The sequence below is a fragment of the Danaus plexippus genome, chromosome 26 (genome assembly GCF_018135715.1).
Source record: "Danaus plexippus chromosome 26, MEX_DaPlex, whole genome shotgun sequence".
Taxonomy (NCBI): Eukaryota; Metazoa; Arthropoda; class Insecta; order Lepidoptera; family Nymphalidae; genus Danaus; species Danaus plexippus.
The window spans coordinates 6,101,810-6,229,536 of record NC_083554.1 but is presented as its reverse complement, the minus strand read 5'-3'; the positions used below and the strand labels follow the sequence as shown (position 1 = coordinate 6,229,536).

The 127,727-nt window shown below is 31.6% G+C and overlaps 2 protein-coding genes and 1 non-coding gene across 5 annotated transcripts; 2 read left to right on the top strand and 1 right to left on the bottom strand.

Annotated features, from left to right (window-relative positions):
- Positions 1–4,585: 4,585 nt before the first annotated feature.
- On the top strand, positions 4,586–18,585 carry LOC116774450 (venom acid phosphatase Acph-1-like). Its single transcript, XM_032667187.2, has 8 exons — positions 4,586–4,740; positions 13,305–13,409; positions 13,794–13,904; positions 14,705–14,962; positions 15,343–15,525; positions 16,482–16,602; positions 17,388–17,605; positions 17,731–18,585. Exons 2-8 carry the CDS (start codon positions 13,308–13,310, stop codon positions 17,896–17,898), a joined length of 1,161 nt encoding a protein of 386 aa, XP_032523078.2. The 5' UTR covers positions 4,586–4,740; positions 13,305–13,307; the 3' UTR covers positions 17,899–18,585.
- A 5,910-nt stretch (positions 18,586–24,495) lies between these two features.
- LOC116774239 (uncharacterized) lies at positions 24,496–101,619 on the top strand. Of its 3 annotated transcripts, XM_061524852.1 has the most exons (5): positions 24,496–25,086; positions 57,122–57,161; positions 75,082–75,124; positions 97,471–98,931; positions 99,103–101,619. In XM_061524852.1, exons 4-5 carry the CDS (start codon positions 97,488–97,490, stop codon positions 100,179–100,181), a joined length of 2,523 nt encoding a protein of 840 aa, XP_061380836.1. In that variant the 5' UTR covers positions 24,496–25,086; positions 57,122–57,161; positions 75,082–75,124; positions 97,471–97,487; the 3' UTR covers positions 100,182–101,619. The 3 variants fall into 3 exon arrangements, with proteins under 3 accessions (XP_061380836.1, XP_032522786.1, XP_061380837.1); XM_032666895.2 differs by lacking the exon at positions 57,122–57,161; XM_061524853.1 differs by lacking the exons at positions 57,122–57,161; positions 75,082–75,124.
- A 21,444-nt stretch (positions 101,620–123,063) lies between these two features.
- On the bottom strand, positions 123,064–123,212 carry LOC116774552 (U12 minor spliceosomal RNA). The gene has a single exon (XR_004353779.2). It is a non-coding gene; the product is annotated as a U12 minor spliceosomal RNA (small nuclear RNA).
- Between the last annotated feature and the right edge of the window lie 4,515 nt (positions 123,213–127,727).

The window sequence follows — 127,727 nt, the reverse complement described above, 5'->3', positions numbered from 1 at the left end:
GATTATTTTGTTAGTAAAATAAGATTATTTTGTTATCTAAAACCAATGATTTCTTAATTTACGTACTGTTTGGACACACAAGAAGCGCTTTCACTGTGTGTTTCAAGTCTTGCTTTATAGTATCGTTGGACAGGTGAGGGCACGATAGTTTTATTTTGGACACAACTAGGAAGAGATCTTCCGGAGGTTGCAAATACAAATCCTGTTCATGGCAGTGAAGTTTTAATGCTATATTTTTTTTAAATTAGCTCAATATTGAATGTTATTTCATATGTAATTGTCGATCTTAAATCCTCTCAGATGACTGTTTTGTTAATCTAATAAGTCCGTATCAACATATCCAACATCGGTGCTGGCTTGTAAATAAGAAGATTGCTTCCTATAGTCAAGTGATGGGAAATTTTATCGACAATAAAATTCTCAAATTTGATCACTTCTATTAGAGATTTAATTTCATAATGCATTATACTGATATTACTTAAAATATAGATATTTTTAAATATAACTAAGTGTGCTTTCATCTATTATTAAATTTTATATGAATTAGAAGAAAAATTTACTCAACACTTAATATTCAAATACTATAACTTAAGGCTTAATAAAAAGTTAAAGTGACTGTAAAATAAATTATTGAATCATAAAATGAATATTGTACATTACATCACTACATCAATAAGGTGAGCTAACGTAATTTCGATGTAAGTGAAGGAAAATATATCTTTAGGTGAAAAGCAGGCGGTTTATAAAGATTTATTTGAAAATGTGTCTCAATTATTTATAAGGAATTTAATAAGACAAATCGATATACGTATTATTATTGCTCTTACTACATATTATTTATTTAATAAAATGTAAGTATGTTTAGATAAAAAATTATGAAATTTATTTCATTTATTGTAGTGAAATTAACTCTCCTTATTCATGTTCATTTATATGAACTAGGAGATTTTTTAGAATATACAAAAACTTAATAAAACTCAATGTCTATAACAAACACAACAAAGGTCTATTTTATCACAACAGCCTAATACTTACTTACGAAACTAGTATCAGACATTATTTTCTTTGTAATTAAAAAAAAGATAGTGTATTTTTATAAAAATAGGATATAATTGAAAATTGTGGGAAAATTATTTGATATGTGTTATACTGTAACATACTGTAGCAAACATGTTCAAGTATAACTTAAGACTTTAGTTTAATTTAGTACATAAAAGATACAATTCTTCAAGAACTAAGCACACTAAAAAGTTGGTAGAGCCTAGCTGTGGTCAGGGTACTACCGCTTGAACACGAGCTGCCTCGACCGGGGAAGTACCAGCCCCTCATGGAAGATAGGCGTGCAGTATGTAGTCTTTAATGGCTGCGTTTCGTTCGACGAGAGAGAGAGCGGGTTTCCCCTTTGCCTTTTCCCACTCTTTTCTCTCCTTCTCCCACAATCAAGGTCGGTAACGCATCCGCAATATCCCTTATGTTGCAGATGTTCATGGGCGACGGTGACTTCCATGATGTAAACCATCTGCTTGTTTGCCGCCTTTGATATTAAAAAAAAAAACACTATTTATTTAAACCGCTGTAATAAAAGCTACTAATAAGATTTATAGAAAAAGCATACACTTTTAAAGCAATATATTCCTTTAAAATTATTGCAATTACAATGAGAAAGCAAGTTACACGAACATTAATGAAGCAAGGTAAACAAATAATTTGTTTGAAGAATTCTAAAAAAATAATTCCAACAAATTGTTGGAAATAAAAGGGAAAGTGAATATTTCAGGAAGCAGATATTCAATTGAAACTTTTGTAACGTAGTGATTTACATTCGTTCAACAAACACGACACGATATTACGAGGCAAGATTTTAGATTCAAGAAACTGATCGATGTGCAGATAATTAATTGTCTGCCAAAAGTCCTTTTCCAAATAAAAAAAGTTCCCTATTGCATCTCCAAGTTAGCCTTAATCATTATAATCCCTAGCCACGGGGTTTTAACGGTCAGAAAAAGTACATTAATGATTAAATAAAGAAGTCTAGATATTTATGTGATAGGAAAAATATATAATATTTTTTTAATCGTATCCATTCCGTCCACAATAAACGTCTCAAGCAATCGTCATTCTACTATGCAGTATTTGAGAACGTCGAATTGTTGCGAAAAATTGCCGATTTTCCCGCAAAACTTTGATTACTTTTCCCCTTAAGCGTCAGAATGGGTTTTGTTTCTTTGTTATGGCGTCCTGACTTCGACGTAATAATGGTGGAAGTTAATTTGGTCTTTTGACCTATTTTCATCAATTTAGGTAGTTTGTAATGCTATTATCGCTGATTTAAACACAACTCAGAAATGGATAACGAAATAATACGTAAGTTTGTTTGAAGAAACTATTTTTGCAAAAAATATTTTTCACATTTTTATACAAATAGTTTATTGTTATGTATCTATTTCTCTTGTAACAAAAAAAATGTATAACATGATTTCAATACGTTTGTTTATTTAAAACTCATAAAATGTGTTGTTCAATCTAACATCATTTATAAAAGCGCCATCTATCGTAAAGTTACGTAATTAACTGACTAGACAGCTTTGCAAGTATAGGTGAGAAGTCAAGAAAGATTTAGTTCACATCAACTTTGTATGCACCTAAGGTACCTATTCGATTTAGTAGCAGGAAATATGTATAGATGTCGTTTTACATAAAGTTTTGCTGTCGAAACTAAAAGAAAAATATCTTATATTCAGTGGAACCTTTTTCGTGCTGTGTAATAGCAACTTATTTTTTTTTACTATATACTTATTCAAAACAAACTATTCTGGAAAAAAGCGCACCAGTAGTGCATTCCTCCATAATACATGAGACTGTTAACCTGTTTAGTTTCGGATTCAATTTGAAAGAGAAGCTCTACTAGCTTCTAGAAACTGATATTTCTAAAGACAGAAAGATACTTCATGTGGTGAAGAAAAGTCCCTCTATTCAGGTGATGTACTACAAGAATTAATTCAAAAGTCGAGTGTACAGGCTTACAATAATTCTTTATAAGAAAGGCCGGAAACATATTGAATGTTTTTAGATTGTACTTATTGCATCTCCCGTTGTTCCTTATGTTCCAGACGTTGAAAGGGAAGTCTGTCATATATTTTGTCAATGAAGCGACTATTAGCCCGTGCAGAAAAAAAATCATTAATCAACATTTTTAAATTCTGTTTACAGTCTGTAAATGTCTGGATCGTCGAAAAAAATTCAAACTAAACATTTAAATGTATTTCCGCAAATCTGAATCAAAATAAGAACTGTAATTTGTGTTGCCAAAAACAGCAATATAAGCTTTAACCTATTAAATGCTTTTGTCCCATCCCTATGATATGAGTGTGTTATGTTATATTCATCGTTAAAGTTAGTATCCGATACGTCTTTAAGGATGTTCTCATACAACTTAAATAAGTGCAGCTAACAAAATATTGTGAATTAAATAGAATTGAAGAGGAATCGCTTATAAGCTGTTCAGAGATATAACAACTGAGGAGATACTTGGCCGATGTGTTCAGTAGAGAATGTTAGTCTAACCTTGATCTTATATTCTCACCAGAAACACCGGATTTTTCATAGAAGAACTGGTTCAACAATTCCGTCTGATCTGACCTCAGTTGCAATGAACTTGGCAAAACATAATAGTTATATCAATAAAACAATCTATTGCTATCGTCATTCCCTACCATTTTTTTTTATTCATATGTACAAAAAGGTTTTATCTTGGTTCAGTAAACGTTCTTTAAATGCAACCATGTTAATGAAATGTAATTTTTGTCTTCTTTTTTTCTTTATAGTTGTCAATGCCGCCGACTTCATTGTTACACTAGTATAATTCAACATAAGTGTTAATTTGTTCAGTAAACGTAGAAAAAACATTCCCCTGGCTGATTAAAATATATTATTATTTAAATTTATTTTAATTTTAATTAAGTATTTTTAATTTTAAATAAGTATTTTAAATAAATAACTAATTAAATTTAATACAAATGGTATGGAGTTTAACAGTCAGTTAATTATACGGAGATGGGTGTTTCAGTGAAGTTAATCATTTTTTTAACTTATTCCTTGCCATTTCTATAACGATAAGTCTGATGCGATATTTTATTATGCTTAATTAGAAAAATGGCGTCGATAAGTAAAAATAAAAAATTCTACACTTTATTTCGATGATAAATTTTATTGCATAATTTAGTGCGTAACTGGCGATATTACAAAAATAATGTTATTATAGGTTTTCTTAGAAGTTTTAATTACAAAGAGTTGTTGACTAATATTTAAAACACAAACAAAGAACAACTACGACGGTGTCAGATTTATTAACGTCTTCCATGATGATGCCGGTTGTCAATTCAAAATGACATAACCTGTGTTGCAATTTGAAGTTAGCATCCTCTAGAATATTTTGCGTAATAAACTTTCTAACAATATATCATCTAATAACTAATCACAAAATTTGTGATACAAATAAGAACAAAGGCAATTACAATTATAAAAATATTCGTAATCATTAAATAACTATTGGAGATAACGTAAATAGAAGTGGCGTTAACGAATCAAAGCGTATGAAATCTTTAAAAAGTATAACTTAAAAACAAAACACGTCTTTGTAAGGTCGCGACTTCACGCTCCAGTCAGTCGGTGGCTCCGTGTCGACCGCTGCAATTGACTTACTTTTTATTACAATAGTTGAGTGACAAGGGAATACATAGGGTAAGTTAATGTTATTTAAGTTTTAATGGTCATTAATTTTTTAGATATTATATTATAACAGCATTTTTATATAACATATTTTTTAAATATATTTTTTCTATATACTAGGTATATATTCGTAGATAAAGTTTAATTCTCATGATTTGTTAACTAGTTACCAATAGTTTTAAATAATGATTATATTGCTGTAAGATTCTGAGTAAATCATTTATTATTTCACGCTAACCTGTTTAATATGTAGGTATCGTTGATGCTTTTTCAACATTAACTGGTTTTTTTTGTACGTATGCGTAGGTGTGGGAGATCTCAATATATTTTATTCGTTTATTTTTTTTTTATTTATACGATAATTGTCATAACAAATTGCTCTAAACGTTCCCATTTTTTTCGTTGATTAACACTTAATTGTTTATTATAAAGTACCTAAGTCATGTACAAATCTATTACTGTGATGTGTCTGAGTGCCGCATGTAGGTGACAGCATCATTTATACTTACACCATTTTGATCACATAACCGTCTAAACCACGAAATACTTAATTAGTGATGCTTGTCTCAATTCGGTTCACTCCGGACAAGTCTCGTCTAGTCTGGTCTAGTCTAATGTGGTCTGATCCACTAAAACATTATAAAAAGAGTATCTATTTTTGATAACTTTCCTTCTTTCTCCGTTCACCCACATACATTTTTTTATCAATATTACCGTCACATTTGTCGAACCGTCACACGTTTGTCGTGTTGACTCAACTTTAAAATCAGAGCAACCGATGTTGGCATTATATAATTATTTACAGAGTATGTTATAAACTATGAATTTCCTAACAAAATTAAATAATTTCCTAGTATACGAGTATTAAACAAATATTCACAATATTTAAAATAGGTTTCTTTGAGAAATATGGTAATTTAATTTTAAACAAATGACATCATTAAACATATCAGCAGGTTTTGTTTTGTGTTACGTTGTTTTTACTATAGTGAGATCAAGGGGACAATAAAAATTCTGTCAACAAAGAGTTGTTTGTTGTTGTTGTCCTTTTATTAGAGAATATCGGACTATACGTCTCTACGTATAGTCCGATATTCTCTCAGTATACATAAACCTGCTTAAATTATTTAGCGTGTACAGTTTTCACGATTTAAGTGACGTTGGGATCAATACGTAAATTATTATTATACTATTTTACTCATATTAAATGCTTTCTGTAGTAATGTGTAAACATCGTACGAGCAAGGAAACGCTCGTGAAATATATCTGACATATTGTTCTGAAATCTTACAAGTGTCCGTCGTCACAACATATACGGAGCGTTTATTATTACGTTTCTATTATTTAGCGTTTACTATTTAGGGTTATTAATGAAAACCTGCAAACGCTCCTTTTGTAGTAAAACGATGAAAACTTGTGTTAAGTGTTCTGGCGATAACACGAAAGAGTTATAATATTTTTCTTCCCGCCAAATTATGAAATAAAACGAAATATTAAAGACGACAGTCTTTCGACAATTATTAGTGCTAATAATAATTTTGGCAAGAAAATCAAAACAAATAAGAAGATTTACTCTATATTCAAGTACAAGATTTGACTATGATCTTAAATTGATTAAAAAACTTACTTTTCTTATGATAAATTAAAAAATATAAATTAGGAACACTCAAACATGGTATTTTTTTTTAATTCATTACCCATGAGAGGAAACTTCTCATCATTCCATGGCTTCATCGCGCGGGTGCCGGATCTATCACGTTGCAGGGAGAGGAGCTTTAACGTTTACTGGGACTTGCGTCCCAGGTGTAGGTTTAGGGGGCTTCTATCTAACGCGAATTAAACGTTCACTTCCACCGTCCGAGCTCCTCTCTCTACCTAACAAATTTTTAACGAACTATAGGGTTTTCCATTAAGGGCGCTTGATCTTTGAAATGCAAAAAAAAATATATGTAGGAAAGATATTTGCGAAATTTTTTTTTTATTTGGAAGGTCTATCGACCCCATTATGTATGGAATATGACATCATTCAAATGACCGCCACGGCTTCGGTTGGTGGCGCGCACACGAAAGGTCCAATTTTCGATGACTCTGGCGCACAAATCGGGCTGTATTTGATCGATGGCGTGGCGTATGTTGACTTTGAGGGCATCGGTGGTTTGCGGCTTGTTGGCATAGACCTGCGACTTAAGAAAACCCCACAAGAAAAAGTCCAGCGGGGTCAAATCGCACGATCTCGGTGGCCAGTTCACGTCGCCTCCGCGCGAGATGACCATGTCCAGAAATTGCTCGTGCAGAACTTCCATCGTAGCGTGTGCTGTGTGGCACGTAGCGCCGTCCTGTTGAAACCACATGTTGTCCAGATCCATATTCTCGATTTCAGGCCAAAAGAAGTTGGTTATCATCGACCGGTATCGCTCACCATTGACGGTGACGGCCACACCATTATCGTTTTCGAAAAAATACGGACCAATCACGCCTCCGGCCCAAAATCCGCACCAAACAGTCACTTTCTGCGGGTGCATTGCCACTTGGTGAACCTCGTGTGGATTGGTCTCGTCCCAAATACGGCAATTTTGCTTGTTGACATAGCCATTCATCCAAAAATGCGCCTCGTCGCTGAAGATGATTTTTTTGCCAAAATCGGCGTCAACTTCCAACTGCTCTAATGCCCAGTCAGCGAACACACGGCGCTGTCTATGGTCATTAACCTTGAGCTCTTGGGTCAGCTGGATCTTGTACGGGTGCAGGCTCAAGTCACAACGCAAAATTCGCCAAGTTGTCGTCTGCGAAAGGCCGAGTTCCTGTGCGCGACGCGGAATTGACTGCCGCGGGTTTTCGAGGACACTGTCGCGCACAGCGGCGATATTCTCGGCAGATCTCGCGTTACGTTGACGCACGGGAACCGGCTGATTGTTAACTGACCCGGTTGACTCGAATTTGTCCACCAATCGACGGATAGTCGACTCGGCAGGACGATCATCGCGACCGTAAAACGGGCGAAGTGCGCGGAACGTTGCTCGAACTGAAGACCCATTTTCATAAAACAATTTTATGATTTGCACGTGCTGCTCGACACTGTAACCTGCCATGGTGGTTTGGGAGGACGGAATAAATATAACACACTGCATTTAACAGCTGTCACTCAAACAACATGGCCGCAATCAGCTGTCAAAGTTCAAGCGTCCCTATTGGAAAACCCCATAACTAGGGCTGCCTTCGAAGTACGTTCTAAGAATGAATTGATGTTAGTTCTGGACAGGTCCAACTCTATCAGTAAGTTGTAGAGAGATTTAGCTGTAATACCTCTTGCTCCAAATTCTACCTTGTGCAAATTTACAATAAACCTGTTCCTAGTGAGTTTTTTAGTGAGCTCGTAATACTTATTGGCCTTGATGCCACGCTCTTTGGGGATTTTGGCTGGTGATATTTAAATGCGTAAAACGTACTTTGTCCAACGTCAGGTCGAATAATAAAAATGGCGCTTTTGGTATTTATTTATGTAAATCAATTTAAACAGAAGATGAACATAAAATATAGTTTTCTTAGCAGTGTAATTAGTTTCATAAGTTTTAAAACTATTTGAATATTCAATTTCTTGACCTAATAATGTTATGAATATTTATAATTATTAATACCAATTCAGTATATATGGAATAGTAATATAAAATTTGATTAAATATTTATTGTGCTTTAAAAAAGTGCATGTCAAAAATATGTATATAATATATTAAAATTATTAATAACATCCATGTCTTAGTAGTACTCCTAGAAAATATGAGATATTTTTTTATCTAATTATTATGTATCGAGATCAATGGCTCGGTAAGTCAAGGGAGTCTCTCAGCGAGCGTGTTCGCTGACCTGGTCTTTGTGTAGACTTTGTTATAGGAATAGGACAATAGGTTAGTAAATATAAAATATATCGCTGTACATAAAACTTCTCAGTCACATTCGACATATCAACGTAATTAATATTTCATTAGCTAGATATTATAATTAGATCTAAGACTTTCACGAGTATTCATTTAAACAAAAATAGTATATTCGGTTTACTACGCATTGTTTTATTATTTTAAATCTACATACTCTCGACGATTCTGTTTTTTTGCACCAAGCGTGATCATATCATATCATATCATCATCATCATCATCATCATCATCACGGATTTTCATCTGTCTGCCACAGTTATAAAAAAAAAAAAATAACGCGTACCTTGTAATCCGAAAATATTAGTTTTATTTTAGCTAGAGATTATATTAAATTAAACTATAAATATGTGATAGCATTTCATCTTCTTAGTAAAATGACGTAACTGACTTGAATCTGAACTGTCTAAAGTCTGAAACACAAAGAGACACTCAAACGTGTCTGTTATTAAATGTCAGTCTTCCTTTCTCTTTAAATGTTGCAAAATTATATTCTAGACAACAAGTTCGTATTAAATATATTATATACATATTAAAACTTTATTATTTTAAAAGTCTTGTTATATTTGGAACAATCATTTTGTTAAAGTAATATTTATTTTTTGTATCAATTCTATATTTTGTAATTTATTTGCTGTTTACCTACATATAAGTTTAAACCGAAGAATAAACCTATTCTTGTGTGGTTAAAAAAATATTACGATTTTAACAAGCAATCCCTGACCAGGTTTTTTGACGTTCGTAAAATTAATAAAATTAATTCTTTCAAGAAATAAAAGGACTATACTCCTACTTTGTATAATTACTGATCTCATATGTTTTATATTGCATAACATTGTAACTACAAAAAGTATCTAGTATAAATCATGACTTGTTACTTCATATGATTCGTGAGATAAAAAAGATCTTTGTTTGAAGCCTGTACACTATAGCTTTGTTGTAAATGACTTGCGTGTAAAAATGATTACATCGCTTATTTGACTCGTATACTTGGGAGTTCACAGGCTCGATATTCATTATTAATTACATGAAGATATCTATATGTAACTTTTAACAGATCTGAGTAGACCGTTACGTAGAATTTGTAAAATGTTTACTTCCTTTAATACGTAAAAGAGTTATTTAATGTAAATATGCTTTTGTGCAGCAATTTTGATATTTATTCTAACGTGTTAGCTACAAGACGTCAACTAGTAGAGCTATTCATCCTATTTTGTAATTTGTATAAAGTAGAGACAACAAAGAAATCAACGAGACTCGCTCTTAATCATATAAGTCACGTTAGAATATATTTTACCTAATAATTCATTCATTCTTTTTAGTTTGTTAATTTTAATATATATATATATATATGTATACCCATTGACAGATGAAGTCTTAGTTGAGTGAGTAAAGAGATTTAAGTCCTTGATTGTATGACACTTGACACATTTGACAAGTGAACTGAAACAGATAAGATTTATATATGATCGAAATATTATAGGAATTATTGTCAACCTTCGATTCCAATATCTTACTTTAAGAAACATGTATTTTCTCATATTACTATAATGAACGCCAGTATCTGTGATAGATGGTTGTCGTTTGTGGATATTCCTTAATATTTCAATTAAAAACGATTGAATAATTCAATAATATTGGCCTTATGTCAGAATAATGTAAAGCCTATATAATATAGTTCCAGCCTAAACACGGTGTTGCAGATATATTTTCAATGAAATAACGTAACAGATAATAAAGCCTCAGGCGTTCGATTATTATTTCATCTCTTGATTAAGCCTACGTTATTCTTATATTTTTAATTTTAATATCAAAAAATTCACTTTGAAAAAATCTCTGGCAACAACTATAGGGTTTTCCATTAAGGGCGCTTGATCGTGCAGAACTTCCATCGTAGCGTGTGCTGTGTGGCACGTAGCGCCGTCCTGTTGAAACCACATGTTGTCCAGATCCATATTCTCGATTTCAGGCCAAAAGAAGTTGGTTATCATCGACCGGTATCGCTCACCATTGACGGTGACGGCCACACCATTATCGTTTTCGAAAAAATACGGACCAATCACGCCTCCGGCCCAAAATCCGCACCAAACAGTCACTTTCTGCGGGTGCATTGCCACTTGGTGAACCTCGTGTGGATTGGTCTCGTCCCAAATACGGCAATTTTGCTTGTTGACATAGCCATTCATCCAAAAATGCGCCTCGTCGCTGAAGATGATTTTTTTGCCAAAATCGGCGTCAACTTCCAACTGCTCTAATGCCCAGTCAGCGAACACACGGCGCTGTCTATGGTCATTAACCTTGAGCTCTTGGGTCAGCTGGATCTTGTACGGGTGCAGGCTCAAGTCACAACGCAAAATTCGCCAAGTTGTCGTCTGCGAAAGGCCGAGTTCCTGTGCGCGACGCGGAATTGACTGCCGCGGGTTTTCGAGGACACTGTCGCGCACAGCGGCGATATTCTCGGCAGATCTCACGTTACGTTGACGCACGGGAACCGGCTGATTGTTAACTGACCCGGTTGACTCGAATTTGTCCACCAATCGACGGATAGTCGACTCGGCAGGACGATCATCGCGACCGTAAAACGGGCGAAGTGCGCGGAACGTTGCTCGAACTGAAGACCCATTTTCATAAAACAATTTTATGATTTGCACGTGCTGCTCGACACTGTAACCTGCCATGGTGGTTTGGGAGGACGGAATGAATATAACACACTGCATTTGACAGCTGTCACTCAAACAACATGGCCGCAATCAGCTGTCAAAGTTCAAGCGTCCCTATTGGAAAACCCCTTAGTTGTGAGCAAAAACTACAGTACTGTATTAAATTGTATCATATAATGACGGATAAAATCAGTATGTATTTTTCTGTTCTGCACGTTGTTATATACATTATTTATTCGATACATTGAGAGCATACTAGTTACCTTAAGGCTTGCTTTGAAGATATTTTTCCTTATGATAAGACTCACACACGTCCTGCACATGTCCCACTAATGATCGTAATTATTGTCCCACTACAAACAGAATTACTTCTTAAGCAAGTATATATTTTTTAACATATTTTTATATCTGTCTGTAGAAACAAAACATGTTTTAGTTAAATGTTTTAAATATTGTTACTATTTTTTTATCTTTATTAACTTATTTCCTGCGAGACAGTCCTAAAAACTGCAACCAGTTAATTCCAAAATGTGTCGCTTGTTTATTCTTTAAATAAAATGTATCAAGTTTTTACTAGAATTATTTCTACAGCAATGAAATTTATATACAAAGATTAATAACGAAAAAACTTTTAGCAGAGTAAATTTAGTTAGATGACAGGGAACTAAAACCCCACGGGGAGGAAGGGACTCGTTCATTGTTACGACTAATTAGAAATTATGTCGGATAACTCATCTAGTCAAAGTGTTTGATAAGCAAGGTCGAACTTATGACACCCATATCAAGTAAATTTAACGTAACTATATAATCTTATTGATAATGAGGGTAAAGGTCATCACGTTTTAATTATAAAACATGTGCTGAATCTCTGATTTCGGAAAATAAACATATCCTTAAATTGATGCAATACTTGTATTTTAAAAGTTTTGAGTAAAATGGTTGTAATCCAGAATTTCCCATGGTGGTGATGGTGGTTGTGATAGACTCCGTAAAGAGAGGGTACTTCGACATTTTTAACTATTCCCACCTCGTTCCGTATTGTCCATAACTAGGCAGATAGATATGAAAATATTTAAAAATTCAACTTATTCCTTTAAAATGTCGTGCATGTAACAGCTCAATTTTTTTCTTATGGAAAAAAAATGCATTTGTTCCAAAATATATTTTATAGAAACTGAGAATTATTGATACTTTAATTATTTATTAAAAAAAACCATGGCTTTTAAGTTTTAAACGCCATGTTTCTTTTTTTAAATATATAACTAATAATTCGATATTATTTTAGTTTTATCTCTTTAAGTCGAATTTTAATTCGTAACACAATGACATCGCCCTCCAAAACCTTCTATGTAATTCTCTTACCCGGTCTACACAGTCGGGTAAAAAATTATAAACAGAAGACTCGAAGTTACTCGTATATTTAAACTAGAGCTGTACCTAAAACGGAGCTGTTTCAAAATCTAAATCGGAAACTAGCAACGGTATTGTGGTTCTTATTGATACAGGTGGTGCTCACACTCAGTGTTTGTTCCGAGCAAGATGTTGCATTATGAAACACCGATGTTCGTTTTACATCACGCCTCAAAGACATCACCTGTTCGACAAAGTTCGTGTTAACTAGAGGCGGACAAACAAATGATAAAGCTACATGGTTATATATTAACATAAATTATATTGTATTAAAACTACATCGGAGTCTGTTTATAACCACACGATAAGTCGAAGAATGAAACATGCGAAACTTTGCCTGAATAAAGATGTGGTAAAAAAAAATATATGTTTATTGTCATTTTAAATAAATATAAAGTGAGCTATTTGTGACATTGTCCCAAGAGTTACAGAAGAATGTTTTCATTCCTCATGACAAAAACCTTTAATAAACATTTTTTACATATTATATCATACATTAGAATAATAATTATAATAGTTTTTTAATCATTAAATCAATCAACTACAATCTAACCCATTAAGTAATGTTTGTGGTTACAGAAGATGTTTCGTTACCTCCTCATAGTCTTACTACAGCTGGAGTTGCTCCGAGGCAGCAACGTCTCCAATGAGCTTGCGGACGAGGAACTGGTCCTATCTTTTGTGGTAGGCAACAGATTTTGTCTTATTTTTGGGAGTCGTTGATACTTCTCTAGAAGAACATGTCTATGACTTTTTATAAAATATATCAGTTCACCGAATTGATCTCAGACACTAACTGTTATTTACAATTATATTATAATTGGTTTAATTCAAGTATTGGTCCCATATAAAAATAATACAATGTGAAATAAAGAAAATATTAGTACGAGCGAGTGGGAGCGAAAACCTGCTACCTTCGGAACATCAAACGTTTAAGTCATTTAATTAAATAAGCTATTATGATCTTATTCAAATCGGCGAATCTATATATATATATTACTGTAAGAACCCCCACATAGTTCTCATTTTTGTTCATTCCAAACGATATCGCCAATGAATATTCTTCAGGTTAGTCGGCATGGAGAAAGAGCACCAGATTCTGATGAATTGGCTCTGTCAGATCAGCAGGAAAAGTTGAGAAAATTGACATACATCGAAGGTTTAGAAGGACTGACTAACGTAAGTTAATCAATTTATACGTCTCCCTTGTTACTTGTAACACTTAAGAATTTTATCTTTAAATCATTATTCGTCTGTTATATGGTTTTACCATTATATAATACAAAGTACATTTCCATAAGAAATTTATAAAGCGGGCGGATAATAAAAAGAGATTTTTTTCATAAATCTCTAAGGTTTTTACGTGTTGTTGTAACCCAGCGGAACTATGAGTACATAAGTCAATATTGCGAAATAAAAAATTGAGTCAGTTACAACGACCTTTATATTAAATGTCTTTAAATAATAAAATAGCTCTGACTGATTTATAATATATTATTCTGTATTAATGAATTAACTAGTGTTTTTCAAAATATTTTGTTACAGGAGATTTATTCGAAAGTTAGTTTTATTTATCTTGGTTTGTTGTCGATTTATGACCAATAATTATACTGTTTTTTGGTCTGGTTTTGATTCCTAATTTACTCAATTAAATTAGTTTTTATTACTAAGTACATTTCCTACTTATATCAGACGTTTGAAGATAAAAAAAAAATATCATATTTAACAAATAATACGAATTTTCAAACAATGCCTCAGTTACTAGTTTTCTTTAATATTGATGTAGCTTTTCACCCTTTCACTTGATTGAGAAAATAAATTGTTTACCAATTGATTAATTACATTTCGTTTAGAACTTGGCTGCTTGCTTGCGTTATTTATAACTTTTATAAATTTTCTTATCTAATTGTCACTAAAATCTTTGCAATATTAAGGGCTATTAATCTACTTCACTCATTTCAACTGGTGACAATTTTTAGGCTGGTAAACGTCGGGCCTATCAAATCGGTAAATTCATTCGCCAACGCTACGGACACGAGGGCTATGGACTGCTGCCCAAAATATATATGCCAAGCGAAGTAGAAATCAGAAGTACTGATAAAGACAGGACGAAGATGACCGCACAGATCGCGATGGCAGCTGTCTTCCCTCCAGAGCCTGAAGAACAGTGGGACGAAGGTTTGGGAAGAGTCTGGCAGCCGGTTCCTTACACAGCCATACCTCTGTCAGAGGATTATGTAAGTAAGCTTTAAGCACTGACAATCACTAGATTTCTTGACGTGATTGGGAAAAAAAATGAATAAAAAGTTAGTTGCCAACCCTCTAAGTAAATAGTTTTGCTCTAGATAAAGATGTAAGTTATTTTGCCTTGATGCTTCGGTTACAGATAGGTTTTATGAATGGTTATGATATCAGATCATGTTACGGGTGATAGCATTGCAAGAACCTTAAATAATAGGAAATACCTAATTATATAATATCAGCCATCAGATAATTAAAAAATTGTGTGGGAACTTTAACATAGATTCCTAAAATTAACAAAGTTGTCGATAAATATTCATCCAATCCTCTATTCTTATTTATAATGGATACACTAACCATAATTCTTTGTTTTCAGTTGCGCTATTATGCAAACTGTCAGAAATTCAAGGACCTCATGGCTATAGCTAAGAAAAAGGCCGTGTTGGAAGAATTCCATCAATTCCAGGACATGGTGTCACTAATTTTGAAGGAGACAGGAAAAGACTTCAGCGAGGACCCGCTCCAGTTTCAGACCATATTTGATCTGTTTAAAAGCACGGTAGGACATTACAACATTCATACTATTGCTGTGTGCTTTTTTATTACGTTTCCAAGTTATTTCTAACGGACTAAGCATTAACTTCTCGACAATTTCAATTGCTTGTTATCGTATGAGATTTTTGTTATTTTTTAAATTGTGGTTAATACAAGATTGCAGGGACGGCTTTTCTTATATTTTATCCAATACGACTCTGAAAGATATTATTTTTTGAATATAAGATATATTATTCTCTCTCTGTTTTTGGACACGTCCAGAAGTCGAGGCATTAATGCTAACTAACAGTCCAGCTCTCTCGTATTTCAAAAATTAGTATGATCCAGGTTCATATGATTGTTGCTGTTCACTGTATTCCATAAAATGTCTTTTAAATGACCACAATTTTTGTTTTTCATTAAACAATTCACATAAAGGATATAGCTAATACTGTTGTTAAGATTCAATAGAATGTATTACATTTGTTTTGTATGAATTGAATTTTTTTAATTATAGCATATATTATAGCTTTTAAATGTCCCACTTGTGAAAATGACAAATGTGTTCGAATCTCAATCTTCTAAAACATCTGGAAAGTTTTTTAATTAATCACTCGCTCAAAGGAAAGATTTTAAGTAAAATAATTTTTGTGGGTTCTCATAGTAACAATATTACTTGTTTTCTTTTCTTTGATATCTTTTTCTAGCGACATACTTAATTTGGACATTAAACATTTTCTACAGTGACTCCTTGATGACTAAGTTTGACTAAAAGACACTTTGTTTGTGTTTTGTATTGTCAATGGATTGCGAAATCTTTAAGAAAAAGCCACTAACTAAGAGAGAGGGAGAGAGAGAGAGTAGTATCAATGTATAGCATTATCCACATCTTGTCAGGCTTAAAAAACATAAGATTCTCAGTTATTTATGCTACCAACATGTTTTTGTGGATCAATTTATAGAGGAACCTTGTAATTTTAGGTCAGTTTAGGATTAGACATTCCGGAATGGGCGAAACCTTTACTACCCGAGCTAGGTGAAGCAGCTAGGTTAGCTTACCGGCTCTACTATAAGACTGATGAAATGAAGAAAATTGGGGGTGGTAAGTTAACATTTATACATATGTATAAGCTTCAGAAGAAAACTAAAAAACTATTTATAAATAAATATAACTGTGGAAAATATTAAGTGAACGCTTTCAATTATTTAAGTGACAGGACATTATACATATTATAGTAACGTAGAATATACTTAAGATGATAAATTATTATAAGCAGTACTAAAATTATTTTTATTTATTTATTTCACTGATAGCGGAGTTCATACTACAAACTAATTACTGCTCTAGTTCAGAAAGTTCTTAAGATTCTTTCGAAGTAAGTTACAGCAATCGACACCAGAAGTTTTATTTAAAAACAAAACTTGTCCTCACAAACGGAACCTCACCACGCGACGCTGTTGGAACTCTACTTCACAAGTCTCTACAAATATAAACCTAAACCGTGTTACTTAAAATACATATAGTCTTACTTCAAGACGTTCAACAACGTTGATCAATAATCATAATGAGATCTTTCCATTCTGTCCACACTATATTATGTAATACTAACATAAACGTACATAAGGTTAATCTATATGATTCATTGATAAAAATAAGTAAATCTGCCAGGAAATTTCTGTTGAAATTGATTGACTTATTACAACTTTTTTTAACATTACATAAGTAAATAAATACTTTAAAATGCCATGAATAGTTTGTCGTAAAAATAGAAAATACGTAGAACATTTACCCATTCAAGAATCCTCAGGGACTAATAGGAAAAGTCTATCAGCTGCAACATAATACTTAATGGTAAGAATGATAATTAATAAAATCATGGGTTCTAGGAGTTCTGCTCAACGATTTCATCGAAGCAGCAAAAAAGATATCATCGGGTGAGCCGATGAAGAAACGTTTCCGAATGTTCTCCGGACATGACTTCAATATCGGCTCACTGATGGAGGTCACTAAGGTCATCAGACACGAACAGAGCAACCCCGAGTATGGTGCACTGTTCGCCTTAGAGCTGTACAAGTCAAAGAGGACCGGGGAATATTCAGTTGTGGTACGTTGAACTAGTCACCGAGCAGTCTGTTATTAGTGATGAATAAAAGCATCCCTAAGACAATTTCGTATTGTGCACGGTTCAAGACTATAAAATTTTTATATTAAAATTTGTTATAATTTCAGCCTATCTATTTACCTCGAGCTGGAGCATCGTCAGTCCAAGTTCTTCACTTCAGTTTCTGTGAGAACACACCCCACTGCAGCTTGGAGAAGTTCATTGAAAATACTAAGGAGTTTGTCCTACCAGAAAAAGACTTCTACAACATCTGTACCATCAAAACTGAACTGTGATACAATGTGATATTAAACTAATGATGCATAGTAAGGAAGGTATTTAAGTTTCATAATATAATCATCAATTAGGGCCAACGAAACAAGATATTTTTGTAAATATCTTTTTTTACTCCAATATCTACTGTGAAACGTGTTCTTAAAATGATCCAATAAAACCAAGGCATGCGGTGTAACTTTCATTAAAAGGATTACACTCGCACTCGACGGATTAAAACGATATTTTAATAATTAATATGGGAGTTTTTAATTAATTTTTTAAAGCCATCGCTCATTTTGCCGTTTCACAAAAATTACGATTTACTTTTAATGTCTGTAGTTAGTTCGTTTGATGTATTTGACGTCAATTAAAAAGTTTTGTTCATCCAGAATGTACCATGTTTGGATTTTATTTTGATACTCGTTGGTCTTATCCTTTACATAGCGACTGCCTGATGCTTAACTGTCCCTGGATTGTATGTGTTTTAAGAAGTGTAAGATATCGACATTGAAATATAATAATGTCATATTTTGTTAATAGGACTTATAAAGCATTTGGATTAAAATATAAGGAAAGGCTCTGTTTTGTGTGATAATTATTTGTTTTGTAATAATATTGTACTGAGAGCGTCGGCCATGTTAATAACTGATGCATTTTCTCTGTAATAGTTGATAGTTTTGATGATATTATAAACTTTTGTATTTTTATTGAAGCGTTTTCTTGCCTACTTTATTATTTTGTTTCAGAGTCAATCATACTATATTAAAATATTAACGAGACATACGAAGATAATAATAAGTAATAAAAGGCTTCCCTTTTGCATGTCGCTAATTTGTAATGAAAAAAGAAACAACTTCAAGACTTAGTTTGTATATCAAAGTGAGTTTATTTAAGACAGAAGTTATCGTTTTTATTTCTGTTACATTATTTCTAAACTTACCTACATATGCAAGTTATTTACTTAAAATTTTGAAATCGTTTTTATTTATATATATTATTATTAAATTAGTAGGATAAACTAGGTAAGTCCATAAGGATACCTTATATTGCTTTGCAATCGATGAGCTAGATCCCAATGCACTGCTAAAACGACCGCATGACCCTCGTGCATACCAATAAATTATGCAATTACGTAATAATCTAACAGTAACTGATAATTATTTATAATTGCATACCACAAAATCCATCCCGACAATTCCCTATCTCAAGAAGTACTGACCCTATTTTGATAAATCTTGCAGGATTCCCTAAGTTGAACAATATCTAGTACAAACAAAATAAAAATCACACTTGTAGTTTCGGTACCATCCGAACAGAAACATACATACATACATACATAGACGCTGATATAGACTAACATATACGAAAACTGCGCAGTTCTGGAAATATTACACACGTACAGGTCGAATTGTTTACCTCCTTTTTTTTAGGTCGGTTAAAAATAAGATGAATTGATAATTTAAAATAACTTTCGAATGGATTTTGCTCTTGTATAATGTTTTTCGAAATTATTAGCATAGGATATGGTTTATAATATATTAAACAACATTTTGTTAATCATTTCATAAAAATATTTGATGTTTACACAAAAGAATATAAAAGCTTGTTTATAATTATTATAATATGAATACAGATCACTCTGTCAAATATAAAATATTACCGTTAAAATTTGATTACTGGCTGTATTCATAAACAAACAATAATAAAATTTTGTATACATATAATATAATAATAATATTTCCTAGCTGTTGGAAGCTAGGTTCAGCCAAATACGACCCTCTCACAGATCAACGTCAAGTATCTATTGAAGTTCCAATCTTTGCGATGACTGAGAGTATCTTACGCCATAATCCCCAGTTCCTGTCATTCCATGCTAATATAATTCCTTCACCTACACCTATTGCATGTATGATAACATATTTCACTGAAAAACTTTCACGCGTTTAATTGACGATACTACGACAGTACTGGTTTCGTCCGCTAATATTTCTTCCTAGCGCGTAAAGTAATGGATAATTAAGACATGCATTATTGAGATCCTTATAGAAAATTATTGCAAAATAAATTGTAATAACCGTATGTCATTGTTAAATTTTATTTGCGAAAAGAACCATTTATGGTCACGAGCGTTATTCATGTTTCTGCTGGCGGATATTGTTTTGAAATGTGAAGATATTTTGTTATTAGTTGTTTTAAATTTATTTGGTTTATTTGTTATCATTCGTGTTTATCCTATTTCGAAGTCTTATACATCGTAACCTTTTCAACTAATTACCTGCACAATGGATATACATAAGAAAAAAAAATATTCAACTTATATTATATTAAAATTATATTTTTTTTAGTAAGACACATTAAATGAATGATAGTAGACGTCACCTAGATATGACAGAGTTGTAAATAAAATATGTTTTGATAGTCTGGATCCGAAGTTCCTTCCTATTAGTGTAAGAAATGACTTTCAATTAAACGAACAATGAACCTAAATTGAACCTAAATGTGTCTTTGAAAATATTACTTCTGTTACTCAATATCTTCTTACAACCGAAATCTTGAGAAGTGAAAAAAATACAAGTAGTATTACAAATATACGATGTTTTTCAAACTCTATAGTTACTGTACAACACACGAACACCTGTAATGTTTTAATAGCAATTATTGTTTTCATCAATTCTAAACCATAAATTATTTCAGGCGCAGCAGCAAAATTTAGAATTAAATGTTTATTGAAAATGATTTCACCTAATATCTTTATAAGAGTCAAATCATGTGTACATGTCCATTTACAAATGACACACATGCCAAGAGTTTTAATATTGAATGATCTTAATTGAACATACGTTAAATTGTTTCAATACTTATATTCATGTGGACAGTTGACTTTCTAGTAATTATTCAACGTCAGATTAACTATAATTATTGGAAGCTGTTATGCGTATTATTGGTAATGATGATATAATGTATAAACAATGGTGTTTATATATATAAAGTTTTTTTGGTATTGTGTTTGTCTATAATTTAGACATAAATGCGAAAGTAATAGGAAATGTAATGTAATGCTAAATAATATAAGACCTGAAGTAATAAAAAGCAAGACAAAGCCGATGGAGAAGTATCGTTAGAAATATTATTACTATATATTTGTAACAAGTTTGTATATTTGTGGTTTTACTTGAGTTTCGGTAACGGCTCGCCGTTTTATAAATGAATGAATCAGTGATTTATGGAAGCTCTACTGTGTATAGCTTTAGAATTTGTTTTCAATGGCGCGGGCGCCATGGTGTTATCTTGTTTGTGTATTAAATTCCTTGCTAAGTATTTCTTTCAAACACCCAAGTAGGACGCTTCTATAAATGTAAAAAATATTCCGATCATGTTTAATGAAAAACAAATTATCTCTTCTTTTATTTACTATCTAAGTAAAGATTTACAAAATGTATAAAAAGTTTTTGAATGAAAATAGAACATTTTTAATGTCCATACTCATTCATTGTAATATGGAAATTTATTTAAAGTACGTATTTAGGTTAAGTACTGTTCTATGAAAATTCATCTATTTACCATTATTATATAAAAATAACGCGTCAATCAAATCGTGTTTAATAACACGGAGAACAGGAACTCAGTGGAGCTAATAGAATGAAGGTACATTGGATTTCATATAGCGCAATGCAGTCAGAATTCGTCGTTAGGGGTATAACTATAGGAATATTTATTTAGGGAATGCAAATTTTTTAAATATTAATTGACATTTTTAATACTAGTTGACAATCAGATATTTATTTTATACATTTTTGTATAATCTAAATAATGTTTCGATACATGCGGAATATTTAACTTTTTGTCCATATACCATAAATACGTTATCATTAATAACGCCTAAAATTTAAAATTATTATATTACATCCATTTGCTATAATTTTTTTATAGGCGCCTTTTGTAAATCGATATGTACATTATTAGATTGCCGTCTGGCGAAATCTATCAGGGGTTAAAGAACCTGGCGTTAATGGCTTAATTTCGTCTCTTCGATAATGTTGATTTGCTGAACTGCGAAATTTGTCGTATATTTATTTTTGTTTACCTTCCATCCTTGTCGATTTTTATGTTATTACCTAATTCATTCTGTTATCTAGATTCTATAAGGAATAACTTTTGTATAAAAAAATATGAGTTACATTATCGCAAACTTAAAAACTACTCATTGAGTAAAATATCAATGTTCTAAATCTACTGCAAATTAGAAATAAGTATTAGTAAAGATATCAAGTTTGAACATTGAAAACAAAATTAAGAATGAATACAGTTTAGTTGAGAAATCCTTCTTTTTAAAAATCGGTAATGAGACGTACGTTATAATTCATAGTGATGTAATAATAATTCATTATTAGTTCAATGATCAATGAATATTTAAAAATAGTTTGTAATGTGTCAATGCTGGCGCCACACGGACAGCACGAGGAATTAACTCGTTAAGTCTTATAAAATCCAAATATTGTTTTAAAAGTCTTTGCTAATAATTTTTTATAAGGAGTTTATTTTAATAAAATTTCTTATTAACTTATGTTGTGAATGTTTTTTAAGTGTAATACATACATTGAATTTATTTTCTTTTCTTCGTAATTTAATTTGGTATGAACACAAAATGTAGATAATATTTCAGCACCCAGGATTATTAGTGATTACAACTAAATATTAGTAATTTATTAATTCATATAAATCTTTTACATACTCTAAGACGTAGATAATATAGTGAACTGTGAAATTAAACTTTGAAACGTTAACATTAAATAGAATTATGTTAAATAACAAATACACGCCCTTCTATCAAGACGTGGGTTAGGTTAGCTTGTCTCTGGGATTTTTAAACAACAGATTTATCGTGAAAATTGCAATAAATAAACTTTCTTTAATATATCTATCAAAAAACACAATGACACAATGTCTACAAATTATCGTATGTTTGAAAATTTTAAAGTTACAATTATAGTTATTTAGCTATGGCTACGTTTTTGCTAAAATATTCATTGATTTATTTAAACCTTTAAAATAAAATTACAACAAAATAAACAAGTTGTTATTTTGTTGTAATTACCTAACACCGAATATTTGCATATAAACTTGGAGAAGTGAAATTTTATAAAAGTGACCATGAATTAATTTATGTACGGGTAAGGGAAATAACTCAAACATTTATATGTTAATAAGGAAGGAGTTACCAATGCACAAAAACGACTTTTAAAATACATACTTAATAAGGCTGTAGTACCTTTAACACAAGTTCGCATGTCACACTAAATACGCAGCGTTACCCGTTTTACATCGAAGAGTAGGTACGTTGATAGGACGCAAACTTGTGGTAAGGGTACAATTCTGTTCACGTAAATGATTAATTATTTGGTTCTTAGATAAATTATGCCGTAGTTTGCTTCGCAATTTTTTTTTATTACAACTCCTAAGTATGTCCCGGATAAGAAAATCTAAAATTGAAATAAAATGGAATGTCATACAAATATATTCACTAAGTTTACAAAGGCAGACTTCAAGTTTATATGAGTAGTTTTTAAAACTGAATGCATATACTCAATCTAATACTCGATTTAAATTTTAAACCTCAATTAAGCGAGTCCTAGTCCGCGATACGTTACGACTTACGAAATATCACGATGCATTCACATACGGGCTGATCGAGCGCCTACAAACAACGAGATAATACGAGAAATATTTCGGATAAAAGAGTGAGATGGAAGCATCACACCCTTCTTTTCTTTCTTCTCCCTTTCATACCTTTTGTTAACCAACTCCAAAATCCCCTCTCCCCAATAAGGGCATCGGACTTCCCCTTACGTTGTCCATGGATGACGTAATAACTCACCATAAGAACGGACGTCTCAAACTCCCCATAGAAATACAATAAAAGCGCATCTGCACTTAAGGGAAATGAATTTTTAATCGAAATTACAAAGCAGGAACAGAGAATATACAGTTGTAGTGCTTATTATGAAAGAGTTTCTTGAAGTGTCGGCTTGAACATTTTAATACATATAAATGTACGATATTTTTTTTACTTTCGTAGTATTTTTATAATTATTGCATATACTTGACATCACATTGAGGCGTCTTTCACGAACCTTAATCTTTTCCAAGGTATTTGATGAATCCCCTATGAATGGAAAGGTCCCGTGATATCGGAAGGAATATTTCTGTAATCCACTATTCAGTGGTCGCGAATGTTCAGGAAGCAGCAATCTATTCACTGCTTGCAGAATACATAAAACATACATTTAATGTTATAGCCCAAAAACATTAACAGTTAACAAATCATTTTTTTTAATATGTTATTTTTTATTTATTTTATTATAAATGTTCTAAAAAAATTTTACAGTTAAATTTTCTATCGAAGTGTTGTAAAACAAATTAACTTTAGCGAAGTACAAAGAGATTCTCAAAATATTAAAAATAATCATCTGTAATATAATAATACTAAGTACAAAAGATTAGTAACATAAAAAAAGATGCTGACAAACGCAGGTACACGCTTTCGTCTCGAGTGAAGTTAGCTACTTCAGTTTTATAGCAACTATGCTGCTAGTATACGTGCATTGCGCGCTCCGTATCTACCTACCGCATACGGTCGTGCCTTTACCGAAAACATTTCATTTAAACCTTTTACGGATCGGGAACTGTAAACAACACGTATGTTATATAATTTCATAACAATAACACATGTATTTTAGTGTTTCAACAAGTTTAAAACAAAAGTTTTTCAAGTATTGTTTATAGTTTCTCCGTTACAATGGTGCAAAGTTGAGAAGTGCAACAGATTATTAAGAGTACACGGTCCGCGTGGGTTTCTTACATCGGTCAGGTTATACTTCTGACAGTTAGCGAGTAGTCGTACGTCGGATGTTATGCTATACTATCGTGTCGGTTTTTGGCGCGTCTAAAAACTTTTATCATAACGAAAATGCTTTAAAATTTTATTTAAAACGACTCGAAAACGAAACTATTACTTAAATAAGGTGTTCTTGTGTGTGTTGTATGAGTTTGTGTAGATTTTAAAGTGTAACAGTGCATTCTTTGGTGATTCATCTTGGAAACAAGAAATTCTGTGTTGTAGATATAGAGGTATTGGTCACAAGTTTTGTACCTTTAAGGAATATGGTTTACGATAGCTGATTTTGCGTTTGGAACGCTGTGATGAAAAGGTAAGTGACGCATATAAAACAATATTAAAATTATTATTGTTTGCTTTCTACTTTGTGAATATTTATGAGTGAGTTTAGGGTGTAATGTGAGTAATAGTTAGTCAATGTTTTATCAAAGAGATTATTTACGATGATTAACCTAGCCGATATCTATTCAAATGTATATACTTAGGTACAATAGTATAAAATATTTTTCATTAAGAACGAGCCTGGTCATGGTAAAAACAAGATAAAATTGCTTAATCCTTCTAAAAAATTCGTGTCATTTTACTTAAAGTAAGTACAAATAAATTAAAAAAGTAAAAAAAAAACATTGAAAGGTTCGGACAGAGGTTTTCATGGATTTGTTTGTACTCAAAGCAATATAATTTAAGAAACTGAGATGTTATATTATTTGTTTCTGCTAAACGTAAGTAGCCGTTTAAGGACTAGTTTGTTCTCGTTAAGCTGTGCATCCCTATTAAAAGATGTTTTTTCGACTAAATGTAGGTGAACTAAATTCTAGATAAGGTTAAGATTTAACGCTGACCGCAACCGGTTTTACGATCAAGAGATAAAATATTATGATACATCGAGTATATAATCAATCACTCCGACTGATTTCATCCTGCAATACTTACAGACCGTCTGAGGTTGAATCAAAATAGTTATTATGGTGATCGTATTGCGAACGGATTACGAAGTTTTAATGCGTGAAAACTCTCACGAATGCGTCTTACGTAAAAGAAAGAAGTTTGTGAATTATTCAATATGGAATGTTCTGTGAGTTCGGAAACCTCTATGTATAGTACATGTATATACATATAAACTTTTTATGTTATGATTTTTATGAAAAGAAAATATTAAGGCTCATAAATATTATAAGTAATTGTAGTTATAATATTTATGAAACGTATATTGCAATTAGTTGGAAAAATAGGTTTAAAAGGTTTATCTGTTTGTGTCGAGAACATTTACTTAGTAAGTACTATTACGTTACGTTGTTACGGTATGTAATACATTTAATTCCAATTAACCTAAATATCTCGACGTTACATGCAAATTGAAAAAAATAATTCAAGTGTAAAATACGTAAGGTTTAAAAAGCTGAATGTATATCACGATCATCGAAAAGGAAAGAGTACTAAGTTTGACGAGATTTGCATTAAATAGACAACAGTCAAGAAACCTGGTCTTGAATTAACCTTCAGGAAGCAACCGTCAAACCCTGGTTTATAAACTATCTTACTTCAATATTTCTTCTTTTTGATCCTTTTGAGGACGCATTTCATAAATGTAATACGTAAAATACCTAAAAAAAAAAAGATTTTCCGTTACTAAATTTAAGCGATTTATAGGGACCTCATTAATAAAGTTTATAAGACTGGTCTGGATGGTCCACAGCTGTTACAGGCATAGATTAGTATATAATATTTTTAATAATATTATTAATATTAAATTACACGGTATCTTCTAGTCTCTCTCTTGTATTACAATGATACGATCACCCTAATGATATTCCCTATTCGATCAATGATCGAACGACTCTGATCGTTGACCGATACCGTAATATATTTTATAATAATAATTTAATATATTAAAATGATTATTACGAACCGATGCAAATTGATTGTAATAAATTATTATACGCAAGGGGTAATATAGAAATAAAATACATATTTTTACATTTCCAAAGATAGTTCAGCAATATATAGATTTAATGTTCAGTGACAATTTATGCGTTAGAATTGCATTAAACAAAATGTATGAATTTAAAATTTTTTGTCACGGTAAAAGTTTCCTAAGTAATAGTTAGCAATTTGGCATCAATAACTCTATTCTGACAGTTTGGATGTGAAAATAATCATTGACAGGTGACAATACGAACATTTCATTGATTTATAAACGAAAACATTGAAACTGTACGTGTTTAGGGAGACGATGAACACTTACTGTGGCCAGTGAATGGACTTCAGCTAGCTTAACGGTAATGCAGGTTGTGTATGAGAATAATAAATAGGGTAAAATATATAGGGTTCATGATTTACTTTATACTTTGACCTAGACATAACGGAATAAAAGTATAAGTTTGCGTACGTAACTAAACTAAAGCAGTTTATAGTAAGCGGACTTTCATTTGGTGAAGGGCTTATAATTAAGACGAACGAAGACAGTAATTATATTATCATTTAGTGAATCACTTATTTAACTTTAATTTATAAGTATACTCGTAAATATTTAACGTTATCACGCAGTTTATACACAATAAGTGAATTATAATGTTTATCGTCTGTTTGTAAACACAAGAAATGGCTCAAGCCTTGAAAATGACATCTAATAGAAACGAAAAAATATTCCATAACAATGTTTAATGTATAAATATTATTTCTCTTGTTAGGTTGAGGATATATCTTAGGATATTGTAAGTTTTTAAAATAAATAAAAGCGATATAGCCGGCGTACTACTGAATTTAAAGTATTTCTTAAATTCAGCTGAGATCTTAGGTTCTATTGGTATCATAAATCAAAGTCTCTAAGTAGTAAGTTGTTTCCGGGGGGAACATGAGTTTTCATCTTAAATAAGACTCTCTTCCTAGGAGAGCCGTTTAGGCGTTAGGTTGAACTTCAAAGTAATTGAAACGTACTATTCTAGAGGAATTTGCCGTCTGTAAATTAGAAGTTAGTTAAGACTTCAGAACAATCCGCTGTGAATTCGAAAACAATTCGGTACAACTACTTTATTTACTTATTTTATGTTAATCCTTAACATTGTTCGAAGACAAGTGTTCTGTCAAGAAAGATGTAAGTACGTATAAATATCTTGGGAGGCTATGAATTCAAATACGAATGTTTTAAAAATTCTTAGTTAAAAAACGTACCAAAATATGTACGCAAACAAAGGTATGATATATGCCTGACACAATAAATTGAAAATGTATGCAGTTAGGATTTGAAACGTAACGCCCAAGGACATTTCCATAATTGTCCTCACCAGAAGTCAGACATGTGACATAGCTTTAGCTCGTTGACTGAGAGTAATGTACACCTAACGTAAGAAACATTTATATAATGTCTATGAGAATACAGATATATCATCACTATTTTGACCATCCATTCGTTTGGCGAATGTTTAAAGCATTTCCTTTGTACTTCCGTGATTATTGTGAGAAATTCTGATAACAAGCACAGTGTGGAAAACTGGTATTGCTTGAAAGAAGCGCAACGCGGGATGCATTATAAGTTTAGAGTGGTCGATATGTTACTAACAACTTCCCCCAATAACGGAATCCTCTCACACCCACACATACGAGTGTAAAGAACCATTTAATAAAGAAAATAAAATATTATATCTATAAAAATATAATTCAACAACGATAAAAATAATACTAACACATTTTCCTTAATTTTTATCTAAAATATTTTAATAATACCAGTGAATTTCGTACTGTGTTTTCTTTTTAAATTAGAGTAATTTTACCTAATACTGTTACCGTTTGAAGCAAAAAATAACCGCAATGCGTTTAAATTGAGATTTACTTCGTCGGTTGTAAACAAAGCCATAAATAGCGTGACTAATATTAATGATAACCTTCAATCTACTTTAAAAATTATGTTTTTTGTCTGTACGAAAGTTGTTTGGCACTCTGTCTGTTTGTACATTATTTTCTATATTAATTTCGATTTCTAAAAGATTTACTACGTATATTCTGTGTATATTTTTAATGTTACTTTTCCTTTATATCTGATGACACGCCAGCTTTCAGTGAATAGATACTCATTATCAGAAGGTCGCCGTAAAGAAAATGGCCGCTGCATTTCGTCGATACGAGAGTGACATTCCTTTTGTTATAATAACTGAAGTAAGGATTACTCGCAGTATAATCGTTTGAACATCGACATTGTTTCTTTAAATTGAGGACATCATTAAAATTCTGTTTCTGTCAGTTCTGATCGTTCAGTATTGTAAGAAGCGAGTCTAATTATTGTGAGCATATCAAATAAAGGGTGAACTGTATTTGGTCGACAGACCATCTCCGGATTTGTTAGTGCATTTCACAGTTAATTAATGGACTCTGGTTGGTCCGAGGCCGGTTCTGGGTAAAGAAACTGACTGAAATTCCAGACCTTGATTATAGCCTCAGTTATAACGATACTATCTGTGAGATATGAATTTTTAATAAACAGTCTTTTCTCGAATAGAATTCTTCCGTTTCCCTTGTTCCATTTTAATTATTTCAATTTAGTTATAATTAATTCTATTACGTTTCCAGACGCTTCGTACTTTTTATTTCAATTTATTATTTCTTCGACTAGTTTTTTTTATTTGATCTCACTAATTAAGTTTTTTTTTGCGATTCCATCTAGAAAATGCTTGTCATAAATAAGATTAAATTCATGGGTAATACTTTTGTGAAATGGATGTATTTTTTTACTAAAGTATTTTATAACTTCAAAGATCCCTGAATAAAGAGTATAAGGAGTGGTGGCTATTGTTGTCTATGATAAATATATTATTATAACTTACAAAGCTCCTTTGATTCATATTATTTGCTTCTCTTTTATGAACTGTGTCAAACAAATACGCATACATTTATTTCAAAAAAAAAATGAGGCTATAAAAAAATATTTCAGCGTAAAATTTTAAAAGTGGAGCAAAATTTACAAAAAAATACGCCAAGTTTTGTAGGTGAGATCCAAATTAAGTCAAGCCCTACGACAGTGAAGGGTCTGTGAGTGAGGTAGGGAAATGACTTGGTGCTATCACTTCTTAAGCACGTTGTACCAAAAGTGGCTCTTGAGGATTTGAAGATAAGGAAGGGCCCACTAAGATTGCCCCCAGACCTCACACTCGTGGAGGACGAACCCCGTTTTATTATTACGCTATGAGTTATCGGCGAGCTCATTATATTTAAATACATATCATAACTAACCTCGCTGAGATTTTCCAAGTCAGCACAGCTTTTACATATTCCATGCACCGAAATAAGAAAAGTAAAAGAATATATTTTGTTCTCGACTTTATGGGCGAGTGGCGTTTGCATTCACGAGGGACATTATATTGAGACAGTAACAAGTGGCATCCAGAGGACATCTGTATGTGCAGTTTCAGGCTGAAATTCAATATAAATAAACTTTATTAAATATCAAGAGAACGGTCGGAGCTGAAATATTTCGACTATTTATTTCAAAACACAATATATAAATATAATATATTCAAGGTGACCCTAATTTAAGTTAAGCGTGTTATTAATGGTTTGTAATCTGGTTGTAGTAGTTACGTAGTTGACCAGACATAACTTTTATAATAGTTAGCGAAGCCAACGATGCATAATCCAGCAAAGCACGGTGCGCAGTTTGAAATAAATTTCTATTGTTCAGTAAAATGAACCAGGAACTAGGTACAGCTAACTCTCAATTGTTTATTAAAAATGTTTAAAGTCATATTGTTTGAAAAGTTTTCTCATATAATGCATTGTAGAGAAATCGAGCTTATAAGCCTTTCTGGTCATCGTTGACATTTGACGTGTCTGATCTTGACACCGATAACAAAGACACTGGTGAGGATTTGCAAGATCCTTTATGTCGCGAACAACCATGACGTACGAAAAAAGGTCATCGGTCACTCAATCATACTCTATGTTTTATACTTATACAGTACTAATAATGGTTTTATATTTGTATGTTTTATTTTGTGAAATCAATATAATTTTCCTTTTGAAATCGTTAATATTTTAAATCGATGGATAATTAATATATGTTTGTCAGTGTTCAATTAATCTAATAAATGTATGTTATCGTAATAGAGTCTCGTATAATAACTAATGAGTTAAACCCCTCAAGGCACATTACACTGAACGCGTCCCTACATTAATATATCACTGAGGTAAAATATGTTGTATCTTAAATGTTCTATGTTAGGTACTGTAGCTATTTGTATGAAATATAATCATATGTTATTGACACTGTCTCCTGGAGATGTCTTTATTTTAATATAAGGTTCATAGTATCAATATAATTGAGTGGAAATAGACTTTTTCAAGCGCGTCGTCGACTCAGGTAATAGCTTCCTTTTAGCTTTACTTAGGAATACTGTTTTCACTCTGATACCTTCGTTTATTCAGGCAACGCTAAAATCAACTTATTTTATACCCGTGGAAGATAATATAAGCTGAAATGAAAATTGCATATCCTTGCTTAGTTTTGTTTTCCTCGTATTTTCCGTCTAATCAATAAATGCATCGATGTTACTTTATGAGTCGATACCGCGCCCTACGTTTTTCTAATCGGAGTGTGTTCATATCTTATCAGGTGAAAGGCGTTATTTAAATCAATTCACGCAATATTCGCCTGTATATCTCTGTAATACCATATATTTTGGTTTGATTATATTATCGATGCAATAAACGATTGTGGGTATGTCGGGTGGGGCTTTATCTTGGCTTATCAACGTTTTATCCGTATTGGCGTTTGGAAATAGTCTTCATATAGATTTTTATATTTCGAAATAAATATTATTTTTATATTTAAGTAGTTAATTTTATGACCGAATAAAGTTCTATCATAAATCTAAATCAAACGGTCAACAAACAACTCCACCTGAAGAAAAAGAGGTTCCTAGGTATATCTATATATCTATTGACTTTAGTAGTCCCAAATTGTTGTCGTAAAACACAAAGGCGCCTTGTAAGATATTTCTTGTCCACACAAAGAAATCGTTGAATAAAGTTGTTGCACATAAAATATAAAAATAATATGTATATATATATTTTTGTAAAATATGTTTTTAATTTAATATTTCACAACCATGCTTTTAATTCTGTTTTGATTTAGCAACGAGGTTTTATTGTGAGCATTTGTAAAGTTCATTGTTTGAATGGGACGTCTGTTTGTTATTAAGACGAGGAGACATGATGGCGACGGGGACTTCCTGATGGAATCCAGAGGGTCTCGTGGAAGAATGATGAAGCGCTCAGGAATCACGAGACTATAATTGTTTTAATGTTAGAGCATTCGAATGGTTCACTTACCTGGAATTAAAAATGTCAATAGTTGGTTGCGTGTGTTATAACCAGCTTAGTTGGACCTCCCTCGTGTTTAGAACCATAAGGTTTTTGAAACAATTTTTTCTTTTGATAAGTTATTAATTTAATGGTTATAAATTCAATGCCCATGTTTGTATTTGGATAGCTGTTCGTGTGTTATGATCATTACTTGGCCTATTAATATTTTTTACGACTCAGCGTTTACCAGTTCATTCTTTGGCATATTTAATTTGTTACGGGGAATTATTTTATATTGTATTAATATAAAACTAAAGTTTTCGTGAGACTTGGAAGCTTTCACAGTAACACAATCTAAGGATGTAACGAAATCCATGGGACAGTTCTGGATCAGATTGGGGGAAGTCTTGAATTAGATTAAGCAAATTGAATAAATCGGCTTCTGTGATAGTTTTTGGGACTTTCGCTTTCTATTATACTGACTGAAATGTATGAAGACAACACCAGTTACATTACACAAGAACATTAACGTTAGTTGTGCGGAATACATTAACAGGAAGAGTTAGATTTACACATCTAGATATTCGCAGCGTCTAATGACTGAAACCTCGTCTAGGATATCACAATGCTACATGTTAAATCTATTCGCTAATTGCTGCTTGATATTGTTACTGTAATTAAGAATAATACGTATACCACGTTGTCTGATATAAATGAAAAATAACTAGTTCTTTGATTGACGAACCAATTAAACTGTTTTGATAGTCCTCGACCCACTGATATACATTCATCCATAAACATTGAAGTTACATTGTAACTTGAAGTACGTTTTTATGTATTATATTTTTTGTATTACTGCACCATAAAGTTGGTGTTCTGCCAAACATAAATAACGCACAACTCTCTTACTTTTAACATATATATTACACAGTCGAATTATATACGTCATCTAAATATAAAGTCCACAATCAATTCCTTCAACCGCATTTTGTTATTACCTAGTGTGAATTAAAAACGTCTTTTAGCTTAAAGAAATACATCTACAAGTGCATCACTATAATTATATTAATTTTTCTCGTGTATTTGTGATAGTTGACAACTTCTTTATTACAATGTACCTACAGTTATATGAAAGAGCTACAAATTAAAGTCTTATAGTTTCTGAGAAAATTTAATTGACGACTTCCTTTTAAGTTTCAACTTATATATAAAATTAAATAACTTGTCAGCAACATATTTTGAACTATTACTATTGCATCTATTTTTGTCAAATTTTCGGTACCTACTGTTGTAAGTCCATGTTGTTGGTGACGGATTTCCCTCGGTCCGTTCTCAAAAGATTTTTGTTTTAAACAATGGCCCGTCGTTATTTACGACCTCAAAATTCATACACAACAAAAGGGTGACAAGTTTTTGGCAGGTTTTTATTTTTAGAATGCCTTATAACTATATGGTCAGGCATGTGACTGTTTTAGAAGATGGTATATTTTCATACATATATATATATATATATATTAGTATTAATTTAACAATAATGATTAATATTGTCAAATAAATTATAAAAAATAAATTAGACTCTTGTAATAATTGTGTTTTATGAGACAACTAAATGTACCGAGATAAAACAGATAACTCTCAGGGATTTATATCTAGACGGCAATCTAAATGCATGGAACTTCTGACATGGGAATCGACACACTCTTAGATTGTAATTAAGACAAACCTACGATATTCTCTCAAATGATTTCGATTTAATGGTAAAAGTATCTAATATATAAACTGTTTTTTAGAGTGCAGAAGCTAAACTTCCTCATAAACGAAGGCTTGTTACACTAATTCATAATAAAATATTCATGTCACATTCGCCTGAATTATTACATGTTGTCATTTTTATTAACAAAACAAGCGTATAACATAAACTTACATGTTTTATATTCCTCGTAAAGAATTTCTGTCGTCTCAGCTTGAGTTGATACACGCTTACGATACTTTTTGTGGTCCGTCTCTATTTAGAGGCTTGTAGCACCTTCGAGTGTGCCAGTTCACTGTTTAAAATTACAATGCGTATAATGTATTCCGTTGGAAACATTAATTAAGCCCGCATCTCATGAGCGCAACCTATTAAAAATATAAGCAATAATATATCTAAGACGAAAATGATATAAAAAATGTAACACTTACAGCGGAGCACACGACAGAAAAGTTATTGGACCAATATCTGTACAACAAAAGCTGAAACACAATGACCATCCAGTAATGTTCATCCACACAATGGATAATAAATATCCAGCCAACACTAGGAAAAAATATAAGTAATATGTATTCACAGGACTGCTGTTGTGTGCAATACTCATGACAAAGGCCCGCTTCCCATTAAAAATCTGGCAACATCAAACTATAACAGGCTACGTTGTGAAAACATCACTTGAATATTACCATTAGCAACCCACATACATATTTTATTACACTGCCTGGAAGCTAGTCTAAACATTTAAATAAAAACTGTATAAGCGCAAATGTTATGTGTTCCATTGCTATGATGTTGAAATGTGGATTTTTTGTACTCGTTCTGTTAGGCCAGTCCCGTATCTGACTTTTTTAAATGTAAACGTAAAGGCATGACTTAAATATTTACGAAGTATTGATGGGAACGTGATTTTATCCAACTTGCTAGAGGCGGATCAAATCTCGTTAGTCAGAAAAATGTGAAGCTTGCTATGAAAAGAAAGAATGCCGTGTCGTCCCTATATTTTGGATGCTCGCTCCGTGAGAATGATAGGGCACGATTTTTCTCTCTAGCTAAAACCTTTTCGAAATCGCAATTCAAGTGACGTTTAGTACGGAAGCATAATACTTTCACGGCACATTGATTGTCAAAGAAACCTACTCCTGTATATAAATTAAAAGTGACCACTGGCTTACAATTTTATATAATGAGGTCATCAAACATCTTTCAATGTTTCTATCGTCATAAATGTAACCTCCGTGCTGTATTCGTTTTATATTTTGTATATTCGAATAGCGTAAATATTTTAATATTTTTATATTTTTAATCGCATTTAAATTGTTAAATCTCAAATAGTTCTTCAAATATCACACCCATTTCGAAATATTTTTCAGGAATGTCGAATATTTATCGGTACGAGTGAACATATTCGCGTACCAGTTTCTGCGAAAGCAATCTGTACTTCTGGTTTAAGATCGTGTTTTTCTTACATGTTATGTTGGTAAGAGATTTCATTCTATATTCGACTTGCAAAAGCTATCTTAAGAGAATTTCTTACGATAAACGCAGAACTATGAGAGAAACTAATTGGATTCTTGGACAATTTATATGAGCTCGATTTAAATTGTATCGTAAAAGTAGCATCATATACTCGAGGTTTACTGTTTAATGTAATACGATCAAAATACGAATTGTTCAAATGTGAAGCAGGAACTAGGTCTCTCGACCTTTCTGTCGCTGTCAAAGCGATGACGCAATTCAGTTTTTATTCAGACGCAGTCATTGACCAAAAACTAGTGAATTTTTGACAAGTTAATTGCTTACATTAATAAGTTTCTTGGCCGAGCCGGCGACGATGTTTGCCAACTTTGCGAATGCGTAAGATCTTCTTTTATAGCGAACGATAAATCCAGTTCACCAAAGCTTAACTCCTAAATCGCATTGTTTCTTCGCACAAAGCTTCTTCGTAATATGATATGAAATTTGGGCGGAATTGGGTCGTTTTACGAATATTGCATGGGTGTGATATTATTAAGTTATCGAGACATAGGCCACTGTGTTCTTTGTAGTATATGTATTATAATCATTAAAAAAGAATTCCAGAAATTAGCTCGGGGTTTGATTATCATAAAAGGGCTCCCTGTGAACTTATCGAGGATCATACAACACCGGCATGTTGAATAATCGTTTATCTTACCTGACATGAAGGGTTGGGACTACAGGTCAAAATATTTGTAAGCGTAATATAAACATTATGCCCTGACTGAACCCTCCGTGTCGGTAATCTCTCTAGAAGTCTCGAATGTGTTTCATATAGAGTATATAAAGCGGGAGCGAATAAATCAGTATAAGTCTATATGGAAGTCGGATGCAGCGTATCAATGGCTTCGAAAGATTACTCAATTAGAGTATTTGATGGCTTTCAATGGCTTAGTAAAAAACTATTCTTAATTAGCTATTCGTATCTGAAAATGTAGATCTGAATATGCAGACGTGGGGCGAGTTTGAAATGATATTGGAACATCAATATTCAGGTTAAAATATTGTACGTGCTGGATGCTTGTGCTCGCATATGTTTCCAAACACATCTGTAAACGGTATGTCTTTTATCTTCAGTCGTGATCGTTGATCTATAAACAATTTGCACGGGGACCCTGATTGGTATCCTGGATAATGCTTCTTCGAAGTCATTCAATTGCCTCTACCCGGGACGTTACAATTTATGCGAGTGATTTTGGTGAAATATGCTTGATTCGTCTGTTGAACTGTGGTTAAAACATTATTTCGAAGTCGTATAGAAACTATTTTATGTCCGTATATTTAGCCTATTTTCACGACAAAAGCTGAATATTTTTGCATTAATAATAATGGGATTGAGGGATGAGGGAAATAATTATTGCTAAATGAGAGTCCAATTGAAGGTGGTCTTGCTAATTAAAATGCAAGAACTTTGGGATAAAGAAGATTTAAGCACAGTTTAATGCGATTTTAGTTGTGAATTTAAAGATATTCCAACAGATTTGAAATCCCTGTCAAAAAGATCTAACCGTAAAAGTTATCAATAAAAAGATTGGATTTATATAATTTTAATAAAAGAAAATTTATACGTTTTTAAAACAGAAAAATTTGTACCAAATTTTGAAATCGCGAATTCAAATATTTATTTTTAGAGTTATATAATATAAAAGTACCAATATTGGCAAAAAATTGTATGATACGTTTTATTCCACATAATATTTAAACAAACAGCGTGAAGATCTTTTCATTTAATTTTTAATGTGAGATAAAATGAAGCGTGTTTGGGATTTGTTATTATGTGGAGGATTTACAAAACTGTGGCGAAACGGACGGGAAGGGTCCGGAATTGTTATAACAGAAATAACTTAACGTGTTTTGTTTTTAGGACGTTATTATTGGGGTGAAAATTTGGTAAACATGAAGGTATCTCAGATGACACCTTTGTCTTTGAAATCTGTTTAATCTGATGGATCCGTTGTTAAGTCATTATGTGATGATGTATAAAAATAACAAATCTACTTAAAGACAGAATTATAAAAATATTTATATAGGTTTAAGTATGCCCAATCATTCATCATTCCGGTCGAAGAGTTTCTCATGATCAGCTATGATTCAGCGATCATAATGATACCATGGCAATAGCTAGCAGAAAATAGATTCTGTTTATATCAAAACCTTATTTTTTTAACAGGGTCCACAGTGTAATACATTATGTAGGGTTATCTCGGTTCGGCATCGAACTCACTAGGAGTAGGTGTCTATAGTGACCCAATAGATTTATGGACCCCAGCCTCTCCCTCGCACCGTAAAAAGATTTTGAACACGTTATTGGTAAACATTGATATCTTTTTCATTCTGAATTATGTTATTTAATAAACATTCCTGTGTACAATACTATGATGAAATGCATGTTTATTTGCAATGCCATTAATAATCATGAATATAAATTTAACATATAAATAGTTTCAACGATATTAAAAATGTATAAGACATGTTTATAAACAAAGAAATAGTGATTATTTTTTATATAATTATATATCATCGAGTATTGCAAAGCATTAAATAATGACGTTAATTTTTATATATTTGTATGTACATATTTTAAGATTTTACAAGGAAAGACTTTATAAATAGTAAACAAAAAAAAAGAACAATTTTTAAAAGCCTTTCCAAATGTAAATTCTAGTAAAAACACATGAATATTACGTATCCGGCAGGCTGTATCATTCGGGCCACATGCAATTCTCCCACTATATGAGGGATTTGTAAATGAAAAGTCGGGAACTTACCCGTGATAAGTTCAAACCGTTTTGTGGTTATTTTTTGCTCTCCGGAACAACTGCCTCCACCGGCCAGACACTGGTCGCACCGGTTTTTGCGGCATGATTCGCAAATGAAACAACTTCATAGAGAGATATCAAAATATCGACCTTAATACTATATGACTGAGGGCGCTAATTTCCGCAACAAACAACCGTGAATATAGAACCGCTGTTATGGTATTTAATGTTGGTGTATGAAGGTTCATTTTTCCATAACCATATCTCCATTGCCCTCTAGGCTTTATTCATGGTATCTTAAAGTACACCTATTCTGTGTCCGACTAAAACTGAGACTAGAATTGCCTTTGTCTGTTTCGTTTTGTGAGTCCAAAGCGAAAGAAGAATTGTGATTGTCGGTCCGCAATTAGGTTGATTAGTTAAAACTTAATTGTGTCTAAGACCTATTTACTTGCAATAATGTTATTAATGAGACTTTTAAATAAGTAGTAGTCTTAAAGTACAAGAATTAAACCTTAATAATATGAACGGTTTTCTATCGGAAGTCGACTTGAATTCATCTATATATATATAAGTGAGTCATAAAACTCAATCTTCGTCACCTTTTAATAACCACGCCGGCTTCAGCGTCAAGACCTCCAGTTACTGACAAAAGTCTTAGATAAGACACGAAACGTATTTAAGTTGCTAGTCCATGTTAGGTTGGTGTCATGTAAAATTTATTGAACCCTTATGGATGGCTATAAACATTATCACTTATTCTATTAATAAAAATATCAGTTTGAATGTATTGTCACTATTTTATTGCAACTTATTTAATAACATGTATTGTCACGGTGCTTGACTCTACTATGGTTATATAAATAGTTTGTGAGAAGGTCGTATACGATTTTGAGTTAACAGGTCCTGGGATTATCAGAAAAAATGTGACCAAAATGTCTGAGTAAGAAGCTGAGTCAACATCTGAGCAAGCATTAATGTGGTGGAATCGATGGTATTGTATTTTGTATGATTTGTCGTTGACACATTTCCAAATATAGAATAACTCATATCTGGCTATATATCGCAAAACATGTAACTCATGTGACAGTGACTTCGTCTTTTAATAAAATTTGACGTATTTGTTGTCTTTCTTATTATAAAATACACAAATATCTACACGTTTTAAAATTTAATTAAAATTATGGAATACAGACAGAATATGAATGATGGACTCACTAACAAGTTTACATTGGTGTTGAATTAGTTTTTCTACAAAGATAGATAAAAAGTTATGATACTATTCGCGTTGATTTTTGTTCCAAATAAAATACTTTTTTTATGAAAACCTTAGAAATTGGAAGGATTATATAACATGTTTCTTTCTAACGACCTTTGTTTTGTGATTTTTTTTTTGAATTTTCATTGGATTGTTTTGTAATCTTTGATATCAAATAAGTTCAAAAGGAATCGTTATCTCTGTGAAGATTTTTTTATTCCATATAGCAAATTTAATATAATTTATGTTACATAATATCTTTTTTGTGACCCAAATAACATAATTTAAAGTAACTTAGTATTTTATATTGATAGAGTTATTATAGTACTAGTAGTATTAACAGTAATAAAAAAGCCTACTTATGACATACTTCACTTAGTTCATTAAATGAAATTAAATTTCATATAAAAGCAAAGAAAAAATTGCGTACAACATTTATATTCCCTGTATATGATTTCTCTCCTATTTGTGCTACAAAATACGAGTTAATATTAAATAATGATATTCTGGTCACAAACGAGATTGTCCAAAACATACCCCAAGAGGCACAAAACTACTATGATGAAGTGTCTCTACGTCACAAAGAAGATATTGTTTCGGGACATCATCAAACTGTTGCCAAACTTTTCACATCTTATATAATCTTGACCGATTAATCAAGTAAATTTTATTCAGCGTAAGCTTAAAGTTCGGTAAATTTAATTTCCGTGCGATTTGCGTGCCGTTTGTAAACAGAGATAAGTTATTCATAATAATTTTTTTTTTGAGTTTAAAAAAGAGTATTCAGTTTAAAATCCGCGTCAGAGCTGAAATGCTAAGTAGGCTGCTTGAATAAGTACCAAGAGCAGCTCTAAATTTGTTCCTCTTGGAGTCCTAAATTATGCAATCTGTTACATTTCTGAATTTCAGCAGCGGAGCATTCATTGCGAACGAAAACGCTATTCTTACATTTAAACATGCATTGTTTCGGTTAGAATTTCTAATCAGATCTTATTTTAAATATTATTGAATCGTAAATTAGATTTAAGAATACTATTTTGAAAATCCGTTAATTGAATTCCAGCTATGTAAGTTCCGGTGCCATTCAATTCCTTTTATTGTCTCTTCAGTGAGCACATGATTCAGAGGTTTTATCTGGCGTGTGTCTTGCTTTGTGTAAGCCCTTTGATTCTTAGAGCATTCTTCAAACAACTGTCTCGAACTGTTGCCGGGGCCTGTTCTTTCAACTTGTTGGACTTTCCCCTTGGATTTGTTACAACTTCATCGTGTTAAACCAACTTGCAATTTAAAAATCCAGCAACTTGAATAAAATAGTCCAAAAAATAACTGAATAGTTAAAATCCATTTTTTCCTGATGGTTTAAACGCTTCAAGCCCATTATTATCCAGCGGTAATGTTAGCTATAAAGTTTTTAATAAGCGAACACTGGAAGTATTAATGTGAGCGGTTTCAGCGCTTTTTATAACTTCCAGGTTTAATAACATTCCGTCGTTCCAGCTTCACGCTCCACAGTCGTCCTCTTTTAGCATTAATAAGTTGGTGTTCTGAAATGCTCTTGACATTTTCTGTTAGTTTTAATCATTTTTAATACCGATCAATTCTAACGCAAAAGCAGTAACAACAAATCTTCTAATCCCATAAACGAGTGGCTCTAAGACATCGTTATTAGCCCCTCCGTTTTTATTTCTCAAGCTAAAATCATTCTTTCCTTATCGTAATATGGATGTTTTTGTTTATATTTGTATTGATATCTATTCCACACATTTGTTATCGCACAAGTCATGGAATTCTCCTTAACATTTAGCTAAGGCTATTTAAGGATTAGTTAGATATGTGCTTAGACTGGCTTCAAACGACGTCCATAAGAAGTCGAAAGCTTTATTTTTTACTGTAAATAATCTCCTCAGCCCGAGAAACAAATGACAATGAAAAGTTAAACCGCTGAGAGGCTTACGCCTGGCAGTTAGCTTCCACTCCAATAGTATGAAGGCGATTCCACTTTCGTAGCAAAAATTTTCAATTCGATTTGAGCGGCAAATGTTTCGAATTCGCTTGTCTCAATTTCCTTTTCTGTGGTCTGTGACGATTTCTTTGATTAAACCTCCATTTAGTTATCATTTTAATTGATCGTCATTCTATGCTCGGTAAATAATATTTTGTATGAATAATTTTATCAAAGTTCGTCATTATTATCGACCAAACAAGCAGAAATGTGATCCTTAAATAGTTTAAATTGCTAAATTCGTCCCAAATAGTTGAATAATTAGTTGCTTATGTGGTAAGAAAGTTCACAACTATAAAATCAATATAATTATTTTGTTACACATAATTTATATTCATAGATATTATATGATTTATCATCAGGATTTAAGATTAACTTTGTATGTAACTGACATGACCAGATCCAGTGACATGATAATATAAATATTATCGGACTTACCTCCACCTGGCAAAATTGAAGAGAACTACCCGGCCATTAACGACAGACATTTTGTCCCTATTTCGTTTCAGTATTCCTTTAATGTCACGATGTTTCAAATGAGTTCCGTCAGAGTTTTGATATGTCTTGTGTCTGTTACAATTAAGTGAATATTGTGTTCCGTCCCCGGAGAAACGTATTTTATTATTGAAGCTAATAGAAGGCTACGGTTATTGAAAGGGTTTGATGTCCTCATTGCATAAGATATTGTTAATATTGTCTCAATATTTCCTTCACTTTATTATACCAATACTCTATTTACGTACTATAGTCATATGACTTAATATGTTATAAAAATAAAAGATAAAGCACTAACTAAAATGGAGAAAATATTGTATTAAAATAATTTGTTTATATAATTAATTGCTTTTAAAATATTCTTTAATTTTATGAATAGATTTCAAGGAATATTTTATTTCTTGGGATGAGTTTATAACACAGAATAAATCTATCGCCGTCTTGTCTCAGCTCGTTTAAATTCAAGTGTTCCAGCTGCGAATACGGTAAATAAATATATTCATTGTTAAGAGAATTTAATGATAACTTAGTTGTATATTAAAGCTAAAATCCTAATTAACTGGAATCTGGTCAACACTATGTCGTAGTGATAATAAATGGTTACTTAGTAACTTTCCAAGAATTACTTTCTGCATCCCAAACCGAATACCGGTTTCGATAAGCGAGTTATTTCTTTTGTAATTTTATTTCTCGGGACGGTTGTCGTGCACGTGGTGTTATCACAGCGTAGTGTTATCGTAACCTAGTAAAAATTATTATAAGAATTCATGTTTTGTGTATCAATATCATCGTAAGTTATATTTCGGAACTACCTCCAATTTCATTCAATATGTATTCATATTAAACTGTGTCTTCTTTCTCTGTCAGTGTTATTACATTATAATATATCTCTCTCTCTCTTTCTCTCTCGTCTCACCAGATGTCTCTCTAGCACACCTGGTCTTGTCTGTTTACTATTGTCATTCACGCGGTTGTTAAGTCAATTTAATCTTTTTCAAATATTGCATTTGCTTTACGATTCTTTTGTCGAATGATTTTTAAGAAGAGCTTAGTTTTTAAACTTTGTATTCTTTATAAATTTACTCTTATTGATGTCTGATTTTATGTATATATATAATATTATATAGTAATCAGTCTGTTGGTTTGTTCTGGTGTTTTTCTTATATCCATGACCGTCACCAACAGTTTGTAGGGTAGGCAGAGTTAGCCAGCAGATGTTCGTTATTGCCGTTAATTTCCCATTCCTCCATTAATATTCTATGTGAGTGGTCGCATGTCACACTATGTTTGTAGTACTGGCGGCCATTGTGCTCTACAATCTACACTATTAACTCTAACTAATCATTTTTGCATTAGATACAAATGCACATTTATGGAACACTTTGGTTAAGTTAGACTTAATTAATTGTTTTGAAGAAGACATAACGGATGTAACATGAATTTTCTTTTATTAAAGTTTTGTAAGTACTTCATTACATAAAAATGTTTAATTATTTCATAGTGATTCTATGTTTTGTTTATTTAAGGCTTAAAAACTCTATTTACAATAAAACATTTGTTTGTGAATAAAACAATAAGATGTATGTAAATTTTTAAACTAATACCCTAATGAAAAAGCGTAATATACAATAGCTCCTTACTTTAAACTATCCTCAACACCGTGCTATTTATGCAGGCAGTCGGCCACAATAAGGCTTTTAGTTATAAATGACAGTTTTGAGTAAAATATTCCCTCGTAGTGCACCGCCATGGCACCGCCCACACTAACTTACTATATTTTGTGCTGAGTTATTTACCTGCTGCTTTGTAAATGCTGTTTGTATTAGTCCAGATTTTAATCATCACCTGAGATCTCCGTCTGTTATTAACTTGTCATATTATGAGCGTTTTAAACAGTACGAGTATTATTCATACATAATCAATACAAGCAAAAGTATCTTGTAAAGTTTGATGGAATTTATTATGTATTTATGTTTTATTAATAAGAAAACTTTAAAAATGTTGCTGAATGAACAGACTATACTTATTATTTGTTATGCAAAGTTTGATTACTGATATAAAATTCTTAGTATTGTGTCATGTCGAGTAATTCAGCGATCTGTCACTCTAACATGAGAAGCAGTACGGCGAATTATACAGTTATTTTTGTTTAGATTTTAACTAATTAAAACGATAGTCGTACATATTTCGTGAGGACTCGTTATGTATAATATAAATATTCGTATTGCTTTCCAGATGACTAGGAAACCGTTAAAAACTCTCGTGTTTTAATAAAAATTATTTTTATTTCTGCATGTTGCATGACATTTTCAAACGTCACAGAAAACCATACAGATATGGTCCAGATTATCTGTTAAAAGAGTATCAAAAACGGACACGACACGGAAATAGCTTAACTGATCGGAAAACCTTTTCAAAGCTCCAATTTTTTTTTCCAAATAAAAAATCCTGCTATATGCGATGCTTGTTTTCTCGCAAACATTTCAAAGCTTCTTGTATACATCATTAATTATGTGTAACGCCTAAATAAGTAAATAAATCGTATAACTGCCGTAGTATTGATGTAACATTCCATAGTCTAGAATGCAAATACAGGGAATTAAATTAATTAACGAATAGTCATTCCGACGTAACGGGCCCGAGTGTTATACATGTGTTGTAACTGATGACAATGTATTAACTAGCTTCTGAATGTGACTTTGCTTCACAATTTTTTTTCTTAATGTCTGTCGATGGGGTTTCAGTTTCTTTTAAAATTTATATAATTATTTTAATGATTTTGATTTAAATAAATATGGTGCTTACTGGTCTTAGATCGCAAATTATTTGTAATACATTAAAGTGTTACATAAATTATGTTTTTGTTTGTGTTTTGTGTTTGTTTCAAGATATTCGTCGCTTATGAACGCGAGTCCGTAGCAATCACTATTTTTATCTTAATAATCTTTCTCTTTGCCTTTGTAATGTTTTAGCAATATACTTTGTTTTAAGCTCTGTGATCTTACTGTAACATAACCATTATCTCAATATACCTGTCCAGCATCAATATATACTATTTATAAAATTGTCTCCTAAATAAAAAGAAAATAGTTTGATTGATTTTCGAATAATTTTTTTTTTATGATTCAGACCTTTGAGATAATAAATAGAATACTGCGCGTTATGTGACTATTTTTAAAGCTAAATACTCCCCACGTTTCGCTTACTTTGCATCAACGTAGTATCGAGTATGTAGTATTAAAAATAATAAAATAACCCGTAGTAATTCGAATATACTAGTTTCATTTAAATGAATACTAGCGAAAGGCTTATAATTTTAATATAATAATTTTATATAGAATTGTTAGTTCAAAAACCAAAATAATCAACAAAAAATCTCTATCATGTAATGTATTTAGTTGAAAACTTAATTTCAAAAGGTCGGGAAACCAATGAGTTATTTTACTGTAAGCTTGTATTAGTAACAAGTAATAAATCAGCACGTATATTTGTTATCACGAGACGAGATTAAGGGTCCAGACCTCAAGGAAAAGAATCGATAGATATAATATATTACATAACACCTCGACGAAGCCAGGCTCAGTATTAAATAGACCAGTAAACCTACCACGAGTCTGTATCGTCACACTATGTACGTATCGCGTCCAGTTTTTTATTCAGAAACCTTCGCACATTATATGGACTATAATGATGGATACGTATGAAAAACAATAAAAAATCCCCGAGGATATTTGTGCGTCGGCCTCCAGACCAGACATATTTATGTATTCGCGAATTTTAAAGCGCGTTGTAATGATAGAGGTTACGGTTCCTTGGGAAACCAATATCCCCAAAGACCATACCATCAAGGTCAAATATTACGAGCTCACTTACGAACTCACTCGAAATAGGTTCGTCGTTGATTTATACGCGGTAGAAGCGGGAGCGAGAGGTATAAAGGCTAAATCTCTCTACAACCTACTAAAAGGCTTGGGCCTGTCCAGAACTCACATCAATTCATTCTTGGAACGTACTTCGAAGGCAGCCCTAGAAGGTTCTTTTCAAATTTGGTTAGGTAGGGAGAGGAGCGGGGACAGTGGAGGTGAGCGTTTAACGCGCGTTAGTTAGGGGCCCCTTAAACCTACACCTGGGTCGCAAGACCCAGGCACCGTTGAAGTTCCTCACCCTGCAACGCGATGGACCCGGCACCCGCGCGGTGATTCCATTGAATACTAAGAGGTTTCATCTCGTCTTAACGTAAGTTACTGAATGAGAAAAAGGAAAAACTTCGCCTACAACGATATTTCATGGTAATAACTAGTTGAGTGAAAAATATCACAAACGTACAAGTAACTCACATTTACTCTTTTTTGTTCTCTTAAATAGAAATTTCTTCAAAGTTCATTCAACCCACACAGATAAATACATTTTCTATTGTCAAATTTCGTTATCCCTTTCGTTGTATTAAAACCAATTCTGGCCAGCGAATAAACAAACCTTATTTTCTCTCATTTACGATTTTACTAGTTGAGTTTAACCTTCAATTTGTTTATAAATAAAACAACGCCTATTAACTTTTATATTTCCATTTAACGACTGTTTAATCCACGATTTATAATAATATAATGCTTATTAAACATGTATAATGTATTATATATTCTCAGGCAGTCCGCGGTCCGTGCTGGGGCCCGGCCTGCTCACATTGTTCTAACCTCATTACAATACCACCATCAATGAAATCGTGCTCATCAACTGCTGTTAGTTTACATATAAATAACTTCGCTCTGCCACCGACTTCGGTCGTATGAAATTCGACTAGACGATACATCGAATAACCTTATTATCTTAATACATTCCCATCTCATATACCAGTCACTTTTCTCATGAAATGCTCTATGAAACGTTTTATCTCTTATTGAAAATTTTCTCGAAAAATATATAAGATTTAAATAAAAAACATTCCATTGACAGCGATATTAGAAGGTAAGCGTTTCTAAGGAATTTAGTATGAAAATGAAAAATACCTCATTGATTTTTAATTATTTTTTTTGTTAAGTACAAAGGTAATAATATTAAACATCTTTTTTTGTAAAAATATATTTTAATGAATATGTATTTTAGTACAATAATAATAAAACCTTTTTCTATTCTTTCACTTGGAGCGTATTTTTATAGCTAGGGTCGTTAAAATTGTGTTATTAACAATATAAATATAATCCTTTTATTACATTTTTCTTTTGAAATGTCGATTTTATTTCTTCCTTATAAATCTATTTGTGGGTGACAGTTCAAATAATATATTACTGATACGGAAAGTTTATTATTAAGCCACACACAATAAATACACCTTTCTTATAAATAAATTTTGGCAATAAATAGCGCACCTCTATAATTTATCAGATTATTTTCCTTATGACGTTTAATATCAAATCATTCTATTTATCGGATATCACCTTGACTAATCCATAGCAGGTCTTTACTTTAAACAAACCTCTTGCACCAACTAAAGCTACCCCTATTCTAGTATCCTAAACTACCTTTGTCCTGGCGATGTTTGCTTTTATACCCTACATTGTCTTTATTATATTAAAAGTTATTACTATTTCTGTGTATCAGTGACTCATGATGAGTTAAAACATTGTTCTGCTATGGTCTCAGTTTTTTCGTTTTAAGTCCTGTGAACAATATACCTGACTTCTTTATCTTTATTTAACGGAACGTGAATTAATAGAAGAACATACAAAAACAAATAGTCTTTTATAACATTAAGGATATTCTGACAGCTTAACCTAAGAGGCGAACAAACAGACGCCATTTAATCAGTTCTATACGTATGTATATACACTGTTGTGAAGATAACAATTACACGTCTTATAAAATAAACACCGTGACTAAATTAAGTGATATTTGTTGTTTGATCAAGATGTTGTGTTGGATCGAAGTATGACAAAGAACCTTTCGAAGGAACGGGGATGCGTCTGTTTGACTGGAATCATTACAACAAACATAGATGGGCTCCCCGGGGGTGAAGAAGGGTTGAGAGAGAGGGGTCGGAGGGAGGTCGCTCTGTACACTGTTTAAAACGTACATTGTATGGGACAACCTACATTTGTCGTTATTTATATTAAAATGTAAATTTAACACATTATTTACATTTTATCAGACATAATTTTTATTTCATTCTCTGAAAGTATTTTATATGTAGGAAGTATTAATACATCAAAACCTTCATAAAAACACATAAAAAACGTGTAAAATTGGCCTTAACGTCGTCGTACAAGTGCTTCATAAATACGGGAAGATCGGCTATAAATCAAAACCCTACCAAGTCAAGTACTGAGCAAAGACGGAGGGTCAGACCCTACCACACCCTGCATCCTTACACCACGCATTTATTACTAACTAGTGATTAACGCTGGCTCTTTACATATTTTCCATTAAAGGACATCAAAAAGTAAAAACATTGACTGAGATCTAAGATTTTCGCGAGTATTCATTTAAATGAAACTAGTGTTATTTGGATTTTATTATTTAAAAACTACATACTCCCGACGTTTCGGTTACTTTTCAGCAACCGTGATCACGGGCAGACGAGATGTAAATATCTATCAGTTGGTCCTGTTATTTATCATCTACCGCCATCGATTTTTTAATTTTCTGGTCACGGGCATGGGACTTTATATTTTTAAGAAGGGGGTCCCAGGTGTTTGATAGATTACAGCTATCTTGAAATTGGGACGTTTTTTAATTTTAATAGCCTCGCCGATTAACCTCGGTATGTATCTGTCTTCACGAGCGAGGGTTTGCGGTTTGTGAAACCGAATGTAGTGGCCTGGTTTGTCCATTGTGTGTTCACACACTGCTGACTTCGACGCGCACTTATTTTTGATGCCTGTGACGTATTCTTTAACCCTTGTATCGATGCTCCCCTTTTATGTCCAATGTCACATGTCCTGACCACACCGCAAGACCTCGGGACACCGTAAGCGCATTCTGCTAGCGTCCAGAGCGGGACGCCAGAAAATTAAGAAATCGATGGCGGTAGAGGATAAATAACAGGCCCAACTGACTGACATTCACATGTCGTCTGCCCGTGATCACGGTTGCTGAAAAGTAACCGAAACGTCGGGAACACGTAGTTTTTTACAAAAATAAAGCACGCGTAGTATATCTGACAAATATTAGTTTCATTTAATTGAATAAAACTCGTGAAAGTCTTAGATCCCATTATTTGGGATAATGTTGTAATATCAGATGAGATTGGTTGGCGATAAAGGTTCTTTCTTCGTATCATGCTCCATAGAGATATGTTTAGTTTACCAACAACAATTATATAATACCTACTCCTAAACGTGTGAAATATACATGTTTTTCCAAACGTTTTATTAAGTCGTGCCACACGCTATGTAAAATATTATATTAATTCGTGTTTTGGTGTTTTGAAAGATATATAAATCACTATTATATGTGAAGTTATTGATGTAGACATACAAAATATTTTGCTTTGTCCACCAATGTCTTATTTCTGTAATGAATTTTCTATGAAAACATTTGTAATGTTCGCTTCAAAGCAGAAAGTTTAAAGTCACTGAGTACGTCTCGATAAAAACAGAGTTCGTAAAGTTTGTTATTAAAGTTACATCAGTATGCTTATCACGAGTTTTATCGTCGAACTGCATACGGAAGTTAACAGATTTCGTTCGTGAATCTTCGGACATAATAGTATTAACGTAGGATATTTAATGAGAGACGGTAAACGTGGCGTATGTAGTGTGAGGATTTAAACTTATGCTAACATACCGCTGTAGTATGTTTACAAAGCATTTCTACCCTCTTGAGTTTGAAGGTGGTTGTTTATTACACTTTTCTGTGACATTAACACATGATAGATGTTTTTTATTTCTTAACTGTCGAAAACATAATTTCAATGTTATTATGCAATATTTTTTTAACATCAAAATATAAATCATAGTCAGGTATCGAACACGCGATCAATTTCATCATAAACATATATTTTCGGATATTCATCAGGATATTAACCTTTTGTGTCGGGACCGTGTCGTAATCACCGCCCCCCGGAGCCAGGGGTTATGTCTTTGTCTGATGCGTCAGGGGTTCCATTGATCACCCTGGATATATTCCCTGAACAGTGCAATCAACTGATTTTTATTGTGTAAGAGCTGGCTCTTCAATTAGAATTTCACATGGGAGAGTCTTGATTATACCTTAGCATTACTTAACTGTTATGTGTGTAGCTTTAAAAAAACTTAGCAGGGGATAAACAAAAGTAGAGCTAAAAGCTCTTGGCATATTTTTATAAATTGAAATGTCCCCTTAGGTTATTTTGATTTTTGCAGGACTATTTCAGGCATACTATTTCATGACTCTCCAACGAATGTAACAGATTGAATAGAATAAAATGCAAGGTTTCATGTGAAGTCAATATTTTTCGATATGCTGAAGCCACACAAGCGATGACTGATACGGAAAAATGATTTTTCTAGTGGCATTTTAAAGTCGAACCCATTTTTGTATTTTATTTGGGTGCTGCATACAAAATAGTGCTATATGTACGGATAGTGCCGGCATTTTGGACAAAGCGTTTAAATACGTGTATTATTTATTAGTTTGACCTGAATTTGTCTTCATGAGAACTACTTCGGGCACAAGATCTGAACCATATATTTTGAACTTCAGTAAAGTAACTATGGAATAATATATAAGTATTATTCACCACATTTAGGGACTTCTTTGTAAGCAAATATCACAGCGAGGGGATTAAATGCACTGATAAGAAAATAATGCAGCAATTTATTTAATTGTCGAGTTAAAAATGCTGCTATCAAGAACGCGAACTTGCTCACGTTATTTAAAACAGCTACAACTAGTTTACAACAACACTACGTGGTACTTATATAAAGATTTTTTATATGGATTTAACATAGCTTAAATTTTAATGACCGTCTGGTGTAAAATTAATTTGTGACTTCCAAAATGAAGTCTCCTATTCCATTAACCGACGGGTTGTATGCACACCTCTACAAAACACCGATCGTTATAATGTTGGTAACGGAACACAACACTTGCCACTCTATATACAGAGCCCATCGTAGCCTTCATTACACTTACCCGCTAGTGGCCAGCTCTAGGGGATGAAGAACTCTCTGCCATTTACACATTACCTAAGTTAATATTTATTAAAGGAGGCTTTGTCTGTATTAGTTCAAAGTAAAATTTTATTTACTTTTTTGTTTTCATATGTTTTCTTTTCTTGTCTGAATTTATTTTTTTGTTAAAATTTATTTTAAATATCACTTTATGTCTATTTGAATCTCAAAAGAATTGTTAGATCTAAATAACCTACGTCATAGTAAGTGTGATTACAATATTTGATGTCATAACCAAATTTTCCATTGTTGATGAACATGTTTACATTTTATTGAAATATATATAAGGAGATATAATTCATTAAAATGATTATTATATATAATTTAAACACGTGTATGCTTGGGAATTCAATATCTCTAGTTTTTCAAATGCATATGTGTTTTTGGATAATCTCAGGCTGTGCTGAAATTTGATGATATTTATTATACTATGAGAGTTACGTTATTCTAGAAATACAACTCTAAGCCTTCGATATGAAATAAAGTTATCAATCACGCATATTTATTCGGAAATTAATATGATGTATCAATACGCGTCAGTGTAATAATTTATATTTATTAATAGTGCGGCTCTAGTGCTCCAATATATTCGATGGTGTGCAGCGTAGGTAACTAATAACTGGGTCGGTGTCACCATGGGTACTTAAGATCAAGACGTGCATACAGGATTCATTAAGTTACGTGATGTAAACAATCTCTGGGGCATAATGTTACGGAGTTATAGTAAGTGTGTGAGATGTAGGGCGACAATGTATCGGCGCCTAGTAAGAGTTCACAGATACGATCATAGTTATCGTTGATATCCGCTACGTTCAGTGAGTTGTTACTGTATTAATGCATTATGATATTATTTTAAATTATTTCACTCCTACTAATTCTATTATATTCCTAAATTTGATTTTAATTTTAAATATTGGATCATATCCTCTGAGATATCAAGTTTTTTTTGCGTAAGTTACAGATATTCGACCAATTGTTGATGTGGAGGCATAGAAGAATTTAAATTTATTACAATTAGTTGTACGTGTAAATAATCATCTGGTCCCTACTTAACTATATATATAACTAACTAATTATATAAATATAACAAAGATTCTGACAATTATACATGACGAGGTCGTAGTAGCATTTTAAAATAGAAGCTGACACATCTATTGTATAATCAAGGTTCAAAAACTATTGTACTTATATCAAATAAAAAAAATCATTTCTCTAACAATATCATTATTATGTTAAAAACGTCATATTGATTATAAAATGATTCCTATCAGAATTTTTGTCAATTTTTTGTCCTCGTTATATGAGATAGAGGTTTTGACAAGATTATAAATTTAGTTTTAAGCAGTTCTAAAGCAGATCGTCTTGGGTTTACTATGATGTTATTAAACACAGTACGGCCATATCTTACATATATATCAACTTCCTGGCTTTCCATACTTTGCATAGCTTGTCTCTGCCTTAACTTCAGACGTGGAATGGAATCCAGCCCTCAATCACCGATATGGTATGAAGATATTATAACAAGTCCAGTTAATAAAAGCATTGGTAAAACTTGTTTTTATATATTCTACACATTGCTGTATAACAAGAGATTTTTTTTACAATCTTGAATCTATTCCATCGCTACATTAAAGGTTGTATTGAGATCACGAAATGGAACAGGGTTCATCATCTTGAGATAAAACAATCAAAGGTGACAAAGGTATCTTCTAAGCGCATATCGAATGGATATTTTGTCTGAAAAGAAAACCGGTCGAACGTTGCTATCGAGCATTCATAAATGATAGTTAAAGATTGAGATATTTGTCATGGAAATTTAGTACCCGCTTCCTTGGTTTCGCTCGCGTTTCATTGACTGAATGGAAGATTCTCATTTTAATCCAATAGTCGGTTAGCTAGACTTTCAATAGAGCTGTTAATGGAACCGAAGCAATTTTAATATTTAGTAAAATAATAAAAATAAGGCAGTTAGTAACATAATTCAGCCCTACTTCACTTAGCAAAACCTGCCAGGTTAATGTAGAATTGATAATATGGTATTAAAGAATTTGAATCTTATTGCTAAAGACCGAAGAATGATATTTATGTAAAATAACTGATAGCCTTTTTGACGCCTTCCAAAGAATGTTTTGATAGAGCTTTCTAATAGTAATGGGTTCTTTGAAATAGAAGCGCTTTTATCAAATATTTTTCTGAAGTTCATCGAAAAGGTTGAGAATTCTGATTACGATTATATTTAGCTCTATTATTTAAGATATATGAAGACACAACAACTATATTAAAATAAATTTTGACGCTGGCTAAGTAGTTGTGTAGTTTAAATGTGAAACAAAGCAATCTCTTAGAAGGCTCTTTAGAGGAGTAAGATGACCGAAACGACGTTAAAAATGCAAAAGAAAACGGATAAAGGCTTCAAGGTTGAATGAGAATAAAACGGAGGCACATAAAAATACATTGAAATAGATTTGGTTTATGTTATTTTCTGCGTTTCGTTGAATGAAGAAACTCATTTTTATTTAAAATGGTTTTTATTCAGTTGACCGAGAAAATTCGTATTTATTTTTTAATTTACGGATTTTGACTAGTTGCTATAATTTTTATAAATATTTGGTATTTTCCATTAGATCATTAAAATTCTTTATGCAGATGTTATTCACGATACGAAGCTAGTCAAATTTAGTGCACACGAAACATCTAGTACAATCTCCACCCCATCGACCACACTTAGCTCCGTTTGCATAATTTACCATTCTAGAAGCTGTTAAGAATCCCACCCGCAGTTATCTGTATGGGTTCAACTGCCCTTAACAAATATAGCATAAAAAGATAAATTAATGAAGCTTGTATCCCAAATTAGAAACAAATATACATGATGTCTACTAATCCTTAATTCTTTTCCATTTTACTTCGCTTTTTCCGCAATTAACAAATTGTCCTCAGTCTGAAACAATTTAGAGAGTGCTTCAAATAAGAAGACAGACGGTTTACTGGTTAAGTAAGATAAATTATATTATTTTCTAATTAACGGTCGCTTGCCAATTCAACTTTCGAACGAAATGCCTTCCCCTAAAGAAGGTAAAAAAGTATTTATGTCAGAAGAGAGCGAAGTAAAAAATGAAAGGAAGTTCTTATTTTATTTGAACCGCGTTCTAACAAAGAAACAAGTGACCGAGTGGTCGGACCGGTTCGCGGCCACGTCTCTCGACTCCATCGGACGGTTCTATGATTAATAGTTGTGATTGACAATAAAGATCTGTTCGCTTAACATATACAAATAAATGTATCCTTACAATGAAGATCGTGGCGCATTCGTATTCGACCATTCACTCTAAAGCGTTTGTTTTATTACTTTATATATAGTCGTTCGCCGAACCGACAAGTTGATTGTAGTTTATTAAGTCTCCGATCATAATATAGATTGATGTTGGATCTATAAGGCTGTAACCCGAGGGAAATTTATCATTGATCGAAATTTAATTATTGTTACGAAACATTTGACTCGCAGTCGTTTTTAAAGATATAATAGAAGTCTTTGCTATTGGCAACATCTGATCTAAACGGTACTCTCGCTGTCTTAGAACACTCTTTTGATAAAATCATTAATTTTATATTTTATTACAAAATACAATGCTTCTTGTACAACATTTTAAGTTGTTTTTTTTTTCCGTAATATATTTAATGTTGTTGTCTCATAGTTTGTTGTCCACTTACAAGACAGCGCTCGTCCGTAATCTCATCAAGTGCAACTCGCAGTGTCCAAGGAATTTCAATATTCTTTATACTTTTATCTAAATGGAACATAAATCACTAAGATATTTCTACGTCATTTCATAATTCAATTTTATTCAGTACTTTATTATTAAAATATTATCATAATGTACTTACCTTCTAAAATAGATGCGGGTGTCTCCAAAGATATAACTTTTTTCTTATATCATTAACATTAAGGCGTATTTAAGGTACAACATAATTTTAGCAGGAGCTGTCTAATTTCCCAAACCAGATCATACAGATGAGTAATGAATGGAAATTTTAGCATAAATTAGCGGCGCAAATGTCTGAGGACTCGGATAACAGAAATATCCGAAGTGACAAATACAGCTGACGTTCAGATAAATAACTGATTAATTTATAATGTTAGTAGGTCAGCCTTAACGAGGTACCGAGTTCAAATGATAATGACGGCTTGTGAATTATTGTAATACCTAACAGCAACAAACAATTATACTATAGAGTAATTCAACCTAAACATGATTCTTCTTATACGTTAATAGTCTTATTTCGAAGCTTAGAAATTATATTGATTATATTTTCGATAACAGAATGAGTTTTAGGATCAATATTATAATAATAATGTCGAAAATCTTCTGATAGACAGCTCATTGAATTTTGTGATATCTTAAATCTATCATCTTTTCATTCAACATTATTAATGAGCCGGGCGGAGTTTCTCGTTACAGCCAAATTTATTTCCAATTTATATAAAGAACATTATCAACTTTTATAAGCGAACTGTTTCTCATCGTGAAATTAAAAAAGTTTATATATTTTATTTTAAGTTTATATGCATATATTTCGATATCTCTCTGTTGTTTCCATATATACGTGTTAAAGTTTTATAGACGTCGACATCCCTTAAGTGTTTGGGGCGATGTCACGGTGCATTTATCCTACTTAATTATCGAAGACTGCGAGGGATACGACTCTTCCCAAAGAAACCCCTTGGCAAGACGGATTTTACCAGCGATTAGCAACTTTATTCCTTTCGTTATAAGATCTATAATAATAATTTTAAGTCTACACCCTGTTGGTTTTGATGCTTCAGGGGGAGGTATTTTTAAATTGTCTCGAAGACGTAAGCTGTAAGGGCGTTCTGAATGTTTTGTCTTCTGGGGAGAGATAGTGGGGTACCTCCTTATGGGGGTTGAAACACGAATTCAGCAACAAGTGAATTATTTAACAAAATGAACACAATTATATCTAGCTTATGGAATGTATCCTTTGAGATGAAATTAAATCGTTCTAAGACGTAATTTATTAATGATTTTCTTATGCAGATCTAAAAGTAGATGAAATATCAGATGCGCATTGAAATAGTTATGTACCAAAATGCTTTTATCGTTAACAAAACCGATGTGGAACGGGACGTGACTCGACTGCACTCTACATTTTTGCATCTGCGCGTGTTATAACTCGGTGAGAGTTAGTGAGTTTAATAAACTATATAAATCAAGAACATGAAAAACTTTCTTCTGTATTATAATTTTAATTTTTAATTTTATGATAATTGTGTTGGGATACAAAAGTATTTATCGATATGTTTGGTTAGATACTTACTATACGTCTAATTAATTATCTCCGAGATACAAATACCTAATATTAATCATCCTGCTTGTTCTACCAAAGTGATGATATACCCAATGAGTATACTCGTAGGTGTGTAATATGATCCAATATATATGTTGAATTAATGATTCCTCACAGAATGTAATCAGAAGTAGCCCTCTTTAATATGTTTAGTACACTACTAATACATACCAACACAATGGCGCCGCAATAACAATAACACTTCCGGCTCACACTTACCTAAATGTAATCCGTTTAACATAAAGAGACAAGTAAAACTAACCAATGAGTTCTCAATGGTCATCATTATTGCAGTGTTTAGAAACCAAATAACATATTGAGTAATAATAAATATAAAAATAAAATACATACATACATTAGAACGTTAAATATTGGACATTTTGAAATTGATTTTTATATATATTTTACATAATCGTGAGCGTCAAAGCTCTAGTGTTCCGTGTGATATACAAATTGAATCATATCCAAATTTGAAACTCAGTTCAAACATACATTATTTACAGCCACTAAACCTAGGTTTAAGCGTCTAGAGAAGACACTTAATATTTAAGCGGCGCGCGAGTTTGCAACTATGTTCTGTAGATCGGCGCCGTCTTTAATAGACGTGCAGACATACATGGCGTCTATTTTGCATTACAGACAGACGGACTATTGCTTCCCGCTTCGACCATAACGAGGTACCGGGACCTATGTACGTCTTGTCACATGTCCGTCATACACATCATGTATTAAGTTTTATTAAGCATATTTATTTTATTTTCAGGTACAACATACATTTCGTTCAACGTATTTTATTAAATTTGGTATGTAAGATTTATTCTGTATGTAATTTTTATCGATTTGGCAGAATACCAGGACTGCAGAACTAGTTAGAAGTTTGTTTGTTACTCTGAATATTAATAAATTATATGCTTGCACTATTTTGTAGTGTGTTCATTATAAATTGTACACGTACATACCGCGGTCCATCGAGAGTAGACTAGTAACCCGGTCACTTAGAAAACAAAGCTATTGTTTGTAATACCTCTTATGTAATATGCACTCCTGGTACATGCTCTCAACATGAATGATTCTATTGACTGGTTTTCTACTGATCACGTAACACTTTTATTGTTGTTTATTATGATGCTTAAGATATGGTTCATTTACTTGACGAGACGAGATGAGATCTATCCGTGATCACGAATGCTGCAAAATAAACGAAACGTCGGAAGTATGTAGTTTTTAAAAATAATAAACTACGCGTAGTAATCTGCAAATATTTGTTACATTTAAATGAATACTCGCGTAAGTCTTACATCTCATAAACATCTATCTTATTATAAAAAAATAAAGCAAGTGTTTTCCATGAAAATATCTAGCTCCTGTTTCGTCACAATATTGGCTGAAAGTTTTTATCACGTCACCATATTTAGCGAATAGGCCTCCATTATAAATAATCAGTTTGATAAGGCATTTTCTTTGCTATTAAACTAAATAATCATCTCGATATATTTACTGTTAACTGTTAGTTTAATGTCAGATCTGTTTGCCATTTTTGGTGAAGGTTCGCATTTTTTATCGAAAACATAATTCAGTTATAAATTTCTACAAAAGACTTAATACAAGTAAAAAATTAATTAAATATTAAATATTCCTTAACTGAGCTTAATAGCGATAATGCTAAGTACATTTTGTTCTACTTTATTTGTGAACTTGACGACTTCTTAAGAGTTTCAACGAACGTACTTAAAGATTATTTTAATGTTCCAAAAATTTTGAGATCTGAACATTTCACTTTAACTAAGACTCCAGGAAAACATTGAATATAAGTAAATTCTACTTAACCTTTTAATACTCGCGAAAACTTGGTTTCTAACCGTCGAAGTGCTGCACCAGTGTTAAAACAAAACTTCAGTCAAGGATAAACACCTAAAGCCAACATGTGTTATTTTCTTTACAGAACACACTCGTACATAGAACTTTCCTTTACCGAGATAACGTTTTACGTTTTTCTCATTTGGACGATTAAACATTTCCCGAGCGCATTTACTTCATATACTTTTAATAGAACGAAGCACTTTAAAAAGCTTCAAAGAAACATCGCCTGAATAAACACCCGACATGCTTTTTTATACGAAAACAAACTCTTTAATTAGCACGCTTGGGTTCATGTCCATTAGTTGTGTAACCCCTTGAAGTCTTATGATAAAATTTGGAGCCCCATTTCCCCAAAAACGGTATCGGTCACTTCTTAATAAGGGTTGAATTCGACATGTGGTCGATGGGGTTGAAAGTATCCCGGATCATATATCTGTCTGTTCCCTGGTACAGCTGTCTTGTTGGGGTTTCCATTTCATCGGGAATCGAAAATTGAAATAATATGCTAATGTTGAATACTGTTCGTTATATTTCATGTTTGAAATTCTGAACTTTTCAATCTAAGTCAATTTCTTTTGCGACTGTAAATTATGGATTTCATTTTACTCAAACTAAAGTACTTTACTTTTACTCAAACTAAAGTATAATGATGTAGAAATTTGTCCGATTGTTATTATCTGTTGTAGCTTATTAGTAGTATTAAAATCTTTGTAAATAATACAAATACTACAACATTATGACATATATTTACACTCTCATTATTTCATTGAAGATGTTTTAAACAGCAAGTGACACTTTGATGACTTCTAAATTAAACTAACAGGTATCCAAAAAGTGCAATAATACATCCCCTATTTTTCGTATTAAGTAAATGTTAAAAGTAATGAAATTGCAGTAAATATTATATATTAAATGTCAAAGTTTTGCCGTTGAAGTACTATAGTAGGTTCAACAAGATTATGCTTTTAACCGGTACCCGCTCGATGTCAAAACTTAAATAAATTGCTAATTGATCCTGGAATATTCGTTCCTGGGTAATGTGATCATATTATATTTAGTTCCCATCGCTGTTTCTAGTGAAGCATTAGCCGTTGTCAGTTTTGGTGCCAAATAGCTAATATTGCTAACATTCGGAAGCAATATCAAGTTACGAGGAAAACAGTTTGAATACAATCTTATATCAAATAAACTATCGGCATACAGTTTTATCGCTATATTTGTATATAATATTGAAATGTTTTATATTTTGTAGGTAGTTTTAAAACGCCTTATCTTCATATGATTCAAAGTCGTTAACGCGGTAATTTGCATTCAGTAGACGTCAGGGGTGATAAATCGTGACGACATCTTTCCCACCCCGTGTCGTTTCCGTCTCGTTTCCGTTCCGTCTGGAATGTTCCGTCTTCTCGGTGAACGGCTATTCCCGTCTGTTTCTGAACTATAATATATTTTTTGGTATCTCCATCGTGACACAACCGTGACATGACGCTAAGCAATTATTTACATTTGAATTCCTTACAATTTTGGTTTATTTTATTTATGTCTTCATTTAATATGATGTTTATTATTTTGTGTAGTCCATATAGAAAATATAGTGCAGTATAATTGGTTATAATTTCCATCCATACCGGTACATAGTTAAAATGCTTTCAAATAGACCAATTACACGTCTGCCTATTACCTGCTATGGTATTAATAATTGGAAGTAGTAATAAAACTATTTATTTATAATTGATCATTTATCGTAATAGTTTTGTAATGGCTTTTCATACGTCTTATGTTATTCTAATGTTTTAACGTCTTATTCCTTTGATGTGATTTGATTACTAAGAAAGGGGAGGCCGAGTCCTTTAGTGAAAATATTGTTTGTTAATGTGAATAAGTTTATATCTAAAGGAAGGTATTATAAGTCCTATATAACTACAATATAAACAATGAACCTTGCAAAAACTTATCCGAATAGTTTTTTTGTTATAAAATAAACTTCCGACACATTAGTTCCGAACTGATTCGGAAAGTTATTGACAATCGCACACAAACTTCGTTGATTTTAAATAACAGAACAATCTGCTTTGGATACAAATTTCTGTGATGTGATTCAGCTGGATCCAAATCCAATGGATTGCATGAAAATTTATCGAAACTTTAATGGTATATCTGCAGTTAACCAACTTTGTACAGTTAGCTTAACTGTATCGAATTCTAGCCGAGTTTTAGCCATTGTCCGCATACACACTGATTCAGACACTTAGCTGTTCATTCGTTGAGGCGAATTACAAATGTATGGCAGTCATAAAATTTTTCAGAATTTTATTTTACGAAATATTAAAAAAACTCGTGAATCAAAATGGGACGAATGTATCATATAAAACAATCCAGTTTGCTTTCGTCCACAAAAGTCTATGTCCCAACTGACGTAACTTTATGGTGTATGGCAGTAGGTGTGTGACGAATGGAATTTGATCCAGCAATTAAATGGCTGTTGCGAGTTCGTCGTAACGAGGCCAAGGTTATAACGTTGAATAATTATAATAATAGCTGGAGTTTGCATTATTTATAAGGTTTAAATTACCAATTGTGACTTACTGGTTATGGAAATTTTTGTAACATTTTTGTAAAATCCGATGCAATGAAAAGCGACTGAAAACGTGGAACAACCACATGTATGTAAAACTGAAAAGTAACTTCCAATTAGAAATATTCGGAGCAGTATGCAAAACTGTACCCTAATAGGATCAACTCGTTACACAGCTCAGAAGTATTAACCTGCAACATTTGATACAGGTCACAGACAACGAGCTACCAACATCGTAATTCTGAATAGAACAGCTTTATAATCTCACACCGTACGTTTATTATAATTACCTGTTCAGAATTTCAAACTATTCTGAAATTCTGAACAGGTTGACGGCTTGACCGGCGCGACTGTGCGGAATTCATTGCATTAACAGTACTCGCATCTGGTTGATTACAGATTCACCTGCTTCATCAATATATTCCTGAATATAATTATTATCCGTCTGTCGTGATGTTGATGTAAATTGGAAAATTGACTAAGTTCAGATCCCCGTCGGACTTGCAATATTTTAATACAAGTTTGTTCTGATCTGGTTAATCGGGTCGAGGAGATTTTATCGGCTGCTAGTAATTTGATCAGCTTTACTTGGGATGTACATAAAGTTAATTCATTTAGGACTCTTTATAAGGACTTGTGACGTCGGAAACATTCAGGCGTTAAATAATGTTATCTTTAAGAGACAATTCTCTTTATATCTCTACCTATTACAACATTTGCTAAAGTGTGTTTGAATTTCATTCAAGTTACAAGTAAACTGTTCCTTAAATAAAATAAAAGTAACTAGATTTTGTCGTTCACATTTCTTGCCAAATTTTCTTAAAATATTCCATTATTGCAATGCTTTAAGCTGCGAAGGAACAAACCGCGACATATAAAACTATCTGTTATACAATGAATAGAATTTGATAGTTGATATAAATGTAAATATGTTACAAACTAAAACAACTCGCCTCTCATTATGAAAATCATCGGTTGCTGTAAAGATCGTGAAAGTTTCCATGATTGGTCTTCAATTATTTTCTTCTCCGTTCAACTTAATTCCGAAGTTTTGTGAAGTTGGAATTTACCGAGCAATCGAAGAATAGCGTTCACTTCACAATGAACTCGTGCTTGGAGACAAAATTTTGTAATCGTGATATTCAACATTGAGAATATATCTTGTTGTATTAAATATTATTTGGTTGATAGATTAAATAACTTCATTATATAGATAATGTTTTGTCAAAAGTAACGTATTTTACAAATGCTACAACATTTCCACACTGTTCTTCACAATAAAAATAGATTTGTCCGCCAATGTGAAGGTAATTGGGGTCATCTTGACGATTTTATTGGATCTCTGCTCTCCGACCGAATTACTTTCCGTGGGGTGAATTTTCTTTGTTTTTATTTTAGGTAATTTTATGGTGCCCTCAATTTTATTTCAAATCTTTAATGTGTTTTTCTTTGTAGTCAAAAATAAAACTCTTTACGTAAGTCTTTATAAAATGGAAGTATTATTAAACTTGACTTATTCGTAAAATTTATTAGAAAAATAATAATTCTGTTACAGTCACGGAAAAGTACAAAATTTAAAACTTTTTAAATTCTTCATCATAATTATTAAAGTTAATCCTAAATAACGGAGACATTCAATAACAGTACACAAATAATACGAAGTAGGTAATTCTTAAAAATATTAAATGTGTTTGTAATTCTTTCGGATCGTGATAGATTACCAATAAGTCAATGAAAAAGGTAATTCAATTAAGTTAATCGTCCGTAATAATAGGATCACTGGCTAATAGCGGGCTACGTCGTGTTACCTAAATCTAGCCCCGAGTCTGGCTTTACGGCTCTCGTTCCAGATTACCGAATAATTCAATGAAGTACCTATTCACTCTGTTCTGGAGAGATGCGGCACAATGAATAAGTTCCGTCGTTTGTACAATAAACACGTCCATTCAATACAACCACCAATTCCACGTCATAGTAATTGCAGCATAATTTCTCCAACGATAGAATTATTTCTATGCAAGAAGGGCACGCCGTTACCATGGCAACGTAATTTTCCCTAAGCCCCTTTATTTCAGTCCCCCTCTCAAAATCCCTATAAAACTACCTTTCAGCCGATAACCCCCCTTAAGTTGTTATCAATAAGGTTCAATATATCAAGTTCACCTGACTGCTCTACCATACATTATCCTTCACTTTGACACGACCATCTATCACACCGTCAAATTAAATAAGATGTTTTAGTTACCGTCAACTTGCATCTCAACTATAATATGGCGGAAAGATTTTAACTGAACCGTTAAGTTAATTAGATTTAGTTAAGCTATTTGAAATATTACTACCAAATACTTTTCTGTCGTTATATAGGATATTAAAGTTAGATGGTGAAAAATATTATAATTTATAATAAATTAACCAGCAAGAAGTAAATAAATCCAGTAGAGCTCATCGAATCCTTTGTTTTTAAAGAAGTTGTCACACTTGGCCCGCATTCATTTAACATGTACATTAAATTCTATTCAACGGAAGAGGTCTTTGTGTTTTCATATCATTATTCTTATATTTATTTTATTCAACAAAGTACTAAGTATGAGGGCTCTTTTGTTTTATATTTGAGATAAACGCGTTAGAATAAATCAGGAACATTTTAGTGTTCTCATTTCAATATCACTTGCTTGTTGCCGCGGTTCGCTTTCATTTTTGATATTAGCTCCGTATTATGCATACATACATAAGTCCATTAATATTGGTTGGTGTTTTACGTGTATAAAAAATATATACATATGTAGATTCAACACAACTTTATTTATTTATTTATTCGTTTATTTATTAATTAATATAAACATGTTCCGTGTGATAGGCGGACTCGTCCTAATGCAAGTACGGATCTAGGAATCTGTATAAAAAACGCCCTTCCATTGTAAACATCGGCCCCTTTAATAGATTTGCTATAACAAATATTATAAAGAAAGTTTTATTGTTCTGACACTTTAATTACTGTTAGTGGCACATTTATTTACTTTGTTTTATACTTGTGTAACAACACTAGTTTTATATGGTGTATTTACTTGTGTAGCGAGTGTGATATTTGTACTTAAATACAAATTAAACTGTCTGTGAGTAGCTTTAGTAGGAATTTTTGATGGAAAGTATTCTGTTAAGAAAACTCCTATTAGACGATTAATTAATGAAACATAGAAAAGGTCAGCGGCGTTACTAAGTTTGGTAACACGTAGTGTGTAAGGCCCTTACGTTAAAACTTCGTCAATTTGTCGAAACTGGCTCATGGTGACGTGTCCTGAAATTATATTGAAATTACCAAACCTAGTTGAATTAATAAATAGATACTTTCAAAATTTTAATACAACCTTAAAGTTACTTATGCCTTATATAATCAATAATAACATGTTTCTATATAATGAATGGTTAAGCTTTGATTGTTTTAGTGATATAACACGTCACTAATTCAAAACAATCTCACGTGTCGTCGGAGGCTGGACGCGTGTTGCCGTTAAATACGATAACGTTGAACAAATTATATTTTTAGATTCAATATATTTAGAACAATGTCATTATATTTCGCTTCGTATTGTCTAAGGTTTAATCCTAATTCCTAACTAACCCCGCTATCATATCAACTGCAAACATCTCATTGAATATCTCTATACATGTATTTGCCAACTTAGACCAATCTGTGAATGTTAAATATTAGTTTCCGCATTCAAATCTAACAGACCTACATGCATGTGTTAATTCTCATTAGTGTATTCTGTGTGCTGTAAACGTAATTTTTAATTACGGTAATTTCGTAAGGTCAATGACCTATATCTGTTATTGCAAGATTTACATACGCTAAATGAATTTAAGGTTCAATTAATCGTGCTAATACTTTGGAAATACAATTATTTACTTGTCTTATACAGTATTCTTAGCAAAAGTATTTAATGTTACTTTATATATATATATATATATATATATAGTCACACTCCGTGTGTAGTGTGACGATGCTAACGTGTCGTAAGTAATAATATAAATGTTCATTCGTAAAAAAAAATAATTAAAATATGACTGAAAAAGAACATAATAGATAAAGTTTTATATTTTCCTGTGTAATTTAATTCTAATACTTGACGTGTTTTTTTTTATCAAAAATTTAGTTTTAGTTAAAATATTAATTCCATACAATGCCTCTAGTGGTCTCTAAACTCTCGTACTAAGGACGGACGAACATTCCTTTATATACTTTTAATATATATATATTAAGTTATTATATCATGTTAATTCACATGATAAATCTCATAAGAACCATCAATATAATTTTTCTATCATTCATGTTTCATTTTCTATTTCCTTTCAATACCAATGTTACAGCGCTCTTTTTATGTTATAAATAGCTAAAACATTAATATAACTGATGTCAGATAAAAAACGACCCTATCTATATCAGATTAAGATTCAATCTCGCTGCCAGTTCGTTGATTGATAACTTTGAGTTATTAGCAGTTGTAGGGGACGGTCACGTGATACTCGCGTGATTTATTGGAAGAAATATCGAAAGTCATATATACATACCGTGATGGGAACACAGGAAAATAACTGATTACCAATAGGAGGTTCTCGATACGCCTGTTTACATAGCGGTTATATTGTTTGTCTGTTGTTGATTTCATGTCATATACCAACATTGAAGTTTTTTTTTAAGACAATACACAATATATATCTTCTAACATTCTAAAAATACTGAGTCTTAGTAATTTCTAATATATTTTATATTCAAAGAAATCACCCTTATTACTACTATAATATTCCCAATATTTTCGTCTCCACCAAGCACGAGGTCCTGGTGTATGGAAGTCATTACATGATAGTGCTATTTGCATTCCTTGTTTCTTTGTTTTGATCGATAACTCCTATCGGACACACATTGACTTTGCTTTGTAACACAGATTAGTAAATACAAAGGGCACGTTTATAACTCACGATTACTCAGAGTAACTCACATGGATATTATTGTGGAGTAATATCACAATTCATTACTCACAATAACTCGATTAATATTGTAGTGTTATCGTATCATGCTTGGACTCATATTCGAGCTGTTTTAAACCAGTGTACCTGTTACATTGATAATCCCGTTGATTTTGTTTCATATTCGTAAATATCAATAAATTATAATTATACCTACTTTTAGCGTTTCACCATTTACTGTATCTGACACTTGACTTAATCCAAAACAAAACCTATTATGTCGTGAGTTCGCGGGAATTACACTTAAATCCGGGGTAAAAGCCTATGTCTTTTAAAGTGCGTTGCGTAGTTTTTTTGTGGAGTAGCAATCAATGATGGCAAATGATAAATTTATTTATGATAATGGTAAATTTATTGCCGCGATCAGAATGTTAATCTGCCAACTCCGGGTTGTCGAATTTCACACGCTTTAGTTACTGTGCCATCAAGTCCACACTAAAATCGGTGAATTTGTTATATATGTGAAACACAAAAGATATCAATTTCCTTAAAAATATATACACGTAGAGTGACCACGGAAAAAAGGTGTAAAATGAAAATTGATGTTACGTTAGCGTTTTATGAAGGACGTCAAATCATTCGGCCGAATCATTGGATCGGCGGATGGTGGGTCGCCCGCGGAAGAATGGGGCCACTATTAACTGTGTACACACATATAGCAAATAAAAAACATAATTCAGAATATGCCATAGTAAAGTGACAGATGATGGTTATATAACATCACTGTTTTAATATTATTTATATATGACGAAATTCTTACACCGATATTTATAACAACGTATACCTTACGGCTAGACGCAATCAAATTTAAGCCATGTGTCTAACATACCTGACGGCTATAAGGCTCACCGAGGATATATAGGTCTTTGACTTAAAAAAGCAAAATACAGCAGCAAAATTATAAGAGATGTCTATTAATATTAAATTCCTTACACAAAATTCCTAATTTTATTTTTATATTGTATTTTATGGCGCCTGTTGATTAAAGCTTAATAATTTATAAGAAAAATCCTGATGAAAAGTAAAATAAAAGAACTCGCGGAGGGAAAGGTCAAGGTTTTAAAGTTATCGAGGGGTTTACGAAGGTTTGCCGCTCAATTAAGACGAGACTAAAACTATAACCGTCGATATCTGAAATAAAACCATATTAATTATGTGTTCTGTTCTTAATATATCTTGTTCGATAAGATAGAGAGATTGCGGAGGTTTCAAAAAGAATACTAACCTATCATCTATAGCTTTGCATCGAAGAAATAAACCCCTTATACAATATTTATATATTAAAGGGTATGTCTCGAGGTTTATTCGTAGACTATACAAGCGCATGACGAGCCGGCTTTGCGATATGGTTGTAACACAAATCAAATTGGAGATACACTATTATGGAAGTTGTCAGGTGCATATGATTTCCATTTATTAATACGGTCAAAATCTAAAACTACTCTGACTCGTCGCAATGTATTTCCAGCTTTATCCTGGAATATCGTGAGTGACGTTTATTCAAAACATGACACTTCGCTATTTCCTTTCGTATCCGCTCGTCTGAGCTAAGTACCATACACGTGAGTTAAATTTACACTTAACGAAAAACAATCGCGATTGTAACTGAAGTATTTCAGTATTTTGTATACATTTCCTTAAAAGAAAATACCTGCATAACCTACACATTAAGATGTTATTCTTCAATACAATAACAGTAACAAGTGGTGCTCGAGGAGATTCTAATAAATCGAGATACGGGCATGAATACAGAATCCAATAATATCTAATATTGAGTGACGTCGAATTAAAGTTCATTGCAGCTAGATTCAATTGAGGTCGATGAACTGTTGGTACATTCAGAGTTCACTTGAATGATATTTTACTTTTAAAGATCGCGAATTGATATTTTATTTTACATACACTATTGGGGTTATGAGGCAGGAAACCAAATTCCTGGTAAAAAATAAGAGAAACTTATACTTCAACTAGTATGAGATTATGGCGCATAAGAAGGACATGCTCACATGGAGTGAATATGAAAAAAAATATTTTAATATAGGACCTGAATGAATAAGATTTAGGTGAAATGATTGGTCGCTCATTCAGGGCGACTAATAAATGAGACCGCCGAGACGCCTCCACTACTTCCATAGTTATAACAATAGTTTGAAGCAATATTTTTCAACAGTAAATAAATTCTGTAACGGGTTGTGGCTGCGATACTCGGTGAATATATACTGGGATTCAAACTATAATCAGGTAGAATAAATAATCAACAGATCACAAGAGGTAGGAGGCTCAAGTTCTCGTGAGAGAACATCCCTGGGGATCGATCGTGTATTAATGAAAATTTGCATTGGTTGGTCATTTGTAATTTTTTAAACAATATCTCTAGCAGAACCGCTATTGAGAAGAGCGTAAAACAAAAAAATCATAATTAATTACAATCAAATAAAAACTGAAACTATTGAAGACTAGTTTTAAGGTATTCTATTTGTCCATAAAACATTTTTTTACGTTTACGTTAAATCAATATATAGTTAATCTGACTTGAAACTGAGATAACTTGCTTACATCAATAGATGGGTAGTGTTTAAATTAAATCAATAATCGAGTGAAGTCGCTGAAGTAGTGGACCGTGGTCTTAAACTTAACTGTTCAATATCAGAGCACACGTGCGGACTATAAACTTGCGTAATGGTCCTTCGAGCCAATCATAACTTAGAGTTTCCATATTTAACATACCATTGTTTCTCGAATGTTGTATATTTCTTGAATCTCAGACTGAATTCGGTTGTGGTATGGAGTCCAGACTTAATCAAGACATTCTTCAAATGAAGCGATATTAGAAATTTATACAACCAAAACTTAAATCAAATTTAACTTGCAAGCTCATAATATTTTTAATTTCAGTTTAAGTCTTATAAGGGATTTTATAAAGTGAAGGATTTTAGTAAAATAACAACAAATAAATTCAATTGTAAATTCAATTCTAAGGTTGCTATAGAGAAAATGTCGTCTATTTTCCGTAACGCCCTGCTTTCGTCTAATGCGAGTGCCTTTTATTGTGAAACTTATTTATCTTTAATTATATATAAAATAAATCACGTCCAATAGTAACACTGTAATAATTATTCGTCCAGAACTTCTAGACAAGTTCGTTTCTCACAACTAGAATTATAATCCGAAATCCTTATTAAATCTTGGCAACTTCACGAACATGTCTGTGACTTTATTATCATTTCCAAAATACTAAAATAACTTTTTACAACATTAAAATAACATTTATTTTAGCTATATTAAATATTCTTAAAAACATTTTCGTTCAACTTTACCATAATGTAGTGTATTTCAGCTTATATAAATGTTTTAAAATGTAAACATTACGTTAGACCAGGTATTCTACTATTCTTACTGGTAGTAATCCTCAGACGTTTTGTTTGTTTTGTAATTAGTATAATTTAACAGAATGTTTACAATGTTAATGTTAAACGATTCTGAATGGCCTTTATAAAATAATATTAGCGCGTTACAGGTTAAAGCAGAAAGGTTAAAAGCATTAAGCTAACCGCACTCTGAACAAAGCAATCTCAGTTAAATGAATGCTTTTTCTAATCTTTTAAACCTCTGTAAAGTTTGTTTCTATTACCTTAAATGTTTTCCTCGTACAGTAATTAGTACTGTAACGGTTGAGACATAACTAGCTTGGAAGTCTTCGAAAGGATGTTGCTTTTGTTCCTTATTATAACGTACAATGTGAGATGAAGGAGGTTTCTTGAAATCCTGTCTCACAACGTCCACTTGACATAGTGTCAGCGATAAGATCCTATCAGTCTGATCTTTGCTACAGGGTTGGTTGTCAGTAATACATCAGCAGCATTCCACTGGAAGGGTTCGGAGAAGTTCGCTCTTACTATTTGTACTTGTAAAAGACGTTTCTTTTTGTTTTATCATAAGTTTGTGATAAGGATTTTATATGTGCCGAAAAGACTAGAAGAATATGGTCCCTATAATTATTAGTAAGAAACAGGAAATGTCTAGTCAAGGAAAGATATTGCAATTTGTGTACACTTACGGATGTATATGTAGCTGGATTATGTAAAACACCGCCTATTTTAAAGTTAGTTAAAACAAAAGAAACGCAATATTAGTAGTTAAATCTAAGTTGTTACCGTAAATATAATATTTTTTAGTCGAGTACATACATATACACGTCAATGTACATAAAGAAATGACATAGATTATATCAAGAATAAAATTTGAATTATTTCGTGTGCATATGAATTAAATTCATCTTAATCTACCTGGCCTTTATTTATCAATCTTTACTGTTTAAGGTTTTGCTAATATAATAAACGTGATTTTTAAGTTTTAGTTACTTTTACTGAACATAACGGCCTGTCTTATAGTTTTAGTTGGAAAGGCGATTTTTTTCAAATAAAGCTAATGATTGCCAAATTCAATTCAGAAAAGTTTCAACTGTGATTCATCAAAACGATCACCTTTCTCTTACACTTCAAATATCTATCAAACTAACTCGGATAGCACTAAAATGTTTTGGCAGCTATAATGTTATGGAATCGAAGCTGCTGTTAGCAGACGATTTTGGCACGTATTGCTATTTTGTATGGGCGTATAATTCTATTACATTTGAGAGGTCGTGCTGGCCTTGAATAGCAGGTCAACGTTCTAACCATGCGATTGTGCGACCCAGCAGGTCGTCCCCAGTATATAATGAAGTATTCCTCATGAAATTTCCTCTGCCATAGATCTATGTATATTATATTTTACTTCATGCATCGCCTCCGTGATAATGGTCTTATACTGTATGTTATTTTTCCTACTGTTTATTAATTTTTCTATGGAGACTATTTAACTTCGTTTCCCTTTTAATTCTTGGCGAATCTCCGACTTTATTATTCAAAACTCTACTCATGTTGTTGCATATATTCTATTGTTACGTGCGTGTGCTATTATTTTAGTGAGGTTTCATTTAAAGCATTGATAAATACATTTGCTTTTATTCCGCCATGTTCAAAGTAATAGCTTTGTCATGGCAATGGAAGAAAAATAAAACAATTTTTTTTTCATTTACATAGTGCTCTGTTTTAACGAATATAAAAATATGTTTGCATCAAAACAGAATCTAAACTATTTTTATTATAAACTAGTGTAATTTTAAACAAATTATTCGTTTTATTTATAGTTTACAAAAATATACTACTTTTTTCCAATTGGTCTTCATAATAAATACGATCCAGATAATATAAAACATCTTAATTTAATATGTACTGTTTGAAATGTGTACTTATGAAACTATGAGACAACATAGATTCCTTTTAGACACTATAAATTATTTTATTTCACTTCAATCTATTCCCCTACACTAAATGTTCTCTATAATCGTTTCAGCAGTCTAAGTATTAAAGACGCCTTTCAATTTATTTTCATGTTTTCGTTCGTTGAAAAACCTCTAAATGAAATCTTATTTAGTTATTCTATGTATTCGATATAGTTATAATAATAATATTTTGTTAGGATTTGAAACGATTACAAAAGGAATATAAATTCTTTCAATGAAAATTCGATACTCATAATTCTATACATTTTTTAAAATGTTAACAAGTTACATTTTATTTCTGATAATAATCGTTCTCCGTGTGACATTAAGAAGTATATTTTTTACCTTTAATTTAAATGCTTTCCGTGAAATATTCTAGTTTTATTGCGATTTCCAGTTAAGAAGTACATTATGTATATTTGAATACACGCTACGGACATTGTGTACTGGAAATAAGGAAACTTTTTAACTCCTTTTAACTTAGAAGCTTACTCGATCCATTCGAAAACTCAAAGTTTTAGAAGAAAATTGTTTTCCTCTTTAGTAAATGATTCTCATTGTTGATACTGTCGTTAGATGATAAGAGAGTCGTCTTCCTTGAGACGTTGAATTTACCACATTAGGTACATCGAAATGCCCAAGTCTTGTAACGAGTTTTTGAGTAATGACGGAGAAAATGTACAAAGACTAGATGAATTCGGATTATTTTCAGTCTGAATCCTGATTTAAACCTTTGTAATTTCGCGCTGATGGTACATTAGCTTTCATGTTCTTGAGATATCTCGAATCTTAGACAGAGAATTTCACGGTGCTGCTTGTTCTGAACATTTTAAATCACTTAAGTGTTACATCAGAGTGAAGTTAAAGTATTTAATGTGACGTAATTTTGTGTTCATGTTAATGAATATGATATTGTTTTACCTTCAAACATTTATAAGTGATGTTTTGATAAATTAATTTGATCTAACAAGCCTGTGTCCTAACTCTGCACCTGATTTGAAACGACCTTTGTAAATGTCATGTTATGCGACAGCTACATTATATTACATTTAAATTTTAAATATAATTACCATTGTCTTCATCCATTATGTTTATAAATAATTCATCTTAACAGCGTGATGAATATACCTTCTCATTGAAACTCACTGACATGCAGAGTTAGAGTACTGTCTTTAGATGAAGGTATTATGAAAATTTAAAGTTTTAAACCAAGGATAATGTTCCTGACATTATCCTTGGTTTTCCGAACAAGACGAGATTTTAATTAACACATCATTATTTAGACGATATTTATATGAATGATTTTTTCCGGACGAGCTCGTAAAAGCATGAATGTATCTAATGCGACTTATTAATAAGGAAAAAACTCGAGCCAAATTGGCAGAATATTTATACATTATATAACGTTCATTTATCTGATGTCCTCATAGTTTCGTGGACTGATATAAAACAACACGACGCTGCGACTATAATGTGGCTCATAATATATATAGAGTCCTTTTCATACGCGGATCGTTAACCATTAGTTGGAAAAGGAAAAATACAAGACGAAACATGATCTCGACTCTCGCAAACATGATCCCATTAATAAATCTGCTGGTTGTGGATTTCGGTTGGAAGCCATTACATGTCTTATTTGTGCGTAATACGTGTTATATCGGCCTGTTCGCACGTGAGTAATGAATATCACGTACGAGATACGTCTTGCGGTACCATAAAAGTTTCGTACGCGGTTTCATTGGCTTTAGACGCAATTTAGACTGAAACGATAACAAAACTTATTGTTTATATATTTATAATAAAGAAAATACATTATTAATTCAATCCAAAGAAGATAATTTCTATGTATCATATTTCTATTATGGCTATAAAGTTAAAATAACTCAACTAGAGAATCAAGAAACAAGCTAATTACTTAGAATACTGTCAACCCGAATGTTAGTAGCATTTCTGAAAGATGAAAAATATTCCAAACGGAAAAATACACAAAACAATTCTTGTATACTTGATATTATCGAAGTCATTTGATACAAATGGTGTACTCACATTCGTAATACGATTTGTGGCTTCTTTCAGATTATCTTTAGTCTGTCTGTTTTACAAATAACAGACGTTTGAAAATACAAAGGCTTTCATTGACTCGTTTAAATATGCATAATATCCTATTGTCTGTATGTTGACAAAATCACTAAAGAAATTACATACATGATCCCTATTTCTATAACTCAGACAACCAAATTTCATTTCTGTATTAATCTCGCACGTCTGTCTACCGACGATTACATTAAAAGCTTACATGTTTTATTTGCACACGTGGTTTTAAAATTAATTCATTACGGAACGGAACAGAAATGATCCCTTTTTTCACTCAATACAATATTCTTAGCGTTTTATCAGCGAATGAAACAGGATAGCGGCACTATCGATTCATAATTCCTCAAAGTGATATCAGCCACTAATTAATTAGTTAACGCAGAAATATTTTTATTACTCTATAGAGACTTCGTAACTATACCAGCTTTGTAAATTGAATAAAATAAAACTCTCTTCGTCTTTATTTAATACACAAGTGTTCATGCACTCCCCTCTCTTTATACCACTCTGTAGTAGATACAATTTAATAAAAGCCATACTTATTGAGGTCGATCCGCTCGAAGTATCATAATCACAAGGTACACGCATGTCGATGCATTAATTTATAATATTCCAATGCCCTGTGCGAGTGTTCCTGTTCGTCAGCTGTCATCAGGTCAGTATTCTCACGGTGTCGACGATGACTTCAAATGTTAAAAAGCCAGCGTTCTATCATCAGATCAGATCGGTTTAAGGATCGAGTCTGGATAGATATATATTTTATTTATATATGTGTATCGTTTTATTTTTCATTTCAGCTTAATTCTAATGATTTTGATAAGTTATTGTGAATTATACACTGAATTATACTTTAAAACTATCGAGTTTTAGATGTATTAATAGTGTAAGGCAGATTTGGATTAAAAATTCACGAACCAATGTTTTTAAAAGTTTATAATGTGAATTAACATTGGTTTTTGTATAATAATTTACAATTCTATGAATTTTAAAAAGTTTACTAATAAATTTATATTCAGCATAAAGCTGTCGTTATACCACACATCCTTTGATCTTCAATTAATATAATTTGAAAAGAGTTCTGTCGTTAACGAAGTCATCGTGAAATTTATAAATTTAAATTTCCTTATAATTTTTCCATAGAATATCAATTACACATACATAATGACGGTTTATTGTATAATACGAACACGCATAAGCTGTCAAATGAATGACCAAATAATGATAAAATATATAATCCGAATGTATAATAACAACTGTCAACACAGAAACAACTAATTACTGAAATATATATAAGAGAGTCATTAAAATCGTCTATCACACAGTTAGTTCTTCCGAATAAATGTTAGACTGTCTTCATACTTGCTAAGTTTTTTGTTAGTTTTTCATTATATTCACTCTTCTATTAATATTGTATCCTTTTAGTTGTGTTCAAACATAAATAAGACCAAAACAAACTTTGTCTCTGTATAGCATTTAGTACATAGATTTAACCAAAGGAAAAGCCTTAAAGTGCTACAACTTTATAATTTCCTGTGAAGCGGTTGTCTTCTTTTCATTGAATCTTCGATTATTTAATGTTTTATTCATTCGACTTAATAAGAATATTTACAATAAAATTGTTCGAACAATGAAACTGTTTAACTACTTTCCGTATATTGAAAAGTAAATCCTTCGATAAGTAATTTATTAACTTTGATGTTAATTAGAAATATCTGAGTTGGAATAAATAAAGAAATATAAAATTGAATTTCATAAAGAATCAGATCAAATTATAAATACATTTGGTTAACAAGAACCCTCCTCATGTTTTTGATGTTCTTTAAGGTCATTATTATTTTATTTTCAGATGAAAAGCGTCTGCAGTAATAGAATTCCAGCAAATTTTTAATGTGAGTATTTTTATACAGAGATTTTTTAAATTTCCTTCTATTTAATATACAAAGAAAACAATTACTACCATGAAAGCGTTTAATTCCAAAATTATATTAGTAGTCTCAGTTGGAAGGCATCAAGTATTTTGAAAATCCCAATACAAACTTGATGAGAGAGAAACCGCCGTTCGCAACTCTATAGGAGGTGACATCACAAAAGCTGTTTGTAGTAAAAAACCACAAAGTCGAAGAGCGAGCACTAATTAGCTGGGTGATTAACATGCTTCCAAAATAGACGTCCTAATTAACAAACTGCTTACCTGATGATAAACTTTATAACTTTATGGAATATAAAATACTTACACCGGAGTCGCTATATACTGACCGTGTGTGTTTGTCTACCTGCACCTTTGTGCATGTGTACCATATGGGCTATTATGTTTGGGCGTCAATAGTGTACAGGCACTGTACTGTATGTGTGTGTGTGTGTTTTTTTTTGCGTGTGCCCGTTTCTATGTAAATGCAGTCTAAGTATAGGTGCGTTCGTGAATGCGTGTGCATTTATGCGTCAATACATCGCTCGAAAATGTCTCTAAGTTTTTTATGTAATGGTTTCGCCTTTGGCCACAAGTGAATGTAAGATGTAGAAGTGAGCTCAGCTAGAAAATGTCTGTTCACCTCTTTTACTGAAAGTATCGAAATTGTAAGTGGCAGGGATTCTGAGAGGTTATTACTTTGAAAGGCGTATTACATTATAGGAATAAATTATTCTTGAATGGAACTAGAAAGAAGACTGAACCGTTTAAAATATGGCGAACAGCGAACAGTTAGTGATATATAATTTAAAAACATCCTCTCAGTGGTTTCTCGTTAGCCTAAATAAATGTTTGTTGTAAGTCGAAGCCCGCATCATCGAAGAGATTGGGCACGAGTTTTTATCTTTTTATAGTTATGAAGCCTTCTTGCATTAAACGTAGTATATTACAATGGAAATGAATAGTATTATACTTCTTTAAGCTACTTATCTTAATGAAAAAGGCTATTCGCAAATTATGGCGTGAAGAAAAAAATAAGGGTTCTTGTATGGATATATTAAATATCTCTTTTTGAAAATTGTTTCTTATTTTAAGCAAAAAGTGATACATAAAAATTAACTAAACTTCACGGAAACTAAAAAAAATTAAGAAAACTTAAAGTTTTGCCTTACACATTTTGACGTACACTTTACTACGCACGTCTGAAAAGAACGTTGGTTGTTGAATATTTATCAGCCAACTGACTTGTTCAGATAGATCTCAGCCCGCCAATATCGTTTACAGTAATATCTTTTACATAACAGGACATTGTCTGTCGGATCTGTCAGTAGTAAACAAATCACCTGATTACATTTCGTACCTTAACTCTCGCTTCCCTGAGATATGTATTGATAAATATATTAAGCAATGACAGTTAAAATACAATAAATATATTATAAATTATTAGGTAGCTGTTGAAATGGATGGATTTAATCTATTGGAATATGAAATTACTTTGAAGTAGGAGAAACTGCGTGATAATGCTCGCAACTACTTTTGCCAACTTTAATGCAGTCTTCACTATGATTTTTCATACCCTTAATAGGCCACAAAAAGTCTAAAATACATTTTGTTAACCTAGCATGAGTAAATTTAAAGTGTTGTAGACGCGACACTCAACTTCTATAGTTTGTATCGTCTGTGGTTATATGCTATTCGTTTTCCTGTCATTTCAACTTTTCCCAGCGGCATTTCGTTGAATTTTCAGAAAATATCTATATAATAAAAGTAGTTTTATCTTTATATAAAATAGTTAGTTTGTATTTATAATTTTACTTGTACTGATCATTGTAATAACAAGAAAACAAAGGATTTGAAAATAATGAAAAAGGTTTTTTTTTAGAAATATAATAGGTTATAAGTTTTATAACAATTTTATTGTATTTTTTTATAAACTTAAAATATATCAAATAATATTTACCGAAAAACTGTTGCGTTCAAACAGGGGACTAGAAAATAAAATAGTATTAACTTATCACAACGAAGTCGGTATTTTAACATGGTTTAAAATTGTACACCTTACAACGATAGCATATATAAGTACACAATATTATAGGATTTGTCTAAACAAGTACCCACTAATTACGGTATTAGATAAATACAGGAAGAAGGAGCTATTACAACATGAAATATTAGACAATCTCACTGGGAGAGAGTTACAGGTTTTGAAGTTTCTCCTTGATTTATGAAAGATGCCGTCATCAGAGCCAATTTTCCTTTCCATGGAACTACTTTTGAGTACCTCCTATCCACGAAAAACGTGCGTTCACAAAAAAAATATATAAAATGAAATTGAGAAACATCCTCGTTTTTGTAAGTCGGTTAAAGTCTTTCCAACAATATTGAATGAGATATGTTAATTACATCCAGTATACGTGAAGTTAAATCCAAACCCCGTCCACAGCTGGTCTATCTTTGTTGAATTAATTTAATATTCTGTGGATTCTTTCATTAAACGAATACGTCTCGCTTCAGTCAGGTCGTGAACAGAATCTGGGCCAGCTCGATACTAATTCATGAACGAATTGTGCTCACATTGTCACTACACTTTGACTCCGGATACAAAACTATCTCAAATATTAAAGTACCGCTTCAGACTTAATTACGGACGGATAGTTGCGTGTCGTTCGCGGACGATTTTTAGCTTTGATTTAGTACTAAATATTGTTATATATTGGATTCCATTATACGTGAAATATAGGACTTCTTTTATGTAACGAATTATTGAAATCGTATAATACCAGGTAATTAGTTAATGTTTCATGTTTGAAAATAATAGGTCTTCAATATTTCAAAGTTTAGTTATCATTATGATGGCAACTTCGTTTTAATTATATTCAGAAAGTTAAAACAGTTTTCAACTTAATATTTCTATTGTGAATCCTATTTCATTGACGATAAAAACCATGCTATGTATACACATGTGTACATTCATATAAATAACTTATATATATACATACATTTATTTCATAATACTGCTAAAGTTTATAGATAATAATACATTTTATCTTGAAAGTATATTTTTTTATATACTAAAGTTTTATTTCTTGTAGAAATTTCACAAACTTTATAAAATTCGAGATACCTAAAAGGACGCCGCTTGAAGAAGCCTCCGTTAATAGGCCTTTATATCTAAAGATATATAAACATATATACATATATATATTATATATTATTTTTTTATTACTTATTTCGAATATTTCTCTTTAGGATCTCTTTTCGACCAGCATTTAGTTGGTTCTCAAATGTCCCAAAGAGATTTGTTTTAATATCTTCAGACATAAGATACGTCTTTAAAGAGGACGTTCAAAGACGGCGCCAGACTCGAGATTCGACTGTGAAGTGAAAACCAAAAACATCTCAAAACAAACAATTTATTACACTAGGTACCTATTTTAATACTCTCTCTGTCTGTATCTCCAGAAACTACATATTTGATTTCCAGCCCATAAAAAGTATTTATTTCACAATCATAAAAATACATACAAATGACAGATAATAAAATTTAATAAATTTGAGAAATGTTAGCGTTTTGGTCTCTACCATCGGGAGGGCGGTTGTCACTGGAACATTAAAATAAAATACTCTTTAAATATTTGAGAAACATTACTTTAAATAACATTCCGGGGATTCGGTCTGCAAGGTTGACATAAAAGCATACCTCTCGCAACACGCCGGTGGCATTTTAATAAGTTATATGAAGTAGAAAAAGGAAAAGTGATATTAGAAACTAAAATATTACACTAAAACACCTGGACGATGCGTCAGAGCCAATCGTCCCCGATGTCGTAAAGAAACTATAATATTTCAAACGTCAGAGGAAATTGCTATCGATCTGTTACAGTCCTTGAGAGTTTGATGGATGGATATCAGGATCATCCCATTTGTCTAGCATCATATATTGTATATTTGATCGGCTGTCTTTGGTTACATACGGAACTCTACCTGCACTGAATACCACCAGGGCACCTTAATACAACGCTCCACGACAAACACAAGCAGTGCAAGTGAGTATGAAATAAGTTAGCAGAGAAGCTGAAACGCTATTTGAATGTATTTAAATGAAAATCCAGATGCTGAGAACATAAAACTAGCTCATAAATATAAATTGCTCAAGATTTATGTTTAAAAATACATTGTTATATTTTTAATATATTACTCTGATATAATCTTTATAATGTACATTTTGCGATGATTTTTTTTTGACTTATTTAATCTGTAATGAATAATACTTTATTTGTTTATTATTATAATCAACATAACCTTTCTTAGTAGTTGTCGTCCTTCAATCAAGATAAAACAGTATGGATCAGATGCATCTCGAATATTGGTTGTATGAAATCCCAAGTCAACTCTTATTGATATTCACGCCGTGTACGTCGCGTGCTGACGGCACAATGTAACGTAGTTCTTTTCAATGTCACCAGCCATTTTATAAAGTAGCGATCAGAATTCACTAACACACGTAACACGAACCAAATGTACACAGTTACTACTCACTTTTTGAATATTTCAAATGATTCAAGAGAGTTTATTATTTCATTGCTCTCAAAGGTCACGAGCTGTTTTTTTCTAGTTACTTTCCTCACAAAGGACGCTTTAGTGCCTTCTGAAAGGTTTTTCTGCAGTATTAATTATGGCGAAAAAGCAATTTTCTTTGTTATAACAAACGGTGTACCGCTGCATTAATAATTCCAGCTGTATGCAGAAACTTTTTGTCCGAAGATTCATGAATTGGTTAACCTCATATTTTATTTAGTTATGTTTTAACGAACGGTTTAATTGTAATTCTCTTTATTACGCCTCAATTTCTCACAACATTTTGCTTTACATTTTCGTTTGTATTACTAGTAAATTGCTTCATACGATAGCCGCAGAGAAAATATTATCTTTTGATAACGACAACATTTTCACCTACAACATAAAGTGGAAAAATGATTTTGTAAGTTATAAAGGAAATGAGGACACTAACCGAGTTGTCTAAGGTACAAGATATAGGCGGAACACTGGAGGGAGAAATACAAAAATATTATTCAATAATTATTCACTGAGTTGGTTTTGATATAATATGAATTAAAAATTTGTCTCATACGTGTAATATCTACGATATTATATTATGTAACTTATCCCACGTCTCACGCATGCTGTGTCGAGCGAATGAAGTGCTGACAGATCTGTTAGGAGTCAATAATGTAGATATAAATCTATCCATTGCTCCCGTATAATAACATTTATACCCTTCGTTAAGTCTTCCAGCACACGGTGTCGAGATCATCCGATCAATCAATAATTCATAAATATGAAATGTTTCATACGAAATAATTATAATGCCAAATAAAAAGCAATTCGATTCAGAATTCTCGTCATATTTAATTTAATATTCGTTAAAGCCAGCGCAGCTTTTGCCAAATTTTTGTATTCTCTTGTAATTAATTCTGACTCATCCAATTTTAAATGTATATAAATAGTTTATCGATATGACCAGAGCTATATATAAGTAATGTGAAGGTGGAGATAAAATGTTAAAATTACTCATAATATTTCTTCGGTATATTTTTTCGATATACATTATATATTTCTCTGTCACCTTTGATCCAGTCACGGCAGTTATTTATTATAAATAACATTAATACACATATCTATTCTATTGTAATATTTTTTCACGTTCTGAAACTGTTTATTTGATAACAGTAATATTATTAACAAGAAAAGAAGATATATATAAATATATATACTATTATCGTATTAATTATTAATGTAAATAATGAGAGTAAATGTGTATCTCTTACTCTTTCACATAGGTACTAATAGATCCATTGATTTGTGATGAATCAAAATAATTATATATGTATGCACAATGAACTAACACTCACGAAGACAACTCCTGTATGTTTAATGAGCACTTAATAAAAACACACCAATTACTTTTAATATTGAATGTGACCTAACCTAATAAAACACCTCTAAACTAATTAATACGCGACAGATAAAATATTTAGTAAAGTAAATCTTCCAGAATATTTTAACAATAATTACACAACGTACCCTCGGTTATAAATTTACATCTCGTCTTCGTACGTTTCTGTATAAATAGTTTTTTCACTTAAATATAAACCAACTAAGTAACTTCACTAATAAATCATAGCACCGTGTGAAAGATACTCTCACTTCTAATTAAAACATTAAGACTTTACATAAATATTTAAGAGCAAAATATGCTTTATCACCAACGGCCTAAGGTATAGAATCAGATGACATATTTATTTATAAACTCTACAACTTGTTATAAATTAGTGTAAGAGCAAAAAATGTCAATGAGTGACGTCAAATGCTGACGTCATCGGAAATTATATTCCCTTAATATAAGGCTCGGAACCTAAAATTATTTCACAGTTGACATTTAAATAATATGATTAATGAGACGAAAAAGACCGAGTTTTATAAGACATATGTAAAGAATAGTTGGCCTTATGGAATCGACATTCATACGATGTTTGTCATTCTTAAATTATATTTGTTTGTGTGTGTGTGTGTGACCAGCGTGTGTGTTTGTTCGTTGATGAAAATGTACAATTTAAAGGATAATCCTAATTAATTTTATGATCCAGGCATGGTAATTAAATTTCCAAGTAATATATTTTCATTAATTGACTTCCCACTCTTACAGAGTCGTCACAATACTAACAGAAATAAAAAATATAATAAACAAAAACACAAATAACAAACTCAGCTTCAAGTTATTATAAGAATATAATAGACTAGTAATTCTGCCTCGAACGATACCCAATTAGTTTCAAAAACAAATCCCTATACATATAAAGTTTCAACCGTTTATCTTAAACAAGTTCATTGGCTTTAAGTATTTATATATTTGTATGTTATACGCACCACGTTTACTGTTACACTTACACTAGACGCTTCACGTGGTTTTACCCGCGCCAACCGTTACGATTAAGGGTAGAAATGTTACATCTGATAAAAGTAAAAATAATTTTCATTTAATTTAAACCATTAAGTTACCGAACGAATTTAAAGATTTGTTGAAGTCACTATCTGGTTGACTTATTTGTTTACATTTTGAAGAAAATAAACATTAAGTTGTTCATCCAAAGTAAAATGTTATATAGAGAACGCGGCTGCCTTATTTTTGTTATAAGTATTCTGTTTTCCTTAAGAAAGTTTATTAATATTTGTTTTGTAATGTGTTCAACGCTTCAAGTCACTAGTTCGCAGATATAATTCTCCGAGAGCTTTTAACGTTAAAACGTAAAGTTTGTCGCGCCATCGCCACATTAATGTCTTTTATTAACACAACTTGACATACCCCAACACAAAGGTGGAATAAATTTTACGAAATATAAGTCAAGTAAGAAACATTCATTACTCTGTAAAAAAATATAATTAAAAGATATGAAAAGGAATTTTTATACCATGTTCCATTACAAACAAAATACGCAACATCCTTACGGATAATCATTTATTTTTTTATTTCTTTTCATCCTTATAATAATAATTACACGTTAATTATAACTTTTCAAGCTGAAATCCAACCTAAATATAACCTCTCGGATTTCTGAGGTCGCGATGCAGCTCGGAGCGGAACAGTAACCTTGCCAAATCCGGTCCAATTAATTAGCATTCCCTAGAAACGGAGGGACTATGATTAACTGAAATGATTAAACGACTGAAAAACTCGCTGTGGATTTATTGAAGCGTAATCATTTTCACAATATTTATTGTTTCTGAGTTGAGAATTAAGTTTTTGAATAATTTTGCCGAGATGTTAGACGAGATGATACGTTATGTATTGATGTCACTGTTACGGATGTCGACAAAACAGCGTTTAAATTGTAATGGCCGACGCGAGCGGTCGCACTGACGAATTGGCTAATTACGAAAGCAACATGACGTTTGCGATTAATTTCTGTCTTCCGCAACTCTTCTCGTAATGAGGATACGAATGACGGAACTTTGGAAACGCTAATTCTGTTTGATGATTCCGACGGTTTAAAGAACTTTTTAATTTTACATTGACAAAATACTCTACCAATAACTTATTATTCGTGTTATTTCATAATATATTTTTCAAATCGTAGCTCTTATATTAATGAGCTGTAACAACAAATATCTACTATTAACGATGTGGTTATGTCAATCAGCGTTAAAATACAAATAGTCAGTTTGGTTTTTTTTTACGTAGACGAAACATTACCATAGTGAAGTAAAGTCATAGTGAAGTAAAGTCAAACGTAACACGAACGGTGTTTGTATTTATTATTAAACACATAATTATAATCTGACACCATAAGTATATTAGTATCTCTGTACCAACTATAAACTCAGTTTAGTTGTTATTTCTTCTGTGAATCACAATCGAAACTATTTAAAAAAAGTTACAGCGTTCCAGTTGTCAGAATGACATATTTTTTAATTCGTCTCCTCCACAATAAACTGTGTAGCTCATCCGATATTTGGGTAATCCTAAAATTGGTTCGGTTCCCCGAATCGCAACCGAATCAGAGTCTGCTATCGACAACAAATCTAATTGCTGGTTCGCTCGACAATCCGTCTGTTTGCGCTGCGACTTGTTTTCATAGTCCCTACCCTGATTGACAGACAATTTAAAAGAATACGTTAAATCCGGATTACAATTCGCTTTTACAATTGATTTATTTCCGAGCGCCGTTATAAGAAAACTTTATAAATTGCATGAAAGAAACTTAGCAGAATAAAATTCTGTTAAAGAAATGCGTATTTCTATTGTAGGTATTAAGATAATTTATACTTATCAATAATTTCGCATAATGATTAAAAAGGTAGGGCTGTATGTTTCAGTAGTGTGACGTCTGTTGTTTGACAGGCTGTGTTTAAGTAGGTACATATATTTTCGTGTGTTTGTAAATACAGTCCGAGTGATTGCCTGACCGGATGAGTTCAGGAAACTCCAATTGGGGACACAGTCGTGTTGACGCGCCAATGAGTATCATTCAACCAGTGAGTTGTCATGAGGGCGACTCAGGGTTTGTGTTCGACGAATGGAGACGAACCTGACCTCGATGCTGACTGGTTTTAATAGGAAATAAATTGATAAATAACTTGTATACGAAAGGTTTTAGGTCTTTCCGTTTAAACACTTTATCATCTATATCATATTCTACGGCTTCGCTCGTTTTACACTTTTGTGTGCTGTTTATCCTCTCTAGGTGAAATTCAAATCCTACTCACTGGTCTGTGCATACACGTGGATTCTATCAAAATCGGTTAAGTAATTCAGTCGTGCAAACATAATAAACAAACCAAAAATTTCTTTGATTATACCCTATGTTACATTAGACATTACCATGGAATAAATTTAGGTAACATCATGCTTCGCGTGTAAAAATATCGTTCATAATGTTCCAGTTAAAATAGTTTACATTTTAATTTTTGAATTTCATCTTTAATATTTCGTATCACGTGAAGATAGCGTTTTCATAACAACTTCCTATTTGTAACATGAAATAGCTTTCCTTTTAGTTAATTTTTCCACATAGTTTTCATAGCAATACGTTTTTCAATCGCAGCTGTGTTTGACAAACATAAAAATGCTCTGTTTCACTTTCGATTTAGTATTTATATTAAAGATCTTTAAACGCTCACATTTCACATAAATATTGAAGTGTGTAAAGTTTTTTGGTTTTAAAAGTATAAAAAAAATAACACGAAGTTATATTCTATGGGCGTATCTGTTTCAAAACAATGAAATATAAATGAGGCTTTCATTATAAGTTTATAAAAGGCTTTTAGCTACAATTTCTGACATTTAATATTGATTCCACGTAATAAAATGTATATTAAAAATTTATCACAAATAATAATACGAATATTTGATAAAATTTCTTTGTATCACAATTGTTAGAAATAATTTACGATATCACGTTAAAATGTATTTATATTTATATATAAATTTTTTTGCTAATAATAATATAATATATAATAATGTTGACTTTGATATATATACATATATGTGTGTATATATATAGAGTGTTATAATATTGTCCGGTGAGGAGATCGCTCGTAGTGAATCAGACGTACTCAAAGACATATGTTTCCGGTCAGCTGGCAGATCCCTTGAAATAATGTTCCTGTGTGTTTAATGCAATTCATACAGTATAAATGTAAATTTTTCTATCGAACTAACAGCATTTTAGACAATATTAGAAGTATGAACTTAATTTAAAAGTTTTAAAAGTTACTTAATTGAGAGGCCAGAAAAAACTAGAATAATCATGTCTTGTAATTGTATTCTATACCTATATATATATATATATAAAATTGAATCCTACACTAAGACTAATTATTATTTTCCCTTCCAACAAAGTTTAATTCAAAGGTTCGTGACTGAACTTTTAAAAACAATTTAATATTTGTTTACTTCAAGGTGTTAGAGAATTTTAAATGCAATCATTCATTATTGTGTCAGTTCTTACAACTAAGTCCAGTTCTTTATAAACTTTTCTTCAACTTACATTACGGAACATCGTATCTTATTTTCGTGTATATATATAAATAGCAAATAACAAAGGCGTGAGATCAGGAAGCAACGCGGATTCCGGTCGTCCGGGTGAAAAGGATTCACACATCGAGATACGGGCTTTGGACAGAAACTCATTTTATACTGGATTTGACTCAGAAATTGAACATTACCTCACATTTATTGAATTAAATACAAATGTATACTATTGATTTATTTGTATAAAACATTTGCACATAAACAACAAAGCTATACATCTATTATTATGAGTTTTTATGTGTAGATTTTTTAATATCTTTAAGAGGAAGGCTCTTAATATATGTTTTGAGATAGGATGATGAACAACATGGAAATATTAATATTACAAACATAATGTCTGTATGTGTATCAAATGTTCGTGATGAACGACTTTTAATATTTTTGTATACCTAATACATACATATGTCTCTTTTTATAGGACGTGCCAAGTAGCGGAGCGATACTAGTGTTAATGAAATATAATAAATCAACGTCCTCAGTACTTAAGCTCGCCTAGATGTCTTTAGTGATACGTTACATGTATTTTTAATTTATTTTTATGTTGCCCTTAATCGTAACAGTGTTTGTCGCTTGACCTAGACGTAAAGCACTCGATAATTACCTAGACCATTACCGATAAGGTCTAGAATGTTCATTAAATTTGTCCTCTAGGGTTTCCTTGGAACTGATTGATAAGAACTTTAGTACAACCAATATATTTGCTGACTAGCTGGCTATATCCATATGAACAATTTATTATTCGTTATCTGTTAAGACCGTGTTGTGTTTAGGTAAGAATTTTTTTTTATCATAGAAATCATAGCTTTTTGTTTACAACGTACCTATGTCGAGATTGCTTTTAAAACATACTTTTACGTGTGCATATTATTCGCTTGTCGTTCTGTCCGTCGTTTAAACATAAGATAAACATAATAACAATTCTAAAGATCCTAATTAAATGAAGTTTATATATTTCTGGCAAGTTCTCAACAGATTTCGTTCTAATAAGTACAAAGTTTATAAATTGAATTAACAGGAGGGATACTTTGGTACACTTACCACAAGTTTACGTAATACTACATACGAAACGTTTGACGTTTCTCACTCAATAAGATTTACGGTCGCCTCTTAACGTTCCCTATGTAGTGTCGCGACGGACACGCGGGGTAAACATGCCGAAGACTTACCATAAACAATTCAGATCGTATTGAGTGCTCGTTCGAAGGAGCGCTTTATTTAGTGTCGTTTTAAATTCATATAAGCTTCAGGCAAAAGAACTTTATGAAGCGGACGTGGCGGGCTTGTTAATACTGTCAATGGATATTAAAGCTTTAATTAAAAGTTTTCAACGTTTAAAGCTAACGATGGTCATCTGGTTACAAAGATATATCGTTAAATGTGAGACAGCCGACCGACAATGCTGTTTGGAAAATCAAATTATTTACATAGGGCAGTAATACATTAACAAATATATGTAGGCTAAAAATGACATCGGAACACATATATATATAAGGCCGTTTAACGTCTTTTAACCCAAAATTACTTAATTGTATAAGTGAACCAAAGGCTTACACAATATAATACATACCATTTTAATACGGTACCCACCGGTCTAGTAAGGGTACAATACCGAAGTATCTTGTAAGTAAATTAAGTCGAACCCCACTTAAAGCTTTCAATCTAAAATGAATTAGATTTACTAAGATTTATCTCAGTTGGAACTTGATAACGAATAGGACTCGTTAAGCGGAATTAAACGATACTTCGCTATCGGTCCCGAATTTAAATTAGTTAGGGTCAAAAACATTTTGAAACATAAATATTATGTTATCATTATGTATGTTTCCAATGTTCCGGAAACAGGTTTAAAACTTTTATTTGTTACTTGTAGTTCATATTAATATAAACTAGACTTGATAACGTTATAAAATTATAAATATATTATTGAATAGGAAGTTAATTTCTTGATTTTAATATAATCGTATATCTTGACTCAGCGTTGTTTAAAGTTTTTGTTCTTTACACTCCGAAGATCTTTTGTAAGTTTGATTTACAGATCTTCCTCTTTAAATAAAAACTTTCGAACAATAAGCCTTTGAATATATGAATTAATAATATATTAAGATGACTTTCGTAAACTATAAAAGTACTTCTATTAACTATAAAAGTACGGTTTCAAATGAAGACGTAAAGAAAAGACTTACTTTAATTAAGAATATAGGAATCGAAATTTTAACAAGCAAATTATTACAAATAAGAGAAAAACATCGCCTTTCATTTACAAAATATATTTTTACTTTAAGCAGAAAACTTTATTAGGAATATAACTTACATGAAAATATGATTATTTTAGAGCTTATTCTCTTGGTTATAAACTCATTATCAGAAATAGAAACAAAAGTTTGAATGAGAGAGGAATCTCATTTCAATAACGGCACCCTTCAGCTTTATTTCAATCAAGTTGAATTTATTTTTCCGAGTTATGTGACATTCAATATTCATATATTCTGTGGTTTCAAGCGAGATTACTTCCTTGTCTTATGTGATGTTATTTTTTACTTAACTTACGTGTAATATGGAAATGTTACTTATATTGGCTTGAGGTATTCAAAGTATATTTATGCTAATAAAAAACTAATAAGGAATCTGTCTGAAATAATAATTATCCTGTATGAGAGGAAAATATTGCATACTTTTTTATTTATTAAAGATTAGTTTCAAAATCCAGTGTTTTCTATAAGAAGAGGAATTAAACGTATTTTTTAATACTATAATCAATTATTTCGAAGGTATCTGGACTTTTCCTTACAATTAAATATCGGATTTATTAAATAACAAGATAATGGAATCCATTTTGTGAAATAATACCTCCATCTGCGGGCAATCCTACGCTTTATGACGGCAATTTCAGTACTGATTGCGTTAAAAAAATTCTTTAGTTCGCCTCTCAACCGATTCAGATGTTTTATTAAATCATATCTTTAATATTTAAATGATAATTTTATATGACGATGCATTTGTGAATAATATTTAAATTTATAATAGAAACCTTTACATCCGTTACACTCTAAAATACTCTAAAAGTTAAAATTAAATATATGCCTAATAATCATTATGTATTTGAATGAGTCGGTACATTAATGATAAATGTTTGGGATATCTATCCGTCTGTCCGTCAGGGATTCTGTTTTATTTCGAAGCGAACAGAAATAACTTTACGTCTCAGCATCTGCAGACTTCTCCTAATGGTATTGAATTAAAACTGTGTGCAGTTTAAGGCATTTAGTGTTGCAAAACAGGCTCTAGATTCCAGTTAGTAATATTACTACATAATAAATCAAAAGTATTTTTAACTTGGACATATTATAGTGTCATATAATTTTAATGTTCTCTGGATTCTGGCTACGAAAAATAAAACGTTTGTGACACTTCGCTTTAAAACATCTCAGTATTAAGTAGGACGACTTGAAGGTTGGGCGCTCTTTTATTTAATATAAGTATTTGAAGTATACAAACTACTTAAAATCTCTTAACTGAATATATTTTTATGTACTAAAATATTAACCTACTTCATAAAACAGTGAATCTGTTATCTAAAAATATAATGGATAATAAACAAAAGTCGAGTTCATGTAAACAAAGAACCGGGCCACGAACCAGCAAGCTCAGGCTTAACAATATTTAACCAAAATAATATCTTAAAATTTTTCACAAAACATGAACTTAAATTTTAACCACTACTTTATAAAAAACAGGTAGCTGGCATTCGGAGTTGCAGCGTCTGGAATCTGTAAAAAATATTAACTGGTCAAAATAAGTTGATATAAATTACTAAAGACTATTCTTTGCCTATGGTAGGTACGTTTAAATTGTAAGCTTATTTATGTGTTCATTAAGATTTTTTCCTTTACACAAATTTCGATAGATTTTAAGTTATCTTCAATACTTATAAATAAATTGATATATTAGTAATCAAAACTAAAAGCGTTTTAAATCACCAAGGAACGGTATAAAGCTCGCTTGTGATTCATACAAAAGTTATTGCATTACGTATCAGCAGAAATAACTACCCACCGGACGTGCACTTTAACACAGCTTTGTTGAAAATAACATTAGCTTAAATTAAATAAGACTCGGATTTAGATTTGAACGTTTGTTATTAATAATTAAGATTTCAGCTATGCTCTTTATTACACGGCGTCTAACATTTTATTAAACACCGCTATCCCATACATGTCGTGATGTCTTTTTGTTAAACACAAATAATTCTAAGCTCCTGAGATAACTACAACCTCCGAGCCCCGGGCGGACCTTAAATAGCAAAGATTTCTTCTACCTCAAAGACCTTTGAAGGTTACAGGGTGTATAGACCGCTAACTTTTTAAATTAGGCTTAAACTTTCAAATGGACGGATTGGGAAAAGTTTTACATTATGGAACAAATTAAATTATATAACAACCGTTATATTTTCTTTTCATTATTATTTCTTGTGGAAAAAATTGTAAAATACAATGTCTAAATTTTCATTTAATATTGGTCTTGCTATTTGATATGTTTTTTTTTATTTAAAGCTGAAAGCAAAAAATGAAATGAAAAAATTGATTCAGCAAGTTAAAACTGACAGTTCAAACGGCAGATAAAAACTCATTCCGACCGAACTAACAGCTATATTATACATATTTTAAAATTTAGTAGAAAAATATTGTATTTAAATTCAAAAGAGAGTTCATGTACTTCTTTCGTAATGGCGTTCTTAAAGTATGAGTTTTTTGCCAAAGCCACTAACTGACAGTTATATATGAGTTCTCAACATCTAAGAAAGTTAAAATATATTTAATTCGTCTTCGGCGACCAGCTTTTAAATAAGAGTCTACTTCCTACAAAAGTTCAACATTTAGCGTTCTGATGTATCTATTTGGTATATTTATTTGAGTAGCTCAAAAAACAATCTGAATAACAAAATTAATAAAGTGAAAAAATCTTAATCCTGAGGTATTTTCAGGGATGTCGAACACGTGAAGTGAAGCCCGAGTATTACTAAAATATACCATAATGGAATCTATCTAGCCCAGAGCGTGTAGATAGACACTAAAATGGTTAGCGATATAATTGGCACTCTCTTAGTCTGAAACAAATTGCACTGAGACTTGGGATCCACTTCCAACTACGATCCATTTTACATAAATAAATAAACTTAATACAAAATACTCTAATAACAGCGTGCCGTTCGTTAGATATGACATGGTTGGTTCAGGTTATATTTGGGCGCTAAAAATTAATTTTTGGAAGGCGGGTCAGAGTCACTACGCCATAATCACTTCTCCGATATCCGTTATGTAGATATTTTGAGTTCATTTAACTTTAACGTCCTTCGGTTATAATGACGGCGGTAACAGTTCAGACGTACAAACATAAATCTAAACACAGTAAACGTTTATACAAAGGTAATGATAATAGTATATGCCTAAATGAGATGAATTACGTAAAAAATAAAACAAATTTTAGATAGAATCGCACTCAACTGAACTCTAGAAATAAAATATTATTCATATAATTATTTCGCAATAAAAATAATTCTAAACGAGAGAATAATTAAAACTTGTAAATAAAAATATTTTTCTTCTAATATAATGTTTGGTTGTAGAAAGTTTTTAAAAAATTTGAATTATCGAGTAAAACCTTTACACTCAGATCAGATAATATTTTCGACCACATATCTTAACTATACATATTCATGTCAATAAAAATTTTAATAAAGTCCGTGTCCATCATTTTCCAATAATGTCACTTAAACGTTTTTAAAATATTTTTAACCAAATGTCACTAGAATAATATTTATATATCCTAACAATTTTCCTCAATTTGGGTATCACTGATGACGTGACGTTACAAACAGATAACATTCATGGAAAACAATTATAATAATAATTTATATGAAATTCGTGATCTATACACTTACGTCCCGCGACTTTGTTTGTGTTTAATTATGAATTATAACTCTAGAAACCAGGTAATTATTATTGTTAACATTTACTAAGCCTATATGATCATATTAGACAGCAATTAAGACCAATTCAGTAACTATATCCATGTATATGGTATAGGAGCATCTGTCTATACGCCCTTATTACGGTGCAACCGCGATATAATACAATCAGCTGGCTTTATTCACCGCATACTCAATGATTTGTTTAATATTACAAAACCTTATATATATAATACATTGAAACTCTGTCTGTACGTAGACGTAATACGGAAGATTGACGCCCACCCATCCTATGTGAAGATTCTCTCTTAAACCTGATGAAATTTCCCAACCTTCGTTCCGATACGTTTGACTACAAATATCTGTATCACCATATTACGCATAAGCAAACTCGCGACACGACAAAACTGTCTTAACGACTTACGACATGATTTAAACGTCTGTAATTTCATTACTTGTCTATTGAATGTTAATGTGTATTATTGCTTCTGTTCCTATAACTCAATTGATGTGCTTTATATTTATTACAATCCTATTAGCCAGATTTTGGACAACAAAAGCATACAAAAATGATTAAATATAAATTAACACAGCTCTTCAATAGGTTATATTTAAAAGACAGTCGTAGAATCGTTATTTTGCTCTTCACCATGATTTCGATAACACAATTCCCAGTTATAGGTATGCTGTGAAATTTTACGATTATGTTAGCATCTTATACTCCCGATACTGTTACTTTTAGACTTCAAATGTAAATATGTACTTTATTTTGAATGCTAATATTATTTTTCGCTAAGATATGCAACAATGAAAAGCGAAATACCGCGAAGTACTTAAAAACATGTTGAAGTCCAAAACGAATGGGAAAAATATTATTTGTGATATAAAAACTACGTGTAAACTAAGTAACAAAAATTCGTTTGGAATGTGAGACTTATCTCGTAGGTGATAAAGGTCACATTGGGGTCCAAATCTGTCTGTTAACGCGCTATTTGCTCGATCAAGCGTTGTATTACACACGCTCCGACGCTGTTCTGAATGTATTTTGTTTGGAAATACTGTGTTTAATAAAGAATTCTGTTGATGTTAAGTATTATTAAGAGTGGTTTTGAGATAAATGTTTTCTATTGGATTCGGTCTTCAAGATGAATACAAATTTAGTTTATACATTAAATATAATTGTTGTATATTGTGCTATAGATGTGGATATGTTATGTTCTAAAATGTGTTCTGTGTGCCTGAGAACTCGTCTTGATACTGGTCCCCAGCATCTCTCCGCGCCGTGTAGCTCTTGTAACGGAATCTTGAATATTATCTTAATCTCGAACATTTCCAGACGAAATGGGGCAACTATTCAGCCAATATAATACTAACCCGCGACTTCGGTCGCTGTTACTACTCACAATTCCTTTGCCACATTATACAATATTCGTACAAAGCTTGAAACAAATAATGTCTATTTTTATAAATAATAAGTTAATACACACCTAATTAGGATATAGGGATAACAATACCTTTTAAAATCAACAACTTGTGTTTCGATTCCAGAGTTGTTGATACTCAGACACATTAAACAAAAATTCCTATACCCTTACTTTATGGTGATCTGGTTACTGAATACTAGCAGTTTCAAAGTAATTCTTTAACATCTCTTCGAAGACAGCGATGTAAAATGATTTATGAAATTAAAGGTAGGTATGTTAAATCTACTAGCGCCATCTATTGAGAGTCTATTGAAATTAAACCACCGTGATGTTGCTATACATATTTAGGTATTATTAAATCTTCATAATAATGCACCCTTTTATATTATTATTTTTTTCATTCTGTGAATTACTACCGGTTTTCATTATTTCTAATATTATTGTTTCATTACATTAAATGTTAGGGTTTCGAGAAACAAAAGCCCTATTTAGTACCAATATTTAGGTTTTCTGTTTTATAATTCTATGTGACTATATTATAACAGTAGCTTTATATTAATAATTATGTTTCTGGCGCGGACGTGATGACATTTCCTACTTATTAACTCATAGAGGAACAAAACGAATCGCCCCTGAACTAATTACTCCATGTGACATACAACCTGTTACATTATTGTTTAAAACAGTTTCGTCGTCACATTCTTACTTAGATGTGAAATGTGTAGATGTACTGGCAGTTTACTTAAATAATAAAAAGGAACATGTCATAACAAACAAACTAATAATAAATTTAATTGGACAATAACATTAAATAAATAAATTTTAAGATTAGTATAATTCGTTTAGGTACGTCTTTAATTCATGATTCAACTATAAATTACCACGGTGATGATTCAATTTTGTATCTCCTGTGCTACGAATCAGATGAGTTCTATTGTTTCAACTATGCAAGTGGCGACATCTCTTATCAAATAAAACGAATTACTTAATGAGTCAAATAAACTGAATACTTGAACTAGATCGGAAACTATTTCTTTTATATAAATACATAAAATGTATTGTTTGTGTGTCTGCTTTATTGCATTTTCAAACAAGCTATCGCATTGTTATAAAGCTCGTGTGATGTATCAAAGAAAAATAATAGCTCAGAAATATAAATATTTTTATGGTTCTTAAGGAAGTGTTTGTTTGTTTTCACTCACTATAAAACAACGGTTCAAGATGTTATAGATATAAAATTTTATATCGAATTATATTACTTTTAATGACTATATTTTATTTGTATTATTAAAGTCCGTGACTCATAGTTGTGATTATTTAGTAACAAACTCAAATAAAACAAAATGTATACTTTCATATAAAATGTAAACTCGACCGTTCAATAACTTCAATATATTAGAACAGGAACAAACACACATTAGTATAGATAAGAGGAAAACAAATAACATTTGTTATAATTATTCGTACACATTAAGAATGAAATTATAAAATTATCTTCACATATAAATAATTAAATTATAATTTCAATATTATAATAATCATTTGTATTAAAATATGAGACACGCAATATATTATATTTTTTCGTACAGGCATGAGGCGCCCTTCATGTAATGAGAATAATTGGAGAATTCATTCCATCAGAATTGATTAATTTAGCGAGTTATAGAGAATGTGGAGATCATGATACTAACAACGAGAGATGATATAAAGATAAAAGATAATGTTAAAGAAACAGTAATTACGATAAATATGTATGTATGTTCATTAAATTTTTTATATGATATTAAAATAAAAAAGTTTTACAATAGTTATTTTTCAATTTTATCCATGATTCATGTTTGAATTAGTTATGAGACAATTTGAAATTCAATGTCTTTGAGAATATTTTGTTTTTTTTTTCGTAAAAAATATAAAATAATATAATGTCATATCCATTCGTTACTTACATGTAGGTCTCAGACGGCGTAGGTCAATGAGGATAAGACTTTAGAAAGAGCTCATTGAGATGAATCAAACAGAATCATGTTACATACATACATTTATAATAATTGTTAAATACGTTCATGTAACTTTATTAAGTATCAGATACTTACTGTAGCGTTCTTGAAGAGAAATATAAAATATTATCATTTATTTTGGTGTTTTAAATTAAAAAAATATAATATGAGTAAAAAATTGTATCATTGAAAAAGTCGTTTTAGATGTAAAAACAGTATTGTAAATAAACGAAAGTTAATAACAGTATATCTTGATCCTCAAGTCTTTAAACAAGACTTGAGGACAGAAATTGTTCCAATAAACTTATTTTAAGTACGTTTGTTTGTTCATTATTAAATGTGTAATAACATAACTTTTGATATTTATTTTCCTTTAACAATGGAATTTTAGATAAAAATTTATACGAAGACAATGTTCTTTTTGTTACAACGAACAAAGCTTTATCGCATTCACAATATGATATTTGTATATTATTTAAAAAATTTAAACCGATAATTCAATTATTTCATTGCATCCGTTCAACGAGTAACGTGAGTCGTGACGCTTCTGTCCCTAACAGATATATCTTCGAATGAAAAATGGATTTAACACTTCCAACAAAATGATTCACCATTCGCTCGTGTGTAACGTAAATTTAAACAACAGTGTTTTATATGAGATCAAAACGTTATATAATAACAGACAAAAGTCAATTTGATTCTGTGTAATAGAGGTATTTCAATCACCTTTAATATAAAAGGCATGGCGTACTGAACCCTCGCACCAATAACCGTGGAATTACGACATCACATTACACACGGAGAGAAAGATGTTTTGTGTGGCTGAGTAGTGGACGAGTCACGGGATGTAGCGGAAGCGATTTGATTGAGATTATTGATTATGCCCGGTTTCATTCACAACAAAATGCATAAAAAGTCCAAAAATATCTTAATGAGAAACGATATCAATTTTGCATTGTATCCCTCGCTAACATAAAAAAATATTTTATTAAAAATTAATAAATTAATGATTTGGTATTCAAGTAATGATATACAAAAGACGTTTCATAACACTATTACACAACTATATATTTTTTTTGTCTATAACTTGGACCGTATAAGAGCTGTAGGCTATAGCACAGAGCACAGATCACATATCACAGATCACACAGTGGTACGCACTTAGAGCGAAATTGCCGCGGCCTAACACCGTTTAAGACAATTATCGTAAACTGCCACTAACGAGCTTTTTACTTCTAATCAAACTCCTCTTACAAAGTGTGACTCGTACAAGTCAATATTAGAGAGGAATAACAGCAAATGTTAGCATTACAGCAAAAGAAAATTGTGAGATTTCATACAAGGAATTAATAAAAATATCGTAGTTATGAAAACCGTAGCTTTATTTTGTTTGTTCAAAAAGTTTTATCATTCAATTGAATATTTTCTTATTGTAAACCTACCACATACTCGACTCGTCCGCTGAAGAAGTTTAATTAAATTAAACTTGCTTAAGTGTTAGGCTGCCTTAACATCTAGTATGTTATAACTTAAATTAACACACATAAACAATGACAACTTACTATTTAACATTTGTTTTCTTGAAATGACAATGGTTTTAACATTTCTTAAACAAAATGGAAACTAAGGAAAGTTAATCGATATAAAGTCACGTAAATTAAAATTTCCTAATGTATATAATACAAAAAGTTACTTATATTATGTAATAACAAACGTTAAACAGAACAGATGTTAAAATCTGTTTGGCAAGTTACCTGGAATATAAATAGTGTAAATAATTTAAAAAAAACTCTTAACAAATAACTGATTTATAACAAACAAACTTCCTCCAAAGGAGATTCGAACGTTCATCACTCATCGGGAGCTGTTTCGACCGAACATGTCTATATTCTTTACGAGCGTGTATCGTGTGTTTGTCTGTGCTCCGTTTTATCTGTTAATGCCTTACATTCGTAAAGTTTACAACTCTCTAAGTAAACTTCGACGCCCTCTGTGAGTGTGACCATTAAACTACCGAGCTTTTCTATTTAAAGATGCACTTTATTACTGTTATAACACTACTAAGACACGTTTTCTTAAGTGTCTCAATGTTTTTTATGAGATCGGCCCTTCAGTAGTGTTATCACCTTATATATTACTTGAAACTTGGTGTTATTAAATTCCTTGCACCATACTCAGGCGAGGAAACCCATTTCTAATCCAATTTCATGGACACATATTTTTATAGTAGCAATTTAAACTTTTTCTATTCTATTTATTTTGTCTGTTGACATTTCCTAGTGGAAGTTCACAATAGCGTTTTTGTGTTTATTTCTATGTAATGAAATTAACATAAGCATTTCTTTGTTTCAGTTTATAAAGAAAACAAAATGGGAATCCGGATGCTGTATTGTTACTTTGTGGCAGTTCTAACTTTAGGACTAACGTTAGTTACTGCAGATTTCACCGCCAATTGTCCACAAGAATGCAAATGTGTTTGGGCGAGTGGAAACAAACAAGCCGACTGTTCGCATTCGAACTTTCACGATATACCTAAAACTCTGAGCACAGAAATACAAATACTTGACCTAACTGGCAACGAACTGTACGAAGTTACGAGGCACGCCTTTGAAGATGTACAGCTGATAAATTTAAAGAAACTTATATTAAAGGAATGTAAATTGATAACGATACACAAAAATGGACTCAGTGGCCTAGCTATCATGATTGAATTAGATTTGTCTAAGAACAATCTCAAAACTTTATATTCAGATACATTCAAGGAAACAGCTAAAATACGATGGATCTTATTAAACGATAACCAAATTGAGAAATTAGAGGATGGTCTCTTTAATAACTTGCCCTTCCTCCAGAAGGTGGACTTGAGTAATAACAGAATAGTACAACTCGGTGTAAAAACCTTCATGAATGTGCCAAAACTTAATATCTTAAGGCTTGACGGTAATAAACTGGAACATCTAAAAATTGATACTCTTAGTGCATTGACATCTTTATCTAATTTGGATGTACACGATAATCCTTGGAGATGTGATTGCTATCTACAACCTTTTAGAAATTGGGTTATCAGTAAAAATCTTTATACATCACCAATATCCTGCAGCGAACCACCTAAAGTACACGGTAAATTATGGAAGGAATTAGATTCCAGTGATTTTGCTTGCAGGCCAAGCATTGTCTATCCTTCAACAAAAACAACATTACGATCGTCAGACACGAATGTGACTTTGTCATGTCTAGTTAATGGTAATCCTCTGCCTGAAGTGAACTGGGTGTTAAATGCTCAAATAATAGACGGAACATATAGATATCAAGGAGAAATTAAATATTACGTAACGCAATCCAATACTGACAATAGTAAATGGGTTAATTTAACCATAATTGATGCTGGTACTTCCGATAATGGTGAGTATTTATGTGTAGCAAACAATGCTGGTGGCGTCGAAGAAAGAAGTCTCACATTAGCCATCACACACACGCCTCCTGGTATTGTTGTACCTCCAGGAATGGACAATAACATGTTACCCGTTTTAATCGGCGTATCGTGTACAGCGGCTATCTTACTTATAATATTAGTCATCCTTTGTTACTATTGCTGTAGAAGACGTAGTTCAGAGAAAAAGAAAGCTGATAATTCAAACGGAGAGGCTTTGATTGAAGGTTCGGTGATACCGGAGATGGAAAAAAGTTTAATCACAGCTGTAAACCCGGTCACTAAACCACCAAGACGGTACGATGTGCCCCCATCCATCACAAGCGGAGGGACCGAGATGTCCGAACTGAATAAAACCTTGCTCGATAATGATTCTGTGTTTGGTAAGTTGATATCTTTTCATTAAATTCTTGCACAACCAAAAAAATCTAAATTAGTCAAATTAGTGAAATCCTTATAGTCAATAGTTTACATTGTAGATGAAGATGAGTAACAATTACCTTAATTTTATAATAAAATATAAAAATAACAAAAGATTTTCTTTCCTATTCCAGCTCACAACGATGATGAGAAGCGATCACTAGATTTCGATCAACATAACAAGCGATCACAGGACGCTTTGAATTCGGATTACGGACGTACAGACGGACGAGCGTATCCGCCTGATCTCTTGTCCTTCCCCGCAAGAGCGGCGCAGATATCACCAGCGGCGAGTAACGCATCCACAGTACCAGACACAAGCAGACTCCAAATAAATCCCGTCAGCCCAATTCATTCTCCCATCTACGGTATGACCAACAATCAGAACCTCTTCAGAACTTTACCGTACTCTCGTTCTCAGTCCCCATTCACAGCGCCGATGACACCTCCTGTAGTGACACCCAGACAAGGTTACGTTACTATCCCGAGAAGGCCAAGAGTTCCGTCATGGTCGAGTACGGCGAGTACAGCGATACTTCCAAGTACCGAGGCACAGGAACCTCTGTATGACAACTTAGGCTTAAGAACAACGGCCGACGGAAGTTCAGTTCTTTCTCTTAATAAAGCGGGACTGGAACAACAGTTTTCCCCGATGAGAAATAGACCTCTACCTGCTACACCTACAGCTTACCCGAACCCTCACCAAGTTTATTACGCGCCGATAGAGGAACAAGAGCCCGCTCCTTCCCCTGTTCCTCCATTCACCCCAACCAGAAACAGTATTAGTTCGCAGCTTTCAAACCAACCTTCTACGCCCGGTCCACAAGAACCCGTTAATAACCGAATGAGCTGGACAGCCAAAAATACATCGACACCACAATCTGAAGCAAGGAAGCAATCGATTACCACTATTGATAACAGGAACATAGAAACACAGTCACAAATGTCTGACAACAACACAATGAGAAAAGGAAAACCAGAAACCGGTTCGTTAAGAAGAAACCCGCGGTCAGATAACAACGAATTCGGGTCACCAAGCAAAGATGATTACAGGAAAAACGAGAACGTGTCATTGAACCAGTCGGGTACAATGGGAAGAAGCGGTAAGATACCTCCGAGGCCTCCGCCCAAGCCGAAGAAAAAGCCCAGCACGGAAGTGAGTCCGAGCGAACCGCTGTTCGAGGATGAAGGCGAAGACGGCACGGAAGTGTAGTGTTACAAGGAGTGGAACAATCCAAGTGCCAACGAGCTTGTAGTGATGACGTCACAGTGAAGTGAAGTTTTATGAATGACAGTGAACTATGAAGTGCAATGAAATCGTTATTTTGCGGTGCTCGTGTAAATAAATTGTGCTAGATTTTTTACTATGAAATTAAAGGACCATTACTCAATCCTACCTTAAGTATCGCTAGGCCATAACTAGGTTAGAACTAAAACAATGCACTGTACACTGTATGTTACATATTTTAAGTATTTATTATTTGTAGTCTCTTTAAGTATGACGTCTCCGCAGCAGCTTGCCCCCCGGCGTTGTTTCATCGATTGTCAAGACTGATTATTCTAAATTTGTTCTCACATTTGACATTCCCGATGTGTGATTCCATTGTCACTTTATCATTCACAAATCTAATGTCGCGAAAGACTGAATTAGTCGCTTGTCAACTATTGATTGTGTCAATAGTGTATTTAAGCGCGTATCGATGTCGGCTCCTTCACTCCACTCGACGGTGTCTATTAATACTTCCGAAACAAAATATATCACAGACAGAGCCGTAGCTAATTCAGAAAATAATAATCGCATAACTCTACATACATCCTAGAATGTGTGACTTCATTATAAGTTAATATCATTTTAGGTTCTTTAAGACTGTATATTTTCATTATTATTTTTTTGTAACCTTTATTCACAGAAGATCAATTGTCTGATGACATTTGTTTTAAACCACCTTTTTATTAATTACATAGAATAGGAAATATAGTTCCTAAAGCGTTAAATTTCTGTCGATTTGCACCAAATTATATTCCGAGTTATCATGTACATAGTGAAAGATTAAATATTCGATAAATAGCTATGAAATTGATAAATAAAAAAGGTTGTAAGAAATAGGTTTTATCAGAATATCAAAAAAAAAAAATGTTTTATAGTCTAAGATCCAGTGTTTATGAGACTAGTGTTCGTTTATTTAAGTGTCACAATGCAATGTTTTTTTTGATAATTATCAATTAAATTATCATTATACATACTGATAGGTGCATATCGACCTGACCGGTGACATCGTTGCTGGTGCTTTTTTGTATGATTTTAAAGTTATTTATTATCTGTACTGATTTAAAGTGATTTTTGTGCTGATTTAAACTTTAATATCATTAAGTTGTATTCGTTAGTATGATTTAATTTTAATAAATGGACATTGTCAATTGTAGTGTTTAAAGGTAATTGGCATTTATGAAGCTATGTGTTTTAAACTTGTACAATATATAATACAACTGTATCGTTTATTTCAGTATATTAGTTATTTTTCGTAAATCGTATTAAGCGATGTACGAACGTACAATTTTTATATTGTTTATTTTACACATTCATTTTACAAGTGTAAGCGCTATGTACATAATACGAACATTATTAAAAGTGATTAAACTATATTTCAGTACACATTATTTTATTTCATCGCCCCTGTTGTAACTTTATAGCAATGTTTTCATTACATTAACGTCACATGGGAAATATAAAAGTTAAAATATGGTAAATAATGTAAAAAATACAGATATTTCATATAATAAATACAGGCTTTCAAGATACAGTCTCAAGGTAAAGATGATTTGCATAAAACTTAATAAAATAAATATTTATAATGATTAGATAGATGTTATTAAAAGTAACTGAATTACCTGTGGATCTTTTATACAACGAACATAAAAATATTCTTTGGAACGGTTTCGCTCCAAAAAAGAATGGCAGTTTTTATATCCATACCCATCTAAATTTATTTTACTTCATCTATTTGTCGGCTTAACAAAATATTCTCCCATCCTCAATGAAAAGTGGCCTTTGGACATAAGCCTCCCAAAAGTATTTTCAGTTTAATTTAGGTTCTAACATAGATATCCAGTAGATTTCCACGAATTCCCCCGGGTAATTGATCTCGCTCGTTGGGAAATTCTTCTAGAAATCTAGAATTTCGATTGAAAACGGGAGGAGGGGGAATAATTCTGGTACTCAAAGGTCTGGAAAAATTTGGTGAATATACACGTTATTTGACAGAGGCTTTCAAACCACTGGCTTTTACACACTTTAAAGTAACTGTACTTTTAGTACGAGTACACTTTTAGTACGAGTACATGAAATCTACATAACAGTTCCATACATGAAGTACATAATTTCGGGTTAGTTATAATTATTTCGCTAAAAACTATTAAGTACTAATTACAATCAAAATTAATTATTTCACACTGAATTGAATTATTTCTGCTCAGTTTAACCTAAAATTAAGTTTGTTTATGAAATTCTCTGCTGTATTTTCATAGTTCTCTTTAAACCAGCTTTGTGACGGCCGTCTCGGGTTTACATCCTTCTAGTTTGTGGTTAATAAGTTATATCCGCTGCAGTGGAGAGTTTTGACTTTAATTATTTTTTTTGCATTATCCAATTTAAATTTTCAATACACTTCTCGTATTTATCTTAACTTTCGAAAGTTCGAGAACTATTTATTGCCTTGGAATGTCGTATTATGGTCACAACACTAGGTCAACGTAAGACTCGCTTATGATAACTATTAACGCTCAGTCAATGGTCTAGTCCATTTTATGCCTCGCAGGAGTTCATCTATTTTTTCTTTTAAATCTCTATAAAATACGATAAAGAAGATTTGACTTTAAGTCAGAAGAGTTTCTCGTAATTTTTAGGATGTTTTAAAAGTTTCTCAAACTATCCAAGATATTTTCCACCGGGTAGAATGTCGACATTCATTTCAATGCTTTCTAGATCATTCGGAGTTATTGTAGGATTTTCTAGAACATTCTGGATCTATCAGGACATTAGAACACATGTTAAAGCTTTCCAGATCATTCCAGAAATTTTCTGAACAATCCAGAACACTTAAGATCAACGATAGTCTCACATTTGCAAGGTTACCATGTTTCAACCCCCGTATCTTTGACACTTTTATAATTATCGACTTGAACCCACCTTAGAGCACGATGGGAACCTTGTGCCTCTTCAAACAAAACGTTATTTTTGGCATCAGGTTGAAGTAGAGGGACACAAATACTTTAAATTTTATACAAGTTATTTATTAAAGTGCTCATTACCACTTTAAAGATATAACATTTTTCCGACGTTAAATGTTGATGGAAAAAGAGTATAATTTGCTTTAAGTGACAGCGGTGTAACTGCGGAAACCTCAATAAATCTATTTAACAGCTTCGGAGGTCACCACGTTAACTTAAGCTGACAGGAGATGAAAAAATAGAAAAATGCTTTTAGTTTTGCTTTTATATGAAATATAAAGATTTGTCAATATTAGTGATGATTTAATAAAACTTAAGATCACATTCTTATAAAAAAAGACTTCACTCAAGAATGAAATTTGTAAATTTAGATGTAAGCAATTTATAAAATTATATTCAAATAAAAACAAAGATGTTTGGCTGCTTATAAGTTTGAATTATACACGAGGAAACAAATAATTCATTCATTGAGCGAGCACGAGTATGTTTAAATAGAACTAAATAGCTGATAAGAAAACGTCCTCGGTATCCACTTCCTCAGTATGCCCTTGCCCTTTAATAATCGATGCGATTGATTAAAGGGCAAGGGTCTTAAATTTCACAGAATAAAAAAAATCATTGATGCTGCTCTTTGAATAAAATTATTAGTTCAATATATTTGTAAAATTTAAGTAATGACAATTTATGTTAATTTCACTTGTCAATAAGTAGCATATAAAATAAAATATACATAACATTCTGGTATGTAATTATTATCATATTTGTCAACATGTTTCTCCCTATCACAAAATCCTTGCCCATTCTCGGAGGCACCAGTGACCTGAATAAGTCCACGGTAAAAGCCATTTTTCTCTTTATTTTAACGTCCAGTACTCGACTCGTAATTTGACCGAGGATATTAACAGCTGTCTCCTCTGCTTTAATATTTGTGTAAAAGTTTTTATTATAATTAAACAATTAATATTTTATTAATTAATATAATGAACTTCATAGTTTTTTATATGTATTAAGAGTTTATCGATTTAAATGAAACAAAGTTTTGCTTGGGAACGATTGTGAGAGGCGCTAACTCTTAGATCACATCAAACCTGAAATTGAATTCATTGCTGAATATAATAAGTATTACACTTTAATACAGTGCTATCGGAAAATTCGGTTTACAAACTTGAAATATATGGAGAAATGATATATTCTTAGTACATGAACATCTTTTTGACTGGCAGACATTAATGGATGTAAAAAGTAAAAAATTATTGAGTTATTTATAAAACTAGAATGCCCGAGATTTTTACAGGAATTATAGAACGCAATGTTATATGTTTAAAGGCTTCTAGTATAACGAGGTTTTAGTAAGGTTAAAAAAATATATAATACATCAAGTATGGAAAGGGTTTCGATGTTAATTAGTCGAACTCCAAGTTTTATGTGTTCACATTAAGTACGAGTAAAACAATACGATGGCCGCTACATGTATTACGAAATAATGTTTTTAACTACTATCTCAGTATAATGATGTGAATATTATACTTTAGAGTCAGGTCTCTAGCAAAAAATTGTTATAAACTACACTTAATGCTACGCAGTAGTCCTGTCGTACAATATTGGAGATTTTCATCAAAATCTGTCGAGTATATTTTACATTGAAACATCAATAACAATCCATACATACAAACATCCTAATAAACCGTCTCTGAATTGCCTAAAAAAATATTTAATACATCTACCTTTAATTTTCTGAACGATTAATTGAATTTGAAAAAAATATATTGACAGTAAATCAAAGGAAAGGATAATATGAGGATATTAATATTAATATTATTTTATTATTGAAATTCAAGTTTGTGTGATGAAGTTTGTGCCTCGTTGCCTTATCAATAAGATTCGATTGATTACATATTCTTCAAGTTTATTTGTATGTATTACAAGCAGAGACGGTGTAACCGGATCTTGATCGGCGCTTTTCTAGACCATTTGAAATTCCCATGTCTCATACACGATATTAACGAATACCGTGTGATGTGTGACCTCACATTCACATCTCGTCTGCCCGTGATCACGGTTGCTGCAAACTAACAAAAACGTCGGGGATATTTAGTTTTTAGAAGTAATAAAATACGCGTAGTAAGTATAATCCGAAAAATATTCGTTTTATTTAAATGAATACTCGCGAAAGTTTTACATCTGATTAATCATAAGCCCGTACGATGTTTTCTCAACACAGTACTGAAGATTATAATTCGTTCAACAAATAATAACGTTGGTATTGGCAAAATATTCCAAAAATCCAGTCCTAATGAAGACAGCTTCAATAAAGCCGGTGTGATCAAATGTAGCTCATTCACAAGTTGCAAGGAACAAGGATTTAAAACATCTATAATCGGAATCGGAATGTTTTGAATATATAAATAATAAAATATTTCACTTATACATTGTTTTATTCACAAATCCTTTCTCATAAATTACTAACGACATTTTATCACACTGTACCGGTTGAGTGTCAAAACATCTCCGTACAAAAATCTGAGATCTCACGGGATTTAACGCTGAATTGACGTCGGGATGCTGCGTTAATGGATCTCGCTTCATCCTTTCTGAGGGAATGACACAATGACTGGAATTTATTTTTTTATCACACTGTAACGAAATTGGTGTTAAAACGTCTATGTCTGCAGTATTATATATACGAAAATAAATATATGTTATATACCTAACTTTACATTAATATTCATATCTCAAGGCTTTGTTTACTTCATCAAATATTTACTGTGACTTTAATATAATTAGTGATAAATAAAAAACTTCCATCAGTAATAATTGTTAACCAATCTACTCATTTACTAGTCTTTATAATTATTTTTCATTTGAAAAATAAATTGTTAAAAACAGTGTTGGTAAATATAGATGGGATATAAAACATTGAAACGTTTCAATTCAGGTCTTGAATTTTTTATAAAATTTGCTAAGTTACATTTTATATTAACGTTGAAATGAAATTAATCATATTACTGATAGTCATTTATAAAAAAAAATATATATATATTTTTAACAGGAAGTATGAACATTTAAATATGATTATTTTCAATGTTTAAAAATGATTGTTATAATTTGTTTTGCTTCTTTCTTAATACGGTAGTTATATATTGTTAGATGTCTGACATCTCATCGTTTCTCAAGGGACTGGCTATCTACATCACCTGGGCGGCTATCATCTTCATCACCAGGCGGCTCTCGTCATATCGCGTTTTGTTTCTCAGTGATTCTTTCCAAGCACGTTCAAGCTGTCATTTCACTCCAGAAGTTTTAACGGCGATGAACACTCCACAACATTTAATCCTTATAAGTTCTAAACAAAGAAAGTGATCGAATATTACTTTGACGAGATTTTTTCGAATGCGTTTTAATAAACACTTTTTTTTTTTTAATTTTTAATTGAAATCGCCATTCATTGCCCTAACAATTTGAATTTTGTTATTGGTAACAGATTGGTTAAGATTTTTCTTCTCAACTGAAATAAATCATTCCTTATTACTTGATAATATAAGTTTCATATTAAAACCGAAAGCAGAAACTTCTTCGGGCATGTTATTAAAACTTTTTAATTACCTATCCCCTTATTTATTACCGTCAATATGTTAACATATAAGAGAAGAGTGGAATTAATTAAAGATATAAATTTAATAATACGAGTACTCTATCTCAAACGTAGACAAAGAAGGCCGTCGTGCTTTGGCAAACGTTGACTCTCTTTGTCTGACGTTAGAGATATCAAGATCACGAAACGTCATAAGTCTCCGGCTTAGGACACTGTAGATATATTTTTAACAAAATATTGTACTTTTTATCCGTATCCGTATAGATCACAAAGAGAGGAGTAATTTTAATGTTTAATATTCATGGTAGTCGTTATTAATATTCTTTTTAATTTAAAACTTTTGATGAATGAAGTAAAATCAGCAACATATTAAAATTGTAACATTTCTTATATTAAATGTATGTAAACATTCGTATATTACCATATTGCTGTACTAAATACATCAGTATAGCTCACCATCAGAATCAACTCAATTGAAAACAATTATAAAGACAATATTTAACTACTTATAATTACTACTTATATATATGTTTCATTACCTGTAATTGATTCAGTTCCAGACACAGTTATAATATCTCAGTATAATTTTAATTCATCATTGGTACTGAATAGTTCATGATAGGATTATCCGATATCACGTCGAGATATTATTTGTTATTGTTAAGTGAACCAAAACAAATCTATTAAATATCGAAAACTGATTAATTTTAGTTATCGAAGTTATACACAGACAAACTTATATTTTTTCTCAATTTTGTACCCAAGCGCGTCATCAATAAAAATCATATTTATTTGTGAGTTTAAGCTAATTTCTACAAGAAACATAAAATGGTTCGACTGTTAATTCAAAAATATAACTATAGTTTGTGTAACAGGAATGAAGTAGTAAAGTTTTAACAGCATAAAACATATCATACTAGCTATACAGAAAAGGCTTACATATTTTTTAATATCATTCTACTTAACATAAAACACTTAACTCATACATACATTACATTATACACATTACGTTAAATAATGATTTTCATTGATTTTTAGTTGTTGCTTTTCGTAATTTATATTTCAAAAGATAAACAACACTTACAATATAAAATAAATAATGAAATAAATGCAATCAATTAGTCTGTTTCTTGAGTTTAATGCGATGGATGCACTCGGTCTCTCCGGAGGGCCGAGGATTGATCACTGTGTAATGTGTACAGACAGACAGACAGAGCTATTCACGTGTATAGAACATTCAACGACATTAAAGGAAAATTAAACGATACGTACAATAAATAACTTTTGAAATTTGTAAAGATCCAGCCTGTTACCGTTCATATCCAGCAAAATAAATGTAAATTCAAAAAATTTTAACTTTTCAAGTAATTTTATCGAATGAAGTCGTAAATAGACGTTAAAATATTGAATAAGAAAAATAATAATTTGTATAAAAATCGTTGACAAACTTTATCTTGCGTTATTTGGCTTGGGGGAAGCTGAAAATTGAAATAACTTGATTCGTCTACAGATTATTATTGTGAATGTATTGGATGATATTCAACGTTAACAAAATATGAATGTAGTTTGTTTATGTAGTTGTATAAATCTGAGTGGTTTCTATGATTAAATGAAGTTCAATGTAATCAGTTGATGTATCATATATCTTTGCCGAATTGTGTCAGGTTTCTTAAAGTAAATAGAGTGTAGAGTATAGTAGTATTAGGAGATTGGGATGGAAAAAGATCTCCTTTCTACGAGAAGGTGAATTTGGAGTCTAAGTCTAGAGAGGGAAGATCTGTAACACATAATTGATACTATCCCTCTAACTGACTAACTTAAACCTATGTACATATGAACCAATATTTACAGTCTTCTACGTTACTAATAAATAATGTTAATAAGAATGTTTTCAAACTAAATGCGTCGCAATTTCTTTATCTTAAGTTGGATGCTATTAGTTAATGCAATTTTGAGAAGAGTAAGGACATAACAGCTATGAAACAATATCTCAGTACGGAACAAGAGTCTTTAGGTGTTAGTAATTAACTCATTTGTATGTACTCTCAATAAAGAACTTACTTATATATCATACAACAAGTAATATCTATTAGATCGTAAGACATATAATTACTTTACTCTAAATTATATTACTGTACGTAGCTGTCGTGTGTGACACAAAATGGACGCTTTCATATTAACGTGCCAATTATGATTCCCTGTTATTAATATATAAAGGAAACGAAATTATACCTCAGGTGCAGCGACATAAAGTTTGGTTTATGACGATTCATAAAACATTTGGACGCCTGTAAGTGTTAAATAGGAGGTTGGATTCAGAGATCCGTTAACGACTGTATTAGGTTTAATGATCGATATCAAGATTGGCCGCATTAAATATTTATTAGTATAATTAATATTCAATTATTGTTAACATGATCAGAACGCAATTATAGGAATAACATGAGCTAACTTACATATAATATAGAAATAAATCTCTGATTGGAAGATCCGAAGAAAAAAAAAAATTTAACATGTGACCTTTCTTCGCAGACGCTTAATTTTTTTTTTCCCCAGATCAAAAACTTTATACAAGATAGTCAAAAACCAATCATGCAACTATTTAGACTAACTTAGAAATATTTTTTTTTTTTTATAATCATGACCAAAATTCGTGATTTGTGATTACTGTAAGATAAATAAAATGAAAGGAAAATGCCCCTTTTCGGTATGCAGGTTATAAAAAATTATGATACATTTGTATTTAACACCGTCGTTGTCACGGACGAGGCTTGGCCATAAACATAAAATTCTAATCCTATCTTGGGATGACATCTGTCCGGTTTTAATGGTGTCATTTGATACATTTAGGAAGCTGTGATAATTTAAACAGCTTGTTTATTGTTTAAATGCTACCGGAACCTTATCAATTATAGAACAGATAGAAGTCACAAATGTTTTGAGTCAAAATTAAGTAATTGGCGATCTTAAACGAAAGTATGAAAACACAACACGGGTAACAATAATATTTCTTTGGTTCAATTTAGTTTTAAGAATATTTGGAGTTGTTTAATAGTTAGATCTAAGTTTCGCGAGTATTCATTTAAATGAAGCTAATATATTTCGGATTACTGCGCGTATTTTATTATTTTCATTTTATTTCTTTAATAGTTGTTATTGACATTAACAATATTTCGCTTATGTAGAATAAATTAAAGAACAATCATTTAAATAGTATAAAATATCTTTTCAACGTGAGTGTTGCTGCGCCTGTATATCTATCGTTCCAGGTTTTTCTTGTGTTCCAAGAAGATATTTCGACCTAGATGAATTCTTAAACTCTTCGATTCATTCCTCTTTTTCACTCAAAGCATAAAGTAAAAAACCGACAGCAAACTCTTTGAATTTAACATATTATTAGCAATAAGATGCTTAAACAATTAAATTAAAGTGTAAATTAATTAAACTACATTGAGATCCTCAATACTATAATTTGCAGAACTACATGTGTAAGGAGGTATATTTGTATGTCTGTAAGTCATGCAAAAATGAACTATTTTTATAATGAGGTCTAAGATTTTCACTAATAGATAATAAATGGATACAGAATAATATTAAAATTGATATTTATTTTGTAATAACACTAGGAAGTAAAATAAAAAAATAATAAAAAAAGCAAAAAATAATTCTACGACGGATTTTAAAACTTCTAAACGATGTATTACGAAATAGTAAAGCTATTTCACTAAACAATTATCGCAGCATCCGGAATGTATCAAATCACGACCAAACCGCGGGACAGATGTCATCCCGACATAGGACTGGCGATGTCCTAGTTATTAGATAAAAGTACAAATTGATTAAATTTTAACGTATTGTTTGTTTTTCATAAAGTTTTATACTCTTTGACTATTATATACTGTACACATGATAACAATCCATTTTGTTTTATTTTCATCTCCGAAATGTTGGTAGTCCTATCAAAATCGTAAACTCAAAAGTTTTTCTTTATCAAATTACACCATATATTCCGTAAATGACTAAATAATATATAAATTTATCCGTATTTCTATTAATGTAAGGTATAAAATGCGATGAGCATTATGTGTATTAAATGGTTTATTTTACGATACTTACTTTATAAATTATTAAATAAATTTAATATTCTAATTGAATTCCAGAAGGCTATGAAATAAAATAAAAATTACAGAATTAAATAAAACACTATAGCTTTTGGTTTAATCCTTTACTAAAATTGAAAAACAATACGCATAGTGTTTCATTGAAGCTTTATTTCAATGTACTGAGTCTAATCCCACGGAGAGGTTTTAATGTTTGTTTTATACAATATTTAATAAACCAGCGTGCCAACTAATATAACACGCGATAGGTTAAGTTTTAAGGTTGCTATTTCATGTCATATCAAAACAAGTGAGAAATAAAGTTAATTTTAGTTGAAATATTTTTGGTTTTACATTTTTGTTGGATCTCATATTTGTTTAGTTTAAAATAAATTATTTTGTAGCTTATATTACAATAAATACAAACTGTTAAACTATTAATTGATTTTGACGAGGGTAAATTATATTTCAGAATTCATTCGTATGTCAAAATTGTATTTGAATAACATTCTCTAATATACTCGGTTCAGTAAATCAAAACCTTCCCTATACTTAACATATTTGATTGTAGTTATGTTTTGTTGTAGGTAAGTAATACAAATTCTTAACAATGAGAACAAAGTTTTCTTGATAAAATAATATTCGGCGAATAAGTTTCAAGTAAGTAAGTGCTATTGGGGACGTCCTAAATCACAACGTAGTGTAATTAAATCAGTTTTATTCACACCGTATAGAAAGTTTTCCCTTTTGGTTTTGATATACGAGCTTGTTTGAACAATTTTGGTGAGTTATGTTACTTTGAGCAGGGCTTGTGTTGCCCTCACAATAAAAATTAAAACTTTAATATCAAACCTGATCATATTTAAGATTGAATGTATCACTTGAGAATTTAAATACATCCAGATAATAAAGTTATAGTATAAATTTATATTAATTCTTGTTTATTTGAAAATATTCAACAATTATATAAATGTTGTACAGTTGACGGCGTCTTTGATAATAAAAATGCAATAAGTTATGATTTTAGTTCAAATTATTGTTATGTACTTTTTATAAAATTTAATTTATCCTTTATGCTTAATTTTATTTTTTATTCTCACTATCGAAGGAGAATCATATTCATTTACGTTTTCCTCAAGGAGTTCTAAGAGACTCGAGCAAACTGTACCCCTATTCTAAGTTTTACGAACACGAAGCTGACTGCGGCTAACGTCTTTGTTATATCCATATTACTTTACATTCAGCGAGAGAGTGCTAAGCGAATCCAAAGATTGAATTACTCGTACGTACACATATCGGGTACAAACTATTGTTTAAATGCTCAGTTGATTGTGAACTATCACGTATTTTATTGCCGTATACTTACATGAGATAGTTATTCCGTAAACATAGTAAAATCAAAGTAAAGTACATTTTAAAATATTGAAACAAAATGTATTAATTAAATTATTTATTTTATACAATAACAAATATAAATATTTATTCAAACTTAAGAAAAAAAATATTTAAAAATATGTTTTTTATCAATAACACATATTTTATTGAGTTCCGTCACTCAAGGGGCAATTGAAAGCTAATCAAGGAGCGAAAAACTTGGAAGAAGATGCACTGCGATCTGATGATAACCGAAAGTGCTATATAGCACTCTACAACGAGATCCAGAGGCTTTGAAGAAAAGACAGAGAAGGGTATAATGATTGGATTTGCAAGAACATTGAAAAATACTCGCTTGGGGCTTGCACGCTGGATGTGTCCCAGAACTTTAAATTCCTTGCTCAAGAATTTAAATTTAAGCACTGGACCTTAAAGGTTGAAGATGGAGCTACGCTTAGGGACAAGGACGCAATCCTTTAACGTTGGAGACAATACTGTCAGCAGCTTTATAGCAACAGCGCCTTGTAGGAGGGGGATACAGAGCTGGTTTATCTTGACAGCGAACCGGATTTTTAGCAATAGTCGGACTCAGCCATGATGACTCTGAAATTAAAGTTTGGGGCAGTAATGGAGTTCTAGTTATGACCAAAAACATGGGAATCAACGACAACAAAATCATGCACAACATTATTCAGAAGGTCTGGACGACTGATCAATGGCCAGAATGCTGGACTGAGTCAACAGTGGTTCCCCTGCACAAGAAAGGTCCCACGTGAAAATGCGAAAACTATAGGGTCATTCCTCTCATCCCAAATGCCAGCAAAGTCCTCTTGCGAATTGTGAACTTGTGACTGGAATTCTACATCAATAAATAAATACCCAAAGTACAAGCGGGTTTCGTAAGAGGTCTAACTACAAGAGAGCAGATTTTAAAAATACGACAGTTAATCGAGAAAAGCAGAAAGCATAACGTCAACATAGATATGTGTTTCATCACAGATCATTGACGATGGGAACTGCAATCGAGAGAGAGGTTATTTGACGATCGCAGATGTCCAAAATGGTGGTGAAGAGCCTCGAGAGGATTTGGAGGAAAAGGGGTATAAACCGCAAAACAAAAATCAAGCTAATGCGAACACTCGTCTTCACGATATTTTTATACGTCTCGGAATCCTGGACGCTAAAAGCCCAGACTCGTTGGAGGGACGACGTATTCGAAATGTGGTGCTGACAAAGAACGCTTCGGATAGCATGGACGGAACTTCGGACATCTGCACACAAGGCACTCTTGCTTTCTTCGAGCATGTGGTAGGTGGATCGCACAGTTTAGAGAAACTTATAACCACTGGCCGCATGGAAGGGAATAGTAGCCGAGGACGTATGGCCATGCGATGGGCTTATGCAGTTGGGGAGATCACAGGGAAGAAAATGCAGGCCGATATTCACCTGGCTCAGAATCGAGCGCCCTGGACAGCTGTGGTGGCAAGAGTAACCGCGACGATTCCGTCCCTCTGCCATGAGGACAACACTAAGAAGAAACCACTCTGAATAATAAGAAACTTATTTAACAATAACCAAATTGTATTTGTATAAAATATATTTATAAATTGTTATTTTTTGAAATAATATTTTAGCACTGTAATATCATATAAGACAATAAAATGACATTATCACACTATATTATTATATCATTAAGAAAGTTTTATTTTAAATGTATTGAACATGCAGACGCACTACCAAAGTCTATTCAGTATTGATATTTATTTTATCTAGACGACATTTGGACTTCTTTTATGGCTGTACTACAAACTTCAGACGCTAGTCATGTCATAAATTGTGTTTTTCATGTGTACGACCGCCACATTTGGCAAACAACCTTCGAACAGCAAGCGATCTCGCACCGATAACATTTTTAAATTAAATTTAAAATATAATGTTCCTTGAATAACGTTTTTTCATATGTTTTATATTTTATCATGACCAATATTATTCTTTTAATCCCGAGTTTTTCATTGTTTCATTATCATATAACAACAGTGAATAATAATGTTCCCTTGTTACGTTTATGAAAAAATAAAAATAAGCTACCTAAAACAGTGAATCTTTTTTCTGGAAATAATGATTTCATAATTTAATTATTTCTTTCAAATCGTATTGTTCGATTTAAGCTAAATTCTGTCTGCATTTATTTAACTTTCTCTATATTAAGACTGGACGTTAGTATCCAAGCAGTTAAATAGGTTAATATTTAATTCATGTCAGGCTTACTGTGATCGAATAAGATTACATTGGTTTATAGTATTACACGTTGTTATTTTTCTAGTTGAATAACTTACTAGATTATAGTCACATCCACAGGTTTCCATCAAAGTTGTCAGTCACGACTGTTATGACAAATGACTGACATCTGTCTAGTGACAGAGGTTGGGATTTACTGGAAAGATATTCATATACAGATTATGTTGAAGCGCTTTTCTTTATTTTAGAAAATCCTAACTACAGACTGAATTCCAAATGTTAGAAAGATTAAAGTATTATCATTTTGTGAATTCGCAGTCGGCAAAAATTGCATTTCTTGTGTATAATGTAAGCTCTTAAATTAAACTTTGATTCCTTTCTAGACGATACGGACTTTCAGTTATTGTGTTGTCAACTTGTAAAAGTTTAATTGATTTATTTAAACTCGTGACCGTATTGTGTCACGGACGGCTTCGAGATGTTATTTCCTGAAAACATTTTTGTAGCAATCTCGTTTCATGTTCACTATATGTACATTACATTGAAGACATTGTTGATACTCTTGTTTAATTTAAAATTTGGATTAAAAGTAAATGATTATTTATCAAAAATAATATACAGTCATATTCTTATTACAATATTAAAGAAGACATTAAATATAGAAAATATAATTTCAGTGTTGTAGTCCACTTCTGTCAAATTGATTGGATGGAATCTCATAAATTACCGTTATAACTATGACGAAAATTTAATTAAAATTAAGCAAGAGTTTAACTTAAAATATTGAAAATCAATTTTTATTGATTGTATTATATAAACTAGATGTTATTTGTTCAGCTTTCATATAATAAAGATTTATTATTAAACAAACTGAAACAATTAACACAACACCCGAAACATGTCAAATCAAAATGAATCTGTGGAGGCATTCATCCTGAGCCAGGGTTACCACATGAAGACACTTTTAACTCGATTTATAGACTTGACTTGACTTACAGATAAGTATAATTAAGTTATGTCTCAACTCACAAGATTTACATAGAAATAATTACGACGCTTAAAATAATGATTGGTAAGAATGAAAATCTACGTTTCTTTAAGAATATGAATTGTCATTAAATCAAGAAAAATGTGATATATATAAATGTTCATTTGCTTTTTCATAAAACCATTTCTTACTGTAACAATTTTTCCTTCATTCGTCAACCCTTAAAGTACTCGAAGGATATATTTTCTGGTCACCGAATTACACTATTTATCACTCAAATGTATTCCAATTATTTATAAAGGAAACCTTACACCACTAAACACAGGGTTCATTTTAGTTTGTCAGCACACATATTAAATAAATGGGGACGTAATAGATTCCTCAGAGTGATCTCAGTTTCACGACACATTATGAAAGCCACATTCAATATTAGAGGCACTCATACTTTACGCTCTGCTTATTAATTATTAAGTAGTGCTATTAATGAGTAATCATAAAACTTTATAGTGCCTCAAAGCGTCCACAGCGATCTTACCCACAAAAACAATTATACAAAGAATAAACACATTCATTATTAATTGTTATTAAATAAAAATAACAGTCCAACGAGTTGGCAATTTGCTTTTGTTTATTTTATTTGGAGAATTAAGAATTATTTAATAAAAACGTAACTAAATTAAGCATTATTCTTAATTATATTTAAAACCAGCATTTTATATTATATACATTAATACAGATCCCAAATAATCGATTTTGCATGCAACTTGGACAGTGTATGGAACATGTCTTTCAGTATGAATATAATATTATAAACAGCTCGTTATAGAAGTAAATCTATGCAAATTTTCTCAATAGTAGTACAGTGAATATAAAGAAAGTTTTCACAACTGTCTTCAGAACGTCGAAGTCACGCGACGCTAACAATTTTCTTCAACACAACGTACGCTGAATATTTTGCACGCGAGGAAATGTTATAATAGTTTTGATTTAATATTTGTATAATAAATAATACATATGTGAAGATTATGAAACATTTACTCGTATATAATAGATTAGCTGGCCGAGCTTTATTTCTACTCATCATCAGATGAAATGACAATCCAGCATAGAAAAGGTTAAAATAGGAGAATAATAATTCTAACCAAAACGAAGACGAAGAAGAAGAATAATAATGAAAATATAGTCAGCTGTACTGTTTCTGTGAACACAATGTCCTTCCCATTACTCTTAAGACAAAAATGTTATAACAACTTATTGGTCGTCGTTACTATTGTTAAAAGTAAAACGAAATCAAAGACTGTTTAAAAGGAGAATAGAACTATGTTTGAATTCTGGTATAAATATGACGTCTGGACGCACGACAGCGGACTGCAGAGTTCAGCGAGTGCGGAGCATAAAGAATGTGATTATGAAGAACCTTCGAGAAATACAAGAACATTTAGAAGAATTGAAGTTTCATTTTAAAATATCTGGAACGTACTGAAACAAGTGACATTAGTGACGTCAGCGAGGCTGGCTTCCTCTCTTTAAAATAATGACTTTATAATAAATCCAATATATACATATAAGTAGAAATCGTAATTTTCCTGGAACCTCCGGTTGCCACCCTATCTACTAAGTTCATTCTGTCTATACACTATATATAGTAATCAATCTTAGGTACACTAGAGAGTTCTAGTACATTCATCGTCTTTATTCTATGACACATACAAGCTAGGTACTTTGTCGTTAAAATACATAATTATACATTTTTTTTTTAATAAACCGATACTTTTTGACTTGTTTTAATATAAATAATTGAATATTACTCAAGTGGTTAAATTATTGCTTCCTCGGTTCATTAATGTTTCATAAATGTCACTGAAGCCCGAGCTTCGTCGATGACAGAATTATAACATTACAAACTTAAAATTGATGATTCAAAATCACAAAATTATCACGAAAATTTCATATTTATAGCAAAACGTCCTAAAGTTACAGTTAATAATAAATACTCAAATTCATGTTAGGGTGAAATAAGACAATGACGATATTTTTTTCCTTTATTTAATACAGTTTTCATTGAAAACTATACAACTCTGTGACTTACATGAGTATATATTATGTTGTCGTTTTAATACCATTAAATTTATTAAACTTTCTTAGCATTTGATACACATTTAAAGTATTAGAGGTGACATTAAATTTAAATATTATTTATTAAACAAGTTTTATCAGTTAATACAAAGATTAATATAAGGTTGCATTAAGAGGGAAAAGAAAAACTCCCAGGTTTGTCTGAAAAGATAAGATAAAATATATTTTTATTATAAATAATAATAAGGTATCTTTTTGTATATTGTATACTAATGTGTCTTCAGTGTTTAAGGAAACGTAGACATGAATCAATCCACAGGTATCCAGGCATTAAGTCAGCCAGGACGCCTGTATGAAAATTAAATTATCACACATTTAAAGAAGCACACGGTAGTTATTAAAAATTATGTAATCATTGCAGGTTATATAACACTAGTTCTCCGTTCCGGCTTCGCACGGGTGTACATAAAACATTTTTGTTATGTTTTTACCTTTATTTATATATTTTTTGTTGTTTATTTTATAGCTATATATAGAATATGTTATTCAAGGTGAATGTAGCTTTCCAATGGTAAAAGAATTTTTCAAATAGGCAAAGTAGATTTTAAGTTTATTCATGACAAACATACACATACAAAAAATATTGTATAAATATTAGTGCAGAATGAAAATTCTTTATAATGTTAGTGCAGATTTAAACATAATATCTTATTAAATGAAATCAAATGAGTTTGTTAAAAAATAAACGATAGCAATATATAGCTAATACGATTAAAAATTTAATTTATTATAAACATTTATTATACGATTACATTAATTTGGTTCCCCAATTTTGAAAGAGATTATGAAAATTAGAATTTCATTTTAACACCTATTCCTGGTTAGAAGCTCAGTCTAAAAGCAAAGTTGGCGGGAAACTTTGTTTCTCCATAATTTTGGTAAAGTTATACATATACATCGCTGGTATGAGGACAGCAAATTATATAGGGTGACAACCAGAGACTCAGGAAATCTACGAAACTTACTCATATGTATATTATAATAAGAATTACAAATTAAATCTTATAACCTATACCTAATACTACATGATTGCCCCGATGTCAGGATAGCAATGCCATTCCATAGCTTGTGTGGTGTCAGGAATCTCCTGGTTCACACGGCTTGGTGTTCGTTCCGCGGAGTCAGCAGCGTCACTCGTTATATGATATTTTATCCATACAAGGACGTTTCCCCGGCGATGTTCATTTATTTTATAATTTGTTGCGCGTACATAAGCAGCATATGTATAACTTATGTATTCTAATGTTCTAAATAAGTCCAATTTAATATGTACAAGCCAGTGACACGTTATTACTTTACTGGTTATAATATAAATATATTCAGAGTATTTTATTCCCTATCAAATCTCTCTGTTAATTTTATTCGTGTTGTGACAGTTTTATTGAACAAACACATTCTATGAAACTTATATAAATTTACTATATCAACTATCAAAGTATTAAAAAAAGTGTTTTCTTTTAGCTTATACCAAAGCTATGAAATTAATTAAATTATTAAAAATGAAGATAAATTTTATTTTTTATATTATTATACATAAACAATATTGTAAAATCTCCGACCCAGCTTCCGAGAACTACGCGAAATCCATTATAACGGGATTTTATTGTCAATTAAATGTTCAGTTCTGAGAAATTTTGAGATTTACAAGATTACTGGTACACGTTAAATCATCAGCACGGTTAGATTGTTAATTGAATTATAATATAATAATTAATTTATTTGTACAAATTTTTATTTAACTTTATTTAAATGTAAGTTCTTAAGGCTTCGTTTCGTATACGTAAATCCTTTCGTTTTATAACCACGATAACTCTTTCAGACATTACTCACTTGATTTAAAATTATAACATACATATGAAAATCCTGAAAGAGAATCTAGGTAGTAGCTAACTAGAACTAAAAGTTTCAAATTAAGTACAAAACAATTATTTCAACAACAACCGTAATTATAACTCTATCTATCATTACAATGTAATCAATTTACAAAAGTTTTCTTCGTCGTCACTAGTTTCAGAAGTCGCGTCACACAAAAAGTTTTATTTTGACAAACAACTTGTACTCAGAATAGTCAGCTAACTGAACAACAAAATCTAGTGATGTTTGTGTCATAGTACACTTTAGTTGTTGTGATATAAATTGTCTGAACTTAAATTCTATTCTTTAAAATATTAAATATTAATATTTTCGTCACAAAAAAATATTGAGTATCTGTTAGAATAAAATATATACTTTAATGAGATCCAAGTCTTTCGGGAGTATTCATTTATATATTTTTTTAATTTTATCTGTGATTTTGTTCCAGATAAACTCTGAAACGATACTGACGAGTCTCTCACTACCAAATATCTGGTGTAATCAAGAGTGACATAGGAATGTTATTTACAGCTAGCAAGCAATAATTATATCAAGTTCATTAACTTCATATTTTTCGAGAATCGTTTAATTTTCCTTTAATGTCGTTGAATGTCCTATACACGTGAATAGCTCTGTCTGTCTGTCTGTACACATTACACAGTGATCAATCCTCGGCACTCCGGAGAGAGCGAGTGCATCCATCGCGTTAAACTCAAGATACAGACTAATTGATTGCATTTATTTCATTATTTATTTTATATTGTAGTGTTGTTTATCTTTTGAAATATAAATTACGAAAAGCAACAACTAAAAATCAATGAAAATCATTATTTAACGTAATGTGTATAATGTAATGTATGTATGTATGAGTCAAGTGTTTTATATTAAGTAGAATTTCTATTAAAAAATATGTAAGCCTTTTCTGTATAGCTAGTATGATATGTTTTACGCTGTTAAAACTTTATTACTTCATTGTTTCAGTTGGTGCTACTATTTTACTTTTACGGTTAAAATTTAACTGCCAGTCAAATTTAATGTATATTTCATTTAAGCGCATGCGTCGTACTAAACTGATATTTTTTTTTATGTCGCTTTAACAATAGAAAGAAATCTTATAAGTGTAAATTAATAAAATAAATAAATATAATGTATTTAAATGTCCTCTTCGGAAGGATTTTGAGACTATTAACAATATTTTATGGAAATCATTGAGCTTACCACGATCTTTGGATTCTTAAGTACAATTCCTGCTAACTTTAATGAATTTATCAATTCTATTTTATTTATTTAAATTATAATTCAATTATAATACTTTGACGTTTTTTATTTAAAGCGAAACACATTTTTTATATTAAAGTTTTTACCTTCTTATTCACCGGAAATATAAAAAAAACATAAAATATGATAAATAGAAATTATTTGAAGGGCAAGATCATGTTTTTTCATAAAGTTCCAGTTTAAATTTGAAAGTCACATTAAAATTAAATATATTAAAGATATGACTTGACAACATGTCGATATCAATGTTTTGTAGTTTTCGAGAATTTGTCACAAATGATTATTGGAGAACTTGGGTATTTCCAGAAAAGTTGATGGACAACTATTTGTAGCTTTTCTTTTGGAGGCCGTCAGTCTCGGAACAATAAAATTATTTAGAATTAACCGTGTTGGTTATCGTAGGATGAAAAATTTGTTTTTTATGTGAAAGCTGGCATACGAACAGACGGCCTACTTGATGGGCAGTAGTGACCGACGCCCATGGACATCTGCAACATCTCTGTTGCGGTAGTGTTGCCAACCTTGGTTGTTGAGGAAAAGGGAGGGGTGGGACTAAGGAAATAGCAGGAAAGGGTGGGAATAGGGAAAGGGAAACGGGCTCTCTCACTCATCGGACGAAACCCAGCCACTAAAGACTACTTCACGCCGATCACCTGTGAGAGGGTGGTACTTCCCCGGTCGACCCGGCCCATGTTAGAGCTCTAGTAACTTGACCACAGCTAGGCTCTACCACCTCAAAAATATGTATGTCAAATATAAACTACTCGTATTTTGTCAATTTACATTTCAAGTAGCAAGCGAATTAATTTCAATACCAAGCTCATATATGTAAGCATACACATAAATCGAAACTAACTAATAATTTTATATCAAATGACGATATTAAATTATAGTTTTTGTTAATCGACGAGTGATTAAGAAATAAAAATGGACGCTTATATGTGTCAAAATACGTTCTTATATTGAAAAATAATATTATGATCTGTCTAAAGAAAGAGCTAAGTTACAACATTAAGTGAGATTATTGATACTTCCCTATTTAAGGAACAGTTATTTTTGTCACAACTTTTGCATTGAATTTTAAAAGCGGACAGACGAAGTTAATTTCGTAAAGACGTGGAGTTGGCAAAACAACAGTATGCTTATGACAAACTGTCATAATACATACGGAGGTTAGCAGTCTGTTAATAAAATTTCGCACATTATAGTATTAAGGTAGGTTGAAATGAGTAACGTGGCGTAATGAGTAAGTAGTGTGGCGAAGCAAACTCGTTATAAGCAACAGACCTCTATCAATTAATTCATACATTCATATATACCTATAACCCTTCAAAATGTTCCTTTTTAAAACCTCACCTTGCATTTCTACGAGGAGAAAATGTTTTCTTGGGTGGTTAGTATGAATCGATATTGTTCTTCATGCAAAAGAGTTCCTTAACCTTAAGGAACTCGTAACACATGATTTGTACTTAATAAAATTGTCTGAAACCTTGTTTCTACTACTATAGCAGAACGATTATTAAGGAGTTAGAAATAAATTTACTGTATTTGTTAACAAAAAATGTTGTTCTAGGAGTTATAAGTTTTTTTTTCTGTCGTTTTACAATGGAAGGGCAGTTTGGGATGACAAATGACAGAATGGACTATCAGGTGTACTCTTCTGTTATATAATTTTTATTTGTATAATTTTCCATTGTTATCGTTCATTTAGATTTTGTGTTTTAGTATTTCATGAACTTGTAAATATGAAAGAACAAATTTCACACATTCCTGGGGTCAAATGTAAAGAAATGAAAATATAATTAATCGAGATTTGAGCCTATTAGTCAGACTTTTTAGAAACCTGCTAAATAATCTGGACGAACTGACAGGCGGCGAACTGACTTAAAAGACTTAACAAGAAGAAAAAGCCGTAGAAGTGATTAACAAATAAAACAAGAATCTATTAATACAATCCCAAGTTAAACGAGCAACAAGTATAGAATGATTGTCAGTTGTCTATTTTTCTTAGTGGTCAACCAATAACGAAAATGCTTGAATTCCAAGCATTTTTCTTATTGGTTTTTCTCGGATTAATTTAAGAAAAATAACAAGGCACGTTTGATAATACATATTATAAAGATTAATTACCTTGTTCAGAACTTTCCTTTTGAAATTTTATTATCGATTAACTAAAAATCACTTAAACCAAAATTTGCCCATTTTTCCGTTCGAAAATTGCGATGGTCTCAGCTACTCAAGAATTATTATGGTTTTTAAATTGTTATATCTTTTTCCAGGTTTTTTTTTTAGTTCTTAAATTCATACGAGGGTAGATCGCTTCACCCGAATCATGTGCAAAGTAGGCGCACGACTCGAAGGGACGACCTTTGCCCTTCAAAAATACGGTCGCCCTTACAGGACATAGCCGAGAGTTACCAAGGCCCAATAATTTCCTTACTCAATAGATTGAGGCACGAAGTAACGGTCAACGTTCTACGACCTTTATCATATCACGACGGTGTAACGATACCGCGATGTTATTGACTAGTAACGCCATCTACCAAAACTATTTAGAACTTATGTAACTACAAAATACAAATACAACAGTTGCTTGAGTTAGACTTTTTATTATTTACAAAGATAAACTCTGTAACCGATCCAATAAGAACCAGTTTCAATTTTAAATCTAATAGCTTTTACTTAAAAATGAGTATGATAGAATATTGAAGCTATTGTAAATCTTTATTTTCTTCTAATTAATTTGTTTGATGGTTATGTAATATCTCAACCATATTTTAATTTTTATAAAGTTACTCATTTATGTTAATTTAAAATCAATGAATAATTGTGAAAAAACTATATTTTATTTTAATAAACATGATTTAATACTTGTAAACAACGCCATCTGTTGGATTATTGTTGAGTTGCGACAATTACTCGCCTAGACAAAGTCGGAGTCGCTTTTGTTTGAACAAACAATAAAAATTGTCAGAAGGTATAAAGCAACATGTGTTAGTTAAATGTAACAAAATGAACGGTTTTTTGATAAAATAAATTTATCATATAGGTTCTATAACATTTTGAATTAATTAATTGTCAATTTATTATTACAAACTTTTCGTACAACACAGCCACAGATAAAAAAAAATAGCTGATAAAATTAAATAAATAAGAGAAGAGGGATGAATGAAAAAGATTTTATATATTTGTCATTGACAGAATTTTTTTATCGTCGTTATTAATGCTCTGTATTTACAATGTTGTTCCAATAAAACTGTTTAATTCTATTCTATCCAAGTATTTTATTCGGAAGTATTTTAGCCAACGTTACAAAGAGATGAATCTACCGACCAATATTTAACACAAACCTATAAAATTTCTCATACGATAAACAGAAACAAAAAGATATATCGTTTTCATCACAATTCAATTGGAAAATTTAATCAATCATCGATACGGAATACTTAAATTTAAAACGTTAAATCGTACGAGCAAACTATTTTATGATTAAGATAATACATATGCTATTAACATTACATTAACCAACCAAATAAATTGTAATTTTGAACACTCGTCTTCGCATAATTTAAAATGATAATTCGAAACAATGTGTTTATGACTCTCTATTAATATATGTTTATTTACGTGATTTTAAAGTGATAACATCTTAGATATTTTAATTGGAAGTCGTATAGACTAGAAGTCGCGCCCAGATGCTCTCGACGGTGCTCGAGTGAAGCGACCGCAGCGTTTCAGTAGCGAACCGGTTTTAGGACATGGATTCCGTTTTGTTATCCCAAAATTGAAATTGTCGGTCCGATCTAAATTTGTTTTTAAAAAACACCACCCCCAGATAACTGGGCTATCGAACAAAACAAACCTCGACTCGGTCTCCGCGTATGAATGACCTCAGTGGTCAGTATAGCGTTTCGATCGCTTCGCTCGCTCCACTCCAAAAATATTAGATGAACACATAAAAGTTCTGGATTCTGTTGTTCTTAGTGTATTCTATAACTTCCTGGTTCAAGCCTGTTGTCAATAAAAGTTTCATACTATATTTTCTAATTGAAATTAAATTCATCTCTTTGTCTGTTCTTCACTCCCAATAACTATTAAACTATTTTCTAAGAAACTACAATAATATTGCACGTGATATGGCCATGGAGTCAATGTTCTTTTCACATCTGGAAGCAGACAGTGTGTTATATGTAGTTACTCTGACATATCTCGCCTGAGGTTTCGATGAGATTGATATTGAATGAAGATGAACAGCTATATGTTGTATTAATATGTAAATATGGTTTTGTTTCTCATATATGTATAAATAATAGAAACTTTAAACTTTGCTGGGAGACAAGCCTTACGTTTTGAGGAACAATAGCGGGCTTATGGATGGCGGACGGGCTAGTCTAGTTGGGACTCTCCAAGGTACAAGATGTATAGACGATGGTGTTGACTCGGTTGCTGTCTCCGAGAATCCGAGATAACCGTAAAGGACGATTTGCGGGAACTTCATAAAATAGTGGAATCGTGTTATAGGAAAACAAGTCTCGTCTCGTCTGCCCGTTGAGGTTAAGTTGTGTTCCAATAACACGTTAGTACGACCTAAGACTCTCGCGAGTTTTATTCATAACACCGTGATCACGGTTGCTGCAGAGTAACCGAAACTTCGGGAGTATGTAGTTGTAAAATAATAAAATACGCGTAGTAAAATCCGAAAAGTATTAGTTTTAGTATTATTTTTTTTACTTCTTGGTTTGGGCTATCTGATACATAAAATATTAGTCTATTCAGACCAGTCGATTCTCTGACACATGCGAAAATATAGTAACTGTTCAATTTTACAACTTAAGTCTAAATACTCGCCGTGAGTTAGATGTAACGAGATTTTGTGTTCAAAATATCGCTAACTTTTACTGAACTTATAGTAAGACTTTCATAATTTAGTTAACCAACTAAGAACATTTAATTTTAGAGTAATATTATTTTAAGGACATATCCTTTATTTAACTCATCTATTAATTACATTTTTTTTTACTATTTATCTATTTTTTTTTTATTTGCGATCACAGTATTAACATATAAAAGTAACTGAAAAATATATCATTACAAAAATGAAATAAATACTCCGGATAAACTGTTAAATATAACAAAATAAATAGAAAGCCTAAAATATGTTATTGTTAAGATATCTGTTGTTTATTTAAGTCTCATATATATAAAAATTAACACGATTTAAAAAGAAAAATATTTCAATGACATTGAGGAATGTGTGTTTTATTAAATTGTACGAAAATAATAAAATTTTTAAATAGCTTGTTAATTCATCTTCCTTTGTCTCTGATCAAACAGGGCGATTACTTACTTACTTACTTACTATTTTTCGGATAAACAAATGAAACTAATATTTTTCGGATAAATAAGTGTATTTTATTATTTTTTTTTAAACTTTATACACCCGACGTTTCGTTTGCAGCTAAGTAGCTTATAAAATATTTACCAACTACAATCTGGAAACCATTTAAGCTTTCATATTATATCAAAGTGCATTTTAGTCTTAAACGATCTCATTTATAACAAACTAAAAGGTGAACTTTATCCTAGATGAGAACAGGACTGATTTGATTAGCTCATACGTGTGATTTAATATACTGCCGACAACACGCAGACCTACAGACACATATATATACATAAATTAACTCTCTGTGGTAGCTCAGTAGTTGTCAATAAGAACAAGATTATTAATAATGTTAAAGATATGAAAATAATAACAAAACACATTGTATTTGATTTTAATTAAAATAAATTTACGTGTATTACTTATTATAACATGAAATTATATTATTTATAGATCAAGAGCGCTCTATAAATACTTACTATATTATATATGTGTAATCTCCTTTTAATTGCATACAGAAGAGGAACACTTAGTATCAATAGAGAACTAATTAATAGCTGTGTATATTTTATTGTCACTAGTTAAGTTCAACACTTAGAACCTTATCAACCTAAAGTATGAAGATACAGTATTCATCAGCACAACTGTATGATACAATTATAATTTAATATATTTTATATTTTACATAAAGATAAAGGGAGAAAGAAGAAATATATAACATTTGATTCTTTGCGCTGGAGCGACACGGTTTTTCGTATCACAGCCTGAAAGATCTCCCAAGAGGTGTCTTGCTTATGAGAGCGAAACTATAGTCAGTTTCGCTTTCATAACTATTACTACATAACTATTGAATTATTAAAAATGTACAGAAATCTATATATATATATATATATATATTCAAATATGGATTTAGGAAGATACATAGGTCATGTATGTCATTAAAAAAGAAAAGAATAAAAACGTTAATAAGCCGGTACGTTGATAAATGATATTATAATATGAAATTCTATATCGTTATTTATCGGAAGTCGTTTGTGTCAAGTGTTTACCAATTTATGTGTTTATAATTAAATCGTTACAAAAGTTAAAGCCCTCTACGTCGTATCCATATCGTTATAAATGATCGGAGCAATTTATTTATTAACGATAAACAATTCACTTTTGCGAAGGTAGCTCCAAAAAAAACAATTTACTGAAATTATAATAGAAAATAAGTACTTTTAATTGTTACGAAAAATATAAAGCAGTCATTAACTTCATTCAAAGGTTTCCTTTTATTGAAGGGAACTTACAATTAATAAGTAATGTAGTGATAACTATTGAAATTAATATTGTGAAATGTAAAGCAGAATGGACAAATTTATTGACAGGGAAATAATTCATTGAAAACTATTACCTTTTCTATTGACTTATTATACTTTTATAATATACCAGGACAGTGATGAAGGAATATGTGTATGTATATATACACATATAATAGGAATATGAGAGGGTAGGAGAGGGTAGGAACCACATATAAGCAGTTGTCAGAGAAGAACAGGACTCTGTTTTCGTTCGTAACGCCCGTTTGTGAAATACATTAATCGATCATA

Coding starts and splice junctions, on each gene's coding strand:
- LOC116774239 (XM_061524853.1), top strand. CDS start 97,488: ATGGGAATCCGGATGCTGTATTGTTACTTTGTGGCAGTTCTAACTTTA. Junction 98,932..99,102: donor CGATAATGATTCTGTGTTTG/GTAAGTTGATAT, acceptor TTCCTATTCCAG/CTCACAACGATGATGAGAAG.
- LOC116774450 (XM_032667187.2), top strand. CDS start 13,308: ATGTTTCGTTACCTCCTCATAGTCTTACTACAGCTGGAGTTGCTCCGA. Junction 13,410..13,793: donor AACTGGTCCTATCTTTTGTG/GTAGGCAACAGA, acceptor AATATTCTTCAG/GTTAGTCGGCATGGAGAAAG. Junction 14,963..15,342: donor TACCTCTGTCAGAGGATTAT/GTAAGTAAGCTT, acceptor CTTTGTTTTCAG/TTGCGCTATTATGCAAACTG.